We start from the raw sequence: 144179 nt of genomic DNA, 5'->3' as shown, positions 1-144179 counted from the left end.
AACCCCAATCCCTATTTCATCTGCCCATCCTATTCCAAGCCAACCCAAGTCCTGTGGAGTCTAAGTCCTGAAATGTCTCTTGCCTCTGTCTCCTCTTATGCAAATTCATTGCCCCCACTTCCAGGCCCTTACAATTTCTCACCCTTTCTGCTTCCATTGTGTCCCATTAGATCTTCTATCTACAGTTTATCTTCCATAACACTACTAGAGAGCACTTTCAAAGACATAAACCTTAACATGCCACTTAAAAATATTCTATGGCTCCCCATAATTCAGATTAAAGACTGAATTCCTTAATATGTCATTCAATTATTTCATGATTTAGGCCCTGTTTATCTTTCAGCTCATGCTTCTGTACTTCTTTACATATCTTCTTCTCTTTTTAAAAAAAAAGTACATATATTTTAAAAATTTCTTTATTTTTGGCTACACCAGGTCTTAGTTGCAGCATGTGGGATCTTCTTTTTTTTTTTTTTTTTTAGTTGCATCATGCAGACTTAGTTGTGGCATGCATGCGGGATCTAGTTCTCTGACCAGGGATCAAAACCGGGCCCCCTGCATTGGAAGCATGGAGTCTTACCCACTGGACCACCAGGGAAATCCCTATATATCTTCTAATATAGAAAACTTTCTTTGGGAATTCCCTAGCAGTCCAGTGGTTAGGACTCTGCCTTCTCACTGCCAAGGGCCCGGGTTCAATCCCTGGTCAGGGAACTAGATCCCACAAGCTGCACCTCGGGCCAGAAATAAAAGAAAGAAAACTTTCTAAGATCTTCTCAAGATGACCTTTCTCCCATACGCACCATAACCCTGTGTGCTCACCTTAATTTGAGCATCCGTCTCAAACATGATCACCTCTAATTAGGTATCTTCCCTGCCAGACTTTGCTCTTTGCTTGTCACCTAAAATTTTCACATAAAGACATTAAGTGGCATTCTTCCATTGCCTCCTCACCCAGGCAGGCAGTGCATGAGTAAAGTGATAGGAAATAGAAAAGAAGAACAATAGGAATGAAGGAAGAAAGACAAGGTTAGTCCTGACATTGGACAGAGAAAAGTCCAGGGCCTTGTAGCCTCTGATGGTGGGTGAAGAAAGAAAAATACTTAACCCAGCATAAGCTTGACCATATGACCCCAGCAAGGATCACAGAATTTAACCCTTGATATGAATCATATTAAAAGAATACATACAGGGCTTCCCTGGTGGCACAGTGGTCAAGAATCTGCCTGCCAACGCAGGGGACACGGGTTCGAGCCCTGGTCCGGGAAGATCCCACATGCCGCAGAGCAACTACGCCTGTGTTCCACAACTACTGAGCCTGCGCTCTAGAGCCTGTGAGCCACAACTACTGAGCCCACGTGCCACAACTACTGAAGCCCGTGTGCCTAGAGCCCGTGCTCTGCAACAAGAGAAACCACGACGATGAGAAGCCCGTGCACTGCAACGAAGAATAGCCCCCGCTCGCCACAACTAGAGCAAGCCCACGCGCAGCAACGAAGACCAAACACAGCCAAAAATAAAAACAAATAAATTTAAAAAAAAAAAAGAATACATACAGCAAGTCTCCCTAACAGGACCTCTGGAAAAGGCAACTGACTACTAGACAAGCTTTTGCTTGATGGATATGGACTAATCCCAAACAACAAATGTTTCATTATGAATTATGTCTTGACCACTTGCCAACAGGTGATTGCATTTAAAGAGCTATTGAGGGTGGGTTTTTTAAAGAGTTCTTAAAATGTGCTCATCATTGAAATCTCCAAGGGCAGATAAAGACTTCAAAATCAACACACTGGCCCCAACAGAATAAAAACAGATCACAAAAACAATAACTTCTGGTAAATTTAACCAGTTAAATTTGGTTCTCTGTGTTCCTCTCTCCCCGCAAACATCCTGATCATTGGTCTCATCATCTAACCAAGCCCAAGCTGATACCATAAAAAATAAGACATTCTAAAATTCTACCTTCTTTAGGAAGAAGACTTATACAAATGAAATGAGGATTTTATCCACTTCGTAAACGTGTTCTCGAACAAATTTTCTGCCCTAAAACACCAATACTTATAGAGAACATAACACGGACATAACATAGAGAACATAACATAGTTGTAGTGCTATTGTTGTCTCTGCAGCCTGCAGTTTTAAATATGTCTCTTAGCTATTCTTGTGATTGATATGCCCCTCTTTACCAACATGCAATATAAAATAAGGATATCTCTTAAAAATATTCAAATTAAGTAACTATGCATCTTACTCCTCTATTGTGAAAAAGTATAGCCTCTCTCTTCAGGGTTGTCTCACCTCCAATGTCAAGGGAAAAAAACCCAAGGAGTCTTAGCCCAAGGGGTCAGTCCTGTTTTTACCATCCTCATGATGGAAGAAAACTGGAAACTATGACGAGTCCATCCACTGATGGATGTCAGGATTTGCAGCAGTTGCTGCTGAGGGAGTATCTATGAAAAGCGGTGGTTTGATAGTGCAATACAATTCTTCCTCATTGCTGTGAGAACCGTGGTGTCTCATGATATCTGTGCTGGCCACCAATCCCTTGAAGAAGGGGACCTGAATACCAATCCATGGCTATGCCACTGGTCTGGCAGGTGTTTCTCAAGGTAGAGTATGGAAAAATAGAAAGACACGTTAAGATCAGCAATACTCACTACACAACACGACTAGTTACCTGGCTTGTTCTAAATAGACATGGCTGTTTTTCAGAGGTACGTCCACAGTGCCAGGGAGGTTGCATCAGGGGGAACCTGCCGCCTTGGCCACGTGCTATGCTGCAAGCCAGCCCTTTTCTTGTCCTTGGTTCCCTCCCTCATACTGAATGTCCCTAACCACCAGCTGACCCTCAGTCTAAGCTGTCTGAATTCATCAGAGATGGTCTATTAACATTATCCGTAAAACAGAGGGTATTTGAGTCCTAGATCTTTGCAAATTGCTTACTACTGCAACCCACACACATCTTACCTGAGGGGGTGTTAGTCAGAGTCCTGACAGCAAAGGGGTGGCACACACATCATTTGAGGATAGTCAACAAAGTTGTGTGGGCAGGAAAATGCAATATCATGCTAATAACAAAGGCCTGGAGGACAAGGGAACAGAGTAGACACCAGAACCAAAAGAAGGTAGCCGTAATGAGACGGCTACCTGACTGGATCTGTGGCCTTTAGTAGAGGGACAGAAACACAACCAATCTCCAGTGACCCATTAAGAAAGGGCTACAGGATTAAACACATCAACCTGACTATTCTGCCCTTCCATCTCCTTCTGGTTTTCTCCATTGGTCAGATGCAACAGGAAGCCAGAAGGCAAGAGATACATGTCAGCCTCCTGAGGACAGAGCAGAGCAGAAAGGGTGAAAAATAAAACTGGAAGTGAGGCAGGGGAGAAATCCCGCCCAGAGAGCTGGGGGAGGTTTTGTGTATCAGTACTCTGCGTAGTACATTTCATGGACTGGTGCCAGTCTGTAAGATGTTTGTGGCTGAATTGCCATGAGATAAGTACAAAAATGGAGGGCATGCCTTTAGAAACCTTGATAGCACAATTTGAGGCTGCCACAACACTCAAATACCCAACCACACACCCCACTCATTAAATAGCAAATAGAGCCACTCAGGGGCTGTTGACTCAGGAGGTGAACTACACGTGGCTTGTGCTACATTCTAGTGATGCACAAATAGGCTCGTGTTAACACATGGAATATTTTAAGGTAAGTTTGTCAGCTGTAACCCAATATTTTTTTCTTCTTTTTTTTTGGCTGTGCCGTGTGGCTTGCAGGATCTTAGTTCCCCAACCAGGGATTGAACCCAGGGCCACAGCAGTGAAAGCACCAAGTCCTAACTACTGGACTGTCAGGGAACTCCCCCAAATAGTTACTAAAATTTTTTAAATTCATTTATTTTTACAACTTTCTATTCTACTGACTGTTTTGCAGTTATATGTATATTTATATCTATGACATATTTTTCCTTTTTTAGGTAAATTTGGGAATAATATTTGTATTACTGTTTCCATATCTGATATTGACAAAGTAGCTTGTATTTTCTGCAGATAATGCTGCAAAAAATAGTTTAAAACAGCCGTTTGAAGGCTCTGGAGATCAATCAAAAGCAGTAGAAACTGGACAGTCTTTGAAAGAGAACTAAGTTGGATAAAATTTGTGTTTATATAGCTTTTTTTTTTTAACATCTTTATTGGGGTATAATTGCTTTACAATGGTGTGTTAGTTTCTGCTTTATAACAAAGTGAATCAGTTATACATATACATATGTTCCCATATGTCTTCCCTCTTGCGTCTCCCTCCCTCCCACCCTCCCTATCCCACCCCTCCAGGCTGTCACAAAGCACCGAGCCAATATCCCTGTGCCATGCGGCTGCTTCCCACTAGCTATTATATAGCTTTTTTGCCTGAGGGTATTTCCTAGTCCACACAGACAGAAGTCAGCTAGAACTTAAGCAGAAAGTCCCAGTCTTATTGGTTTGAAGAATCACAGTATGGAGTTTGAAGAAAGGGTCAATGAATTTGAAAATAGGTCCATAGGAAGTATCCAATATAAAAAGAAAAAAAAAGGGAATTCCCTGGTGGCCCAGTGGTTAGGACTTGGTGCTTTCACTGTCGGGGCCCAGGTTCAATCCCTGGTCGGGGAACTAAGATCCCACAAGCCACACAGCATGGTCAAAATAAAAAGAGAGAGAGAGAGAGAGAGAGAGAAAGACTGAAAAAAGATGAACAAAACCTCAGAAATGTATAAGACAATGTCAACAAGACCAACATACTTGCAATTAGATCCCAGAAGAAGGGAATATAAAGAACAGGAAGAAAAATGACTTAGAAATAATGGCCAAAGGTTACCAAATTTTATGGAAAACAGCACACAGATCCCAAAAGCTCAGCAAACTCCTAGCAGGATGAATACAAAGAAAAATACACTTAGGCACATCATAATCAAACAGCTGAAAATCAAAGATAAAAAAAAATCTTAAAAGCATTAAGAAAAAAAGAGACATATTACTAAAAAGAGAAAAATGATATGAATGATGGTAGACTACTCATCAGAAACAATGGAGGTAATAATATCAATTTTACACAAGTTCTACCAAAAAACTATATACTCTAAATGGACTAACTTGAACCTGTGAACTTGAGAAACCATCTGGACCTATTCCTTCTCTAACTGTTATTTAGGCTAGGCTGCCGAAATAAAGAGAATGAACAATAATTGAGTAGTTTTAAGAAGACAAAAGTGTATTCCTCTCATCTGATAGTCTGAAAGGAGCAGTCCAGGTCAAAAGGCTGCTTTCCTCCATATGGTCATTCAGAAACCCAGGATCCTTCCTTCATGTTCCTCCACCATTCCTTAGTGCCTGGTCTTGAGCCTGGGAGGGAGACGAGATGGCAGAGTAGGAGGACCTTGAACTCACCTCCTCTCAGGAGCACACCAAAATCACAACTAACTGCTGAACAACCATGGGTTAAAAAAAGACTGGAATCTACCAAAAAAAGATATTCTACATCCAAAGACATAAAGAAGAAACCGTAGTGCCTGGTCTTTATCATATGATTAAAGTCAGGTCACTGTCACATTAAGATTGCATCTGGCTAACAGGCAGAAGAAACTGTAGTGGGACATACCCTAGACTAGGTCAAGAAGTGGCACACATCAATTCCATTCACATATTTTTAGAGAAAATTTAGTCACGTGACCATACTTAACTTGGAAATAGAACTAGTTGTGGGGTTGGGGGGGTTAGGGGAGTGGAGAATGGAATCTGCCTCAATATCAAGGCAGCAAAATCATGCTAAAATAACTAAAAAGAAAGATAAATGAGAACTAAAGATGTGTATCTATCTAACTTGGATTTTTTTAATTGTTGGTGTCTTTTTCTCACTGAATAAAAGTAGGTATAATATAAAAATATATACCAATAGCTAATTCACATAAAGATTCTCAGAATTCTCTAAAAACAGTATAAATTATATTCAAAATCTTTAGGGGAAAATGTGTAATAAAGTGTAAATCATCAACAACAACAACAAAAAAAAACCAAACTATATACTCATCCAGCCACTGCAATAAGCCAAGTAAGTAAAATAAAAGGCAAAAAGATTTGAAAAGAAGAAAAAAAACTAAAACTGTCTTCAATCACAGACATCATAAATGTTAAGTTGGAAATCCTTAAGAATCTAACAAAACTATAATAGAACTAATAAGTGATTTCATCAAAATCATAGGATTAAAACAAAATCAACTTTAAAAAAATCTATAATGTAGCATTTCTACACACTAGCAGCAAACAATTGAAAATGAAGTGTAAAAGCAATTCAATTTACAACTGCATCCAAAACCATAAAATATTTAGAAACACATTTAGCAAAAACATGCAAGACCTCTATACTCAAAACTACAAAATATGCTGAGATAAAAATTAAAGACCTAAATAAATGGAAGAATATGTCATGTTCATGAACTGGAAAAATTAATATTGTTAAAAATGTTAATTCTCCACAAATGGATCTATAGATTCACAATAATCTGAGTTATAATTCCTACAGGTATTTTTATGGACTCTGATAATTCTAAATGTATATGGAAAATGAAAAAGGAACTAGTATAACCAAAACAATCTTTTCTTTTTTCCTGTTTTGTTTTTGTTTGGCCACACCTTGTGGGATCTTAGTTCCCCAGCCAAGAATTGAACCCAGGCCCTCAGAAGTGAAAGGGCTGAATCTTACTCACTGGACCACCAGGGAATTCTCCCAAAACAATCTTTAAAAAGATGACAAAGTTGGAGGACCTACACTACCTCATATCAAGACTTACTGTAAAGCTACAATAATCAAGACAGTGGGATAATAGCATAAAGCTAGAGAAATATCAATGGAAAAAATAGAGTCCATAAATATACTTACAAATTAATATTCAGCATGGGCACCAAACAATAAAATGAGAACAAATGGAATGTCTTTTCAACATATGGTACTGAAACAACTATATGTATGAGGGAGAAATGACCCTTGACTCCTATCTCACCATTCACAAAAATTAATTTGTTACAGATCATAGACCTAGCAATAAACCTAAAACTGCAAAACTTCTAGAAGGATCTACAAGAATATCTTCATGACCTGTGTATGAAGTTCTAAGACAGGTAAATTCCAAGGTAAAACTGGAAATTCCCTGGCAGTCCAGTGGTTAGGACTCCATGCTTTCACTGCGGTGGGCAAGGGTTCAATCCTGAAAGCTGCATGGCTCAGGCAAATCAATCAATAGTTAATTAAATAAAACTAAATTAAGATGGTTTTAAAAAATCAGAAAGAAAAAATCAACCTTTGAGTATGCATGCTGCAGGAGGGACTTAAAGGGGCAAGAAGGAATTCACTGGAATAATAGAAATGCTCTTTATCTTGATAAGGGTATGATACACTGGTATATCCATTTGAAAAATCCCATCTCATTGTACACTTAAGATTCTATACTGCACTGTATGTAATTTTTACCTTGTAAAACTGTTAATATATATTAAACTCTAGTAAATTTGCTTTTCAGAGTGGTATGGCTGAGCAATTCTGAAGTTATTTTTTGTGTAGGCTAAGCATGGGCAAGTGAGTAATTACATATTGTAGATATGGTGAGGGAGAAGACTAGAATGTATCTGTGGGATTGGATTGAACTGGAAGTATCAGCATAAATTCATGGTTCTGTATACATACATACAGAGAGAGAGAGACATTTGTATATGTCCATGTTTGTGTGTGTGTGTGTGTGTGTGTGTGTGTGTGTGTGTGTTAGCACTACCACTGAGAAGGCCTCTAAGCAATGACACACATGTATTATACATTCAGCACACCTCGTTCTCAGATCTTGGTTTATAAATACCATTCTTTACTAAAAAGCCAGGGCTGCTTGGAAAAAAGGCTGATTCCAGGCTTGGAGCAGTAAGAGCACAAGATGCTCCTATAATACCTTGTGCTGAAAAAGAAATACATAAAGAATAAGAGATCATATCAAAAGAACATGGAGCCAGCTTGAAGGAGTTCCCATTGATCATATCTAGGACAATTGATAAAATCAACTGATGTTAAATATAGTGGGTAAAAATTACATGATGTCCAAGTAATTCTCACAAAATGTATCTCCACATTTCAAGGGAGAGAGCTGGTGGACACCACCTCATCCAACTAATCTATGTCAACATCATTAACATTGGGGCAAATTGACACCATGTGCCTCCAGATGTGATGCACTGAGAAGGACATATCACTTTATCCCTGCCAAAAATGCATGGCCTAAAATTAATCACACCCAGATTGAGAAGCATTCTACAAAACTACTGGCTTGTTCTCTTAAGAAATGTCAAGGTTAAGTAAGACAAAGTAAAACTGAAGAACTCTTTCAGTTTAAAGGATGCCAAAAAGACCTGACAACTACTGCTACAATGATAACTGGATTGGATCCTGGACCAGAAAAAAGTAGCTATGAGAGATATTATTGATCCAAGAGATGAAATTTGAACGTGAACTGTGGGTTAGATAATAGTGCTATAGTAATGTTAATTTTCCTAAATTCAATATCCTTATTTTCAGAAAATTCGCATGAAATGATTTAGTAGAAAAGGGACATGATGTCTTGAACTTACACTGAAATGGTTCAGAAAAAAAGATTTTATAAACATGTTGATATGAGAGAGAGTAAGAGAGAAGGGAAAATGCTAAAGTAAATGGAGCAAGGGACTTCCCTGGTGGTCCAGTGGGTAAGAGTCCACACTCCCAATGCAGGGGGCCTGGGTTCAAACCCCGGTCGGGGGAACTAGATCCCACATGCATGCCTCAACTAAGAAGTCCACATGCCACAACTAAAGATCCTGCATGCCACAAAGAAGACCTCGCGTGCCACAACTAAGACCCGTGCAGCCAAAATGAATAAATAAATAAAAAGTAATTGGAGCAAAATGAAAACTGGTGAAGGAATACTGGAGACCCTTGTAATAGGCTTGCAACTTTCCTATAAGTTTGAAATTGCATCAAAATAAAAACTTAAGACAAGAGCTTAAAATTACATAATATTTTGAAACATTGATTAAGTGACCAACAAAATTGTGTTATATTATTGGAGAATTTATACATTACTTCACTAAAAATTAATTTCAAAAATAAAATTCTTTCTCAAAATGTTAAAATAATGTATCTGAGTATATTAAGACAAAACTTTTCAAGTCCTTATAATAATCATCTAAACATTAAAAATAATAAAGGTGAAATAATTACCCTTGGTACATATTTATGTATTTAATCAATTTCTTAGCTTTATCTGTCTATAATACCATGTCACGGGTGTTTTTGTAAAGAATTTTAAAATAAGGATTTATTATTTTTACTTTTCTTATAAAATTGCCTGCAGCATTCTTCATTGTTGAATTTTATGGTTAATAAATTTGAAATTCATGACAGCTTCATTGATCTCTTTGTAGTATTTTTAAAAATATTTATTTATTTGGCTTCATCGGGTCTTAGTTGCGTCACGTGGGCTCTTCGTTGTGGCACGTGGGCTTCTCTCTAGTTGTGGCGCTCGGGCTCTAGAGTGCACTGGCTCAGTAGTTGTGACACGCAGGCTTAGTTGTCCCGTGGCATGTGGGATCTTAGTTCCTTGACCAGGGATCGAGCCTGCGTCCCCTACAATGGAAGGCAGGTTCTCAACCACTGGACCACCAGAGAAATCCCTGACTGTAGTATTTTTATTAAAGAAACTACACTCTCTACTGGTGCTGAGCACTCCACAGGCAGCTCTGAGCAAAGTCTGCCAAACAGAGCTTATTTTCAAATTTTAATTTTTAAATTGAAATCTGTAAATATTTCAACCCAAATATTTCACGGGTACTTTTTTTTTAATCCCAGAGTACTTTCTTCAGCAAATATATTTTACAAAATAAATTCCTTTTAAAGGGTGTTCTTGGGCTTTCCTGGTGGCGCAGTTGTTGGGGGTCCGCCTGCTAAGGCAGGGGACGTGGGTTCGTGCCCCGGTACAGGAGGATCCCGCATGCCGCGGAGTGGCTAGGCCTGTGAGCCATGGCCGCTGAGCCTGCGCGTCCAGAGCCTGCGCTCCGCGGCGGGAGAGGCCACAGCGGTGAGAGGCCCGCGTACCGCAAAAAAAAAAAAAAAAAAAAAGGTGTTCTTTTTATAATTCTTCTAAATACTTAATCTAATTTAGATTATGAAAATCACATGTCTTCTTAATTTCAATGCATTCCAGAATAGAATAAAAACTTATCAAACTGAAAATAAAATCTTTTCAAAAGATTTTTTTCCACATGTTGAGCTATTCCACTGTTTGAGCACCTATTAACTAATTTGTTCACTTCTTTCCTTGCTTTTGTAAGGATAAGTATTAATATCTCCCTGTTTACAAACTTTGTTTTCAATCATTGCAGTTTACTATAAACTTTAAAAGCTAAAAGTGTGGTTGTTCCCTTTATTGAATAATTTGATTAAATATTTCCAGATGATTTTGAACAAAACGCAATCAAAATTTGGAGGATTTCTTCCCCATGGTTGACATTTCAGTTGATTTTCCAAGCAATTCTCCAAAAAGCTCAAACATTTATAAGATTCAAATGATGATGCATGACAAAGAGAAAGTACATACTGTCATGTTGCAGTTTTTGTTTGCTTTTCAAGGTCAACTTCATCACACATACACACACAAAAAAATTGTAATTCAGTTACTCTGTGTTCAAATTTAACCACTATCAGCTTCTATTTCAATTACTAAAATATTGAAATTTGTTTAGATGCAATTAGGAGTTGTGTGTGCACCAAAATCAATTCCAAGTACATTTCTGCTCCATAGAGAACATGAGTAGAGCACAGTTTTTACCATGGTGCTATGCTCTGCTAAAATTTATATTCATAATATCACCACAGCAACAGATAATTTCATCTTCAATGTTGGATTTTTAACTGAATTTATTACAATACTCACAATGATATCAAGTGTTTCGCCTTCAACAGATGAACCTCTGGAAGTTTTACTTTGATTTCATGAATTGTCAGATGGAAAAAGAATTGAATCATTAACCAGAATTAGCTGATTTCCTGTTTGAAATATCTGATGATCCTGACGTAAAACTGGAATTATTTAACTGTTCACCAAATTCTTAGTGCTAATGGAGCCAACACTCTAACATTGCTTTGTAAGTGCACAAGAAATCTTGAAACTGAAAATGATTGAAATTAATTTAGAAGAACAGATATCTGATCTAAATGAAAAGTCACACTTCAAAGAGTGATGTGTAAACATACCTTTCCACAGCTGCACATGTTTAATTGTTTGCTTTGGGCATAATCCAGTTAAAATAACATCTAACATTGAAGTAGGTGCTTTGCTTCTTCAGCAGATGTGTGTCTTTGCTTTTTATATGTTTAGTGATATCACTAAAACCCCTGATGTCAATGAGCATTTTATGCAAATTTTATATTTGCCATCAACTACCTTGATAAATGAACATTCAGTACTTTATTTTTCATTAAATGTGCTCTTTCAGGTTTTTGGCTTGGTTTTGTGGTGGTGCTGTTTTTGTTTTTTAGCTTATTATGCTGAAAGTACAAATTGCAAAATTTTTAAATAGAGATGCCAAGTAACAACTGACAAAAACCATCACAGCTAAAGAGTTCATAGTATTTTCTGTATATCTACCTGTGTCTGGACTGTTCAGCCTTTAAATCCAGCACATAATTCGTATACACCTAACCTGCAATTTCCTGTGTTTCCCACTGATGGACAATCTCATGGCTTTGTGAGCCTCCCTGGCTATGGCACATACCTGGGCACAACTGGCTGGTAGACCAAATAGCCGTCAGAGGCACCCACTTGTCAAAGAAAAAAAGGAGTTAGCTCAAGTGTGGATGCACTTCTTTTCAACAACTAACGCTCTACATACAATTCTTTTTTTTTTTTAAAGGTAAACTATTTTTAAAAATTTATTTCATTGAAATATAGTTGATTTACAGTGTTGTATTAATTTCTACTGTACAGCAAAGTGATTCAGTTATGCATATATATACATTCTTTCTCATATTCTTTTCCACTATGGTTTATCATGAGATATTGAATATAGTTCTCTGGGCTATACAGTAGAATGTTTATCCATTCTATATATAACAGTTAGCATCTGTTAATCCCCAACTCCCAATCCATCCCTCCTTTACTTCCCCTCCCCTCTGGCAACCACAAGTCTGTTCTCTATGCTTGTGAGTCTGTTACTGTTTTGTAGATAAGTTCATCTGGGTCATTTTTTAAAATATTTATTTATTTATTTGACTGAGTTGGGTCTTAGTTCTGACACGCAGGATCTTCGTTGTAGTGCGTGGGCTTAGTTGCCTGAAGCATGTGGGATCTTAGTTCCCTGACCAGGGATCGAACTCATGTCCCCTGCATTGCAAGGGAGGCACCAGGGAAGTCCCTCATGGCATGTTTTAGATTCCACATGTAAGTGATATCATATGGTATTTGTCTTTCTCTGTCTGGCTTACTTCACTTAGTATGCTAATCTCTAGGTCCATCCATGTTGCTGCAAATGGCATTATTTCATTATTTTTTATGGCTGAGTAGTATGCCATTGTATCTACATGCTATTCTTGAAAAGGAGGGGTTAATTATATTGCATCCGGAAAGGGTTGGGAAAAGAGATATGACTTATCTATCATTAGTCCTCTTTCAGATTTAACTATATGTTAAAGTAAAAACTCTGTTCACTGCACATGCGTCTTTCACATGACTGTGGCAGAAGCTAAAAGCACAAGGTAGAGGGCTACTATTAGTTTTCTATGCTGCTAACAAATTTTCCTCATCCATAAAATGGGAATAATAATAAGACTACTTACGAAGTTGTTGTAAGGAGTAAAAGAGTTAATATGTATAAATATGCCTGGGTCAAAGGAACTGTTTTATCAGAATTAGGTATTATTGGGACTTGCCTGGTGGTCCAGTGGCTAAGACTCCATGCTGCCAATGCAGGTTTGATCCCTGGCCAAGGAACTAGATCCCGCATGCTGCAACTAAGAGCCCACATGCCGCAACTAAGAACCTGCATGCCGCAACTAAAGATCCTGCATGCTGCAAGGAAGATCCCACATGCTGCAACTAAGACCCGGCACAGCCAAATAAATAAATAAATAAATATATATATATATATATAAAGAATTTTAAAAGAATTAGGTATTATAATTATTATTACTGCTTTCTAGAAAAAAAAAAAACATTATGATTCTTCATTGTTGAGATTTTTAGAAACCAATATATTTTCCAGACCCTTCACTGTCATGAATGCTCTCTTAGTGTTCTATTTACTAATTCCTATATGGTTGTATTTCGGCAGATATTACTTCTGTTGCTGCAACCACAGCAATTAGCTTTCATTGGCAGCCATGTTACAATTTGTTGGCTCATATGAAACTCAAATTAAAAAAAAAAAAGTAAACCTAAGTGTATTCCACATAAACTGTTAGTAAGCCATAGTTTCTCCAATTCAGACTCAAATAGCTAGTTTTATGAAGGTACATTCAGAAATTTCCATCTCTCCCCATTTTATTTAGTCATGTTTAGTTTCAGTCCATAGCTCCCTTTCCTTTGAGATCTTTCTGATTATCCAAATTATTAGCTTTGAATTACCTGTCATTAAGAATAAGTTTGGATTCAAACAGTCCTAGGTTTAAATACAAGCTCTACAGTTTATTAACTGTGTGGACTTGGGCAATTTCAATCTATGTCTCACTTTTCTAACCTGTCAAATGGGATAACAAATATTTTGTAACACAGGATTCTTGGGATGATGAAATGACATAATAACTGGTATATCTCTCAATACCTTATTATAGAAATAAAACATTGTTATAAATATATTTATTAAAACAGCATACATTACATATTTTAATTATTTACCATGATAAAAATTATTACATAAAACTATTCACCAAGATAACATGGAATATTTATTATTTATTATAATGATTAATAAAATATTATTATGGAAAATGTTCCCCAGGATAAGAATGATCCTGTGATAGTCCAACAGAGACTTCCTTCCAGGTAGGTACATGACAGCTTAACAGCTACAAATTGACCTATTAACCAACTTTAAAACCCTACCGGTAAGAAATGTGATTACTAATTTGTTAAAACAGTCAGCACAAATTTGGGTTGACTTCTTATGCTCAGTTGTTTCTTTTCTGATGTACTATTTTTTCGTGCCTTACTCCCATTTTATTCTTCAGTTCTTTGTGTATGTCTAAATCAGTGTGTCCACCGGGGAAAGTAAGTTCCTGGGCAGAAAACATATACTCAATCCAGCACCAAAAATAAGCATAGAGCATAGCATCATGGACACCTGAGGGCTCAGGAAGCATTTGATATTTTGATCTTTCTGACAGCAGTTAACATTTAGAGAATATCTTCTAAACACAGATATTTAATTACAACAACAATGAAAGCCAACACTGCAGAGCTCTTACCAGGTGCCAGGCAGTCTTCTCAGTGCTTCGCATGTATAAACTGATCTAAGAACAATCCTACAGTTGATACTACTATTATCCCATTTTACAAATGAGGAAACTGAGTCCCAGTGGCAGAGCCAGGTTACAAAACCAGAGAGTGTGGCGTTAGAGTCCACATTTTGAACCTGTAGCTATGCTGCCTCTCTGCCACCTACCCCAGTGACCTAACCAGGCATCCACACTACCCTGGAGGGAGCGGACTGGGACGGAAATCTGCTGCCGTGGAGAGCATGCACAGGAAGAACACTCCAAGATGACACGCCCCAAGATGCTGCAAATTTGTTTCTCTTCCTTTTAAAAAGGCCGCCTATTTCAGCTCCACACACAGAGTGGGCCTTCCCCATGCCGGGGGGACGGGGAGGGGATAATATTCATTGCGCTGTTTTGTTTGCAGTATCCCCCTCCAGTCCTGGAGCCTCGCGAAGGTACCCGAGGATATAATCCCGCCTTTTTCCGCTCTGAGCCCACTTTCTCTCCCTTCTGCGTTGTTTTTCAATGCACACTATACCCCTACACCCTCCTCTCTCCTCTCTGTCTGCGTGGACTCGGGGAGGCAGGGAGGAGGGCTGGCAGGGCGGGTCCCGCTGGACCTGGAGCATCCTGTTTGAAGGCGAAACAAAGCGCAGCGCTTCTCGGGGCACTTCTCCCTCCTGCCCAGGCCGGACACTCAACCCAGCTGTCCGTTCACCAGTGTCCGGGCAACCCCTGCTTGGGTCATCTTCCCTCTGCCCTACTTTTCTTAAAGGCCTTTCATCACAGCTTTTCCCTTTGGAATAGAACAAGGAGGGGCAGAGGTGGAGCAGTGATGGCCGCTCCTTGTCCTGTCTCCGTGGTGCTAGGTGGCCGGCCCTTCCTGAGCAGCCACCCATCCCCACCCCTGCCCTGACCCAGCGAGCCTTCCCTGCTGGCACTTGGGCCAGTCAGACTGAGGTGTGGTCAGCTGCCCTGCCCTCCCCGCCCCCGGCTCCCCGTCCCCTTTGCTCCATTTCCGTTTCCTCTGAGTGCTTTCGCCACCACCACCGCTGCATCAGGCCCAGTTCCAGCAACTGCTGCTGCGCGATGCCCTCTGCCAGAGAGCCACAGCTGCCTGGTGAATGCCAGAACCTTCTTGAAAAAGCCTACTGGAGACGTCCACTCTTTCAGATCCCAGCTCACATCCTCCTTCTTCCTGAACTATGGTAATGCTCTGGCATGTGCCGAATGCCTCCATACTCAGTACTTCATCTATATTCCTTCAGGGAGAAGCACCTTCACACCTTTAGGGTGTGTAAACTGGAGGAAGGGAGAAAGGGCCGTACTCCAGCTCTGCATGCATTTATCTCCAAGTGTTCCTGGGGCTGTTTACTGATACGCACAGCTATCAGGCAGCCCATCCTAGACTCTGGAGCTGAACCTGCCCCTTCCAGCTCCAAACTCAGAGTTCTTTCCACCAAGCCAGAAAAAACACTTTCTCCAGATCTCTCAGGAGTTAAATCCCTCCCTTCCCAGCTCTCCCATAGAAGACTGCAGAAATCACTCCCACCTCCTACAGCCTCAGTTACTTCTAGGCTGCCCTTCCCCATCCGTGTCTGGGAGGATGAGGCCAACGTCTTGTTCATCCTTATGGACAGCACCTTCTCTCCCATCTTGGAAGTTCTCAGCAATATTTGCTTTATGGAGATATTTTAAGGCAGACAAGGGTCTCGTGGAGAGAGAGATTTCATTAATCCTCAGGAGCAGGGGGTTGAGGAGAGCTAGCCTTTCTTCCTAGGTGACCTGCTTCTAATCTGACCCACTCACCAGCACCATAAAAACTTAACAGGTATCTCCTTCTCCTGTCTTCCCATGGGATTTAGTAATAGCCTCTATTATGGCACTTATCAGAGTGTATCGATATAATTTTTTCCTTGTTCTGCTTATCCACTAGACTGGGAGTTCTCAAGGACAGGGGACCATGTAATTCACCTCTGTGATAAATGACTGGTAGGTGCTGTAAAAATGCTTCTTGAATGAATGAATGAATTGGAGATTTCATGAACTAGAGTCTCCCCTTGAAATAGGAAGTGGGGTAGGTTGATACTGGATATGAACTTGTCAGAGTTTTTGGTCTGTAGAATGCAAGCTTTGATGCGAAACCCAACTCCTCATTTTACCTAAGGAGAAGTCCAGGGAAATTGAGCAACTTGCCCAAACTCACAGTCAGCCATTTAGCTGGAATTAGACCTCAGGTCTTCCCAGTTCAGTGAGTCCCAACCCTTTGAGAATCTGAAACAAAAGGAGGGAAGACAGAAATCTCCCAAAGTGTCATCCTTTCTCCTTCAGCCCAGGCTCCCTTAGAAGCTGCTGTGCTTTCTCCAAGGACTTGTATCAGAGGCGGTCACAAGAGGTTATGAAGCATCTGGGTGAGGTGGATGAGGGAAACTCTCCCTCCACTCATGTTCTCCTTTCCCCCAATGATTCCTTCCCCTTCCAGGAGTTTACCTTCTTATGGAAGGTGGACAAAGTTATATATTCAGGCACTTTTCATTACGAATTATTTATAACAGCAAAAATTTTACCCAATATACATGTCCAAAATAGGGGAATAGTTAAATAAATTATGATACAGATATACAATGCCAGCATATGCACTCATTGAAAAATCATACGTTGATGATGCATAACTTGAAAAATATTCATATTACCAACAGTTAATGAGTGCTTACCACATGCCAGGCACTAGCTAAGAGTTTTTCATATATTATCTTATTTAGTCCTGGCAGCAATCTGGCGAAGGAAGTATTGTTATTGATCTCCATTTTACAGATGAAGATACTGAGGTTTATAGAGGTTAAGTGACTCACCCAAGCTAACACAACAAGTAAAAGCAGAGCTAGAAATTTCAGAAAAATGTTTTCCTTATAACGTTAGGCTTTAAAAAGCAGATGCACAACTTCATGGATTATTCCAACTACCTAACCTTTTTCTTAAAGGGAAATACCATCTAAGGTAGTTGTCCACAGCCAGTGGAAGTAGGCATAGCTTTTATTTCCTAAGGATGCTCGATATTTTTCAAACGTTCCACAATGAATAACAATTTCTCTTATTTGTTTGTTTAGTTTATTTATTTAAAGATGCAATAAAAGCTCTCTTAGGGCTTCCCTGGTGGCACAGTGGTTAAGAATCCACCTGCCAATGCAAGGGACACGGGTTCAAGCCCTGGTCCGGGAAGATCCCACAGGCCGTGGAGCAACTAAGCTCATGGGCCACAACTACTGAAGCCTGCGCCTAAAGCCTGTGCTCTGCAACAAGAGAAGCCACCGTGATGAAAAGCCCACGCACCACAACGAAGTGTAGCCCCGATCACCGCAACTAGAGAGAGCCCGCGTGCAGCAATGAAGACCCAATGCAGCCAAAAATAAAATAAATAAATTTATTTAAGAAAAAAAAAGCTCTTGTAAAAGTATTGCTCCCAAGGAAATGGCAGCTACATCACCAGAATTTCCAAAGGAGGAAAAGAGAGGATACCTCAGAAAAAGCTCATGGGCAAATGAGAGGCTGAGTCATCCGGCTGCCTGCACCCCATTCCCAATTCCTCCAAGCCTCCTCCCCAAGATCTAGTTCAGGTCCTGCTTTCACCCATAAGAACTGTCCCAACTCAGGACCTGGAGCAGGGAGACAGGAGCCGCTTGCCTCATAGTACCAACTACCCAAACTCCTACCTTGGCCATCGCCCAAAAACTTTCCCTCAGAAGGGAAGTCCCCTGCTCTGAGCTGTATTTTCCATTAGAAAGTAAAAACCCACCTCAGACTTCTTAACTCAGTGAAATCATCCAGTCCCTGTGCTCAGCATTTCACATGATAGCACAAGGGATATTATGGAGGAGGCCAGGAAGGTCAGAGGTGGACCCCAGAGTCCCTTGCCCATCTCCTTCTCTGGGTCAGCTCTGCCCAGTTTTCCAAGAATGATCTGGAGTTTGGGGAATGGCATAAAAAGGGCCGATTTGAAAGGTACCTCTCTCTGACTTCCCCCAGTTTGCAGCTTGGACAGCCACATGGTTCTTTCTGAAGCACTAGAATTATGCTGCTCGCTTTCTTTCAGAACATGCACTTCTGATGTCCACCCCTTGCAGGAACATGCTTGTGCACACACTCACAAACACATGGAGGTGCACTGGCAGAGCCACAGCCACAATCACCGGCGCATATCCCCAGGGCAGGGCACCCCAGAGATACTCATAAAATCCTGTACATGGAGGAAGGCAGGCAGATAGGCAAGCTTCTGAGAAGCATTGGTCCAAGTTGGCAGCTGGTGCTCCAGCCATCAAGTGCACATTCCAGCCTGGCATCAGAAGGAAGCAGGGCAAAGCTATAGGGCCACCTTCTCCTTCCTTTTAAAAATTTCAAAAAGTGTCCTACAGCCCTTCCATTGAGATTTCTTTAAACGAAACTTTATCACATAGCCAAACCAAGCCATAGGAAAGGGTAGAAACAGTCTATGTTCTAAGTGTCCAGTTCCCACCTAAAAATTATAGCTCCATGAATAAGAAGGGGAGAATAGATATTGGAAGGCAATCTGTAATCTGCCACCTAATGGTATTCAACTGAGGACTAAGAAAATTTTGGCCTCCTATTTTAAAAGCCCCAATCCAAAACTTACCTCTCCTCCCACTCCCCGACCCCTACTCCTACCTTCAAAGCACCTACTGTGCATTTATCCATCAACTTTGGCACAATTTAGGAGAAGATGAAATTACCTTAAATACATTAAAGCTTAACACCATCTGGCTTCTTGTCAAATTTTACTTTTTAACATATTTTGTTGCCACTGTGTAGCCTTTCTTATCCTTTCATAAGAGTGTTTGATATTATACTACATGTTACAGCCAAAACAAAAACAAAAACCCCATAATTATCAATCACCGCAACTAGAAAATAAGGCCTATGTAGCAGGACTGTGTTTGTGACAGGTAATGTTGTTTCCCACTCCCATCTATGACTTCAAATGCATAGCTGTGGACCACTGACTTGATAGCTCCTCTAAATCACTCTGCAGTCATCAGAAAACCTGAGTGTACTCCATTCCTTAGGGTATGCGGTGCTAGTGTACACGTGCTACTTGTGTATAAATGTGCCTAGGCCTACATGGTGCCCAGGTGGCCTCTGCTTCTGTGTATACTCAGGACTTGGCATGTGGTGTTCCCACTGGACCTGGTATTCTGGACCTGCCTAATTCTAAGTGTATTATTACATAGGCTTTGTGTCTGCACACTTAACATTCCTCCACATCATGTGCCCACTTACATAGTATTTCTACCTAAAGAATATTCAGTTCTTGTTTTCTACTTAGGTTAAGATGACCTCAGACAATCTGAATTGCAGCATTATTTACAATAGCCAGGGCATGGAAACAAGCTAAATGTCCATTGACAGATGAATGGATAAAGAAGATGTGGCATATATATATATATATATATATATATATATATATATATATATATAATGAAATATTACTCAGCCATAAAAAGAAATGAAATTGGGTCATTTGTAGAGATGTGGGTGGACACAGAATCTGTCCTACAGAGTGAAGTAAGTCGGAAAGAGAAAAACAAATATTGTATATTAACGCATATATGTGGAATGTAGAAAAATGGTACAGATGAACCTATTTGCAGGGCAGGAATAGAAAGGCAGATGTAGAGAAGAGACATGTGGACACAGCGGGGAAGGGAGGGTGGGATGAACTGGGAGATTAGGTTTGACATAAATACACTACCATGTGTAAAACAGATAGCTAGTGGGAACCTGCTGTATAGCACAGGGAGCTCAGCCCAGTGCTCTGTGATGGCCTAGTTGGGTGGGATGGGGGGAGGGGAGGGAGGTCCAAGAGGGAGGGGATGTGTGTATGCCTATGGCTGATTCATTTCAACGTGTGACAGAAACTAACACAACATGGTAAAGCAATTATACTCCAATAAAAAGAATAATAATAATCTGAAAAATAAAGAATGAATTATAAAAGAAGAAATGCAGCAGTTCTAAGATGATTCCAGAGTTATACCTAGGTGACATTTTTTATTTCCAATCTAACAAATTTTTCAGTCCATGACAATATTATATGCCACCATGAAGGGAAGAAGTTCTGTGCTATCATTGAATGTCTAGAGCTCTTTATTTTCTCTGAGATCATTTAATCACCTAGAAACCTCAGAGTTATCTTCAACTGCTCTTTCCCATGCACATTTTACAACCTTGTTCAGGCTTTGTGTTCTACTTGGATTATTGCAGAATAACATGTCTAAAATGTCCAAAATGTCTCTCTGCTCCAGTTTCATTCTCTTCCAATCCAACCCCCAGTAACACCACACAAGTCTGAATATGCCTTTGTCTTTATCAAATAACGTCCCATAGAATTTCTAGTTGACATAATAGAAGAAGCACAGGCCTAATTCTACCCCATCACATCAAAAGGAAATAATAGATAAATACTATTTAAAATATTTTTTAATGTGGTCATTCTACCACTGACAATGACAGATTAAGTAGTACCAGACCAATGCTCAGGCCTCAAATAACCAAGAAAAGAAAACAATATGTGTGAAACAATTATTTTTAGATGCTGGACAACCAGCATCAGAGAACTGTAACCCCTGAGAGAAGAGAAATAAATGAAATGATTCCTATTATGACCCCGTATTTCTCTCTGAAGATATTTGCCAGACTCCAGACCACAGAAGTGGAAAGTAAAGTGAGTACAGCACAGTCGTCTCACTGAGTGCAAGAGACATTAGTTGAAGTTCAAGTGAGCTGAGGTGACTGAAATTTGCAGGGCAGAGAGGAGGGAAGCTATGCAGAGATGTAGCTTTAGGAATCTGCATAGATATCTCCTTGAGTCTTTGACTGGATATTAGTCCGTGAAGGCATAGGGTAATACAAAACGAGTCCAATCAAAGGAAAAGAGAAACTCCACCAAATACTCTGGATATTTTTTTTCACTGAAGACACCCATAGCATTAAGGCCAAACTAACCCTAGAGTAAAATCTACTCCAGACTTACTTTAATAAAGCTTAAAAACAAGCCTCAAAATGATGAAGATAATTTGCCAGTAAATTAATTACATGACAGAACAAATCTATCCACTCTTCCATTAAAGGAAGATGAAAAGATACAGCCAGGATGAAATAGACCAACATTTTTTCAAGTTTAAAGGGTTAAAAAAAAAAATTCAACCTAGAATTCTATATTAAAAAAAAAAAAAACCTTCAAAAGTGAAGTTGAAATAAAGACATTTTCAGGCAAACAGAAGCTGAGAAAATTCATTGCCATTGTTGAAGAAGTGCTTCAGGCTAAAAGGCAATAGTTTCCGATGGGAATTAAACCTCTGGAGATAAATATAAAAGATATTTATTTCTCATTTTTAAAGTCTTTTAAGTAATAATTGACTTTAAAAACAAACCAAAAAAAAAACATGCTGTGAGATTTATAACATATGAAGAAGTAAAGTCTATCACAATAATAGAACAAAGAAAGGGAGGGGGGAAAAGAAGTATATTGCTATAAAGTTTAAAATTCTGTGGGAAGTAGCATAAGACCAACTTTTTACCTAACTCTCTTACACTTACAATTTCTTATTCCATCAAATCCTAAAGAACCCAATCTTTGTCCTCATGACTTTCAGTTCCTACTCTTCAATGCTACTAGAATCATTCCCTTGCCTTCCAACTCAGCAGGACCCTGCGGCCACAACATAGAATCATAGATGCTACAGTGCTAAAGGTCAGCCATTATCCATTGCACCCTCACTTTTAGATAAAGAAAGAGAATTCAGACCTCCAGCTCCTTTCCCTTTAATGATGCTCTTACCATGATCCTTTGCTTCTTTGACCAGTGCTCTGCTTGTCTTGCTAATTCCCGTGCTGTGCAAACGCCTCCCTTTAATTTCTCCAACTTCATCTTTTTTTTTTTTTTTTTTTTTTTTTTTGCGGTACACGGGCCTCTCACTGCTGTCCACCTTCATCTTTTTACACTCACTGCTGCAGTTAATTGCTTAAGAAATCATTAATTGTATCCAGAGCTTCTATTGCCATTTTCTGCATCTAATTTCAGCCAGGGTTTCAGTACTGGTCCACATTCTTTTTGTCCATCTCTATTTAGTTCCCTAGTAGAATTTATAATTTCAATTTTAGAAACTTATCTTCCTTTTTTTTTTTTTTTTTTTTGGCCACGTCACACAGCTTGTGGGATCTTAGTTCACTGACCAGAATCGAACCCGGGCCCTGAGCAGTGAGAGTGCAGAGTCCTAACCACTGGACCGCCAGGGAATTCCCCTCAGATGCTTACCATTTAGTTTTCCTATGTCTGCATTTGTCTTCTTTCTTCCTGCGGTGGACATTGTAAGGTTTTGGGTTTCCCAACATTTGAATCACCCATATACCTTCCTATATTTGGGGAATTTCCCATTGTGGGAGGCAGATTTCTAAAATAGCCTCCAAGATTGCTAGCCCCGGTGTACCTGCACCTTCTCCCTGTTATTCAGACACTACTACTGTGAACTCCCAGTTATTCAAACATGATTTTCAGATGTAATCAAGTTCCCAGATCAACTGGCCTTAAAATACAGAGATTAGCCAAATGAGTCTGACCTAATCACAGTAGCCCTTTAAATCTGGGTCTGGTGGTCAGGGACAGAGAGAGTCAGAGAGATGTGAAGCATAAGAGAGGGATTCAATGAGGAAGAAACTCTCTGTTGCTGGCTTTGAAGATGGAGGGGCCACTTGACAAGAAATGTAGGCAGTCTCTAGCCTCTGAGAGTGACCCCTGGACAGCCAGCAAGGAAACCACATTATATAGCCAGCATTATAACCACAAGGAACTGCACATTCTACAACCACATGAGTTTGGAAGAGGACCCCAAGCTCTAACTGAGAATGCAGTCTGACCAACACCTTGATTTGAGTCTTGTAAGACCCTGAGCAGAGATCCCAAGATTTCTGACCTACAGAACAATGAGCAAATGAGCTAAGAGTGTTGTTTTAAGCCACTAAGTATGTGGTAATTTGTTCCAAAGCAGAAAGAGACTACTACACCCTCCTTTTACCTTTGGGTAAAAGCAGAAATCAATCCCTTGCAGGATGAAGACATATGGTTTAGGATTACCTCTATTAAAAATAAGACAACAGGCCCAAAATGGAGTCACTTATGCTAAGCCCCATGTAACCAGACTAAGACTTAATTTTAATTATAGTCTCGGCTATCCCAGAAATGGAATCTTAAACCAGTCAATCAAGAATCATGATCTGCATTAGTTAGACAACCTGCCTCATAGACACCTGCCATCTCCTAAAGAAAACTTTGCAATAACCAACCTGCTTTTTTTGCTTCATACAACTTCCTTCTTCCTGCTCCCTTCTGCCTATAAAGTCTTTCATTTTGTACAACTCCTTGGAGCTCCTTTCTACCTGCTAGATTGCATGCTGCCTGATTCAAATCAATTTTTGTTCAAATAATCTCTTAAAATTTTTAATATGCCTCAGTTTATCTTTTAACCACTCTGGTATCAGAAGACGGAATCAAAGGAGATCGCCCCCATGAGGAGACCCCCAGGAGCAAAGAGCAACCAGACATAGGTACCCATGGAACCCCTTGACCTTGCTGCTTTCTTGCAGCCCCTGGAGGTGGTAGGCAAGTCCCTCTCGGGTCCTACCTCCCCAGCTTTTGAATTATGAGTTTTCAGACTTTATTTAAGCTTTCTTTTTTTTACTGACTGAGCCCAAAAAGTGACAGGAGTTCAACACAGAAACCTGTCTGGGTTGGACTAAGACTGACTTAGTAATGGGACTGCGTTTAGGTTCAAATTGGGGTCCAACTTAGAAACTGGACTGGGTCCAGTGTGAGGTCTCAGGTGAGTAAAATTTTGTTTTAAAGTTGAACAAGCAGGTTAAACTTACCAAAGATAATCTTGAATTACAGTGGCCAAAGTGGAGAACTTTTAATCTAGATAAGCTTAGCCATTCATGAGGTGTCCCTAGAGAGAAAGGGGTCTCAGCCAAGCACTGACCACAAAGGGTAGAAGGAAAATGATTTTTCCTCCTCTATAGTTTCTGGTGACCAGGATGAGACCCACTGGGACAGCCCACCTGCTCCAGAACCTGCAGAGGGGGTAAACTAGCAGAAGTCTTCAAAGGGGGAGAATTCTTACCCAAGTCATCTCTCCCCTCTCCCAGATCTCTATCTGTGGTGCCACGTCGAGAGAGAAGGTAAAATTTCACGTTTTAGGCCATCCTAAAAGGCTGCCCCCTTCCTTTTAGATTGGCAGGCCAAAAAAAAAAAAAACAGAAAAGTAAGAATTAGATCTTTAAATTGTGACTGGTGAATTTGCTTTCAGGTACCCATTGGTTGTTGATGCTTTCCCAGAGACATTTATTGACTTCCTATTTGTATCATTTTGTGTCCTGAGAACTTGACTTGAAAACCTCAGGTTAGGGGTCTCAAAAATACGGCTGGACAGAAATGTGGGTTGCAATTCATTTGGGGTTTTATGAACTGTTGCCAACTCTCAGGGGAATTATCTGAGTCTCTTTTTTGATTATCTGGGAGTGGCTCTGTAAACAAGCAGGACCTCATGGGGTCTTCCTGGGACAGGCCTTCCCCCATATCCTATGCCTTAGCTCCTCTGAAGTACTTAGATAATAGTATATGATGCACATTTCCTGAGTTGTTTTGCAGATGTGACACTCCCCCCTCCCCAACAAATGGAAAATGCTAACTACTTGATGACGATGAGCACATGGCCCCAGGTCTCCTGGAGCCTAAGGACTAATAGTGTTAAACCCTGTGACACCACCCTGCTACCTCACCATCAGCCAATCAGAGAATTGTGCACAAGCTGATCACATACCCTGCAACACCCTGTCCCTCACCTGGCTTTTAAAAGTGCTTTGCCAAAACCCTCTAGGAAGTTTGGGGCTTTTAGCATGAGCCACCCATCTCCGTGCATGGCCTTGCAATAAACCTTTCTCTATTCCAAACTCCAACGTTTCAGTTTGTTTGGCCTCACTGTGTGTCAGGCACATTGTGTTAACAATTTTGGCGAGCCAGACAGGAGTCAAGCCCAGGCTGGGGCAGCCCCTTGCCTGAGCTCCCAGCAGCTGCCGGAGCCCATTTCGCTCTGGGGATCTCAGAGGGACTGTCCCCATCAGGCACCGGCCGTCCATGGCATGAGGCTGTTTGGAGCCAAGAAACACCTGGAGCTGTGGTCCACATTTGGTGTTATTGGGTGAGTTGCTCCAGCTTGCGCAGCCTGGGAATTCCCTCCACTCCATATGGACTGCTTCCCTTGTGGGAAGTGAGCCACTCTCTTTGCTTGAGGGTACGTCACTCCAGTGTGTACAACTGGGAATAATTACCCCCCTCAATTTGGGCTTTCCCTCTAAGGGAAATCTTGTTTGATTGGGGTACCCTGCTGGAGAGGGGAATTGTTGCTGGACTTCACCCGATTTGGGAACCGGTTCATTTTAAGAGCCAGGCCAATTTGTTTGGAGGCCTCCATTTGGGAGTAGAAGTGGAATTTTAAACTACACCTCCTCTGATTTTCTGTCTGTGTGACCATAGCTTAGTTGTTGTTTGTGTTTTTGTGTGTATCATTTTGGGGTGAGCCACTCGTGGTCCATTCTTTTTTGGGAGCCAGGACACTCTGGAGCCTCCATCTGCAAATGGAGGTGGAATTTCTGGGCTACGCCTCATCTGATTATTTGCTTTGGGAATTGTATGTGTGTTAGTATTTGCATTGGCCAATTGAGACATCTTTGGTGAATAATGGGACTCATGTGTGACAATAACAGGGTATCCTTCCCTATTGCACTGGTTTTGCCTGTGGCAGAGCATTGTTTGGGATTTTTTTCCTTTTTGGGACTAGGGAACCGTGACCCTGAGGGACCAATTTGAATTGCTGTTTGCTTGATATTTGATAATACCTGCTGTGAATAATTAAGTATGTATGATCAGAGTTCTGTTCCATCTTACTTGGTACTTTGCAAAACTAAGAGATCTTTAGCTATGCTTCCTAAATGAAAGGAAATGCCTCAATACTCCCTGAGATCTGGAGGGCAAAGGCCCTAATGGCTCGGCTGTTATATCAAAATGGGTCTTTTGCAATTGCTTTTATATTGGGAGTGTATGTGTATGTATGTGAATAAGTGTCTCAGTACCTAAGTCCAAATCCCTTTTTCTCTTCCTGGTTTTGCTGAAAAAGGGGCCTACGAATGTGAGCAGATGATATCTATTATTTATTGTATTTATTTATTACTGTCATTTGTTTGTTTAAACTGCAGTGGATATTTGGGAACTGGAAAAAAGGAAGTTCCCTGAAAACAGCCTAAGATGGCTGGGTTTTGTATAAGTAGTTAGAGGAGGAATTCACATTTCTCTTCCTGTGCCTTTGAGATGTAAATGATCTATCTGGCCTCTCTGGAGCTTATCTAATCAATCTGTGTTGCTTAGAACTGAAGAAAAAAAAGGATGCAGAAATAACATTTTTAAAAAAACCTCAAAACTTCTGGGAACGCTCCCTCAGCCAAACTTTAATTCATAAGCTTCATAAGGGATATCAAGAACAAATAGTAAAGACTTAGTTATCTGAGCAAACAATTTTAATATATTCCAACTGTTCTTTGTAAGCTAGTAAGTTTATATTTTAATACCTGATTCATAACTGAGTTTTTTTTTTTAAGTGCAACTATGAGATCTCTAGTACTGTTTGTTTATATGTCTGTGTACACATTATACCTATGAGATATCTCTACCTCTGGAAAGTATTATCAAAATTAAATTTATAGGGACTTCCCTGGTGGTCCAGGGGTTAAGAATCCACCTTCCAATGCAGGGGATGTGGGTTGTAAGATCTAACTAAGATGCCACATGCCACAGGGCAACTAAGCCTGTGCGCCACAACTAGAGACCCCACGTGCCAAAACTAGAGAGAAGCCCACTCACTGCAATGAAAGATCCCACATGCCACAACTAAGAACTGCTGAAGCCAAAGATAAATAAACAAATATTTTTAAAAATTGAATTTATAAAGACCTCTATTTAATTGACTTTAAGCACGAACTACTTAAATATAAAAGAAGCTAGACAAAATGAGTTTCAAGGGACTTCCCTGGTGGTCTGTTGGCTAAGACTCCACACTCCCAATACAGGGGGTTTGATCCCTGGTCAGGGAACTAGATCCCACATGCCGCAGCTAAAGACCCCACGTGTCACAACCAAGACCCAGAGCAGCCAAATAAATAAATAAATAATCTTTTAAAAATGAGTTTTAAGTTCATGTGAAAGGGGAAATACTCTATTAATACCTGGTATTAAGGTTAGTTTGCTTGTTGATCTAATTAACATAGATCTGTCTTTAGAGTCGTCAACGTTAAGTATAATAGTTTCACTGCACCTAGGTTTATAGAAGTTAAATGAAATCTTGTTATATCTGTTGAAAATTTGTCAGCAAGAAAAATAACTTGGTATGATGAAGTTTTTATGAGTGAATTAAATGCAAATGAGATAAGAGCTTTTAGGTAAACTCTATAGGAATAATTACATTCTGAAAAATATCTAAAATAGTCTCTCCAGATTTTGGTAACTATTACTTACCTCTTGATTTTCACTAGAAATTAAGGTTTTTAAGAGTTGGGGATTCTAATTTAAATATGTAATTAAAGCTACTAAAAATAATAAAACATTTTACTATACAGTAAGAAAGTGGGATATACATTTTGAGTAAAAAAGGAGTTTTATGCATGGTCAGGCTGAGATTAGATTAAACTTAATTGGGTAAATGAGTTTTGTTATTAAAAGTAGACAGGTGCAGGACTAGATTTGGTCCCTCTCTGCTAAGAGAACAAGTTTACTTAGAATGCTGCTTTTGAGGACAGATTGTGTGAACTTCCTTGCCTTTCATTGATCTGTATTTGTTTTTAAATATTCACAGTGACCTATGTATGATTCTATATGACCAAATGTTTAAAAAAATTTTTTTGATAGTTTTGATGAACTTCCTATCAAATTCTAATTAAAGTTCTTTTGACTTCAGCTAGCTTTGAGATGCTTCAGAAGGCTCCTGAGGCACCTCAGAATAATATATTAATATTAATTAATAATAATAATATATATATATTAAACTGACTAGAATTAGTTGGTATGCTAAATTACACAGAAGGCATTGTCAAATGAGTGATTATACTTTATGAATAAATGTTATTAATATAGACATTCTAGAAATTATGCAAAATTTCTGAAATTTGTATACATCCTTGTATAATGTTATAATTTTGGTTGTTATTGTAAAATGTTGTATGTCACAACAAATTGGATAAGCTTCTTTGCCAAGAATTGTAATCAGATCTTTAACCTTGTCTTTTTAAGACCTTTATCATTCATAGACAGTGAAGCTGATGCTTTGCAAAATTGCCACATCTTCAAGAAGAGTCATAGAAAGGATGTTTTGATGAAAACAGGTTTCTGATAACTTTTAAATCATACTGCTAAACTAGGTAAGATATTTTAAAAGTCTAATGGAAACTCTGATTCCATAAAACTGTTAGTAAAAAGGATTAAGTATATAGGACTGTGTAAACTGGTGAATATGGTTATAATTTTTTGGTTTTGCCTGAAATATTACTGGCTTTTAATCTGTGTTTCTCCAAATGTAAGGAAGTCTTTCCCCCTAAATATAGTTATGACACAGTCAGAAAGTTAAATTTAATAGATAAGTATGGGAACTGGAACCAAAAGCCTAAGTCCAATTACAAGTTAGATACCAACAGGGCTAAGGAGTTTCATCAGATTCGAATAATTATAGATAAAGAAAGGAAGAGAATTATTCTATTTACTAAAGATTCTAAAGAATATTCCATGCCTAAGGCTGATCAATTCCATTCCACAATCACCCTTCATCACCCCTGTACAGCAGGAAGTAGCCAAGAGTGGTTGTTGCCCCTTTCCCCACAAGACTGTGGAATGGGCATTGACCATTGGGAATTGTAGTAGGGAAGAACAAATCTGACTCCATATTACATCTGTTTCTTTTACTTTAACCTTTGTATTCTATTGCTTTTCTACAAGTTAATCACTAAAGGGGTGTTGCCTATAGCTTAAAGTATATGCAATGGCCCATCTCAGGAACCCTGCCCTGATGCTCGAATGTTAAACTAAAATACCTTTGTTCAGCTCACAGGGAACATCCTGACCCAGCCCACCTGTGAATGGTTGCAGGAAAGAAGAAATTAACACATCCCCTCCTGAGTCTGGCCAAAACTTGGAGATATTTGCAACAACTTATAACCTATATTGTCTTCTTTTGTTGTTGTTTCTTGCATTAACAAATGTGTGACTGAGCCTCTGATAAAATGATAATATGTAGCTCCATATGAGATCAATGATTGTAATAATGTAATTCTAGATATAGGAAGAAGCAACAAGAGGGAATCTTTTCCTGGACAGTAAGAGACTAATAAGATAGGTGGTCCGGAGATTTTTATGCTGTTAATAAGGCCTAGTCCAGTGATAGCACATTGAGTGGCCTATCAATGAGATCTTCATCAGACCTGGGAATGAGTATTCCCAGCACAAAATGGTCATGAAATGCCCCCCAAAACCATGGTCAAATGTATGACCATGAAGGGGCCCTGCTGGCTGAAAATTGGCATTTGCCATCTACCTCTCCCCTGCAGCTGCTGACCTTCAACACCCCCTGAAAGGAGTTCAGGATGGAGATCAGGAATGAGGCACTCTGTGCTCTGGGAAAAACTGGCAGAACAGGTCTTCATATAGTTAGATATTTTCAGAAGATTTTAAGAGCCCAAATTCTTGCATCTTCTCATATCTAGAAAAGCATTAAAATCACTAATGGTGACATCTGCTTTGGCCGTTGAGGAGAGAAATGCATTTGGAAGTAAAAATGGAGTAGCTGTGTCAGACTCAGACACCACCAGCCATTCTCAAATCAGTGTCTGCCAGAATGTGGGTACCTCTGTCAAGTTTATGATTAACCTCCTTTCTGAACCTTTATTCCTTTTCTTGTTCAAAATTTGTTCTCCTTGAGATTGAGGAGTATCAAAGAAAAGGGGGGAAGTGTAACCCAGCAGGACCCCATGGGGCCTTCCTAGGACAGGCTTCCCCCATATCCTCTGCTTTAGCTCCTCTGAAGTACCTAGATAATAGCATTTGATGCACATTTCCTGAGTTGTTTTGCAGATGTGAACCCCCACCCCCGACAAATGGAACTACTTGACGACCATGAGCACATGGCCCCAGGCCTCCTGGAGCCTAAGGGCTGATAATGTTAACTCCTGTGATACCGCCCTGCTACCTCACCATCAGCCAATCAGAGAACTGTGCACAAGCTGATCACACACCCTGTGACCCCCCGTCCTTCACCTGGTTTTAAAAGTGCTTTGCCGAAACCCTTTGGGGAGTTTGGGGCTTTTAGGGCATGAGCCACCTGTCTCCTTGCATGACCTTGCAATAAACCTTTCTCTGTTCCAAACTCTGATGTTTCAGTTTGTTTGGCCTCACTGTGTGTCGGGCACACGAACTTTCGTTAACAGCTCTAGATCTTGGAAATGTAGTATCTTTTGCACCCTCTTCAGTAACTCCTCTGTGTTCATGGAGTCATTTAATACAGCCAGGAATATTTGCTCTTTTTACCAGGTGAAACCTGACAAGATATTTGAAAGGATGTTTTTCTTTCTCTCTCGCTCTCTTTTTTTTTGTTTGTTTGTTTTTTTTAATGATCTCTATGTTCAGAAGCTAGCCATGTTGGAAGCTGATATTGAGCGTCTGGTAGGAACTTTTTTTGAGGCTTTCTCCCCTAAGGTAAAATCAAACTATGTACTCTGAGGGAAAGAAAAGCTTTCTGAAGCCTTTGTGGAAGGATTTACTAAAACATTCTAAAAACACTAAATCTAGACACAGCTCTAAATTTGGAACATAGGAGTCTTTTGTTTTTCATCTTAGTTGAAGATCTCCTCCTTGATACAAAGAAGCAAATTGAAGATGACTAGTTGAATGGGTGGGGCAGCCTCCATATCATTCAGGTTGCAACCCAGTTCTTTAAGGAATTAAAAACAACAGCACTTATCTTACAAATTGAGTCTTTATAAGAACAGAAGTGTGACTCTAGAAACAATTCAAAGCCCATCTATCGTTTTTATGAATCCCCAAACCTCCCCTATTCATCTTAAAAGACTTGCAGATATTGTAAAAAAATTGAACTTAGGAAACAAAAGTCCTTCCTCGTGGAACTTGCATTTTTTCTCTGTGTCTTTTGATATGTAAGTATTCTACTGGTCTTCTCCAGGAACCAGGGTAATTCTTATCAGAAGGAGAAGAAAAGAGGAAAGGCAAAGTAGGCCAATAAAAAACTAAAAATTTCTTTCACAGAAATTAGTAAAAAACAGGTAATCTTAACTTATTCCATCTGTCAGAAACACAGTTTAGATCTAATTGTTCTTTTTTAAACTAGTGAGTTTTGTATTATCATACCCATCTCATGCTTAAAATTTCAAAACAACACCTATAAGATCTCTGAGTCTGTATGTTTATGTATGTCTATGTATGTATTTATAGATGTGTGAAATTTTTCTACCAGAGGAAGGTATTGCCAAAATTAATTTGTAAAGAGCTCTATTTAATAGGCTTAAAGACAAGCAAGCATTTATATAAATCAAGTATACTCTCAGAAGTGTAGAAATTAATTCAAACGTTTTTCAAGTTCATGTGATCTAGGATAATCTTCAGTAAATAAAAGCAAGTTTAAGTTTGTTGGTTTAATTAAAATAGGCATGTCTTTAGAGTTATCAGTATTAAGTATAATACTTTTATTCTACCTAATCAAATGCAAGTTCTTGTGCCTGATGCACAGTGAGGCCAAACAAACCGAAATGTCAGAGTTTGGAGCAGAGAAAGGTTTATTGTAGGGCCAAACAAGGAGAATGGGTGGCTCGTTCTCAAAAACCCCAAGCTCCTCCATGGTTCTGGGGGAGAAGTTTTTACAGGTGAAATTTGGGGCAAAGGCTGCAGAGTGTGTGACATTCTTCTAATTATTTGGTGGTGTGGTAACAGGATGGTGCTCCAGGAATTTTGGGCTTAGCCTGAAGTTACCATCCTCAACCTGGGTGGGGTACCTTCGTTCTAGAAGAACTCAAAGGTATTGTTATGCATATCCCTTGAGGAGGAACCTGGACCTTGCCCATCACTATAATTCTATTAATTTTTTTTTCATTTGGCTCAGTATCTTGCGGGATTTTAGTTCCCCGACTTGGGATTGAACTCAGACCCTTGGTAGTGAAAGCACAGAGTCCTAACCACTGGACTGCCAGGGAATTTCCTGCAGTATTTTTTCTTGACTGCTCCTTCTTTGTTTCTGCATTCCCTTGCTTCCCTGATTAACAACTGTTGAATCTGCTCTTTGGTATTCAGGAAGGTCTAGGAGGCGAAGCCTTTTTCCTACAATTGAGAAATGGGGGACATGGAAAGGATTTGTGCCTGAGAGGGCCCCACAGGGTCCTGCTCCATTTCATAAGTCTACTTGAAAATAGTTTCCAGAATCTTTTGGTAACTTGAAACCTTAAAGTTACAGTGAGATAAATTAAATGATGGGTATTCATTGACTATCTAGATCATTTCCAAAAAAGATAAAATACTGAAACATTAACTGCTGAACACAGATTTACCCATGTCACCAAACTGAGACTTAATTATAGTCTCAGCTCTCCCAGAAGTGGAATCTTAAACCAGTCAACCAGGAATCACCTGATGTAGCACCAGTTGGGTAATCTGGCTCATAGACTCCTGTCATCCCCTAAAGGAAAGTAACTTTGCAATAACCAACCTGCTTTTTGCTTCATATAATTTTTTCCTACTGCCTTTTGCCTGTAAAAGTCTTTTGTTTTGTACAGCTAATTGAAGTTCCTTTCTATCTGCTAGATTGGATGCTACCTGATTTGAATCAATTTTTGCTCAAATAAATTCTAAAATTTTTAAATACGCTTCATTTTATTTTTAACACCTCTCAGATCCATTTGTTCCATACTCAAAAGCCAGTGGCCCAATAAAAAGGGATTGTGATGTTCTCACTCTCCCAGTTGTATTAGTGGCAGCTGCTAAAAAATGAAGTTCCCCGTGTAGAAGTGATGGCCACACAGGTGACTAGCTAGTAATAAAACAGTAAGAGCCAACATTCCCTCGTCCTTAGCCGGGATCATCCGTGGTACTGAAACATTCATTTTTCTCTTCATTTACTTGTTCAGCAAACTTCCATTGACCACCCAATATGTGACTTTTTCCCTAAGCATGAACAATATAATGGTTTAAAAAAAGGTCAGGTCCCTGTCCTCACAGAGTGTGATGGTCTAAAACATGTCCACAAATTCAACAGTCCTCCCATCAGGCCCTTAACATGAGCTGGTCTTAGAAATTCACTTCTAATGAATTGGTTGCAGTGGAAATGCCACTGTGTGACTCCGTCATTAGCAGAAATACTGTTCAGCTTCTCCTTAACTTTCTCTAGGATGTGTGCCCTTGGAACCCAGTCACCATGCTGTGAAGGACCCAGGCCACGTGGAGAGGTTACACTCACATGGAGGTGTTCTGGCCAATAGTCCCAGCTGAAGTCTCGGTGGATAGCCACCGTCAGCCATCAGACATGTGAGTGTTTGAGATGATTCCAACTCCAGCCCTTGTCTGGCTATAATTGAGTGAGAGATGCTGAGTGATAAGCACCTAGCTGAGCCCAGTCATCCTTCGGAACCATGAAGGACAATAATAATAAATAATTTTTTGTTTTATGCCACAAAGTTTGTGATGGTTTTTTATGCACCTACAAATGAGTTTATAGTCATATGCGTTAATGCCTAGAGCAGACATCAAACAATTATCCAAAAACATAAATTCAACTATAAGGGTACCACAAAGTTTTCTCCTTTCCTGGCTCACAAAACAGTACCCCATCCTAGCTGTTATCTCCCCTCTTCCCAGCTTCCCTGTCCTTGTTAATGGCATCATCATCCTGACAAAAACCGAGCATGAAAAATTTGAGTCATTCTTGACCCATTTTCCTCATACCCATGCTCAATCAGTTATGATATCCTGTTGATCCTACTTCCAAATGTGCCTCCCACCTGGTTCCATCTGACCAATCCCACCACCACCTTGGCCCAGTTCAGGCCCTCAAAATCTCATTGCTGGTTTATTGAAATGACTTGCCCAATTGGTCATTCACCTCCTGCCTATTCACCCCTGTCAGATATATGTTCTTAAACTACATCCCCTATCTTCCCCTCCCCAGCTAAAAAAAAAGCTGTACTATCTCTTCACTGCCTGGAAAGTACAGTCCAAATATCTCAGGCCCTTCATGGTCTGCTGCTAACCTCTGCTCTGGCTTTGCTTCCCACAAGATGCTGCTATTACATGCTACACTCCAGATAATCTGAACTTCTCAAAATGCTCTGATCATGCTCCCTCTTAGATGCCTCCGAGCTCTCTCTCCCTCCATTGAAAATGTGTTTCTTTTTCTTACCCCATGTGTCTTGTGATCTCCTGAGGCTCCCACAGCACGATTGTCATTGGTCCCATGGCTAGGTAACAGTGATAGTTGTGGCTGAGATTGTTCGTGGCCAACCATTTCACACAGCAGAAGCTATGAGTCTTGGCTGAGCAACGCTGCCAGCTGGATGCTACAATTCCCGCCTTTCTAATGTAGCTTGACACAGTCATGTGACTAAATTCTGGCACATGGGATGTAACCAGAAACAGAATGTGCCACTTCTAGGTTATTCCCTCAAAAGGAATAAGCATGTCCCCCCAACACCCACCTTGCTTTTTTCCTTTCTTGCTGGCGAGGATGTGATAAGGGCTGGAGCAACCATCTTGGCCTTAGAGATGAAACTACAGTTTGAAAATGGCAGAGATATTCTAGACCTCTTAGCTATGAACAGAGAAAATCAGTTTCTATTATGCTGTGCTACTGGATTTGGGGGTCTCCTTGTTACAATAGCTTAGTCCATATCCTATCTACTATGATCGCTGAGAGTTTATCATGCAGCAGACACTGTGCATCACATCATTTAATCCTCACAATGATATCATGAGGAAAATAGTATTAGAGATGAGGAAACTGAAGCTCTGAAAGGGTTTGCAACGTGCCTAAGGCCACACGGCTAGTAGGTAATGGAGTTAGAACTGAAACCTAGACCAGTTGCTTTCAGAAACTATACCTTTAATCACTACTTATCCCTTTGCTCTGATTCACAGCCTTAAAGGCATAGATAGACCTCACCAAGGTTTGCCAAGTGTCCCCATGAATATTTAGAAAAAAATGTTTCATATGTAGTAGACACTCGATAAATGTTTGTTGAATGAATGATCAATTGGTTTTAGGAAAACAGGCTTTTTTGGAAGTTCCTAACTACAATCGTATGATACAGTTAACTGTTTCTGGTGAGCCAGCAGCCCTGCATCCATACTTTGTATAGAACACTCTCCCAGTTGCTTAATACCAGACAATTTTCTCTCTGAAGAATACCATATAGTGGACATCCCTAGTGGAGCAGTGGTTAAGAATCCGCCTGCCAATGCAGGGGACATGGGTTCGAGCCCTGCTCCGGGAAGATCCCACATGCCACGGAGCAACTAAACCTGTGCGCCACAACTACTGAGCCTGAGCTCTAGACCCCGAGAGCCACAACTACTGAGGCTGAGTGCCACAACTACCGAAGCCTGCACGCCTAGAGCCCGTGCTCCGCAACAAGAGAAGCCACCGCAATGAGAAGCCCGCACACTGCAAGGAAGAGTAGCCCCCTCTCGCCGCAACTAGAGAAAGCCCGTGCACAGCAATGAAGACCCAGTGCAGCAAAAATTAATTAATTAATTAATTATTTTTTAAATACCATATAGTGCCACACTTTGGGTCCATGTCCTTATCTATCCTACACACAATCAACAGAGAGCCTCTGTGAGTGTAACACGCAATTGGGGAAAGCATGCAGCCAGTTGTAGTCATCTGTATTTATTTACACAGCTGTTCTTCCCCTTGTTCAAGCAGAAGACTCTGGCCCAGAAATCAGAGACAGAAATAAAATTAGGGGGCTTTTTGAAGACTGCTGTGCAGTATCCTGGATCCCGGGGTCTCAGCAGGGATGTGGGGTTCAGGGATGTTCAAAGTCTTCCTTTGTGCTGTGTTAAGGGTACTAGTACAAAGTGAATAGTGCTGAGAGCTTGGGGCTGTGGAAGAGGTTATTATAAAGTACTGACATCCTGCTGTAAGGGCTGAATATGTTCCCTTCTTCAAGGCTCTTATCTGGAGCCCTGCGATAGAAAAGGAATACAAGAGCACGCCTGAACTGTTCTAAGGTTGCTTTCAGCCCTCCCCTGGGAAAACTTTAAGCAATAAACACAAATCAAGAGGAAACTGAAGAATGATTTTCTGAAATGGGTCTTCAAACAGCCAGGCTTTATTTTTTCAAGTGGGGGGACTAAAAGAAGAAATTAAAGCCAACTTTCTTTCTAATTAAGTTCCATGGACCTCCCAAAATACAGCACAGATGCCATGATGAACATTAACAACATGCTCTTCAGTGAAGTGTGCTTGAACTCAGTAGCACTAAGACAGAGAATGATGTTTAGAACTAAAAAAATACAAACCAAAAACCCACCAGACGCAGAGAGAAACACCGTAAAGACGTTGTAATCGTGACTTGCATTAGCTCTTTAGCAGGTTATGCAATAAAGCTGAATTCTTTTTCATCAGTACATTCTTCTCTTTTGATTCCAATAATGATGTACATTTAAGATTATTCTTTCTCTTCCTATGGGGACCTACCATATTAACATATCTATTTAAAAGTACGCATTACTTTGTTTCAGAACATAGGTTTGGGTATCCTGTCCCTGCCCTGGAATTCCACAGAGTCACGTGTCTCAGGGGTGGGGTGCAGGCATTGGAGGGCTAAGATGGATCTACCACCCAGAGGAATATGTAGATTAGGAAGACCTAAGTGATCATTGAAAAGGCATGCTTGATCCACCATGTTTGATCAGTTTTAGTGCAGCCAGATCCCAGGGGATAGGAGTAGAATGGATGTAAGGTAGGTGATTCTAGCTTCAACTTCAGAAAATCAGAGATGATTTGAGGGTATTTCTCCTTCAGTTTTAGGGTCCACAGCAATAATCCCATAGATAGCATCAAGGATATGAAAAACACACCTTGTAGAGGGAACTGAGCATGGAAGTTGACATCACTTTGGGGTTAATTAATTTCAGATAAGAGTCAGACAGAAAGAAGCTATGTGGTAGATGCCAAGAAAGATAGATGATGCTGTCCTGAAACCGAAAAAAATTGAACTCAATGTCAGAGTTCCAAATGGAAGCAGTTCAAGGTTGGATTGAGGATTATTTGACTGTGAGACTGTATTAAGTATTATTTGTAAACTATGTCAATGAAGAAAAAAATAATGGAGAAATTTATCTTTATGACTTCTGTCATGTTTACATTGGGCTGAGAGAAGATACCAATGATTAACGTAAGGGATTGTTGAGGGGATCTGTCGAAGGCCACGAAAGCTTTGCATAAGGAGTTAACTGAAGTAGAAGATGGAGGTTTCTGTGTCTCTTCTCAACATTTCTGTGTACTATGTATCTCACCGAAAAAAGTGGAATAATAATTTACTCCACCCAACATCAAATTGTTAGAAGGGAAAGGCCCAGTTTTCTTTCCTGCAGAGGATTTTTAAGGCCTCTTTTACACTTCTCACTCGCTCCTCCTTCTCCTTCTCTAGCAAATTTGGGAAGAATAAAGTAGACTTTCTTGGCTTTATTCCTTCCTTTTTCTTGGAAGTGAGTGGGCCACAAGGATGATGGTTTCAAGAGCCTCACCTGGACAGCTCCCACCTCAAGAGGCCATCCCCAGACCAAGGTTGCCTGTGGCTCAGAAGCATATCTGCCTAGTCCTGAGATTCTGTTCGCAAGGCCATTTGGAAGCATACTTAGCTATCCAACTCAGCCGTGTCTCTAATAACGGTTATATTTGATTTCCCACATGCTTAATTCTTTACCTTTTTTCTCACTTTGTTCGTAACCTGGACAGAGGAAAAAAATGCTATATATTGGGCTCCCTGGGAAATCTGAACAAAATAATGAGAGATTGCAATGTATAAGCTGATCCTAAAGTACATGTGGAAAAATAAGCAAGCAAGAATAGCTAAGACGGGCTTCCCTGATAGCACAGTGGTTAAGAATCTGCCTGCCAATGCAGGAGACACAGGTTCAAGTCCAGATCCAGGAATCCCACATGCCACAGAGCAACTAAGCCCACGTGCCACAACTACTGAAGCCTGCGCACCTAGAGCCCGTGCTCCGCAACAAGAGAAGCCACCACAATGAGAAGCCCGCGCACCACAACGAAAAGTAACCCCCTCTCGCTGCAACCAGAGAAAAACCCGGGCACAGCAATGAAGACCCAATGCAGCCAAAAATAAATAAATAAAATAAATAAATTTATTTAAAAAAAAGAAGAATAGCTAAGACAGTTGTGAAAAGCAAAACTAATGAAAGAACATCTTTACAGTATAATGCTACAATAATTAAAACTGTGGTATTGGCACACTGAGTATGCAGACAGATCAATGGATCAGAGTAGAAAGGCAAGACATAGACATAAATATATGTGGAAATTTAGTAGTTATAGAGATGATATTTAATATCAATAGAGAAAAGAAAAAGTATTTAATAAATTGTGTTGGAGCTGTCATCTGGGAAAAAATTGAGTCCTTACTTTATGGCAAGATAATTCCAGATAGATTAAATATTTAAATTCAAAAAATGAAATAATATAAATTCAAGAAAAAAATCACTGGAGTCTTTTTATAATCCTAAGTACCATACAACTTCCCAGAAACCACAAAAGGAAAGATTGATCATTTCAATTACATAAAAATCAAAATTTATGTATAGCAAAACCCATCAAATATCAAAATAAATGACAAACTGGTCAAAATATTAGAAATTTAAATCACAGGAAAAAAGGCCAACATTTCCTAATATATACAATCTATACGGCAAGAAAAGGTTAACAACTCAATAGATAAACAGGCAAAGGATATGAAACAGAAATGGTTCTTAAAAATATGAAAAGACACCCAGTAACATTCTTCAGAAGAAACATGTAAATAACTCTACAATAACTTGTCTTTTTTTTGCCTATTAAATAGACAAAAAAGGGCTTCCCTGGTGGCACAGTGATTGAGAGTCCGCCTGCCGATGCGCGGGACACAGGTTCGTGCCCCGGTCCGGGAGGATCCCACATGCCGTGGAGCGGCTGGGTCCGTGAGCCATGGCCGCTGAGCCTGCGCGTCCGGAGCCTGTGCTCCGCAGTGGGAGAGGCCGCAACGGTGAGAGGCCCATGTACCGCAAAAAACAAAACAAAACAAAAAAACACCTGCATAGAACAATGTATGGAGGAACCAGCACTGTCAATACATTATCGTTGGGAGTATAAATTGATTCATCCTCTACCAAGAATAATTTGATCATATCGGTTACAAATGTACGCACCCTTTGACCCAGAAATTCCTCTTCTAGAATTGCATTCTATCAATATATTTGCATATGTGCAAAATGACATACATAAGGTATTTATTAAAGCACTGTTTATAATATCAAAAGATTGAAAATTAAATATCCGTTAAACTGGTTAAATAAACTATGATCAATCTCGTTAGAAAGTAAGCTCTATGAGGGAAAAGATTTGTGTTTGTTTTGTTCACTGATATGTCAGAGCTTAGAAAAGTACTTCAGGGCTTCCCTAGTGGCACAGTGGTTAAGAATCCACCTGCCGATGCAGGGGACACGGGTTCGATCCCTGGTCTGAGACGATACCACATGCCACGGAGCAACTGAGCCTGTGTGCCACAACTGCTGAGCCTGTGCTCTGGAGCCCGTGAGCCACAACTACTAAGCCTACGTGCCACAACTACTGAAGCCCACGTGCCTAGAGCCCGTGCTCTGCAACAAGAGAAGCCACCGCAATGAGAAAACCGTGCACTGCAACAAAGAGTAGATCCCACTCGCCGCTACTAGAGAAAGCTGGTGCGCAGCAATGAAGACCCAACACAGCCAAAAATAAAATAAATAAATTTATTTAAAAAAAAGAAAAGTACTTCACACATAGTATGTTTTCAATACATATTTGTTGAGCATATCAATACAATAAAATTCTAAGTTGAAGTAAAAGAGAATGAAGAATATTTTTAAATACAGATATGGAATAATGTCCAAAATATATTGATAAGGAAAGAATGCATATTATATATTATTGTGTGTGTGTACATGTATTTGCTTATACATGCATAAATATTTCTATTTTTGAAGAGTCGATCTTTTCCTCATTTATCATATTTTTAGTACTTTTACTGAGGTATAATTGATATAAAATAATAAATATACACATAAGTAAATATCTCTGTAAGGATACAAAAGAAACTAATGACACTGATTGCCCTCCAGAGAGGGCAATGAACAACTGGGCCTGGGATTGGATATGAGTAATAAAAAAACTTTTTACAACCTAACACCTTGTGTCTCTCAATAAAGCTGCTAAAAATATATGGTAAATGAAGAAAAGGTTGACTATTCAATAAATGGTGTTGGAATATTTGGCTACCATTTTAGGAGAACGAATTAAAAAGTTAGATTCTTACATCACAGAAGACATAAAAAGAAATTCCAATTAGATTAAAGTCCTAGATGAAAGACAAAATAAAAGCCCTATTAAAATGCTGGAAGAAAACATTGGAGAGTACAGTACTTTTATAACTTTAGAGTGGGTAATGTCTTTTCAAGAAATACTCAAAACCAGAAGCCGTGAAGAAAAATGTAACAATAGCAGACTTCACTGCCTAAAATTTCAAACTTCAGATGAGAAAAGACACCATAAGTAATGATAATGTCATTGACCAAAGCCTCAAGATGTCCAGTAGAATATCATTACAGTGTCTTTAGGAGTGGTATGGTGCCAAGAAGTGGGAAGTACATGGCAAGAATTCAAGACACAAGTTGAGAGACAGCAGGGGTTCTCCACCTTTCTGCACCATTGTCCCCTTTGGCAATCTAATTAAGTCCCTTCTCACAATAAGATAAAAAACATGTAAGTATAAAGCAAAAGATTACAAAGGGAAACAATTATCTTGAAATACAGTTATATATATATATGCTTCTTTACCAACACAATAAAAAAAATACAGTGTCAGGTCGAATATCTACTGCAATTTTGAAGTACTGTTGAGATATCTGAAACAACTGTAAGGCAATATAATAACATCTATCCTTTCTGTTGGTGACAAAGTCCAGATACTGCTAATACTAATATGGCTTGTTGCCTACACTCATAAGTGAAGGAATTGCTGAATTTCAATGAAAAGTTAATGAAAATAAAGTTGTAATATTTTTCACATCCAAGTTCACAGATGCCTGGGTTCTATCTGTAGAAGACCCTTTGGACAACTCCTCCAACCCCAGGTTCAGAATTCCACAGAAAGATCTTGACACAACCTCAAAAAATAAAGAAATGCAAAGTCCAGTCAAGGGATGTGGCTCCCCTGTGGTTGCTTAAAGACTCCAACCTCATCCCCTGGGAGTTGACTTATGTGACCACCCCACTCTCTACCCTTCAAATTCATGACAGTGAGACTTAAAGAGCATCTCACAGCATGGCAGTCAGGAGTTAAGAAGCCATGCCCTGCTGTCTGCTGCTTCACATATCACACCCAGCCAAAATCTCTGGTCAATATGCCACACTGATTAGCTGGGAATGTACAGCTAGAAACATAATTTCAAAAGATTCCTTTGGGAAAGCAACCCCCCCCCCCCCGATCCTTTGGATAACATAATTATTTTCTAAGCAGGCAAGTATGTATAATCCTGGGGAGATTTAGAATTAAATACAGAGGCCATGTAATTAACACCTAAGGTATTTTATGCTTGCATTAAGTTTCATAAGAGTCTCTGACTCTTTGATATTTTAAGTACCTGTAATGTTTAAAATAATGTGGCATATTAGACAACACTTCTGCTTTTTCCTTGCTTACCACGTGGTCTCCCTTCCAATTCCTCCACAGTTTTTCCATGTCTAGGAATTGGAGAGCCCCCGGCCCATTCCTTGATGATCAATTCTTGCCTATATATCTCTAGCTACACTAACACCCTGTGGAGATGAAATCCGTGTTGTTAATATTAAACTGTGCCCTAGCTTTAAACACTGTCTAGAGGCTGATAACACGGAATCTAATCTCCAACCAGACCTCTCCCCTGAATTCCTTCTCTTATGTCTAACAGCCTGTTCAACATCTCCACTTGATTATCTTTTAATTTCCTGCCCTGCCCACACCCCACACAAGTCTGTTCCCACTCTTCCCCAAATCAGTAAATTACAACCACAGTCTTCCAGTTTCTCAGGCCAAAAACCTTGGTGTCATCCTTTTTGAGCCAATACATGCTTATAAAAAATTTGGCTAACAAAATGAGGCAGAATAATAGAGATTCCATTAGATATAATTTCAGCCTCTGTAACAGTGTTTGAGCATGTAGGATATTAAGCAAAATAAACTGGACTATTTAATTTTTAGTTATTCCTTTCCATTTCAGTTATGAATCAGGTTCTGCTCTGTCTCTATGCACACTTGTGCACTCCCTTGGCATGCCCTTGCAGCTGGAGTTTTTGTGTGGCAAGTCCCAAATATTCCAGCTTTCCGTCTCTCTTGAATGCCCTTGCCACCTGGCCATCTCCATTTGGAGATGTGAGAGGATCCAAAAGCTCTTCAATCACCTACACCTAACCTGAACCTTAGGCTTTCAACCCCATTTCAGTTAAACTCTACTTACCTAGTTCCTCAAGCCTAAAACTTTAGTTCCATCCTTCACTACTCTTTCTTTCACACCCTTTGTCCAAATAGCATCAAATCCTGACAGTTCTTCTTTCAAAAGTCATCCTCTCATAGGACTACTGCTCATCACCTCTCTGGTTAGTCACCTTAATCCAAGCCACCATCATCTCTCCTTGGGGTTTTCCAGTAGCCTCCTATCTAGTCTCTCGCTCCTACTAACCATTCTCCATGTAGCAGCCAGAGTTCACTTTTTTATTTTTGTTTGTTTGTTTTTTGGCCACGCTGAGGCAAGAGATAGATGGGCCCTCAGGGCAAATGGTTTGAGTTCGCTCTCTGTGGACCGATAACTCCGAGATGGGAATAGCAGGACAATTGAGAGAGGAGGCTGGGTCCTGTCCAGATAGAAGAGACCACATATTCCTCATTCTCGAAGGCAGGAGACATCCCCAAATACACATGCACAGAAAGCCTCCTTGGAGGTCAAAAGGAGAGTGATGCTAACTAACGCTCACTACCCATAGGCCTCTTCGGTAGAATCCATCTTGGCTAAGAAGTGCACGCACACGCATGGGAAAATCCTGAGATACACCAAATACGGACTTTAAACCAGGTAAATCAAAATGATTGGCCCAAGGAAACCTGGAAGAAATGCCCCATAAAAGTGATTCAAACTGCCACGAGGGTATGACTCTCTCTATGAGCCCACCCATGTGTCTATCCACACGTACTGTACTTCTTTTTTTCCTAATAAATACTTGTTTCACTACTTTCTGTCTTTGTGGGAACTCTTTTTCTACAAAGCCGTAGGGCCAGGGTCTTGTCACTGACCACTGATCTAGTGGCTAGGATTCGGTGCTCTCACCCCCGAGACCCGACCTCAATCGCTGACCGGGAACTGAAACCCTGCTTCAAGCCTCTGCAGGCCAAGGCCACCGGAAATCAACGCCACACGGCATGCAGGACGCAACCAGGGATCGAACCCGTGCCCCCTACAGTGGAAGTGCAGAGTCTTAACCACTGGACCTCCAGGGAAGTCTTAGAGTTCACTCTTTACCCCTCTGCACTAAGCTAAGCCCTACAGTGGCTTCCTATCCCAGTCAGTGAGATCCAGAGCCCTTTCCTGAAGCCATGCGCATTTCTGTGTTTAGGGTCTGTCTCCCCCACTAGAATATAAGCTCCAGGAGAGTCTAGACCTCCTCTCCTTTCTTCACCACTCTACCCACAGTGCCTTAAACAGTGTCGCGCACTGAGTTGCGACTCAGAAATTTGTTGCATGAAGTGTAAATAGACTTGGAGTGGGAGTTTGGGGTTAGCAGATGCAAACTAATACATAAAGAATGGATAAACAACAAGGTCCTATGGTACAGCCCAGCGAACTGTATTCAATGTCCTGTGGCAAATCATAATGGAAAAGAATATAAAAAAGAATGTGTACATATGTATAACTGAATCACCTTGCTGTACAGCAGAAATTAACACAACATTGTAAATCAACTATTCTTCAACTTTTTTTAAAAAGGGTAAAAATACACTGCTGACTGTGGAGCAAAGGTTGTGGGTGTGAAGAAGTGTAGAAGGGAAACACATTTTACTTTATAATTTTTACTCTTTTGTAAAGAAAAATATTTTGAAGACCTAAAGCCTCAAAAATTTCAGGGGGGGATAATTTATGTAAACATGTTAACAAATATAAGCTTGCCATAGGCACTGAAGGGGCACTAGAATAAAATGGAGAAATCTTCAGGGCCCGTGCTGGTAGAGCTGAGGAAGCTGAACATGTCACATCAACCTTAAGAGAAAGGTCAGAGAGGAGCCCTCCTCTAGTCCACACTGACTTCCTAATGAGAATCAGAATCCCAGCTGCACCATAGCCTCTTCCTCCCCTTTTGAGGATTATTTGTGCCCTTGCCCACTCCCTTTGCTTGTTTGTTCTTTTCCTTTTGCTTAACCCTGATCACACCAGTTTTCATTCATACAGTCCAATGTGCATTTTTAAATCTCCAGGCAGCTCTCGGCAACTCAAGACTAGCCTGAAGGATGGACCTTCTTCCGTAAAGCCCCAGGGTCAAATAAAGATTGCAATCTCGTCCAGCAGACCCAAGAGAAGAGCTCTAAACAGCCAGCAAGGAAGCAACGAATTCTCTGTGATAAGAAGTTGAGAAGACCAGACATGCCAGGTGGGTGAAAGGAATGCCAGAGGCGTAGCTCCAGGATTGACATATATATACGTATACTGAATGTATTCCGGGGCAGGATTTGCTCGGTCCTGGCTCTGGTACTGAATTTGTAGAAGAAGACTAGTGCAAAGGGTAGTTAACCAGGGGTAAATTTACCCTTTGGCAGGCCTCCTTTCCCTAATTCCACCCCACACATTTTAACCTGGAGACAAACCCTGGGCTGAAATTAGATTAGGACTACGTTTTAATCACCAAACTCTTCCATAACAATAGGCATCACCTGGTGGCTCCAGTTTCCTGGAAGAATTTGGAAGCTGGACCGGTAGTTCTGAGTCACATTGGATTTTGTGAAAAAAAAAATGTAAGCAGAGGAAGGCTACCTTGCCAAGGATGTGAGGAGCAGTTCTGTCTTAAAAATTACATTTGAAAAACTTAACAGACATCTAAAGAGGGATCCCCATAGATTATCTAATAAAATTATTCCCTCTCTTCTACATACTGCTGAAAGCTGCCTTTTCTAGTCTTCTCTGTCTGCCTCATAAGTGTTAGCAATTATTATCCTTTTGTGGGTCTACTGCCTCCGAGACATACCTTCCCATAATGGAATTGAAGAAAACGAGGATTTTGACCCGAGTGTGGATTTGGGGTGGGGCTGAGGCAGGGGTGTGGATGAGAAGTCATTTCGTTTCTGCTGATAAAGATCCTGGAATATGAGAGAACGTGGGCCACCAGGGGATCACTCCTGTGGCGTCTTTGTTACATTTGGATACCCTGTTCCTTTTGGTTCATGAAGATTGGGTGGTTCTCCGAAAGTTTTAGGGGCTGATTTTGTGGTGGTAGCTGTGATTGCTGATTTGGCCAGATTCTAGAGAGAAGACTTGAGCATTTTACACACTGTATTAATACAAAGCTATCTTTGATTCTGAAAGTCGCACGCAAAGACTTTTCTTCAACCCAAGAGATGCTTGTCAAGAAAGCAAAGGTGGGGGAGGGATAAATTCAGAGTTTAGGATGAACAGATATACACTACCATATATAAAACATATAAACTACAAGGATTTACTGTATAGCACAGGGAACTATAGTCAATATCTTGTAATAAGCTACAATGGAAAAGAATCCAAAAAATGAATACACACACACACACGCACACACGCACACACACACACACACACACACACACACACGTATGTGTAGCCAAATCACTTTGCCGTGCACCTGAAACCAACACAATGTTGTAAATCAGCTATACCTCCATTAAAAAGAAAAGAAAGCAAGGTATCCAAGCTGTTTCTACCTTCTTACTCTCTACTTGTCTAAAACACGGTGTGCTCAACCTCGTCGGTCTTTTCTTAATAGCCGCTCTTGAGTCCGTGCTGTGTCTGTGCTCCTGGGTTCTTCCACCTGGAAGACTCTCCCTAGCTATTCCTAAGTGTGCGAAAAACTTCACCCGCAGAGCTCCTTCTGAAATGCTGCTTTTTCCGTGCAACCCTCCCTTTTCCCTGCAAACTGTCTAGAGAGTTTTATTTTTCAATTTCATCAGGTCTTATTTGGTCATCTATCTCACTGTGCATCTGTTTTCCCTACAGCGCTGGAAGATCCTTGAGGACCGCAACCGTTTTGCCCTTCTCTGGGTATCCCGCCTTCCCTCCAGCGCCTTCAAACCTAGTGGGAATTGGTGCAATTCGGAGGACAGTGTTTTCCTTGGGAGTGTTCGTTCGCAGAGCAGAACTGTGTGGCACTCAAGTGCCTGAGCTTTGAAAGCAAGCAGCCTGCGGTGGAATCTCAGTCCAGCCACTTAACCAGCTTGTGACCTTGGCTGGTTGCTAATCCTCTCAGAACCTCAATTCCTTCGCCGGTAAAGTGGGAATGATGAAATTTAGTAACAATAGGTTTGCTGTGACAAGTAAAGGAGGCAAATGTAAAGCACTTGGCACAGTGCCTGGCACATAGAAAAGATTTAATAAATGGTAGTTGTTTTATTATTATTACTATGACCATTAGCATTAAACCTCTAGCAGAGACCAAAATATTCTCACCACATGCTAATCTATTTAAATAAATTGGGAGAGAATGGACTGGAGAGGGGGTCTCGCCAGCTCTACCAAGTCCAAGAACGCCTCTATAAAGAGTAATCACTTTATAACGGTGCTGTCTTTCCAATAGAAAGACAATGAGAGTCACATATGTGATTTTAAGTTTTCTATTGGCCACGTTAAAAGAAGCAAAAAAGAAACAGGTGAAACTGTCTTTAACATAGTTTTAATATATTTTACTTAACCCAATATCTAAAATATTATCATTACAAGCGTGTAAACAATATGAATAATTATTAATGGGATACTTAACATTTTTTTGGATCAAGTTTTCAAAATCCAATATATACTTCACACTTACAGCGCATCTCAATTTGCAGTAGCCACATTCAAGCACTCCAATACATGCGGCCAACGGCTACCATATTGGACAACAATAGCTTTATAACACTGGAGCTGAAAATATCTGTCTCATAAGTGAATCACGTCTTACCAGGCTTTCACTGTATGTTTGTCTGAAAATGATCAGGGCTGGGAGTGTGAACACCAGGTTCTGGTGCTGACTTCGACATTCACTTAGTTGACTTTGGGCAAACCATTAATTTGGCTTTGTTACATTTCCTGCATTTATCCTGGAGCTTAACTAGGTCACAAGGACATAAAAACTATGACCCATTGCTCAGTCCAGTCCGTCTCATCACCACCCATCATCCCCTCCGCCCACCCCAGGCCTGGGCGTGAGACCTGAAAAACATACTCCCATACATCTTACCTGTGGTTGAATTTACTAAAACAAACCATGCCTCTATAAGATTTATTCATTGAAACATCACTAGCACCGTGGGGTCCTTAGAGTTTACTTTAAACCTTTTGTCTTTTCCTCTGAGATTATTCCAGATTATGAGAACGTTATTCTCAGAATCTGAGTACTTCGAGTTACCCGATCCAGTCATTTCCATATCTTGCCCTGGGAACCCATTCAGGGTCCAGATGCTGGTGGTGGGGAGAAGGGAGGGGACACCAGAGGAAGTATAAATCTAGTGGCTCTGGGCATCCCACCCGGACATTAGGCTTATCCCTGATGTGCTGTATTACCGTTTGTTTCATCATGAGATTTTATTTGAACAAAGGGTTTATCGAACGACAAAAATAATACAATTTTGAAATGAGTTTGATGTCCTTTATTCAGTGAAAACAACCCATGCACTGGGGAAGCACAGTCCCTCACAGGCAGTGGAGCAGCCGTCCCGAGGGATTTGGGGCCAGAGTGACTTTGTAGAGCGTTAGAAGAGGCCGCGCTGAAAGGGGGCATGATTGGCTAGAGGTCCTTATAAGGCTGACAGGTCCTATTTTCTAGGTAAGGTAAGCTAGCTAAAGCAGAGTGGGAGGACTGGAGTTAGTGTGTTAGGTTTCCTTGACAGGCTGTCTGAGGTTTCGATTCGTGACATCGGCCCATACACGAATTAACTTTATCAGGTTAAAAAAAGTTTGAAACTTAGTTCTTGCCTCACCTTTTGTTTGGAGTCGGGGGAGTCTCCCAATATTTACCCAAGGTTCCACCACCAGACCCCAGCCTCAGTGTATTTTTCTCCAAGGCTATATTATCTCCCCTCGTTTCATCTGTTGATATTAAGAGATTTTGGTACTGGACTCATGCAACTCTGACAGAAACACCCATGTACAACTGAGGTCTAGCGACAGGAGTGAACTTGTTACCCCAAGTGAATTTTATTTCTTCAGGTGTGATCCTGTGTGAGGAGGCAGCAGGGTGAGGGAGGACGCTTGGCTTTGCCACTTCTGTGACCCAGAGGTGAGCTGCCTCACGAGGCCGGAGCCATTCCTCTGCCCAGCCAAGGAAAATGGATCGGTAGCGTTCCGGAGGTTTCTTCCTTGGTCTTTCAATTTAGAATCAAGCTATAGATGTGGCATTAGCAGAAGATGGACTTTGATTCCAGGGGATGGCACAAATCTTGAATGTACATTTTAAAGCATAAAATAACTTTATTCTGACCTTACCCCAAATTACTCTCACAGCATCCGATGACCAAAAATTATTTCAGCCTCTAAGATTGATTTGTGTGCAAGACCCAGACAGTTTGCACCATTCACCCTGTTTTCTCAACTCAAAGCTGCATTTTCTCTTGCTTAAAAAATTTGCATATTTTCTCAGTGCCTGTTTCTGACTCACAATAAACAATGCCCAGAGCTCCTGCCAAAAAAATGTCCAAATGCGAAATAGTTGCTATAATAGTTGTTTTTGTGATGGCAACTTTGAGCTGTGCGCTTTTAAATTATAATTACTTTTTTTCCTTACAAAAGAGGTGTATCTGTCTTGATTGCTGTAATTATGATTCTATACCAGCAAACACTTATAAAAGATTCATGTCATCGCTGTGCTTCATAAAACCCGTGCCCTTCAGTAAGCTTCCTCTGGTGACTGTTTATATGTTTGTGTTTAATTTGTGGCAGAGGAATCTAATGAGAAGCCATTAATCACTGAGTGCATATAAAAATTTGTGACACTAACTAAATATATCGAAGTGGATGGGGCAAGCCTATTATTGGCATGACATGATTTAGAATCATAGACAGTTGAAAGAGAAAGCGACTTGAGCAAAATAAGGTAGCCTAACCTCATTTTACAGACGACATTCAAATTTGGGAGAGGAGGAACTTGTGGTTTAGTGATTGAAAACACGATGGGGGCAGGAATGGGGGGACCTAAGTTCTAAACCTGGACCTAGTACTAAGGAATCCTTGCACAAGCTGACATGGCTTCCTCATTCATCCTTGTTCTGGGACTTCCCTGGTGGTCCAGTCGTTGAGACTCCATGCTTCCACTGCAGTGGGGCGCAGGTTCAATCCCTGGTCGGGGAACTAAGATCCTACATGCCACGCAGCCAAAAAAACAAAACAAAACACATCTTTGTTCTCAAGGATGATGGGTGGAATCCATGGATTGATGAGGGGGACCCCTGAGGGAGAGAAGAGGGGGACACTGAGATAGCTTCTGACCGCCACCTCCCACCCGTTCCATTAGAGCAGCTCCACTTGGATCTCTTTTATATTGTAATGATTGAAAAAGGAATCCATTAGTTTTTCTCCCCTTTTTTAAGTTTGATGTTTACTGATGTCCTTTCTCCAAGTTTTAGGATTGGAGATGGACTGATACAATTTCTCATATTTGTGGCTGTGATGTGTCCATTTATTCATGCAGCAACTCTTACTTAACCAAGCAACCTTCTCTGCTGGTGACTGGGTATGCAGTAGTTATATAGTCTCTGCTCTCAAAGGGCCCACAGTCTAGAAAGAGAGAGTTACAGAACAGGGTGGTAATCACTCTGGAAATTTAAACCCAGGAAGTCTTGGGAGCACATAGGAAGGGCAATCAACCCTGTCAGGGATTGGAGGAGGAGAAGTTTAGGGTTGACTTTCCAGAAGAAATAACAGATGGTAGTCCTTCCCTTTAATATTCTTTACTCTTTTTTCTCTTTGTCTTAATAAAAGCTACTGGAGACCCTTTTGGAAAAAGATGAGAAACCAAATTTCCGTGAACTGTTAGGAACTCTTGTCACTCACTGACTGTGATGCTGGGCAAATTGCTCAATCCCTTGGAACTCCATGTCAACATCTGGATATACAGGGCTAGTGATAATAGCATGTTCCTCAAAGCACTGTCACAAAGATCAAATTAGATAGTGTGTGTAAAAGTATTTATGAAAATATAAATTCCTATAAAAATGTCGACCATCATTGTTGCTTACACTGTGCCAAAACCTTTCATTCCCACTAACCTACCCGATCTTTCCCAGCTACACTAAGATTCTGGTCCTGCGGAGGTTTGGCTCGTTTTGAAGAACTGGGAAAAGAGCCATTTCACAACATGAGTCATAATTAATAGCAATAACACTTGTGAAATATTCATTAAAAAGCAGACCCTCTTTAGTTTTAGTATGAAGAAAATGTGTTACATTGCTTTAAACCGCCATTATGTCCAACTCTTAGCTAACTTGGGATAAAACGGTTGGTATAATTTCTCACCACCTGCAGATCTATTGAGGGGGGTCCTGTTATTCTTCTTACCTATTATGTTGGAGTTCCCTAGGCCTCTACCCTTACTCAGACCACTTCTTAAACCCATTCAGAGGTCACAACATTAGAATGTGCTAGAGGAACACACTGGGAACTAAAACAAGTGAAGTGGGTGGGTCAGGTGACCTGGAGAGGAAGCACCTCTAGTGGAGGTGGTCTCAACTCAATGCCAGCCTATCCCTTGGGGCTCAATACCATGAGGTTGTCTGTACTCTTCAATAGAATCTTTTTTTTTTTTTTTTTTTAATGTAAGCGTGAACTACCCCCGTTTGTAAATGCTCCTCTGCCCCTTTGGCTTCCTAACTAAAGTCTTGTTCTCTCAAAGGGTTTGCATCAACCTAAAACTAAAATCACTCCAGTGCTTAAATCCTGTGGCTCCCTCTTGCCTAGGAGTAGAGTTCAAGGTTTTTTCATTTGCTGTTTTGGGTCCTCTGTACGTACAAGGCTGAACCAGGAACAGGTCCTCCAAGGATCTCTGAGTCCTCATAGGGAGACCCGGTAAATAGGCTCCAGCACAGAGTTCCCATAACTTTCTGTGGGGCCCCCCTACTGCCCACTGTGCAATAACTACAGATGTGTCTGTGGACCCCTAGAGAAAAGGGGCTGGTATTTGGAGCTCAGGACTTGCTCAAGGTTTGTTGAACGAGTGAGTAGGATAAAGGTTAATTATAGTTCACCTCTATAGTTGGGTTTTTCAGGCTTCACATAGGTTTAGGATAAACCCAAATCATTAAAAACCTAACCAGAATTCACCATCAATTTTTTGTTGTTTTGCTTTTTACATTCAAACCTAAGAAGGAAAAAATTTAAGACAAAATGAAAGACCAACTACCACAAGTACTACGTCTACTCCTGCTACCTCTAGTGCTTCCCCTGGGGTTAAATCAAGTCCCCTTCATTGTCTTAACATTCTATAATTTCCAAATTGTAGAAGGAAAATTGACATTCCTTATGGTGATTCTAAAATGTAAACTATTTGAAGAAGGAAGGAAAAAATCTCCCATGAAATTACAAATAAAAGTGGAAAATATTCAATAAAGGTTAAAAGGATTTCTAATCATATTCTTCCTCAAATTCCAGAATTCCCTTATCTTGACTGCTGAAATGTGATTGTTCTGTACTATGTTACGACACTTACTTGTTAATCATGATCCCTCATACTTGAAACTAATGGAGTTCAAGGATAGGTTGGATTTGGTTGTTTCCTGTTATGGTGGCATTCCCCAACCCCCCAAATGAATTTACCTACAGCATACTTTATAATAGCATGTTCAAAGAAAATTCTTGGAAAATTTTTTAAAAGGAGCAGCTTTTGCCACATCTTTTTTTTTTTTTTTTTAACTCTGAAATACCAAAATTAATGTGATTTCCTAGCTCTGTGTCTCCTACCCAGAGTAGCTTTAAATGAAATACATATAGAGACATATAGAGACATGTTCATAATTTCTTGCTGTTTCACTTATTTAGTATTTCTAAGAAGGAAAAAATGTTTGAATGCTCAAGGGTCTTATTTATAAAATAGAGGAAAAGGAAGAAATATGTGTTGAGTAAACCCAAGTTGTCCTGAGGGCATTATTGCTATAGCTTTCCAAAAGAGAAAGTGGTACTTAAAAGACGCAAGAGGGAGGAGATATGGGAACATATGTATATGTATAACTGATTCACTTTGTTATAAAGCAGAAACTAACACACCATTGTAAAGTAATTATACCCCAATAAAGATGTTAAAAAAAAAAAAAAAAAGGCTAAACATAAAAGAAGTAGTTCCCAATATGTCCCCCAGACTAAAACCTTGTAATTCAGATGAACTCTGAACTGAAACTCTTTGCATCTCTTTTTCTCATTGGGTTTTTATTACAGTCAACAAAACTTTCAGTGGTGAATTATTTCCCTTCTCCGGGGTTCACCAGACTCCCATAATGTCTGTGCAAACTAAAATAATGAAGTGGTTTTTAACCAAGCTTTGGGGATTAGAAAAAAGGAAAAAAGAAGGGGCACTAGGGCCTTCTCATCTCTATGCTAACCAAAGTGTGGTTTTTCTAGTGCTTTTTCTTGCCTATAAAAAAAACAGAATTAAAAACGAAAATGCCACCTGACTTGAAACTCCATTGAAAATCATATAAAGATTTCTCTTTTAAGTTCTCTTGAAATACAGGTCACTTCCACAAGAAATGTGAACAAATTAGTCTTAAACCCATGGCTCAGAGAGGACTTAGTGTAGTAAATAAATGCTTTAAAATGTAGTCATGGCATTGAGAAATGACATGTGCCCCATGTACCTAGGCCAGAAGCGCGAACATAAAAATAAGTGATTTTGTTTTAACACAGAAGGTTGCAAAGTGTTTTGTTTAATACTCTTATGTTATGTCATTCATTCATAGGAGTTGAATTTAATGTTAACTATGTATCAGGTATAAGACCCATTCTTGCCCTCAAAGAACTTACAATTTAGTTGAGAAGCCAAAATTTAACAGGATTTTTTAAAAGAAAGGAACAGTAGGAGACAGTGGAGCTATGTGTTAAACTATGTGATATGGATGCTAAGTGACCTAGGAGATAAGAGGAAGAGAAAGATTGCTGAGGGGTGGGACTGGCAGAGGTAGATATTCTCAATAATCTCTTAAAATGATGCAAGTTTAAAACTTGTTATAATTGCTGCTAATTTATAATTTTAGCATTTACATGATTCACCGTTGCTTTCCAACCAGGAGCTGTTCAAAAGAGTATATACATGCAACAGTTGAAGCTTGGCAGGAGACATACCTTTAGAATCTCCCTGGATTTGCTAATAAGGGAAAAAGACATACTTTCTTGCTGGAAAACAGACACAAGAATTAAGCAGATTTTGCATGGGGAATATGAGATTTAATAAACAGGAATACAGAACTCTGTAATTTTTGGTATGAGTTTTGTTTCTGTTGAGCATTTTTCTTCATACTAAACAAGTTCTAAGTTTTGGAGTTGAGTCAGGCTCAAAAAAAATTTTTTTTAATTTTTAAAAATCGACTTCACAATCTATTTCCTTCTTAAGAAAGGTGGACTACAAGTGCAGGTTATATTCTCAAGGCAATGAGAATTTTCTAGTTCCTAAAAATGATGGGGCAGGAGGGGGTGTGGGGGACATTTAGCCTCCTGTAAAATTGAGGCATCTGTCTGCACAGCAACTTATCTTTTGAAATTACCAAACTTCAAGTGTGAATTTATACCCTTGGTCTTAAAATGCTTTTCACTTGAGTAGTTTAGCAAAGATCCTGGCATCTTTGTGCTTCTTACCTTTTTGAATCTTTGCAACACAGACGGTGAGCTAAATTAGATTTGCTATAATAGAGTTTAAACTGCTAAAATAGAGGCATGTTTCAGCTTGTGTTTTGAGTAAGTTTAGGCAAGGTTAGAGAATTATAGTAAGTATTTTTTTTCTCTATACTTGATTGCGTTCCGGGTCTTCCCAAGAAATGTCAGTTATTTCCCCAATTCTAAAATGAGGGGCTCTTTCATAACAGTTGTACAACCAGGCAAAAGAGCACACTCTCGTGTTTCCTTAAGGGGAGGAAACCTGCCATTATGTGAGATAATTAACTTTAGCCTCAGAAAAGTCTTCTTTGAAACGTTCTAATCAAGACTTCAAGCTTTCTGAGTGTTGTGTGCGCTTTATTCTTCAATTCTTCCTGGTCCCGGTTTTGCATTTCTAATGAAAGTGAACTGACAAAGCTGGAAAAGTGGTCTAAGGAGCAAAACAAAGCCAGCAAGCATGCCTCTGGTGCGCCAAGATTAATCAATATTCCAGAAACCTCGGCTTTCCCCCCTCCTTCCCTGTGGTGTTTTCATTTTTCCCCACTCCCCCTTTCCCGGGCACAGACTCCGCCCCTTTTCTTAAGTTGCCCCGATAGTAATTTGCAGTTTCAGAGCACATGCACGCCTTGCTCGCTGCGTTTTGTTGCTCCGCTGTACCTGCTGGGAATTCACCTTGTCATTGCCTGGGGTATCTTCCACCCGTTACAAAATCAGAAAAGGTAAGTCTGACGTCCTGTGTTCCTGCTGGGCTACATTTCTCGTTCCATTTCTCTGCCAGTGTATTTTGTTTCCCGAGCAGAGGAGTAGCGAGAGTAAAAGCTAGCCATTTTGGTAGATAAAGTCCATGTTAGTAATTTAATGCATTGAGCGTGTGGTGTCTATTTACGCCATGTCCTCTCTTAATCTGGAGTTGAGTCATTCAGGGTGGATGGGGGGCAGATTGTGGTTCGAGCTCTAGAAAAGAATCAAGGCTGAGCTGGTCTGTTTTAAAGTGACTGGTAAAGGGAATCAGAGATTAGTAGGAGAGAAAAAAATCTGGTCTCTCGCGTCTCCTCTTCTTCACTTCTCCCTAAACTTTTAATCTGCTGTGAAGTCTTGAGCGAGCTGTACGTCTTATTATCACTGACCCCAGCCTGCAATTTTATTTAAAAGTCAAAACTGTTAAGACTAGTCTTTTTTTCTGCACCTGGATTTGCCAAAAGCTTCCGAGGAGTCTCTTGCTTTCTAGCTACCTCCTACCCGGACGCACACACTGGCTTTTCGCGTTGCCAGATACACACGTCCACAGGCACGACTTGATTTTTTACTTGGATTTATCATGGGAAAGGTTACGGATTAGAAATCTTGTAAAACAGCAGGAGGAATCCCTTGATCTTTCAAAACAGCTGATTTCCACCAAGGAGAGATTTACTTAGATATATTTGCATAACCTAGGAGCACTTTAAAGAAACTAGAAACCACACGCTGTAACGTTTGGAATGAAAATTGAATTAATCTCCTCATCTATTCTAGAAATCCTAAATTTTAAAATACTGAGAAGTGGGTGATAGTTTCCTCAGAAGACGCCAGCATGTTTGCCACAAAGACAAATGCTACTTTGTACTTCTACTTGGGACCAAAATGAAGATGAATTATGATTTCAGATAATTTATAAACGTGCCCAGTGCACTTAGCTTATTTTATGAAAACAAAAAAAAGTTACCACGTGAAAGGGTCAAATGTATTTCCCAGGGCCTGTGGGTACTTGTGTTCTTTTCATAAGCATATTTACTAGTTGATATTATCGTGGTTTTTTTCTTAATGCATAAAGTAGTTACTTTATTATATATAACAGCAACCTCTGACTGTGAAATCTCAGTATCTTAATTCATTTCATTGACCTGGTTATGCCTTTGCCATGTATACAACATGAGCCATTAAGTATAATTACTGAGCGTTTCCTGTGCGTTTAATTCAATTGGACATTTATTGAGGGCGAACATTGTGCAAAGTACTTGGCTAGGTTCTGGGGGATCGGGTGGGGGTAACGGTGCTCGGTCACACCCAGCTCCGATGAGCCCTTTTATAGCTTCACTGGAGAGGGAAGGACAAATGTTTAAAAATGTAACACAAGTTCCCGCTCCTATATTCTGCATTTATGCACATGTCTCACACGTGGTTCAGTAAAATATGCACATTCTAGCCTTGAGATCTGGCATTGCCACTCTCCAGCCCTTGATTCCTACTGAGATTATGCAGTTTGCCAACAGCTTCCCCTGGTGTCGGGCAGCCCTGATTTCTCACCCCTGGAGGCTGTAATTCTTGTCTCTTTCTCTCTCGTCTAGTTGTGTTCTTGAACACCAAAGAGGACTGGCTTTCTGGGGCTGATTCCGTGACATTGAAGTTCAAAGAAGAGACACTCTGCGGAAGTAAAACATGACTAAAAGCAATGGAGAAGAGGCCAGGATGGGAGGCAGGATGGAGAGATTCCAGCAAGGGGTCCGTAAACGCACACTCTTGGCCAAGAAGAAAGTGCAGAACATCACAAAGGAAGATGTTAAAAGTTACCTGTTTCGGAATGCTTTTGTGCTGCTTACTGTCACTGCAGTCATTGTGGGTAAGTCATTTGATAACTGGCAAAAAAAAAAAAAACACAACTAGATCTTGTTTCTCGGGGGCATCTGACTGCCTGGGAATATTATCAGATGAACTGATTGTAGGTATTCAAAAGGATAGCCCAGGCTTTCCTCTGAATTTGAAGATTCTTTTTTTCCTTTAAATGACAGTCTGTTGGCACATTTGGAGCAACATGTGGTAAAACACGTGGGAATCTGAAAGAATCTCATTAGGCATTATGCAAATCAATTGATTGTGTGAAGAAGGGAAATAAATCAAATGTTTCTCCATCTCATGTAAGGATAAAAGAGGATAATTTAATCTTAAGACCTGAGCAGTTAAGTAACAATAGAAACAAGCAAGTGCTCTAGATTTGGCCAAGATGTGATCATTATGCAATGTCACTTTCACTTAAAACTAATGTACACCATTGGTATACCCAGAATGAGACACAGGTCCCTAATAGTAATTATATTCTAACTGGCGCTGACTTGCAGCTGAATATCAACACAGACATAGAGGCCGAATCTTTTCTGTTTGTACACGGTCTCGTCCAGTGACTGGGAAAGGTAAATTAGGGGAAATGTAAACACAGATCCCTCATGCATTGCCTCTAAGTGTCTGCCATAAATAGATAAACCTTTTTTGAAACATTTCAGTCTCTTACTAATTTAGCATTGTTGACAGCAATCTGTACAAATAAAACATTATTGTTTTGTTTGATTTATTGGTATCTGAAATTATCGTTCATTATAATTAGCAATTATATCTGCTACTTGTAGGTAGCATTAATCTTCCTTTAAAATATAGCTGAAAAACCTACTTACTCAGAATTTTTGAACCAATATAGAAATCCTTAGGCTGGTAAACAGATAAGCCAATGTCATGCTGTAAAAAATGCTATAACTTAAATTTCTACTAATCTGCCACCAAAAGAAGGCTTTAATCTCTACCTTGGAGTTTGCCAAGATCACCGTCAAATATAAGAGGTAATGACAATAAAAACTAAGAAAATTCTGTAGCATGTAAATATAATTATAACTTTATCTCCAAAAATAGGATTCTTAGATTGCAGACAAATAGGAATATAGCAGAAGAGTAGTTTGTCACAAGACTTTAGATATATTCCGTTTCAACATCTTTGGCTCCTTTTAGTAATTGTTGGTGATTAATGACTCTTCAATTAGTTCCAGAGATGTTCAAAAAGAAAGTTTCCTGATTGACTCAGAGAAGTAATGGCTTCCTTTAGGTCTCCAGGTTTGAATATCTTCCCGGAAGAAGTATTTCAGTGCTGTATCATTGTCTTGGAAGTTGATGTAAAATACAGTATTCTCATCTCGGTTTTTTTCTTTGAATTACAGTCGTTGTCAAGCCAAGTAATAGCTGTGTAATAATAATTGTGAGCGATTAGACAGCACTATTCCAGCTACTTCCTAGGTGTTTTGCTTATATTAGCTCACTTAATCCTTAAACAACCTTATGAAGGCAGTGGGTAGGTATGATTACTCTGATCCTCATTTCATAGTTAAGGAGACTGAGCACGGAAAGATCAAGCAACTTGCCCAAAGTCACGCAGCTAGTAAATGCTAGAGGTGAAAGTCAGACTCAGGCTGTCTAGTGCCAGAGGCCATTCTCTTAACCATTCTGCCATCCCAGCTCAGTGCTCTCCTGACTAGCTGACATCTTGTGAGAGTTGCCAGGAAGAAAAATGCTGCCATGTCTTGGTAGAGGCCAATTACCAAGCAATGCTACATGCATTCACATAGCTTTGTCATTTTGCTACATGATTTACTCAGTTAAACTCAGCAGAAAACGTATAATTCTCCTACAAATGATTAAGCTGCATTCCTCTTTCATTTAACAAATACCCATTTATTTTGCAACCCTATACGTATAATAATAGGGCTCAGTGATACTGGAGTATGTTTGGAAAAGATGCAGAAACATTGATTCAAAATGGTGTTCTAAACACAAGAGTTCCATTTCTGGGACAGAAATATTTCAGGTGAAGAACACAGAAATGGAAAGTGATAAAACCTGAACATGGAAATCAGATCAATGGGGAAGGAAGTTCTTAAGTGATTACAAAGAAATAACATCTCTGATAGAAGGAAGATAGTGGCAGGATTTAAGAGTCCATTTTCTCTATGAGTTCTGGGATCATTTCCTAGCCCAAAGAGGACTTTCCCTAAGATTTGTGAGAATTGTGATGAGTTGGCTGAGCTGGGGTAGATAACTTGGCAGGATGCCCTCAGGGTTGGCTTTACTAATGGAAACTGAGGAGGTAGAAGTAACAAGAAGGCACTAACAAAGAAACAAATAAAGAGGTCTCATTGACAGTCAGACCACTGAGTCTACACCAAAGACTTGGAATCGCAACTTAGTAGCAAACAGATTTAGGAGAGAAGGAAGAAGCCTTCAGCTATCTCTTGGTGCCTCTTCCACTGAGGGCCCAGTGAAGACAAAGCCTCATTTAACTTGCCACTGGGTACCATGTCTACATCAACCCTAAAAGAAATGATAGGAAAAGGACATGTCTGGGACATCAACTCTCAAATTTATTTGCTGCAGCACAAGGAAAAACTGGAAAGATGCTAGGAAGGAAGAAGAAAAGAGTTATTTTCTCCAAAGATGAAATGACAAGAAAGAACTATAGCCATTACTTGGTTTTCTTTTTTAATTTTAATTTATTTATTTTAAAATTTATTTATTTATTTAGGCTGCATTGGGTCTTAGTTGTGGCATGCATGATCTTCGTTGTGGTGCATGGACTTCTTTTTAGTTGTGGTGTGTGGGCTCTAGAGCACGCAGGCTTAGTTGCCCTGCAGCCTGTGGGATCTTAGTTCCCCGACCAGGGATCAAACCCATGTCCCCTGCATTGAAAGGTGAAATCTTAACCACTGGACTGCCAAGGAAGTCCCAATTACTTCGTTTTCAAATTCTTAGGTTTTGATCACTTTTACTAAAAAAGACTGGGAAAATCTACGTAGTGGGGTGAATTTTTTGTTCAGTCTGTTTTCTTTCATCTTTTTGAAATAAAATAAATGTGCATTTAGTGTGTGGAAATAGAAGCTAGAAATACAGAGGAGGAGTAGAGACATGTTGAATCCATATATTCAAAAAAAGTAGGGAATTGTAGATATTTCACTACCAATCCCTCTACAAACACAGGCATAGAACCACATGTGCAATGTGATGTCATTTCTATGCAATGACATTTCTAATGTCATTTCTAAGCCATGTCAAAGTCTGAAAGTGCCAGGCTGCAAAGCCCATGTAACGGGAGCAGGCTAGCAACTTGAAAGAAGGCAGTGGCAAGTGCTAAGTCCCTTTAAGATAGTTCATCATTAAAGCATTTGATGAAGTGTCTTCCAGGGCTACAGCAGACAAGCTGTCTGACAAAAAACACACTGAGAAGAGTGGTCACTGTCTTTCTTCCTCCGGGAAGCACTTTCTACTTCATACTGTGGCCAGTTGTGTCAGAGGGACCTCAGACATCTCCCTGAAAGAAAGAAAAATCCTTTGTCATGTTCAAGTCACAGAATGTCACTCATCTATTATCTGCTAAATAAATACATTTTTTTTAAAGATTCAATGCTATTCAGCAATTTAACAAATATTGGATGTTGTGTATCTGGCTCTATGCTATACAATGTGGCATCTCTGCCCTCAGGTGGTTTAGTAGGAGAGATGGATGAAAAATGAGATGACAAAGGAATATATGGGGTTCAGAGGTAGTAATAGAGAAATTCGTAACATTTTTTGAAATGAGATTATATTGTATATACAGTTCTATATCGTATATGGTGTCTTTCTGTGTTGGTACTTTAGACGTTCTACTTTGTTATTAACAACCACATGTGGAACCATAGATGTGCCACGTGGTAACATTTTTAAAGTGTGGCTTTTGAGGAAAGGTAGATCTGGATTCATATGCCAGCCGTACTCAATCACCGTGTGATCCTAAAGAAGGTGTTTACCTGTTCTGAAGTCTCAGTTTCCTCATCTATCGTTACATGTATGATATATATTGTGGACACTTACGTGGTGCCAAGCAGTGTTGTAAGTGTGGTTAGTATGTTAGCTTTATTTAATCCTCACAACAAGCCAGGGAGGGAGGTATTTTTATTCTCATTTTATAGATGAGGAAACCGAAGCTCAGATACTTATCCCACAGTTGATGCGTTTTGACCGGGATTCAAATCCACCATTTTGGCTCCAAGTTCATACTCTTACCCACCACAGCATTCTGGATGCTTGGTTCCTCCTCTCAGGAAATGTCCATTCTTGTTATATTACACCAATTAGCTAAGGATGTGCACTGACACATCAACAGGAGGGGTGGAAAGGAGAGATTGAATTGAGAATTCAGAACAAGGGTCACTCCTGAGTCCTGGTGGCTGATTGCATGTGAGTTGGCAGAGAAAGTGGATTGCAGGTCAATGGTCTGATTTCTGGCTTCGGTGACCGAGTGGCTTTGGTACCATCAGTCATGGTGGAACACAGGAAGAAGACGGGGGAAGTAATAATGTCAGTTTCGGACATGTTGAGTTTGAGATGTGGGCTGCCACGGCAGTGGAGATACAGTGCAACAGGCTCACCATAAATAAAGATTTGGAAGGTAGCCTTACCATCTCCAGACTGAACGAAGACAGGTTCTGTCTTTGAGGGTAAACGAATAACGATCAATGCATCAGGTTATCCTACTGCATAAGCTACTCTGTAAGTGAGTCTATTCTGAGAGCAGTATTAACTCTAGGGCCCTTCTTTATAACTAGAAGCAATAATCTCCCAGCAATGCTGTAGTGGTATCCTGAGCCTTGGACATGTAATACAATATCCAGCCGAGTCAGTTAGTTCAGCCAAACAGGTTCATTAATGCGGTGAACTATCAGCTGCTGCCTGGACCCAACTAGCCAACTGCTTGAGTTAGTGGCCCCCATGCTTACACCTTTCAGCTTACTAAGAGAAGGGCATCTCCACCCAGGTTGAACAACAAGAATCCAAAGAATGGTGAACAGATTTCTGGGTTCAGATTTCCAGTTTCTTCAACACTTCCTGGAAAAGAGAAGGAGCTTCCAGAAGCTCGGGGCAGCCTCTCCCCTGGTGTTACCAGAGCCCAGCTAGTCACTGTCACTCACAGAGACTCCCTGGGCAGAGGGCTGGGCTGGAGGGTGAGCTAGGAAGCAGTGGATTCATAATGCTCTGCTCTGGAGAAGTGACATAGGGATAGAAAAATTGTTGGGGACAGCAGTAGCAACTAGCCGACTTGCATTAGATCCCAGCCCTTCCTCCCACCGTCTCCAAAAGCACTCCAGAGAGCTGCCTCCTGTCCTGGGGATAGAGTCCAGGACTGAATAGGGGAGTAGATCAGAGCCACGGATTCTGGAGTCAGAAGCTTAGGTTTATGTCCCATTTCTGGAACTGATCCTCTGTTTCTTCATGTGTAAAATGGAATCATGACAACACCTCTGTGCCAAGATTCTATCCCAGTTCTGCCACTTACGACCACGTAACCTTAAATAATGTCCTTAAATGCTTGGCGGGCAAAGTGTCCGAAGAAACCGTCAGCCCTTCGTCTTTGGCTTCCATCTGTGCTAGGGCGTCAAGTGAAAATACACGCGGGTTTGAGGATGCTGCTCGGCCAGAGGACTGAGAGCCAAGGGTGAGGGAGGACCGGGTGTGGGAAGGGAAGAAGACGGTCACCTGCTTTAGGTCTGGAAGTGTCTTCTATTTCCTTGGCTAGAGGAGGGAGCCAAGAGAGTCGTAGGAAGAGACTTAATAGTTGTAAACGGCTTTGAGAGGCAGAGATGAAAGCCTCAGTGTAAGTGACACCGTCATTATCTGTCCCTTACCTACCTGGCCTCTTGAGCCAAGCAGAAAGTAATCCCCAGGCAGCTGCTATCACAACACAGACTGCTCAATGGAGGGAGTGACGTCTCAGGAAAATGGGAAGTTGCTGAGAAAATGGTTTCAATAAATGTTGTAACATACTCAATAGTGCATTTTTGTTCGTACCACTCAGGACCCATCAGAGTTCACCACCTCCCTGGTTTCTCCTTTTCTCCAGCATTTTGGTGTCTACTGTTCATTAATTGTTGCCCCCATCAGAACAGAGCCAAGCAAGATGAGGGGTTCTGGAAACTTGGAGAAAATGTTGCTGGTTTCTAACAGAGTTGGCAAAGGTTATTTTGAAGTAGGGGGTAGAAGGCTTAATGTTGTTCTAAGATTGTCTCTGGATTTTATTTTGCTCTATTTTCTTCCTGTTAATTCAGATAATCAGAAAACTGAGCAGGCAATTTCAAATTTGTTTCTTTTTCAAGTAGGTAATCAAATAAGTATGTGTGTTCAGGACAATTACCTGCAATAATAATATCTTCCATTGTGGCTGTGTTACAGTTTACAGAGTGCTTTCCCATTGCCCTCTATAGCAATGTAAGTCCATGGCCAGTTCATCCCCCCTTCTGATTAGTATCTGTGAATATCTGGAACACAGCTGAGAAAGCGCTGAGAGTCTAAAGGTCCTGCTTACAGACACAGCTCTGCCATCAGCTCCCTTTATGATTTAAGACAAATCTCTGGACCTCATATTTCCTCACCAGCAAAATACATTTGGACTAATGTCTGCCTCCAACTCCAAAATTCTATCATTTAAAGTCTAATTTGTCTTCCTCTAAAGCTGAAAATACGGAATAAGATACATGAGGGTTTTCTTTTCAGCCCATGATGCTGTACCATTGCAAGGACCTTTTTCCTGAACTCATGATCTCCCAACTCATTCTAGCCAGTCTCTCAAATCTATGAAGCAGCTGCCTTCTCTTGCTTTGAATTCTTGACTGTCAAGTTCTTGCCTCTGGGTGTGGTGGCCAATGTTTCCTAAGCAATGTTTGAGGACACAACTGAGGCACACCTCTGCAGAGCCACTCCTGCCCTTCCATCTTCTGTATAAATCAGAGGGTGAAAATTGCAGGCCTTTGTTTTTGCTATAGAGTAAACAAGGTTGTCAAGAGCCTAGGCTATTTGGAAGAGGCAACTGGAATTTAAGCACCGTCTTTTCCAAGCTTTACATTCCAGGTGTTGAGTTCCTGATATTTATGGAACGCTGGGGTACCATCATTCACCAAATATTTGGTCTGACAGCTAGGTGAGCTGTATCATTGCTGTGAGATGTGGAAACACACAGAGCACTTCAGGGCACACACTTTAGCTATTGTGCTCACCGAGGATAAAAATTATGAGTTTTATGTCAAGCTTCAGTGCTATCAAAATGGCCCAGAGCTTATTCCCTAAACCAAGAATATTCCCATCACTAGACCCAATCAAAAATGCACTCAAGGGCTTCCCTGATGGCTCAGTGGTTAAGAATCCACCTGCCAATTCAGGGGACACGGGTTCGAGCCCTGGTCCGGGAAGATCCCACATGCCACGGAGCAACTAAGCCCATGAGCCACAACTACTGAGCCTGCGCTCTAGAGCCGGTGAGCCACAACTACTGAGCTCATGTGCCACAACTACTGAAGCCCACGTGCCTAGAGCCCGTGCTCTGCAACAAGAGAAGCCACCAGAATGAGAAGCCCGCGCAGCGCAACAAAGAGTAGCCCCCGCTCGCCGCAACTAGAGAAAAGCCGATGCACAGCAACGAAGACCCAACGCAGCCAAAAAAAAAAAAAAAAAAAAATGCACTCAAGTGGTTTTGAAACCAAAAAGAGAAGAATAAAACCCCCAAGGCTAGATAAAGGAAGATATACCCTGGCTGAATTAAGTCAATATCGGGGAAAGGCACTCCTTTTTTCCCTCTGCGTATCTTATCAAAGAGTTGAAGGTAAATTTAGGAGCAGAGAGTTGAAAGGTACACTTAAGTTTTGAATTTCAAGACTGAGTCCCTGTCTCCTGAGAGGACAACTTCATTCTTCTTGTCCCCAAAGAGATTTCTCCAGTTCTCCAGCAATGATTCCAGGTCACAAACTGCTGTTGCTTCTCAGAGAGAAAACAGTGGGCTATTAGTGAGAGCCTTTCTATTCAAAATCTTGTAAGATGAAGCTCATTTGTCCCTAATGAGAGTAGAGATGGACAATTACTGCCCTTCTCACCCTGAAAAGATGGCCTCTTCTTTTAGACACATTGCATCACTGGAAATTCCATTTTTAAAGCAAGAAAGGCAAAACCCCAGAGATCATGTGCTTGCTGCTCTCTTCAGTGTGTTGATGAATGTGAAGGTAAAGGCATCAAGAAGGAAATTACGAGTCTTTGAAGAGACTGCCTATGACCCAAGTTGTTTTCTTTTCTTTTTTCTTATTTATTTACTTTTGTCTTAGATTTGCTTTTTTAAGGCAAATGAAGTAGACTTGTGCATAGAGCTGCGACTCAATAAACTTGCCAGGGCTTTGTAAGTTCTGGCATCAGGATGCTTTCCACAGCATGACAGATGAGGAAAGGGCATACCTTTGCTGAGTGGTTTACAATGTGAGTTTTCAGCTCTGGTATACTTGTAACTCTGGCTAATTGGGTGAAGCAGCACATGAGCCTATAACGACTGAGTTCAAAGTTTTTTCAGATTCACTTCCTTGTCTCCAGAAAAAAAGCCTTTTGGCCAGAAAGTGATCCACTCAACTATAAATCTGAGCACGCTAGTGTCCCCCCTCTCCATGACCCAAATTAAGGAAACTCATTGTTAAAGCAAATTAAAGCAGATTGAGGACCAAGCCACCCAGACCCAGAGTGAGTTTTTAGAAAGATTCAGGCATTTAGCAGAAAAGATGTAAAATAAAATTCAGTCAGATTTTGTGTTTAATTGTGGGCCATTTTTGTGTGTGTATTTATTTTGTTCTTTTACTTATGAAATAAATAAATCTACGTTGCCCCAAATCAAAAAGAACAAAAATGAAATGAAAGTGTCACACCCACCCAGATCCCCCAGGGGTCCAATTTGTTTTGTTATCTGTTTCTTCTGTGACTTTAGAGTTGTTTTATCAGCATAAAAATAAATTCATATTTATTTATTTTTGCCTTTTACAAATTGTACCATAGTATATATAGCTCGCTTCATACTTTGCTTTTTTCACTTTACAGTAGCCCTTGGATGTCATTCCTTACTAGCACGTAAAGAACCACCTCATCCTCTCGAGGCTGCATTGTATAGGTGAACCATACTCTATTTAAGCAATTCCCCATTGATGGGACACTTAGGTTGTTTCCAACACTTTGATATCATTTTTCAAATGGTATAATGAATAATCTGGGATAAAAGTTATTTCGCCCCGGTAAAGGATATCTGTGGGATACATCCCTAAAAGTGCAATTGCTGAGACTAAGGGTATACCCATTTGTGATTTTGTATAGCTAATTTATACCCCATAGGGGTTGGAGTCACTTACTCTTCCAAATTGTGGGATTTAAAAGAGTTTGCCCCAATGGGGCTGCTGCCACAGGTAGAGATGAGTGGACTTGGAAGTCTGTGTGGGCTGGCAAGCATATGACAGACAAGCAAAGGCACAGGGAGAACTTGGAAAATTTTAAATATATTTCATTTCCAGTTTCTACTCACAACTGTATATATTACCCAGAAAGGAAGGCAAGAGATTCTGGTGATTTCAGTTACTGTTTCTAAAATAGATTTTGTTTAATGACAATGGATTGGACATTTAAAGACCCGTAGGATTATTTATAAATTATATTACCATTTCACATAGTCTATGTTAGTGCAGTTTTAAGAAGAAAGCACCAGGCTTTTCCGATTCCAAGGTTCTTCCGGTTCAGTTGTCTCTCAGTGTTGCACGCCATGCAGATTTGAGTCTGCATCTGTACCGTGCCTGGTCATCAGTCACCCACGGCTGGTTATCTGGGCACCACTGGTGGAACAAGGCTGGAACAGGTATTTCCCACCTCCAGCAACAGGAAATACCAAAGGACAAAAGAATGAGCCAAGCCAGGGCCTCTGAAGGATGTGGGAACAGAGGAGTGGGGGAGGGTTGAAAGGTTGACTCAAACACAGAGTAGCTTCTCACCAGGAAATGCCTGGAAGTTTGAGCTGAAACAAAAAGCCAGGGACCAGCAGACCTCTTGGGCAGGTAAATTCTCCATTTTGCCCTTGGCTTCTTTATCAAAATGAGTTAATGGAACTTTACATCCAGCAGCTTCATCAGGCTGGCATGAGACAGGCTTTTAACTTCTCCAAATTGGGCCACGATCTAGCCAAGTTCTGAAATAGAAACTTTTATTTGATCTCAAATAATTATTGAGTACCTGCCATAATAACCGTAATGGCCAAATTGATAAAGCATTTTATGACTTACTACAAGCTTTCGTAGGCATTATCAAGGACTTTAGAATTCATTAGAAGAAACAAGATGAATGCATATAAAACAGCTAAGATAATGCTCAGAATATGGAGCAGAGAATATTAAAGTTCAAGAAGATCATAGATACTACTTTTCTGATCTATTTCTCCCATTATTCAGATTAAGAAGCGGGCAGGGAGGGCAAAGAGATTATGTGACTTGAAGATATTAGCTGTGGAAATAGGCAGATCTAAGTTTGAAACCCCATTTTGCCACCATCAGTTACTGGCCGTGTAATCCTGGACAGCTGGCTTATTTTTTCTAGGGCTCAGTCTCTCCATCTATAAGATGGTGATATTAAGTCCCGTAGGTTTGCTATGAAGATTCAGTCATTTAAGTGAAGTATCTACTAGCGTAATTTACTGGCAGCATCAGGCCCAGAACCCTCATCTCTGACTCCCAGACTATGATCTTTATACAGCATCACACCTGCTGTCTTTCATACCCCCAAAAACCTGTCTAGTGAGAGAATTAGGAATCGAGATGTATCTCTCCTAGTTTGTGAATCTAGAAACCTGAGCATATGAGAAATCATAGTTCAGGCAAAAACCAGTTTCCCACATCATGAGAGAAATCAGAGTTTGGAGTGCAGTAGGGAATCGGATTCACGGTGCAACTAAGCAGTTCCTCTGCTCGGGAAACTGTTCGACAGCAGCTGGGGGCCAGGCCTAGAGACTGTGCAGGTCAGACAAAGCCCTTATCGTCCTGTGCAGCTCACTTGGTGTGGTGGAAACGGTGACCTTGCTTTTAACCAATAGAATATGGCGAAGGCAATGGATGCCACTCCTGTGATTTTATTCCATCATACATTAGGTTGTTGTGAACTTGAGGCAAAGTAGTGCTAGTTTTTTGTTTGTGTGTTTGGTTTTTTACTACAAATGAAAAGACCCTAGCTGGGAAAGAATAGTATTTTGTCACATAAAACCAGTGGTGTGCTATCAACAAAAATATTTGATACTATTATATCTTTGAGCCATCTTGCATTCAAGCAGACAGCATGGTCTCCTTTCTGGCTGAAGATCTGCAGGCCAAGCTTTTTCCCAGTAGGAGTTTGAATGGGCTTTGACTGGTTTGCAATGTAAATGATAGAAGAGCTAGTTAGCTCACCTTGGGTGGTGGGCCTTTGGTAGTTTTCTTACAGCTGGCCTCAGAATATGAGATCTTCCTCTCAAGATCAATGCCAATATCACTTTTAGATTCTCTTTTGACATCTGAGCTCTTTGGGGGCCATCGTCTCTTTTCCTGGAGAATTTTGCATTGTGAATAATAATTCTAGAAGGCTTTGGTCTGCCAATCTGTTCATGACAGAGTTTGGAGATAGGACGGGAACGTTAGTAAAACTTTACTATTTCAAACGCCAACATCCACCAAAAGTTAAGTGGGTGATTTGGTCTAAAGATTACTTCAGATTGTGCTTCATTCTTTTACTCTTAAATATTTTCTGGCTTCTTAATATTTTCAATAATTTTTTTCAGATTAGATATGAACCAAATTCTTAAAACAGGTCTTTAGCTTTAACTTGTGAATGTCTGGCCTTCAAAAGTGAACCAGCGGGGCTTCCCTGGTGGCGCAGTGGTTGAGAGTCCACCTGCCGATGCAGGGGACGCGGGTTCGTGCCCCGGTCCGGGAAGATCCCACGTGCCGCGGAGCGGCTGGGCCCCTGAGCCATGGCCGCTGAGCCTGTGCGTTCAGAGCCTGTGCTCTGCAACGGGAGAGGCCACAACAGTGAGAGGCCCGCGTACCACACACAAAAAAAAAAAAAAAAACAGTGAACCAGGTATGTGTTCTTTCTGAGGCTCCAGGGTGCACATTGTGTCTTAGTTTAGAAAGTGAAGTGATATTTAATCTTCCAAAGAAGTATTTGTTTATAGACTCCCCAGGGAGAAACAGTGAACCCCTGAAGGACTCTTTTCTTGAGCTTTCCGCATTAGGGGAGAAAAAGTATTTTTTCTCTCTTTTTTTTTTTTTTTTTTTTGCGGTACATGGGCCTCTCACTGCTGTGGCCTCTCCCGTTGCGGAGCACAGGCTCCGGACGCGCAGGCTCAGCGGCCATGGCTCACGGGTCCAGCCGCTCCGCGGCACGTGGGATCCTCCCGGACCGGGGCACGAACCGGCGTCCCCTGCATCAGCAGGCGGATTCTCAACCACTGCACCACCAGGGAAGCCCCAGAAAAAGTATTTTTAAAAAATGCATCTTTGTTTGTAGCATTCAACAAGGACGGTTAATTTTGATCACCGTAAACTTTTTTGTTAAGATATTTCCTAGATTCTAGAAATCTTGTTAAAATACCAAAATAAGAATACTATTAGATTGTTGGCTGAGAACGAGCAATTTTGATATTGCTCGTGACATCTATGTATTACATAATGTCACCAAGATGCCAACTTTGCAAAGTTTGCTTCGGATCTAACAAATCCTGTTAGGAAGTTCTTCTGGTTTTTATGGTTATTTTTGCAGAATAATCAATAATAAAGGATCTGTTCTTTTGCACTAAAAATCTGGTAGCCATAAAAGTTTTTATTAGTTCTGGGAATATCAATCAATGTGCTTAAATAAGTGCCCACTAATGGAACTCAGCTCTGCAGAGGCAGTGAGTTGCTTTACTGAAGGGAAGCAGGCTTCCCTCCACCCTTCTCCCTCTAACTGGTCGAAAGGGCAGAGTGGAGAGGGCTCTGAGAAGTCTATGTATCAGGCTGTGAGAACTTGTTTTCAGGGAAGACTCTTTTCGTTGCTGGGCTCTGTAATCAGAAACCTGAATTGCTTACCCAGAAAAGCCATCTTTGCATATGCAGAGCATTTCCTCTTAACTTGATGCTGAGAGCTGGCTGACCTCAGCACACTGGCTTCACCTCTAACACTGCCTGTCCCAGCAGAAAGCTGAAGAAAAAAATGGCTTTTGTTTAGTCATTTAACAAATGAACTGAAAAAAAGCTAGATGTGGACTTCATTAAGTAAAATCAACAAAATCTTTCCTCAACTTAAGCTCTATATTTAGTTAACCTAATTCAAAAGAGAATGAAAATGTAGATAAAATGTTGTGTCCTAACTTAGGCTCTTTAAATTCGCACCATGTCTACTGAAAGGCCATGAGTACAGCATAGTGGGTGAGGGCCTGGGCCCTGGAGCTGGGTATGAAGCCCACCTCAGCCACTCAGCTGACCTTGAGAAGAGCTTGACCTCTCTCTACGCTGACTATGGCTCCGACTTATACAGGTTTGTGGTTTTGGCAGTTTACCTACTTTGTCAGTGACTGGTTCTCCATCTGTGAGATATGGGTAGTACCAGTCCTGGCTTCCATGGCATCTGTGCTTGTGAGAACTTGGCATCTTGCATGTGCTGAAGACTGTTCGCTGTTGTAATTAAGCATGAGAACCTGAAGCATGTTTTCATTTACTGTCTTTCCCACCTGTGTTACTGATGGTTTCCAAGGATTAAAATATGTGCACTGGAGGGAAAAGGCAGGCTACTTTAATTAATAAATTCTATATACATTTAGTTAAATCATTCCATGAAAAGGGACTTGGTGTAACCATTTTAAACAGTGACTGATACTAATAACCATATCGTGGGATCCTCAAAAAGTAAGTGGACCTGTGGAAGGTTCCGAAGGTGCCTCTGGGACATCTCTAGCAGATCCAAGGTTAGTACTCAAGTGCTTCTATAATTTGGGGGGTTAGAGATGCTGAAGACCCAGAGGCCAGGTGCATTTGAGAACTGTCTTCAAGCAAGCTAGTGGAAAGAGCACTGGCTTTTGTTTGGAAGCCCCCGGGTCAACCACTTACTAGCTCTGTAACCTTGATCAAGTTAACTAACTCTTGAGTATCAGCATATTCATCTTTAAAATAGATATGATAATACCTACCTCATAAAGTTGCGATGAGGATCACACCACCATTAACACATAGTAAGAGCTCAATAAAAATTGCCCTTCCCCACATAATCTTTCCTAAGCGTAGAAATGGCTCGCTTGATAAACCCAGAGACAGTAAATAAACCAAAGCACAGTCAGGGACAAAACGGATTCAAAGTGTATTTGCAATGTGCTATCACTCTAAACAACTCGTCTCTTCAAAGCACTTGACTTAAAACTATCCCTTATAAATAAATGATGTCATCTTTCTGCAGTTCCTACTATAAAAAAGAGCTTTTAGAAAATGTGGTTTCTGTATTGGAGACGGTAAAGAAACAGAGACATTCTAGGGTAGATGCCAGGACTACACTTCCAAGCAAGACCATCTTGACTGGAAGGAGACAGATGAAAAATTTCACCACCTCTTGAGACTTTGCCTTCTTGACTGTCTTTCTGTTGCTCTGTATCATTAGTAGAGCAGCTATCTTACCAATTTTTTCTGAATTATAATTTAAATGGGTATTTCTGGACTAGGCAGGATCCTACCCACCCTTGAAAATATTGTTGTACATGAATAAATACATTTCTAAAACTGTATTTAGAAAGGGTCTTGTAAAACCAAGCTTGTTCTTAAATTGTTATTTGAAGGATATCTAAAATTCCTACTAGCTTGGTATGGTCAAATTCCAGAAGACCAAAATGAGTTTCTTGGGCTTACTGTGCATATTTTTTGTTACAATTGAATGACAGACGTTTTAATGCATGTAAATAAAAGTCACAAAACATGACCAATGCCAGTGAAAATACATTTGATTGGAAGTAAACTTTATAATATTTATTTTATTCCTTGCATACTTAAGATAAAGCACAGATTTTAGTAACTTGACCTTTATATGAACAAGTAGGAAAGAACCAGATATAACCAGAGCTTTTTATAATTCCTATGTGCTGTTAATACTGTTGTATTGAATAATGTACACTCAAAATTGAAATTAAATACCTTACCCCAAACAGAGTTCCAGGGAGATTAAAGATTTAAGATTTTAAAACCAAGCAAACTATCGAAAAAGGAAAAGTGTATTGAAGATTTCTCAAACTTGGGAGGGTGAGGGAAATTAAAGTTTATAACTCTTGAAGAAATCACTTAATAAAAAAGATGTGTAGACATTATTTGTAGAACACCTGTATATTTTAAGTAATAATATATGGCAAGCAAATTAGAAAAAAACTATAGCAAATATTATTTTAAACATAGGCAAAGGGTAATTATCTCTATTATATAAAGAATCTATACCAAATATACACACACATACATAAACTCTTAAACTATCAGGATTTAGTAAATGACTGGTGAAAATACAATTAGGAGGAATGGTCATCAGATATTAAGTAAATTCAAAAGAAAACTAATATACAGACTATTTACTCATTCAAAAATTCTGCTTCTTTTAACAAGTTTTTATGATAATATTCCATTCCTAGAGGCATGGGAAATAAAGTCTTCTCATTCACTAATGGGGTATTAAACTGCTGGGCCAATCCATTGGGAAAGCAATTTGATAACATGAATTGAGGTAGTCATATGCTTTATTTTTTTTTCTTCCAGTTTTATTGAGGTGTAATTGACATACAGCACTGTATAAGTTTAAGATGTACAGCGTGGGAATTCCCTGGCAGCCCGGTGGTTAGGACTCTGAGCTTTCACTGCTGAGGGCCCGGGTTCAATCCCTGGTCTGGGAACAAAGACCCCGCAAGTCTTGCAGCTCGGCTAAAACAACAACAACAACAACAACAACAACACACACACACACACACACACACACACACACAAAGATGTACTGCATAATGATTTGACTTGCATACATCATGAAATGATTATCACAAAAAGTTTAGTGAAAGTCCATCGACCAATGATTGAACCCATGCCCCCTGCAGTGGAAACACGGAGTCCTAACCACTGGACCACCAGGGAATTCCCAACAGCTTTCATATGCAACGTACAGCAGTGTTAATTCGTCATGTTGTCCATTACATCCCTAGTACTTATTTGTCTTATAACTGGAAGTTTATACCTTTTGACTGCCTTATCCAATTCCTCTCCCCACACACACCCCCTCTTGTAACCACAATTCTGATCTCTATGAGTTTGTTTGTTTTTGAAGTATAATTGACCTACAATACTATGTTAGTTCCTGGTGTACAACACAGTGATTCCATGTCTCTATACATTTCCAAATGATCTTCATGATAAGTCTAGTTACCATTTGTCATTCTACAAAGATATTACATAATTATTGACTATATTCCCCACACTGTACGTTTCATACCCATGACTCATTTATTCTGTAACTGCAAGTTTATACCTCTTAATCTCCCTCACCTATTTCTCTCCTCCCCACAGCTGGTAACCAGATTCTTTAATGCACTGGTTCCCTTTCCCTGAACTACACTAAACAAAATACCTCTAGGTAAAAACCAGCCTTCATATATTCATAATGGTGTTTTTCATAAAAGTAAAAACTGCAAAACAACCAAGTGTTCAACAACAAAAATGGTAGTAAGTAAATTTTGGTACAATCACTGGATCTGCTATCATGAGGCTTAAAAGTGATGTTTATGGTGACTATATATGGAAAAGTATAGTCTGCGTGATCTCTGTGTATTTAACTCTGTAAGAGAACATTCCGGAAAGAAGCTCAGGGAAGCACTAACAGTAGTTGTCTTTGCTCTACTGAAGAGACAGGAAGTATGAAAAGCAGTCAAGAATGTGAGATCTGGGTCCAAACTGCCTGGGTTTCAATCCCAGCTCTGCCACTTGAATGGACGGCTATTTGACTTTGATATGGAAGAGCTGTTGAAATTGGGCATGTTTTAATTTCACTGTTATTAGATTTCTCCATCAGTAAATTGGTGGTAAATTAGTACCTATGTCCTGGGAGTTTTGTGAGGATTAAATATATTGATACTAATACAGGTAAAGCACTAACAACAATGCCTGGCAGATAGAGAGAGCTCAGTCAGTATTAGCTATTTGCTATTTAAATGGTAGAACCAATAAAGGCAGGCTTTTGCTTCCTCTTTTCTACATTTTCCAAATCAACTTTTCTCTCCCGAACATATTACTGTTACATTGGGAAAAAGCAATAAATATTTTTCTGAAGGTCTTGAAAACAGGGTCAGCTGGATTTTCTAGTCATGTAGATTCAACTCGTAATTGGGATATCACGGTATGTAATCAAAGAATGGATACTTCATGTTGCGGGAATCCAAGAATTGAAATTGGAGTTGCAATAACAATTGAAATGAACTTTGTGTCTCATTTCATAAGAAGTTAGGATGGTTCAGTTTCCTTAAAGGACTGCTTGCTTCCTTTGGAAAAACTTGTGTCTACACAGTATTCTCTCTCCTCCCCCAACCTCTAGCCTCTAGACTACTCAGTACTTCTCTATAACTCACATGGTTTAGTAAAATTTTTGAAAATATTTACAATAATGGAATAAGAAAATTTGGGGGGGGCAAAGAAAGTTTATTAGGGAAAGGGGAGAAGGAGTAAATTATTCAGTACATCTGTTAATTTCTGAACATTTCCAAAGGTACCAAGCATAATTTGATTTACCTATAATCATTTAAATATTTTTTGAAGTTCCAGGAGCAGAATCAAATTAAGGGGAAAATTGCTTTCTCTTTCCCTTATTATCCCCTAAGTTTTCAGGGAAAACTTTTGGAAAAAGTCTCTGCTAATTTTGTAGTCTTCTTTTGCCAGCAACTAGCAAGTCTGTACAATATAGTTGCCAAGGCAATATCGGGACCATGTAGACAGAAGGTGTGGTGTGTAGACAGGGAGATGATGAAAATGGATTAACAGTGTGAACAAGAGGAGGTTTTTTTTAATTGTAAAAAATAAAATTACACTACCCTTTATAAGTGGTTATGCCAGCCGTTCTAACATCTGTTGTTACAAAAGAACTTCATTATAATAAGCCTTTTTTTTTTTTCCTATATTGCCTTGTGCGTGGATACGTGATTTGTTTCCTAGATATGCCCCCTTTATGACTGTGTCCTGGGCCATGTCAAAACTGGTTCCCCTGCATGCAAGTTAGACAAAGAAATTTTTCATTTGCTAAGACCAGGAACATTTTTTCTCTAAGTTCTACTCGAAGCCCTGAATTCAGCCAGACCCTTCCAGACTATGATTGAAAAGACAGGCACACCCCTTGCTCCAAAGTGGCACAAATATTTGCTGCTTAAATAAATCGAGTCTCCTTAGACAGGAGTGATAGTCGGCCAAATGCTTGCTTATTTTTCTACGATTGTTACAGTTTCGAAAAAGACTCAACTTTTCTTCTTTGTTTTGTTTTTGTTTTTTCTCCTGCAGGTACAATCCTTGGATTTACCCTCCGACCATACAAAATGAGCTACCGGGAAGTCAAATACTTCTCCTTTCCCGGGGAACTTCTGATGAGGATGTTACAGATGCTGGTGTTACCACTAATCATCTCCAGTCTCGTCACAGGTACCCTATGCAGTTTTGTTCTGTTTTTTTCATGTGTGCTTATTGCAAAAGATCGCTTAGAAAAACAAACGCTTTAGGTTTCTGCTGGATGCATGCTCTGTTCTAGAAAATAAAAGTCCCTTCAAAATGATGGAAAGGAGGCTTTAGTAATGCATGAATGATTATAACTCTCGTATTTTACCAATCACAAGAGGAAACGGATTTGAACCGCCATGTAATCTGGTCTGCCTCACTACAAAAGAGGCGCACTGCTAAACACTACACAACCAGCCTTCTCTGCCCACAGCGATGTAGTTGACAACAGCGTACAACAGGTCTGTTTTCTCACCCTCTTATCCCACCCAGATAACATCTGGTTGGACAGCCTATTAGCTATTGATGCAAGAATGCTTGTTCTCAGAGCCACCACGACTTGAGCGGGAGCCTTCTTGGAAGCCTCATCAAGAGGTAATGCCCACAACACACTCACCAACTCTGCTGCCACCAACACTGTATCTTTTCCTGGTGAACCCGCATGATTTCGTTCCCTTCTCCATTGTCCCCCACCCCCGTTGCCTTTTACGCTGGTGGGAGAATGGGGAGGGGGTGGGAGATTTTCCCCATCCAGATATTTTGTCAGTTGACACTTGGATTTTCAAGGCACGGAAGCTTTGCAGGATAGGATTCTTATTTTCTGTGAACGCGAAATAACGATTTACGCCTGCATGGGAAATGGTTGAAGAGTCACTGGTACCTGTGATTGGAGAATACAAACAGAACCAAGCAGTTTTAGAAAACTCTTCTCTTTCCCCACAGCACATCTCTGACTTGGAGAAGGAATGTCCATAGACACTGCCCCAGCAGGATGGTTTCTGAGTTTGTAGCTAAAACCCAGAACTCAGGTATTACTGGCCCTGTTTTCTCTTCCGTCTTTGGCTTACTGCCGACCCTTAGGCAGATCGTTCTGTGGCTCCGAGCATCTCTCCCCCCGCCCAGGGAGTTCTCAAGGATATTTATAATCGCCTTTCAAGATCTCTGTGTAATAAGAACAACATAGGACAACTCAAAAGTCTTGGGGCAAGATTCTGACTGCTCTATGCCTTGGAGGGCTGGCCATTACTTGGACAGAAACTATGTCAGTTTGTTTTTTTTTCAGCGCCTTGCAGATCTCTGCTGGCTTCTACTTGTTCAGGTCTTCAAACAAGTGATTGCATGTACATAAAGCTTCCATTGGAGGATGAGGTGTCCATAAAACAATCAAGTAGTCAGAATGATTTGGGGCACTTGTTTTTGAAACTGGCCTGGCCCATTGCTGACCAGAGGTAATCACAGCGGCCACGATTCTTATCACAGAAGCTAAATTCATGCTGACGTGAGGGCACATCCTCATTATCTATGTGCTGCCATTTTCCTGGGAAACAAGTTCTTGCAGAAGCACTTAGAGGACAGAACTCACATCCACTATTTTGTTTAATGGTACAGGGAGTCCCTTCCCACCATCCCTACTGGCTGGAGTCTGAATTGAGTACCTGCAGTTTTTCTGGATGCAAACTGTGGGGTTTTGGGTTCCTTTATACTGTCTCTTCAAGGGTGAGAACAGTGTTTAGAGGTTTCTGCTTTCTGGCAATTGTGCTGAAAGTCCCACTGTGCTACAGTGGGTTTTATAAGAGGAAAGCCCTCGTTTGGTACAACTAGAGGAAATATTAGCTCCCTTTAGTAGCAATCCGAGTTAACAGTTATTTGAAGTGGAATTTCCTGGTATTTTCTAATACTTAATACATCAACTTTGTTGAAGGAATAAGAGCTTTCGTTGAGTAATTTTTCTGGGAAAAAAGATAACCCACTATGATGCAATCCCTCTGCATGGTTAAAAAGAAATTGTGCGTAAACCTTGGAGAAATTATCAACATTTATAATATTGGCGTTAAAGAGAAAGGAATTATAAGCTGCAAACAACCAGTATAAAATGAACTTTTAAAATGTAACCTAATTGCAAGTTGGGAATGCTGCCACTAGGGACCATTAAAAGAGTGTCAGCTCTTTTCCAGGACTGTTAAGAGAAGCGGCTTAATTTAGCTTGCCAAAGATCTTTTTAAGGTGTTGGTCTCAAAGGAATAATTTCCAAGGTACATGGTAATTTAGATATTCATGATCAACTGGAATGAGTGATAGATTCCATAAGAATTTCTTTCATGGTTTTAAGTACAGGGATTCTAAACCAAAGCAGGGTGTGACTCAGTGTGAATGAGGGGGGGGGGGACTTTTGCAAAGTACACACACCCCAGGGGATCCCTGTATGTGTTGGGAAGCATTATTGGAGAATGTGCTGGGAGACAACAAAGTCAGGGTCCACTATTTTAGAATGGAAAAGCAAACTCAGATGCCTCCAGTGGCCAAGCGGGCGACGTATATACATGAAGCTGCCCTTTCAGGCTACTTTTTGTTTTCCTACCTAATAGAGTCATGGATACAGAGAAATATTTCTCTTTGACAGGAGAGGTAACAGAGATGAGTGTGATGATAAATGGAAAGTGACCCGCTGCAGAATAGCGTAGACAAAGGGAGGCAAGATTGTGACCTGAAAACTATCAGCTCCAGCCAATTGTTGCCATGTGTCAGCAAGGGCCAGATCTTCCAATTTTTCAAAAGAATCCAGAAATCCAAAAATTGATAAGAACCTAGATTTTCAAACATTGACATAATTAACATCTGCAGGCTCAATCCATCCCTTGGGCTACCAATACTGGAACTCAGGTTTCAATGTCAGTGTTATTAATTATAAGAAATGCACTGATAGATTTGGGCACCCATCAGGCTATCTCTGGGTTTCATATGTTGCCTCATTCCACTGTTGGCAGTTCCATATCGAAGCTTAACTCAACATGGAATCAGCTACTGAACACCACATTTATTGTCTACTAAACAAATAACTGTTGGAAAACTTCTCCTCCACCTTCTGGGTATTACCATGTTGTGTCCTAGCCACGTTGGCCTTTTCTGCGCTCGACAGGAACACGAGAACTCAGCACTCTTAAGTTCAAAAGTCCCAGGGTCTGTGCAGACAGAAGCTGAAATGCATGAAACCCTTATTGCATGATTTCCATTTGGCATTTTGTTTTAGAAGGTTCTGTACATTTAATCACATTTAAACTCTGAGACATTGAAGTTACGTTTTCATAGTTGGAACATCCCTGTTGGTGAATTGTGGCACTAGACCCCCTGTAAGCCATGTTCTCCTTTTTCTGAATTTGAAATTTTCAATCCTTCCAAACATCCTTGGTGTGTATTAGCATTCCAGAAGCTGCCAGAGAGAAGCTGGAGAAAGCCTAATGGCTAGATTTGCACTCAAGTACCTATTTTTTTGAACAAGAAGAATACTTGTATGCCAACATACCGCACAATAAAATAGGGGATTGGCACCAATTTCTATTGATTTGGTCAAGATAAGAAGCCAGACTAGATATTTCATGCCAGAATTATGAGTTGGCTCGGCTGACTTAACCCTGATGAAATTCACTAGATAATAATTAAACTCCATTTCAGGTTGCTCTGTGTAGACGTAACCATCACCTCCTCCTTACTTTAGAATTTTTTCAGAAAACTAGTGCTTTCTTCTTTTCTCATTCTAAGTGTGCCTTCCTTCTCAATCACTTACCTTGAAAGGAATCCTCCGTGTCTCCAGTTTTCTGGAAGGGGGATGCATCCCTTTTGACAAACATCTTCCAAATCTATAGACCAATGAACTCAATGGATTGTGGGACTTAACTGTAGTTGAAGCCAACAAGCTACACTCAGCAAAAGGCTCTCTTACCTGAGAAAATAAAAGTACAGACAATAAATGGTGTACCTCAAAGTATGGCCCTTAGTGTCAGAGAAATGACAGTTACAATAAAAATAATCTAAAATTTTGTCATTTCCCTTAACACAAGAGGGCAAAAAATGAGCTAGGCAATTCTTAGTATTTGGACATGTGAAAGGTTTGTGAAGGCCTTGCAAAAATGAAAGCCAAAATCACACAAGAAAAATTTAATATTTTAAACTATTCATTGTCATGACTCAGGGATATAGCTGAGGCCTTTGTGAAATACCCCAGGCATCTATGTACAAGAAAAGGGACTGTAGATTTCCTTCCTTTCTTCCCCCACACATACATTTCATTGAAGGAGGGAAAAAAAAAATCCATCTCGGGTAGGGAGGAGTTTCTTTGGGCCTCCTTTTCATTCTCTGTAAAACGAAGGTGTTAATGGTACCTATGTCATGGGTCTGTTGTTCTGAGGATTTATGCCTGGTACACAGTATGTGCTCAATTAATGGTAGTTATTGGCATTCAGAGTAGCAGCAGTGAGAGCTGTCCTGGTCCACATTGTGTAAGTGAAAATTCTAGAAGAAGAAGAGAGCTTCAGTTCAGGGGCATGTAACTAAGCCTCCAGATTCCTCACGTCTCGTATGTCTGTGATCCTTACAGCTATCAGTTTCCTATTAAAGGTAAATTAAAGAAACCATGAGTAATGGAGTAACAGCACAGGAAAATTCCTTCCTCTCTACTGGAAGGGATTGGTTTTTGCCCTGCAGTGAGGGATGGGATGACCTTATCACAGCTGCATAATTCTAAATATTATCATTGGTTATACAACTGCCCGGTCTTTCCTGAGAAACTTAGCCCCAGTGTGTGGCACCCTGGAATCCACAGGGCAGCAAATTCCACGTGCTGCTTACATGCCGAAAGCGGCTAATCAAAACGTTGACAAACTGAGTCTGTCTCAACACTCGAACACACTTCATGGCAGCCTGGAAACAAGGTACCGAGAAAGCAGCTTCAGCCCAGCTCATTTGAAGCCAACCATTGGCCCCGCTTTATTTTCTATCTCCATCTGTTTACAAATGTGGGAAGGGAGGCTAAATAACATCCCTCTAGAGGGAGAGGTTGTAAGATCTAATGGGAAGACCCATCTGAGGGCTAAAGAGATCACCTGGCTTTTTTGCATCCTATAGAAAGGAAATCTGGGAAATTAAATGCTTTTTATTTATTTTTAGTGGATTTGGGTTTTGGTAAAGCATAGACAAATTTATTTAAGTCTAGCTGTCCCAGAAAATGTCTACCATTCTGTCGCAGACAATTTCATTCACTAAGCACTTGTTGAGCTTTTTTACGAACCAGCCACTTTTCTAGGACCTGAGGGTCCCAAATGAGGAAGACAAGACCCCTGACCTCAAGGAGTTCAGAGTCTGGTTGGGAGATAGACTCATGATTGCAGCGTCACGGGAACAGTGACCCAGGGAAGAAGAGCCCAGTGGAGGACAAAGTAGGGACTGAGTATCAGGCCATCCCTCTTCCTGAGTCTCCAGTTTTCAGGCTCCCCAGTCAGCAGCTTGTTGTTGCTTTCCTCACACCTGGCTCACCGTTAAACACGGTAAGAGCCAGAGGGGGGTGCCCCGTGACGTTCCCAGCAAAAGTAACCCCGGGGAACATAGCCTCACAGATGGGAAGTCAGAGGGAAGAGGCACCTAACAGGGTTTCAGCCACAGAAACTTTCCCTTTCAGAGCAGAGCCACTCAGCTTTCAGGAGGAGAGACAGGAGACTGAGGCTGTCCAAACTGGAAGGCAGAGAGAGGTGACGATATGCATCCCGATGCCCAGGACAGGAGTCCCCTCTCCAGCACCCCGGAAGGTGGCCATCAGCTACCTCCTGAAGGTTTCATGCTTAGGTGGTCCGAACTTGAGTTGCACTTGTCTCCTGCGAGGTCCACCTAGTGGTACTAATTGTGCCCCATGGAGCACAGTTCTTCAGCCAGTTTCAAGAGGGCATCTGAGCACAGCCTAGAATTTCTCTCCCAGTTCTTCTCATGTGCCCAGTCCTTCTAGGCCCCTTACCAACGGGGTTGCCCTCTCGTGAATCCCATTGTTTTCCCAGAATTGAACCCAGAGCTCCAGGTGTCACGTGACTGGGTAGGGAGAGTCACCAGGAACCAATCCTCTGCTAATACCAGCTGGGGTTGGGTCAGCTGCAACAAACCACTGGCTCAGAGGGGTTCAGCCTGTGGTAACCTAACCCCTCAGAATTGAACGTTTATGGAAAAACTTTTGTGGTAAAAATGGAACAGTTCTTGAATTGAAAGATCAGAAGCCCCAGGCTCAAGGCTTTGTGTGAGATTTGACTTTCCAGAAGGCTTGGGGTTCTATGAGCTGGGATTTTTTTTTTTTTTTTTTTTTTTTTTGGCCACACGGCTTGTGGGATCTTAGTTACCCAACCAGGGATTGAACCCAGGCCCTCAGCAGTGAAAGCACGGAGTCTTAACCACTGGACTGCCAGGGAATTCCTGGGAATTTTTATCTGTGAATTTCAGCAGCTTCAATGTAGCCTGTGGTTTTGATCGGTTCTGGTTTGTAAGACATTTTTGAAAGTTTCTTTAATAAAATTAACAAGAAAGAAAAAGCTAAAACTTCTTTTAAAATTAAATTATTCTCTAAGAAAAATAAGATTTTTTCCCCCTATGTTACCAATTTGGTGATTTCTTTCAAACTACTGTGGAACTACAGGTCTGTGGGCCGTGTTGGAAAGAGATGCTTTTCTTCTGCTGATATGATAATGGCTTTCAGTAGAGCAATGATGGATCCTGATGAATTCTGACTGGAGATTTGTGCTTAAGGACCCTCACAGACACCCAGTCTATTGACTTTGATTTGAATGGACTTCTGCTAGGAGAACTGCTCACCTTGGGAATGACTAGGAACCTGCATTCCATTACAAAAGACTTCTGTGTGTCCCATAAAGCCAAGTAAAAAGATGCTGGAGTTTCTACCAGCAGAAAGAGACAGACATAGAGATAGAGAGAAAGAGAGAAGGTTCTGTAGCCAGACAAGGCTTTCTGTGGCAATGCCATGGGTTGTATGTCTGCAGGGGACAGTACGCCATCTTCCCTCTGTTCCGTGTTTAGTGAGTATTTCATGATAAGCAGAAAGAAGGCTTTGGGGTGACGGTATTCTCTGCTGAAGGATTGATCTGCTGGAATGATCCAGCCGATTCTGAGTCTGGGTAGAATCTAGGTTCTCAAGCCTTATGTTTGTGCAGATTTATTTCTCTAGGCAAGATAATCTTCTTTTTAGCTTCTTCATGGAGATCTTTGTAATAACCCCAGCTCCCCAGGCTGGAGGCCAGCGCACTACCCGTAATTGCACTTGTTTTGCTAACCCAGCAACATCTACATTATCAGTTAGTACTGCTTTCAACTGTCCATTTCCTGCACTCCCTCGTATGGGGAAATAGGTTTTGCTGTCTTTCTATTTAATTTTTTAAACAATTACTTGAGTTTCCATCTGAGTTTTCCTCAGAGGGAAGAAACTTCCCCTAAATTACCAAGGGGGTTTCCTCTCACAGGGCACTGGATGAAGGGAGGCCAGTGTCTGAGCTCTGTGGTGCTGGGGACAAGTAAACAAGTCAGAAGAAGCTCCTGGCTAATCATTTAGAAAGAATTCTGTAAGAGCATGATGGCAAGATGATTGTAGGCCTCCTAGATCCAACCTGTTGAGATGATATTTATATTACCAGGACCTGTCAGTGCTGTTGCGGGGGTGGGGGGTGATAAACACACACACACAATCTTGTGTCATCTATAATACCCCCGGACCCTCTCCCCCACCTATACTCCTTCCCACCACTGGATTATTTTGAAGCAAGTACGAGATACTTCATTATGTTTCTAAAAGCAAAGAACACGTAAGACAGGAATAATATTTTAAGATGATTTTAACTTGTTTCATGTTTCTTTAATGTTCTACACACACACACCCCCCACACACACACCAAGAGTTGTCAGTCACCTAAAGAAAGCGTTGCCAACCAAGCTCTTTACTTTCTTTCCGTTTGTGGTATAAACTTCTCTACCAGTGCTTTACGTTAATTACCAATGCTTCCAGAGAGCACGATGCGTCTCTATCTAGTAGGAGATAATGCAATAAAATGTCGATGCTATGACATTTGGGAACACGGTTTTTCATTATAGCACAATATGAATATGGGTATGTGCACACATAGCTTTGCATGTTTGTTTTTTCCAAAGCTCTTCTGACTCTGAAAAGTACTACAGTCTGACTGTTGCCTCTACTCTTTTTAATTTGCAACTTTTCCAGAATTTCTTTCTGTACTTTAAGGTTTCTCAACTACATCACGTCTCCTTAACCTGTAATTTGAATGCACTGTTCTCAAAGGAGTTTGTGCTAAGAGCTGAAGTTTCATTATTTTAAAACGAACTTTCCTAAAGAATATTGCAAAATTTTCCTAAATTGATACATACCATAAAATCCTTAATATCAGCATACCCTACCTACACAGTAAGTATTTATTTTTTTAAAAAAAGATGGAAACATTAGTAGCTTCGATACTGGAATCTTGCTGTAGTTTTAAATTTTAGAATATAATTTGGCAGTCTTACCTTGGGACCTGTGCTTAATGACATATCTGAAAGCATTCCTTTGGCATGCTTAGGCTTAGAGCCAGACATTAATGTAGTAGTTCTTAAACATATTTAAGAATAATAAACTGGAAATTCATAACAATAACACTCACGGGTACATTCAAAACGTTTACATATTAAATGATGTAGGAACACATTTACTGTGAGAGAATATGACTCTTAGTCAGTATGAGAACAAAACTATAAGCATATTTCCATGAATAGTATAAGCTATTAAATCTAAGCATGATGGACAATTTCAAAATTTCTAATATCACTTAGGCATTATATTTCATAATTTTTAGCCCCTTTTTTGCCAGTATTCACATGAGTAGACGCAAGAAACACTTATGAAAAATTTATAGGGAAAAATCTTAGAATTGAAAGAATTCAATCTATTGACTTTATTCATTTTTTTTCCCTCTGAACTGGACACATGGCATCATTATTTGATTTTAGCAGAAAACAGATATTCTATGGAAAGATGGCTAATGTCAGTATATAATTTCCCATTAAATAAATACCTGAACACTAACTTAACACCTACCAAGTAAGGTCAAGAGCCTGAAAAGTGCTGTATAAATCACATAAGCATATTTGGATATATAGAAGTGTGTATCAGACTTTCAACTGCTATAGACATCCTTGTTGTCAGACTTTGCCCTCTCCCACTAACTTCCCCTGTTCCTTGTTCCTTGGAATGATAGACATCTATTTTACAATAGAAAGAGAGGGGCTTTTATTTATATGGAGTCCCTAAAATTATTTCTTGGTATTGGTAGACTTAGATTTATCTTATTTTCAAGATGGTTTTTATTTTTTTAACAGTTTTTTTGAAATATAATTCACGTGCATACAGTTTACCCATATTAAGTGTATAATTCAATGGCTTTTAGTGTATTCACGGAGTTGTGCATCTGTCATCACAATACATTTTAGAACATTATTACTAACCCCCCAAAACCCCACACTTCCTAGCCATCACCCCCAAATTACCCCATTCCTCTAACCCTAGGCAAACATCAGTCTTCTTCATTTCTTTATAGATCTGTCTATCCTGGACATTTCATATAAATGGAATCATATAATACATGGTCCCTTGTTACTGGTCTCTTCCAAGGTTCATGTTTTCAAGGTTCATCCCTGTTGTGGCACGTGTTACTATTTCATTCTCTTTTATGGCCAAATAATATTTCATTGTTTGGCCATCCCATATTTTATTTATCCATTCATCTGTTGGTGGACTTGGGCGATTTTTTACATTGCAGGCAGGGTGCTCTTATGAATAATGCTGCTGTGGACTTTCATTGGCCTATGTTTTCATTTCTCTTGGGTATATACCTTGGAGTGGAATTTCTGGGTCATACGGTAACTCTGCTTAACCTTTTGAAGAACTGCCAGACTGTTTTGTAATTGCACTTGTAATTGTAATTTACATCCCCACCGGCAGCATATAAGGGTTCTAATTTTTCCACATTCTCGCCAACACTTATCATGTCTTTTTTTTTTTTTTTCTTTGCTTTTACCTGTAAAAGATGTATGTTTTAGCTAAAATTTTCGAAGTCATAAGATATGTAGTCTGGGTATTATAACTGGGCATTTTATGTTTCAAAAAAGATAAAATTCAAATGTTACATCTTTGGTTATACTAAAATAATTGTTGAAATCCTTTGAAATGTATGTAGACTCATCAATTATAACTTTTTGTTATGTTAGAATATAATGTGTTACTTTCTTTAGCGATAGTGAATAAAAATCAGCTTAATTAAAAAAATAAGACAGGTGACACAACAATGTGAATATACTTAACACCACTGAACTGTACCTTTAAAAATGGTTAAGTTTGTAAATTTTATGTTATATGATCTTTAACACAATTAGACATTTTCAAATATAAGGTAGATGTAATATTTTAATGCCAGTTCTTTTGAAAGGGGCATTCTAAATGCTTGTTTGCTTATTAATCTAACCTACCACAGCTAGAGTTTTTACACATAGCTTTCAAAGGACATCATACACTGCTTAAATCAGATCGCTTTCTCCCTGTGCCGGGAATTCACTTTTGGAAATGTATAGTATAGATGCTTGAGGTATCCAGAATGTTAAGTCTTGAGGGCAGTAATCAGATAATCTCTCCAAATCGAGACATTCCTCAGAGGCCCCTGTGGTTTCCCTGAAGAGGTAGTTGGGGGTCAGGGTAGGGGTGTGGGAAGAGACAGACAGAAGCAAGAGGACCTCTGGATTACATACTCGAGTTTCCTCCAAGGAATGTGGATGCTAAGACTGGAGTGCTGGTACAAATCTCACCGGTATGAAGTGGCCTTTATGAGCTACCTCAGTGGCCTGATACATCTTAATTTACAGAATGTCCCCCGTTGCTGAAAGTTCTGTTCAGATCTTTTATAATACTACTGAATTATACATTCATTATAATTCTCTGCATTATGAGCTATAATTCCAGGTCAGTTATTTTCAACTCAGAAGGAAAGGGTTTGCTTCCTTAGGTGTCTGCACTTGGGTAATTCCAGAAGAGCCCCTAAAGTCCCATTCTTTTAGGACCCTCCACTTTTTAAAGCACTCGTAAGACCTCCAATCCAAATCTTGGACTGTGTCTTTGTAGAATGGCTTCTACTGCCTTTTGACCATCAGTAAGCCAAAGTGAAGCTTGCCAACTGCCCATTCTCAGTAATTTAGGGGTTGTTTCATTCAGCTTCCATCCCATTTCTTGAATTGCCAGCTGTGAGTTGTACCTCCGCTTGGTGAGTTAGTTTATGGTGGTACTGATTATTGCTCGTTTGTGTGCCTGAAGAGGACTATAGCCCAAGCAACCTCTTGCATTGACGGTGAGATCCTCTTACAAATGTATAAGTAATGTACAGGCTAATTATAAATCATTCATTTGTGTTTATTAAAGAAAATCCCAAAGACCCTTTGGTGTAAGCAAAATGTAAGCCACTAACCACTCTTTAAAGAAACCAAGCTATATCGCTAAGGGAAAACTAAAGGTGGGTGGGTCTTTTGAAGTTGACGTCACGGAGGGCAGCATTGGTGCTGCTGCCAGAGACAGGATGGATTATTGGTCTGACCAAGGGAAGTCTGGAATTTTAAAGAACACTGATAGAGTATTACAAGCACTATCCTTGATAACAAGGGCTGGCTTTTTTTTCACTGACAGTTGGTTTCCTCTGTTTATGCTGCTGTTTCAGATTATCCTTTCTGTGTTGAAATCCACACAAGGGGCATGAGCTTAAAACCCTCAAAAAATAAACAAAATATCCCAAGCTTTTTGTAAGTCTAAATATTAGACATTGTTCAGTCATGTCTGCCCCCTCCATCGTTGGACAAACCACAGTGGTATGTGGGTCGGCTTTATCCTCCAGCCCTGTGATCTGCTGTCAGTGGCTCTGGGCCAGTGTCCTCTCCAAGTGCAAGCTGCATGAAGGCAGACAGCATGTCTCCGTTCTGATTAAGCTTTGCAGCCAAGCTCCCCCAAAGGCGCCACGTTGGCACGGTGCTGTGCAACTGTGTGTACACGTTGACAATGACAATTTAACCTCCCGGCTGGGAAATGGGATTTGGATATTAGTAGGAAAACAATTTGTGGTCTCATATTTGTGGTCTCTTAAAGGAGAAAATTCTAAGTGGTTCCTAAGTCTTGGAAAACTTTCTATTTCAGTATTTCAAGAGTCCTCCCAAATAACGCTCAAAGGGGTATTTTTGAAAAAAAAAAAGATTTCTTGAAGCTTTGCAAGTACAAAAGTTCCTGCCTCGGTGGAGTACAAATAGTGCTATATGAGGGAAGCAGAGGCGTGGGCAGGAATTTAAAAGTACATTACATCCACCCGTGTTTATTGTGCTACAGTATTGAGATGTAAGGGTCAGAGGTAGAATTGGTCCCTTGGGATGTTTCTTGTTGAAATCCATGGCCCTGGTGTTGCTAGCCAAAATGCATCTATTCTAATAAAATATAGGTTCCATATGACACCATAGCATTATAAAATACATATTTGTGAGAGTTGCAATGGAATTAGACTCTGCTCACCTCATACACACAGGTGGTGCAGAGAAAGTTGCATGATTCTGCATAACAAAGTTTTAGGTTTTCATTCATTACCCTATTGGAAATACGTAGTTCTTCTTTTGTAGTTTCAAGTAAGAATCTAATTTGACCATTTTCCGCTTAAAATACTTTATGAGTCCTGTGGTACTCAACTAACACTCACTGTTAACCAATTTCCATACTCAGCCACATGCCGCTCATAATGCAACTTATTACAAGGACTTGAATGAAATAATTTAATTATTTTCAATATACAAAAGGCAAAATTAGCTGCCATGTATTTCTCTGGAGCAAAGCATACTCATCCTTCCAAATAAGTGTTCATTTTTGACATTCAATCAAGATACACTCAAATTCAAATATATCTTTCATTAAGTAGAGTATTTCCTTTGGCATTCAAAATGATTCCAAACTTTGCTCAGAGAAGAGAAAGAGAAAGAGGGAGAGAGAGCAGATGTATTAAGGAAATTTAATTAATTTTACTTGACACATTCCTGCCAATCTACTCATTGATTTACTTACACCAAAGAGTACATATAAAAATTAAGACAGAATCCGTGATTCTTTCATGGAAAGAGATTTTTGTCAACACTAGAAAAAGTCAGATTTTGGTGAAATTCTGACTGCAAGGCTGTTTCCTTAAATATCCAGACTCTGATCATCTATTTTATTTTATTTTTACAACTGAAATCATTTTTTGAGACAAGGTAGCCATTCCAACAATTATTATTCTTTTTTTTTTTGGGTTACGCGGGCCTCTCACTGTTGTGGCCTCTCCCATTGCGGAGCACAGGCTCCAGACGCGCAGGCTCAGCGGCCATGGCTCACGGGCCCAGCCACTCCGCGGCATGTGGGATCCTCCCGGACCGGGGCACGAACCCATGTCCCCTGCATCGGCAGGTGGACTCTCAACCACTGCGCCACCAGGAAGGGCCCCAACAACAATTATTATTCTTTAAAAGAGATCAGTTTCTTTTATCGAAATTTATCAGAGTAACTTCATGGCTTTTTTATGCCTTGTTTTTAATTTATCCCAACCCTTATGTGGAGAAGGCTAAAATGGGCTCTGGGTGCTGTGAGTTTGTAGTGAGCATTCTCTGCATTTCTATGTGATCACTTAGAATTTTCTTTTAATTAAAACAGTAATCAGCATTAAACTTACCATTTGGCACATTTTTTTTCCTTTTTTTTTTTTGAGGACCAACCACATAAGTGTGCAAGAAATTGTATTTTATTCTGCCAAATACCTTTCCATTATTAATTTTTTTTAAATGATTGCACTGTCTGAACGTCAAAAGGAAATTTTTAAGGTTTGTATGTTCGATTATTTTATCTACAGCCAGGACTGTGCCACTCTGAGCAACAAACTTAGGTTTCAAAATTTTAACTTGGGAACTTCTCAAGGAAATTTGAGATTTGTGTCCATAAACCTTTTCTTACTGATGACTGATATAAGTTGGAACACAGTTCTTAAGTTAAATCTACCGTTTTTGCCCCCATAGTTCATCAGCTCTTTGGACAACCTCCAAATGCAGTCTGTACCACACTTCATGCTGTCTCCTCTGAGTAGTTTGAGACTTTGGCTCTTACAACCTTCAATTGCCCTTGGAAGGTATTTATGGCTTTGATGGGCTTTGTTCACAGTCACAATGTTCTTGTAGATAAAACCCCTTGGCTTTCTTGTGACACTGAGCTACTGATCCCAACTTCCCACATGTACAGTCAAAATCCACTTTCAAAAAGTGCAGCCTCACCAGGAGAGAGGCTTGGAAAAGACTTCTTAAGCATGAGCAGACCCCCTGTGTGACTGGTCTTTAGAGATAGTGAATCACTGTTTTTCTTTCTAGCCACAGACATTGTGAAAAGACTCAGTGGAGAAAAGAGCAGGATTTGATCTCTCTTGACTCTAACTGCATTCATGACCTATAGTTCAAGAGTTGCTAAGATTTCAATAAAAGAAAATAATATGAGAACAAAAACTGTTTTAAGAAAACACCACAGATACACTTTTTTGTGCTACATATCAGTATAATGAGCAGTTCTAATAGTACAGTACAGTTATTATATTCCTTATGTATGTTGAATTATGAAAGGCACAGTCCATCCTAGCTGAATAAATTTATCTGATTGCCTCAGGGGTAAAAGGTTCTCTGAGGATTTCGTTTTCTCTATAATGAAGAATGGACAGTTGGTTTAAATTCTTATTTTTAGGCTTCCCAAAATAAAAACACAGTCCTAACTTCTGTTGGTTGACAGGACCACGAGAGAAAAGTGGCATAAAGAACAAGGCTCTGGCCTTTCTGCAGCTTATTTGTCTGTTAAAAAGAAAGGTAGGGCTTCCCTGGTGGCGCAGTGGTTGAGAGTCTGCCTGCCGATGCAGGGGACATGGGTTCGTGCCCCGGTCTGGGAAGATCCCACATGCCGCGGAGCGGCTGGGCCCGTGAGCCGTGGCCGCTGAGCCTGCGCGTCCAGAGCCTGTGCTCCGCAATGGGAGAGGCCACAACAGTGAGAGGTCCGTGTACCACAAAAAAAAAAAAAAGAAAGAAAAAAAAAAGGTATTCCTATCTCTTTCAGGAACTTCATTCCAACAGATTTGTTCTAGAACAATTCCTGACTGTGTTGAAAGATCAAGGTAGACTTCACTTTGAGAAAATACCCAAAAGGGAAGTCCAGATCAACGGTTCTCAAAATTTTTCCAGCCCCAACTTACTTGAGAGAGAAAAATCACTCTTCCTAGTGATTAATAGTAACTAATTTAATCTCTCGTTTTTGTTTTTATTGGTATGAGGAGAAGCAGGAGGAGCCTTGTAAGTGTTGTTTAAAAGGGCTCTAGGGCTTCCCTGGTGGCGCAGTGGTTGAGAGTCCGCCTGCCGATGTAGGGGACGCGAGTTCGTGCCCCGGTCCGGGAAGATCCCACATGCCGCGGAGCGGCTGGGCCCGTGAGCCATGGCCGCTGAGCCTGCGCGTCCAGAGCCTGTGCTCCGCAACGGGAGAGGCCACAACAGTGAGAGGCCCACGTACCGCAAAAAAAAAAAGGCTCTAAACTCATTTTTCCCCACTCCCCAACCCTTGAGGGAGATGTGCCTTCTCTATTGCGAATAAGTGTGTGTTTTCCAAAAATAATAAATTATAAAATGACTCACCATGGATTATTTTAGTATATTTAAAATCTGACTCAAGCTTTTAGGAACATTGATTTCACTTTCAGTTCACTTTCAGGATTAAATTGCTAGGCAGATGTGAAAGTAGAGTTTGGGAGTGTCAGTCTACCTTACCGCTTTTATCTGGAATATCCAACTCTTAGTGTAGAAGCAGGTGGGGAAAGTAAATTCACTGTTGGGGAAACTTGTCCACTGTTTCTACCCTGACCTCTAGCTCTGGGATGAAAGTGAAAATCATCTTTCCTGGATACAGGCTAGGGACTTTCTATAGTCTGAGGGAAAGTGTGGTTTCCATAGGAGTCATTTATGTCTAAAAAGAGAAAAATTATTTTCCCTAAACATAACCGTAATGTCCATTATCATTTGTTTAAAAATTAACAGTGACCTCTTAATATCATCCAATCGGTTTCAAAACTCCCCATTTCTTTTCTCCCTCTCTTTTTACAGTGTGTCAGTTTGAATCAAGCCACATTCATAAATTGAATTTGTTTTGCATATCCCTTAAATCTTGTAATCTATAGATTCTTTCTCTGTCTCTCTGTCTCTGTCTCTATTTCTCTGTCTCTGTCTCTCTCTTTCCCATCCTTTTCTTTTGCAGTTTATTGAAGAGACCAGATTGTTTGTCACGTAAAATTAGTTTTCCACGTTCTGGATTTTGCTGATTACATCTCCCTAGTGTTGCGTAACATCTTCCTCTGTCCCTCAGACCATGGTTTTTTGGTCAAGAGAGTCACAGGTAGATACAAGCAGTAGAAGTCTGTATTGGAAAGAGGCCTTGAAGAGCCTTAGGATCCACAGCTTTCAGGAGCTGGTAAAACAGCTGGCCAAAGGCTCCCGAGTTACGCCAGCTTTGACAATGTGATTGCTACTCCTTTAGATTCAAAAATTCTTCTTTTGTTTCAAGATGGGAGAGAGCTATTGGATGTGTTCCCAGATGTATGCAAACTAGAATTACCTGCAAAATAAACTTAAAGACACAGTAAAGACTTCATCATTCTGAGCCTGCTTCCCCGCCTGAAAAGGACCCACTGGTCCCTTTCAAGTCACTAAGATTTTACAGAGCTGGTTCATTATTATGAAGATGGTGAGTGCACGTAGAATAAATGTATTCCTGGTGAAAGGACATAAACGTGGAGGAGAATTCAGCTATTTTATATTTAGAAACAGTAGGAAACGATTGAAACTTTGTTGTTGTTTTTCAATCAAAGGAAATGTAGAAAGGAGGGGCTAAATCAGAAACTTCGACCCTCCTCCCACTCCTCCCCACCCCCAGGCTTGTTGATTCTACCTCCTTAACTCTGACTCCTGACTGTGGCCACCCCTCCACCAAGTCCAGACCACACCGTCTCAAACCCAATCTGCAGCCGCAACACCATCGCTAGTCTCCCCGCCTTCCCCCCACTCCCCATGGGGACCTGCCGTTTTCTGACCTGCTTTTTTACATGAAGACTGCATGATCTTGCTAAAATTCCCCACTTTGCTTTCGAAATAAAGGTCAGAACTCTGAGCATGGCTCCTGCTTGTCTCCTTCCATCTCATTTCTCACTGTCTTCCCCCCATGTCTGCCTTGACTCTTTACCTGAAACCCCTCCTTTCCCTTCAGTTCTTACTTTAATGTCACTTCCTCCAGGAACCCTTTCCTACCTGTGCTGTGTCACCAGGTGGCCCCATTGTCATTTTCCACCTCCTCCAGCCAACTGTAAGTTCTAGGAAAGCGAGGGACCATTTTGTTTGGCACTCCATCCGTGGGGGCTGGCAACAATCATTTTTTGAGATCCCAGAGAGTCTTCAGTTATTTTAGAAAAAGTCATGAAAGTCTTCTTTCGGATGTAAAAAAGTGTTATACCCTGCATACCGTTTTTCAGAGAGGTTAATACGGGAGGGAAGAAGCATCAAAGTTCCAAGGTGACCCAGCTCCTCCTGAAACTATTCCACTGTGTCCTTGACTAGCATCAGACCAGAACAGCCAACATTTGGACTCCTGACTTAGAGAAATATTGCACCCTACTGCCAATTTATGCAGTTGGCGTGTTTTGTTTTGTTTTTTAACAGGCAAAGAGAGCTTTAACATGCTTTTTCTGGAAAGATTCACTGATTCAATCCTTCAGTTAATATTTGGCGGAGTGTCTTCTAAAGCCGTGGCATGCAATTCTGCCCTAGGACATGAGAGTGTGTGCCGTTTAAAACAGTGAGCATTACATGGGAGTTTCTGATTGCCAGCTAGTTTGCTCCCCTGATAGGCATTTCCGGATGTGAGGAAAGATTTATTTTGGCATCCCCAGCTCCAACTGGTATGCGCGCACATCTACAGACAAACACGCGCACACACACACACACATACACACACACTCCATACTTTCTCCCTCAGTGCTTAAGATCATCTGTCTTCAACGTTTGGAAATTGAATTTACACTACAGCAGAATAGCTGGCTCTCAGTAATTTTCAAGGGGAGAAAGGGCATCTTTCCTTCCCCGGGATCTGAGTACAACAGCTTAAAAATAGAACAATGTGTTTTGGGTGTTTTTCTTTTCATCCTTTGCATCAATAGCAGGTGTACAGTTACAGACACAAAGAGCTAGATTCACGTCTTCTGCGTGCCTGTGGAGGATTCCCAGAGTTATCCAGGGAGCAAGACCTGGCCTAAAATGTTTAGTAAAATGAAAGTAACCCAATACAGCTGTGTGTTACTAACGCTGCCGTATCACATGACTTTATTATTCTCCTCCCATAGTGACTCTAGGAGGTAAATGCCCAGTGGAAGAAAATTTCACCAAGAACAATTTTTAGGTACCAGTAAACCATATAAAGTTAAAAACTTGAAAAGTCCGATTAGAACAACTGACTCGGCTACTGTAGAATTGCAGGCTTTGAAATGGTTAGGGAGAGGGTGCTGAAAATTGAAATGCTTCCACTGGAGAGCGTAGCTACAGCTTCACAAACCAAATGTGAGATTAATTTGCTAGTTTGCTTTTTAATGCATTTTCTAAGACGTACTTCCTAAGTTGTTTTATGATGTCTTCGGGGCATTGACCTCACATGTGCTCTGTGACTGAACTCCTCGTCCATTTTGCAGCAGGTCCGTGGTCAGTAATGGCATTCCTTAATGAATAAGTTCACACATAACTTTACGGCGTGGAAGTGGCATCCCCCGCTAGCACACTTCTCGGCAGCTACATGCAATTCTTTCACTTCCTCCCTGAGGAAATGGTTTATAATAGATTTGAACAGATGCTAGGTGTTTGGCAGCATGGGGAGGGGTACTAGTTTTCAAATTTTGGGTTATTTCATGTCTCCCAGTTAGAATTTCAACAGCCTGTATGCCTTCGATGTGCTCCAGCGTTCACAGAAATACCTAACCTGACTCCGCACTTAGCCCTCGTGAGCTCTCTTAACCTATTTTATTAGTTCTGACGACATCACTGCTAAATCCTTGGCTGTCAGAGTCCAATGTGGTAAACATGCACAGGCAGATCTGATTTGGCACTAAAATTGCTCCTTCTTTCTAAATGTGCTTTTCCAGTTGTCCTGACAGCAAAGGCAAGCATTGCCAGGACCCCATCTTACAGGTTATCACAGTTCCCCAGCTCCCCTTCCACAGTGCTCCTCTTTTCTTCTGCCAGAACGTGTTTCCCCCAGCACTGCTCTGCCTGCCAGCCTGTGAGCATTAAGACCAGCCCTGGGTTGGAGCTCTGTCTGTAGCTCTGGGCCTGGCATACAATAAGTGCTCAATAAATTTCTTTCAAATGAGCCAAGGATGGTTCGCCAAGGAAAAAGCAGAATGTTCCTGTTTCCTTCTTAATCAGCTTCAACGTCAGAATCTTCCTCGGAAGCGGTTCCTATGCCCCTCCAGGAGCGTAAAGAAAACTTTGTGCAGACAGAAAACCCTCAGTGCATTGGATAAGCCAGTGGAAATGTTCTCATGCTTCCAAACACTCGGTGGAGGATTAAGGAGCACGTTTGTGTATCCTGTGTGCTGATTCCCAGTGAATGGTTATTCTGTTCCCCTTCTTTACGCGTTTATCTCCCTACTTGAAATATTTTACATCTCTACTCATCTGGAAGTTATCCCACAAGCCCTCATGAGGCATTTTCACGTGCTGCGGCCTCAGCGAGGCTGTCGATACACTTCTCAGGGAGCACGGGCTCTACTACTTCCTTTATTTTCCCTGTCAAACCTCGTCTGACTCTGTGCTTTCACTGGATACTCGGCAAATAGGTCCTGACAGCATCTACCATATGTTTTTACGCTTCATTCCCTTCCGTGTCCTCACTGCTTTTGTGCTCTGAGTCATGCACCTTGGCTACTGTCTAGGTGAGGTTGTTAGTTCATTCAGTATTGAGCTCCTCCCGTCAGCTGTGTTAGGTGCTGAAGAAGGAAGTCACAGAGCTGTTAAACAGGGACTCCGGGCTCTGGATGTCCTTGCTCTGTGGAGAGATGAGATGTTTAATTCTGAAAACTTGAAGAGGGGCCAACTGAGCGGTGCAGAGTATAGGATCAAAGGAGGGGAGGCTCCCTCCGGCTGCATGTATCCGTGGTAATCCCTGTTTGCTTCTTAAGAACACAAACTTTGGAACTCTCAGACTAGTTTTCATACCAGACTAGTTTTTCAGCACTGTTTAGCTATGGGGGAAGTCTTTGCTTTGGCATTCAAGGCTTACCAATGGAGTGGAAATAACGGTAGTGATAGTAATAGAAATATTTGTTGTCCATGCCATGTGGGGGGACCCTGAGGTGAGCTCAGCTGAGATTGTGGCTGTGAGGGTACTCTGTGTGAATTGCAGGCATGGGACTGATGTTAGTGATTACAGCCACTTTTGGATTCTGCTTTGATACTGTAAACATCAAGTTCAAATGCCCTTTGGCTTCCTTGCGGAGAGTATTCGGTGAAAGGCCCTTCTTTGCTTGTGCATCTCGCGTCTGACCAGAGAGGATCATTTCCCCAGCCTTGGCGCGGGCCTCATCAGTGACCCATGCCTGGGCTGTCACTAATTGGAAGCCAGTTTCAGAAATCATGTTGTGTGTTACTCCACCTCCTTTCAGCTGATTTGCTACTTCCTAAGACATGCTCGCTGCAGCTTGTCAATATTTCTGAGCAAGGAAACTGCTCGTAGATGACCCTGAGTAAACCATTAAAGTCCCTTTACTTTCTACTTTAGAATAAAAAACCCATTCGCCAAAAAAGCTCATGACCTTCCAGGACTGGGAAAACTTTATTTGTTGTAAACTTAACCGGTTTGGTGTGCTAACACAAAGCTTTAAACTACTTTGCAAAGTTCGTGGTGGAGCTTTTGTTCTGTCCTAGCCTCACCGCTAACTAGTGGTGTCACTTTGTACATTACTGAGCCTCTTGGTTTCTTGGACTCACTTTCCTTAGCCATGACCTAGCCCCAGTTTTAAGCATTTAATTTTGGCTTTTTGATAACAGATTTGGTTTCCAAGGGTGTTTGCAGATTCTCCCATGGGACTGTGTTCTCTACAATCAAGTTTCCATAGCATTGAGATGTGTGCAAATTAGAGACAGTGCTACATGGTTTACTTAGTCTGGGACAGAGCCTGGCACATGGTAATTCCTCAAAAATTGGCTAAATAATGTGTGATTTACATCTGAAGATGAAAACATATGAGAACACTGGTATTGCCATTCAGATCATGTTTACCCTCTTCTACCTTAAAATGGTGAAGTGATGATCTTGACTGAAGATTTATTCTTTGATTGGTCAGTGACTTTTAAAATTTCACCTGCATATTAATTGCTAGCAGTTACTGAGTATAAAAGACATGCTGGGCATTGAACACACATACTTGTTATTCCTTCTGCAAGATCATTATTATTATCCCCATTTTCAGATGAGGAAACTTCCCAAGGTGTCCCTGGCAGCAAGTGGCCAAACCTGTGTTCAAACTCAGATCTATTTGTCACAAAAGCCCCCTCTCTGTAGTGTCATGCGGTGTGGCTGCTAGATTTGTACTGGATCGATTTATAATGCTCAAGGGCATTTGTTGCCTTAATTTTACTGCCTATGATAAAGTCTTTTCTCCACGTGAGCTAAATATTCTCCACAATTTTCCCATACTTGTACACTTAAGTTTTTATGTCACGTGTGGTTGATCATTTGATTATTTGGTGAGAATATGACTTGTCTACCCAACGAAAGAACTCCTTGAGAATAGGAACTACTGTTTGGACATTTGCATCTCAGCCCTAGTTACAGTGACGAGTTATAGTAGATATTACATAAATAACTCATTGATTTGTGAATTGAGTACAGTGGCTTAGTTATTCCTACCTGCTGAATTTGCAGGCTTTGTCACTCATCGTTCGTTCAACAAAATATCTATTGGATCCCTACTGTGATAGACACTGGGCATAGAGCAATAAATACAGACCATTAGGTATGTTCAGAACTGAGGTCTACAACCTGGAAAACCACATGCTGATATGTTACTGGTGGAAGGAGTAAAAGTAAAGATGAATTAAAGGCATACACTTAAATAATGGACTTTTTAGTGATCAGTGTAACACATTCAGAATTGTTTGCCAATGAGTTATCCAGTGAACTTTCCTGAAGCCTAAAATAATTATTATGTTATTTCTTTCTCATATGAATAACTTACGTTTTTTGTTTTGTTTGTAAATTTTATTTATTTTTGGCTGCGTTGGGTCTTCGTTGCTACACTCGGGCTTTCTCTCTAGTTGCGGTAAGTGGGCGCTACTCTTCGTTGCAGTGCACGGGTTTCTCATTGTGGTGGCTTCTTTTGTTGCAGAGCACGGGCTCTAGGTGCATGGGCTTCAGTAGTTGCAGCACTCGGGATCAGCAGTTTCGGCATGTGGGCTCAGTAGTTGTGGCACGTGGGCTCAGTTGCTCTGCAGCATGTGGGATCCTCCTGGACCAGGGCTCGAACCCATGTCCTCTGCACTGGCATGCAGACTCTTAACCACTACACCACCAGGGAAGTCCTGAAAAACTTATGTTTGTATTAATCCTTGACATATTTACGTATCTACCCAATGACATTACATTCCCATTTAATAGAGAAAAATATTTATCAGTGTATAATTTTCTAGATTGATACTACTGGTTCTTTTAGGAAAAGAGAGTTATTTCCTAAAGTTACAAAGTCAGGCTTACTGTATTCTCACAAAACATCTTGTGACAGTTCCCTATACTACAAGGAATCTCCTTATGTTTTAAAAATACTCCCTTCCTATAATAACATTTGGCTGTGGAATTCCTGATACAATTTATTTTGGTTATTCTGAAATTTTAAAGTCTTCTATAATACCTCTGACAATAAAATAGAACCTAATGAAACGGTGGTCTGGACTTGAAACTGACTGAACATTTATATCTAAAGAGTGTTTGAGGCTCCACGGCAACCTGGAAAGATACCTGGTAAAGTACCCTAGTGTACTTATAAAAAAAACACTGTCCTGTTCCTTTTTTTTTTTTATCAACAACTTAAAGACCCAGAAGGCACCTACACTGTGTTTTGAGATGATATAAGCCCCCAAAGAATGGCTTCAACCGCATATGCCTCTGAGCACGAGTCAAAATGACTTCAATGGGCTGCAGTGCTGCATGGAAACCAACAAAATGAAGTTGAGCAGAGGATAAATGCACATTTCTGCTTTGAGATTCAAAAGATTCAATCACAGGATGGGGAGCGACTGAGCTTGGCAGCCGTTAATGTGCCTAAAAGCTTAATGTGAACCAACAGTAGGATGTGGTGGCTAAAAATGAATGAACATAGTCGTGTGCTTCCTCGGTAGAATTAGGAAAATAGTTCACTGTACTCTGCAGTGGTCACAACGCCTTGGGAGTATCTGTTTAGTGCCAAGCACATTCGGGAGCACCTTTGACAAAGCAGGGTATCTACTAAGAGGGTGTTGAATCCAATCCAAGACACATTTATTGGACATCTATTTGGGGCAGGTGATGTGCTAACCGGTGTGCAGAATAAAGATGTGAAGAGACATTACCAATCTCTAGCCTCAAGGAGTTGAAAATATTAATGGAGAGCCCAACAGGTACAGACATGACTGTAAAACAAAGCCGGCTCTGAAGCCGAGAAGCACAAAAAGAGTGCTCTGGGAATTCAGGAGCTGGACCGGCGGGAGGATTTCCACAGGAAATGAGGACAAGAGCAGAAGAAGCCTTAAAAGCAAAGATGCAGAGACAGGAAAACTCAAGTCGTGTCTAGGGAATACTGAGTAGTCTAGGTTGCCCAGAAGAATACGGTAGAATCGACCCTCGTAGGAAATGAAGCTGAGAAAAGAAGGTTTGGATCAGAGCATGAGGGCCCCGATCGGTAGTCAGTGGGAAGGATTACAGGTTGATGAACCTCTGAAAACAGTGATACATGAGGATCAGTTGGAGAAATGATGTGTATTTAGTCTGGAGAAAAGAAGACCGAGGTCTCTCTGATAAATGTGGACCGGACTTGCTCTGTGTTCCTCCAGAAGCAAAAATGTATCTCAGGGGCAATATAAAGAACCAGATTTCAGTTCTTTTTAAGCACCGGTTTTTAAAAATCAAAGCTGCCCCACAATGAAGAGTTAGCCTAGGAGGTGGTGAGTGCCATCGTGGATGGGGTCAGAGAAGGTTTGATAACTGCCACTCCAAAGGGTATGGGGTGGAGGGGATACTGCAGCTTCACCAAGAGACCTGGGAGTTCCAGGAATTACCCAAAGCCCTTTGCAATGTGCAGTTACCCATGGTTGAGGTTTCTTTTTTCTCTTTGATTTAGGATATCTGTTAGTATATCAACTTCTGAATAAAGCTGGCATGTTATGACTCTCCAGTTCAACAAGGTATCGGACTAATTCTAGTGCAGGCTGCCCACTGCTTTGACAGTAGCCAGTCATCATCACTGCTTTACTTTTCAGCACGTGCACCAAGACTTTTTTACTATGATGTAAGGCATCCTTTCAAATACGAATTTAACAGATTTTTGTCAGAATTCCCCATTAGACGAATCAAATGCAAGTCAACAATTGATACAAGTCCAGTGTAGAGAAGACTTTATTTTACAAAGAATCTCCAGGGCAGTTCTGGGGGTAGAAAGATTTGAGTTGAAATGCCAACAATAGCCGCTTACTAGCTGTGTGATCAGAGCACGTGGTGTCACCTCCCCGTTTCCCAATCTGTAAATGGTTATTGACCATTGTTAAGTCCCGACCACACAAGTCATGTGAGAGGATTAAATCAGATAAAGCACTTAGCATGTGCCTAGAAATATAAGGTCTAATTTTACCTACTGAGATCTCACATTTTACAGTAGTGTTCCAAGGAGTCTTTCAGACCTAAAATATTTTTTAAAAACAAACAAAAAAAATGACCATCATCATGGCTAAGATATGTGCCAGATGTTGTTCTAAGGCATCACATGCTGAATTTATTTAATTCTCAGAACAATCTTATGAAGTAAATCCTATTATTATCCCTCATTTACTGAGACACAGAGAGGTTGCATATCTTGACCAGTCACAAGCTAATAAGTAAGGGAGCCAGGATTCAAATCAAGCAAACCTTTCAGTTTATTACAATCATTTCCTTCCAGGATATGCCAAAAATTTCCCTATTTTCCTCCCAATTCCATCTCAAATCATTCTGCTGGATAATTTTATGCATTTCATTTGTTCAGGGCTGTCTCACAATAATATATTTTTAAGTCTTACTTCTTACTAAATACATGAGGGCCTTAATGATCATGTCTTTGGCCAGAGCATTGAGAAGGTCCTTAATGAAATGTGAGTGAACACGTAAGTGAGAAATTTTTAACTATGAAAGCAATTAGTATAGCCACTTTCAAAAGAAGTAAGTTACCCTTAATATAACTTCACTTCCTTACTGCCACTTTCCATTATTTGTGATGGGGCAGTCATAGTCATTTGAATTAGTCATTTGAAATCAATGTTTTGTACCTGCTTTTCTTTACCTTATTTATAAATCTTTTATCCCATATTCCTTGTTAAAGACAATGTCCCCAGTTCATATTCTCTCTCTCTCTCCCTCCCCCTCTCTCTTTACCATTCTGTGTTACCAAATTTTACTCCAATGTGCCCATCCACTAGTTGTGTTTTTTTCCAAACACTGGTGACTGTATCGTTACCCACCCTCTCCCTAAATCCCAAGTTAAAGAATAATATTACCAATCCAACGCATGCACCGTCAGTCTCAAAATCAACCAAATGTCATTTCCACATCTTTTCTTTGACATCCTCCAGCTCCTTGAAGTCTACTCAAGATAAGCGAAATTCGATATAAGGGGCTGCCTGTAGTTTTCTTCGGAGAATTTTTTGGAATTCCTAAATACCCCATGGAAAAAAACATCAAAATATGAAACTGATGCTGCAAAACTAACTTCTTTGTGTAGAAGGAAAAAAGCTGTAAAGTGTTGCACCACTTCTAGCGGAATATATCAGGAATAATTCAATTCCATTGTCGCCCTTGGCCCTGGGGGCAAAAATGCAGCTTTTCCTGTTCCAAGGAGGGAATGTTCTCTGACTTATGTAAGGCAGAGATGAGAGAAGCCAACCAATTCTAGAGTTCACGGTCTTTTTCACTCTGCGAAGTGATACTGCTTTATTGTTAGGGTCAGGTAGTTGGGGGCATAATCTCCCACTCCCTGGGTGCAACTATTCCTTTATAGATTAGATAAGAACAATTGATGAACTTTTAAGTGCTAAGCAAACTAATCAGAACTGAAAGGAGGTTTGTTGGCCGTACCAAGAAATATGCTGACTGAGATAAAATCACCTTCTGAACTGTTTCCCCATCCCATACGCCTCTGCTTTAAGTCTCCCTTTCCTTCTGCTCTTTTCTCTCTCCCCTTTCTTATCTGTCATTCCTCAACTCTCTTATCTCCACTAGCATCCTCTTCTCCTCAAGCCCAACTCTATCCCCAAAGACTTAATTCTGTACACTCTCTTAACTGGTCGAAACATGGACTTGAATTTTTTTTTTTTTTCACTCACACACACTGTATTTTATTTTTACAAGAGATAAATAAACTGACACCAAGCATTGTAAATGGATGACCACAACAGAAGCAACGATGATTGCAATTACCAACCACGAAACACACTCATACTATGTGGACTTGAATTTTTTTTAATTTATTCTTTTATGTAGTATATAAGATTCTATATTCTGGATTTAATTCAGAAAATAGCTGAGGTGAACATGTTTTACTCTCAACTATTTCTTTCTTTCTTTTTTTTTTTTTAAGAAATATACCTTTTAAAAATATCTTAATTTCAGTTTCAGGCAACAGAACTTAACCTCAGTTCATTGCAGAGTTTTCAGGTTGGGTTATGGTTCCAGAATCTTTTGATGGCAAGGAATTGGAGGGGTGGGGTGGACCTTGGGGCGCATAGTTTGTACGACACTTTTGGCCCCAGGAATCTCTGCTGCTTCCCAGCCTCCTCAAGGCCTGGAGTCACACTCCTGCTTCAACTGTTCTGGGAATCTGGGCCAGATGGATTTGGGTTTTAATGTCCATATGTCGCTTTCAGTTTCTATGAGGCTTTCAATTCCTTTTTTTCCTGCAAGGGACAGGCCTTCCATGGGAAGAATAGAGCACCCCTTGAGTCTGACATGTTCTGCAGTCAACTCATGATGCCCTTTGATTAACTTGGGACAAGTCTGGCCCAGTGGTAGAACTCAGTCCCATTCAGCATCCTGCCAGCTAGAAATGTGCTTTTTTTTTTTTTAACATCTTTATTGGAGTATAATTGCATTACGATGGTGTGTTAGTTTTTGCTGTATAACAAAGTAAATCAGATATGCATACATGTATCCCCATATCCCCTCCCTCTTGCGTCTCCCTCCCACCCTCCCTATCGCACCCCCCTAGGGTTGATCTCCCTGTGCTATGCGGCTGCTTCCCACTAGCTATTTTAGAAAATGTGCTGTTTTGATCACCACCTTCTTAAGAAAGTTGCACGAGGCCCAGAACATAAAGGTCCTTTCCGTGGCAAGTTAGACAACCCCAAGTAAAGAGGGCTGTTACGGAAATCGCAAACAACTCATCCGGTGGTTGGTTGTAAATCGTGATTCTTTTGCAAAGGCAGAGGGGGCTGGAGCTCTGGCCCTCAAAGAACTTCCTCTCATTAAACCAGAGCAATTTGCTGCTCTCTGCGTGCTCTTTCTGTTGTGAGTGAAGTCACCTACTTTCCCCATTCACATCAGTGCTCCTGGCGGGGGCTGGTTGAAGGTCCACTGCCTGTGGGTATGACTTTCCACATCACAGGGGTCTCTTTTCAAAGCCAGGCTTCACAGGTATAACCAAGAGTCGTCTGATCGGCCCTTGCCCTAACCACCCAACCCACGCTTTTTCTTTTAGCTGCTATTTTCTGTGGTCCTGGGTTTCTAAGTCTTGGCGAGAAGACAGTCATTCCTTTGTGCTCAGCTGCTACACAATGAGGTAACCAAAGAAAGGGTCGCGGTCTGAGGCTGTCAGCTGTTACTAATCACTACTCCCCAGCTCATCGTGGGTCCCACTCGCCTCTCCCTCTTGCTCTGCTTAGCGCACATAAAGAAGATGAACGACTCCCTGCTTCCTCTTCAAAAAAAGCATATTGTGTGGCACATTCCAATACCGTGAGCGAAGGATGGGCTAGTGTGTGGGGTGAACGGTCACCTCTCCGTGGGGCTCGCGCCAGCAGCGATGGGCTGTGAGACGTGAAACTCAGAGCTGGCCCTTCTGAGAGTTTCCTGAGACCTTGCTGAGAGAGAGAGGGGGTCGATGCGGTAGGTTCCCGCGTTACTGGAACCATTCGTGGCAGGGCTGTGTCAGGCTGTGATGAGGCTATTGGATGGTTAAGGCCAGTGTAGAGAAGAGCAAAGCTTGACCACTCAGAGGGCTTCACCAGCTGGTACCCCGGAGAAGCAGTCCCCCTCCCTGCCCACCCCCCGCCAAAGGTTAAGGGGAAGGACCCAGAAGCTCTTGGACATGAGAGGTAGCAGCCGTTGAAGCTGGGCCTCTGCTTCCCCTCACTGCTTCCTTCTGTGAAAGTTCATTTTCAAGGATGTCTATGGCCAGGGAAAAGGGATCGTTTGCTCAGTCCTACCAGACTGAGAATAAAAGGTGATTTATGATAGGACTTTTTCTGCCAATGATACTAGTGTCTGCTCTGCTAGCTTTTCTATTTAACACTCTTTTGAAAGAGGAAGTTTCCCTTTTACCTTTCCACACTGCATTCTACTAATGTACACTAGAGCTCAAAAAAAGACTCATTGACAAGTTGTAAGGGTCAAGTTAAAAAATCAACTTGCCTGACAAATGCCATCACAAGTGGTAAATTTGTAAGGAAGCTTCCTTGTCGTTCTCATGCAGTATAACTTCATAAAACTAAGTGGTGTTATAGGTGAATGAAATGCCAAGTTCTGTGAGACTGTGAACAGCCATAACGGGAAGTAAAAGTTGGCCAGGGTGAAAACCCATGTGAGAATACTTGTGATTTAATTGACTGTGAATTCCACAAAATCATTCTCAGCTCTTTGTGGAGATGGTTTAACTCTCTTCACTAAGAATCACTGATTAAAAGAATCACGAATTAAAGTAAAAGAATTTTCTTTGCTCAATATTCCACGAAACAAACCTTTTCTAAAACTTTTTCCCTTGTTACAATGTCTGTAGAATTTCTGTTCAAATGAGTTGACCAGATTCCAGAAATCAGCACCGTCCTGTCCTAGGTCCCCGCTAGCGAGATGGGATGAGGTCTTGGGTATGGTGGGTGGGCAGCCCGAGGGCATCAGAAGCAAGGTGAGAGGAAAGGAAGCCCATAGCTTGTGGCTCCTTGTTAAAGCCTCTACTATTAACTGAAAGGGGGTAGATACCAGTGTTTGCAAACCTTTTTTTCTTTTTTTTTTTTTACCAGAACCCACAAATGTATTTTACACTGTGACCTGGCTACACACGGACATACACACACAGAGCTGAAAAAAGTTTCACAAAACAATACCTTTACCCCATGTAAAGGGTAAATTGTTTTCTATCCTCTTTCATTAATGGATAAAAATACTAGCCGTGACCCACTTAAGCACGTGTTAGATCCCACCCCCTCTTCCATTCCCTTCTCTGCATGGAGCTGTGCCAGCCTCCCACCCCTCCTGCCCTGCTCTGATGACCTCCCAGCTCTGGAGATAAAGCTCCAGGTGATACCGGGTCGCTCCCCACAAGGTCTGTCTCTCCTTCTTCAAGATAGAAGGAACCTCACTATTTTGGATTAATTGGCGAGAAGAGCAATGAAAATTGGTGAGTCCGCATTGCAAAGCGCTTTAAACAAGAGCAACTTTAGTGCTCGCCATTTGAACAGGAGCCTAATCTAAATGCTTTTTTAAAAAGTGTGTGGCCTCCTTCGGGCATAACAGCCGCAGTGGTGGTAAGAATGACTATTCAACAAACATTTACTGGGCGCCTTCCTGTGCAGACACTGTTTGGGGCAAGGAGGCTACATCAATGAATAAGACATATGGTTCTGCTCTCTTGGCACTAAAATTCTAGTAGAGGGAGTCATATAATAATCATAACTAACATTTATCAAGGACCTATTTTGTACAGATTCTTTACGTAAGTTTTCCCTACACTTGCAATGTGGGTATTATTATCTTCTTGTCTAGGTGAAATGGAGGCTCAGACAGGTCAAATAACACTTAGAGAGTAGCTTATTATTTATCTGATTAATTAATAATAATAACAGCTAACGTTTCTTGAATGCTTACTATGTGCCAAGCGCTATGCTAAGTGCTTTCTGTACAGAAGTCCCTTTAATGTCATGAAAACCCTGTGAGAGAGCTTTCCTTATTCCCATTCTACAGATGAGGAAACTGAGGCTTACAGAGGTCACGTGCTACCAGAGCTAGAAGTGGAATCCAGGTATTCTAACTTCAGGGCCGGAACTCTTAATCACTGCACCACCATTTTTTTTTTTTTTTTTTTTGCGGTACACAGGCCTCTCACTGTTGTGGCCTCTCCCATTGCAGAGCACAGGCTCCGGACGCGCAGGCTCAGCGGGCATGGCTCACGGGCCCAGTCGCTCAGCGGCATGTGGGATCTTCCCAGACCGGGGCACGAACCTGCGTCCCCTGCATCGGCAGGCGGACTCTCAACCACTGCGCCACCAGGGAAGCCCTGCACCACCATTTTTTAAGAAGAATGTGCTTCTATGGGGCTTCCCTGGTGGCACAGTGGTTGAGAATCTGCCTGCTAATTCAGGGCACACGGGTTCGAGCCCTGGTCTGGGAAGATCCCACATGCCGTGGAGCAACTAGGCCCGTGAGCCACAACTACTGAGCCTGCGCGTCTGGAGCCTGTGCTCCGCAACAAGAGAGGCCGCGATAGTGAGAGGCCCGCACACCGCGATGAAGAGTGGCCCTCGCTTGCCACAACTAGAGAAAGCCCTCACACAGAAACGAAGACTCAACACAGCCAAAAATAAATAAATTAATTAATTAATTAAAGAGCCAGATTTAAAAAAAAAAGAAGAAGAATGTGCTTCTAAAAATGCCTGAGGTTGGCCTCAAGTAGTTTGAAATATTGTCTCTTCGATGAAATTCTGAGGTTATAACCAGCGTATTCATTGTGATGCAAAATTATGATAGTTTTTTTTTTAAGAATTCTTTCTTTTTTGTGTTTTTTTTAAATTTATTTATTTAATTTGTTTTATTTTTTGGGCGCATTGGGTTTTTGTTGCTGCACACGGGCTTTCTCTAGTTGCGGCGAGCAGGGGCTACCCTTCGTTGCGGTGAGCAGGCTTCTCATGGCGGTGGCTTCTCTTGTTGCGGAGCACGGGCTCTAGGCACATGAGCTTCAATAGTTGCAGCACACGGGCTCGGTAGTTGTGGCTCATGGGCTCTACAGCACAGGCTCAGTAGTTGTGGTACACAGGCTTAGTTGCTCCGCGGCATGTGGGATCTTCCTGGACCAGGGCTCAAACTCGTGTCCCCTGCATTGGTAGGAGGATTCTTAACCACTGCACCACCAGGGAAGCCCCTTATGATACTGTTTCTAACCTAACTTTTAAAGATTTGCCTTCTGTTCCAGAACCCCTAGAATCATAGAACTTTTTTTTTTCCAATCTAGTCTATAAAGAAGCCAGAGACAATATTTCAGTGAAAAAAACCTTCGCATAGTTTTAGACAGAGATTTAAAGTCATTTGTTTCACACTCACTCCCTCCCCCTCACCGCCTTTCCTCGGAGCTTTGTGGCTCTCCTGTTCACTGTCCATTGCTGAGGGTTCCAGTGTGCCCTTGCTCCAGAAATGGGCAGCTGCTCACAAGAGCTCATTCTTCAGTCTGTAAATATGAAGTATATTGTATTTCTAGAGCTTAACTTTCTTATTTAAAAAAATCATTACCTTTTATTCAAATGAATACGGTACATACTAGAGCTCATCCTTGATTTCCTTGTAAGTTTGCCCATCTTGAAATTCTAGGAGGGTTGAGAACAGGCGGCTTTCATTAGATGAGTGTTTGAGAAGCCCATGGTGGAGAAGGAGTATATGTAAAATAAAATAACAACTGAGACAGAACAATATTCTTGAATCAGCTGTTGCCATCCCCCCTTTTCCGTCCTCTCTGGGCTGATCCAGTGGCCCTGGAAGAACAATGAAACACCACGAGGACAAGTAGAAAGACAATTCATAACAGACCGCTTCTTCTTTAGATTTCACATTTCAAACCAGAAATAGGAGTTATTGGGGGAATAGACTGAGACACATTAATGTATAAGACAGATTTTTAGCTGATGGGAGAATAAAATCCATGCAAATAATAGAGCCTTAGGAACTTGACATTATTGATGTTACCCTTTCATACTTGACTGAATACATATTTCATTTATCTGAGAAGTCATACCAATATTATACCAGAAGAACTCTAATTTACAGTAGACTTAGAGAGTTCTATACACATATTTAGGAAACACTCCCTCCCCACCCCACCCCAACAACGTGAACTTGGTGCACATCTGTTGTGCTGAACTGATTGCCTAAATAATCAGGTAAATGCATATTGACCCATTTGTATCAAGAAACTCTCTTCTCTTCCTTTCCTCTCTCTTCAGAGTGACTGCTGCCTAAAATACCCAGGTATTTTGAAGAAAAGTCTAAATCTTTTACATTGTAGAAAATGTCTTGTTCAATCTTTCTTAGATGCCATACTCATTGGTAAACATATAATAGGTTTTCAGGAATGAATGATGGATTAGTTTCTTGATGACCAGTTATTGACAGGTTGATTTTTAGAAAAGAAAGTAAGACCATGTGCCCACAGTCAGGAAATATCCATGACCCTCCACCCTCCATTAGAACATGCTCTGGGCTGTTTTTCTAGGAATAGAGAGGAATTTGAACTGATTGATCAGCTCTCTGGCTAGTCCTTCCAGTGACCAGTGTTACTTCCCCTCAGGGTGGGGAAGGTCAGAGTTTTTCCACAGTTACCTCCCTTTGTCAAATTTTCTTCCAGTCAGGTGGCTTATTTCAATATTGAACTCAAAAGCAAGAAAGTTAGCATGGATAACAAGCAAGTGAAATGTGGGTGACTCCTAGCTTGTCCATCAGAATTGAGGTATAGTGGAAAGGGTACTCCCTTGAGATTGTGGGTACGAATCCTACCACTGCTGTTTACTAGCTGTGCAACACTGGGCAAGTTACTTAACATCTCTGGCCTCGTCTCTTTACCTTTCAAATGGTGTCAACAATATCTACAACATACAGTTATCATGAAATTAGATGAATATGTGCCATTGATCAGAGGGCGAATTTGGTGAGTTAGTGAACCAGCACAAAAGTTAACTGAATATTTACAAAACATATAAACTTACAAACATGTCATTGTAATTGGAAGAACTCTCACAGAATTTGTAGCAATAGACAATACAGTATTTCTCTGAGTTTCAAGAGGATCTCAATTCTGATGACAGATTGTTTTCATAATAAAGATGTCAGGATGTCTTGAATGGAGCTGGTTTAGCTAAGCCCAGATCAAATGAAGCAAAAGGGACCAGTCAAGATCATTATCTTTACTACTTGCTCTGGAATGTGTTTCTCAAATACGTATTTAGATGAACACATAGTTGTCATAACATACTCCCGCAAGTACCTACATACCCAAGGGACCTCTTTCCCCCTCACCACAGTGCCCTTTTCTTATATATATATATATATATATATATATATTTTTTTTTTTTTTTTTTTTTTTTTTCCTTCCGGTACACGGGCCTCTCACTGTTGCGGCCTCTCCCGTTGCGGAGCACAGCCTCCAGACTCACAGGCTCAGCGGCCATGGCTCACGGGCCCAGCCGTTCCGCGGCATGTGGGATCTTCCCAGACCGGGGCACAAACCCATGTCCCCTGCATCGGCAGGCGGACTCTCAACCACTGCGCCACCAGGGAAGCCCCTCTTCCATGTATTTTAAAGTGACAAGGCTCAATGCAAACTTTTCCCTTCTCAAACATTTAGGGCACTTCCTACCAGAGTTCCCTTTTCTACAAAGTGATTTAGTACTTTACCCTTGTGCCCAGACGCGTGTCATCTCTAGCGTAGAGCTTTGTCTGGAATTTCAGGAGGCGGGAGAAAGAAGATGGTCACAGAGTCTGGGTAAGAGACAGGAAGAATGACAGCTTGCTTATGTGGAGTTTCGCCTTCCAGAGCTCTTCCTCCATTTTCTTGACTCCACCAGCATCAAGGCTATTCTCTTTCAGGCCCGGTGTTGTGACAGATTGTCCACATCCATCCTGCTGTTGCCCTGATGACAGTGTGTGGCTTTGCTTCTAGTGGTCCCTTTAGTTTTACAAGCCTGCCTCAGAGAAAAGGGGAGTGGTTAGAATTGGAAGGAGGAGAGGGGATGCTGGGGTACCCTGAGCAGAAGTGGGCAGGCAGCCCCGCTGTGGGACACCAGACCCCTTTTAGGGGAAGGACCTACGTGGAGAATCGGTTAATGAAGATACTCCCACGCATTCCCTTTTCCGCTGAAACGATTGGAGCTGCTGCTTTATCCTCTTTCAGAGGAACAAGGTCAATATGCAGAGGTTGGTGAGGCCTCTCATTTGACTGTTGATTCTCCTGGGCTCATTGCTAAAAAATGCCTCAATGTTTGTCTTCATCTATTTCAGAATTAGAGCATATGGAGGAAATACTTTCTTATCGGTTTTCATTTTTTTTAAACTTTATTTCTTTAAAAAAAAAACACCTATAAACTTTGTTTCCTGGAGCCGATGGCCCTGTAGCTGTGGATTCTGGTATAATTTTCGCCATCCCTCCCCCATGGTGGGAGGGAGGGAGATTTAAGCCTCCTCCTTTGTCTGCCACGTTGGTTTCCAGTGCTCTGCCTTGACCACTTAGCGCTCTCTCTGAATAGCTATAGGTCGGGAATAGTGGGCAGGAGCAGCAGAGAAGAGTTGGCGAGAGAACGGAACAGCACCACAGAATAGAAGGCGAGAGGGAAAGAAAGCATCTCGGAGGAAGAAAATACTGCCGCCTGGTACCCCTAGCAGAGATATCCGGCCTTTTGTGCCCACACCACTCGCCCACCGAAGAATTGCAGGCTTCAGTGGTGACAAGCTCAGGCAATGGTGGGAAAGAGAGTGGGCCCCTTCTGGGAGAAATGATTTCAAGCACAGGAAAGCCAAGATGTTTTGAGATATGATGGAGACCTGAGAATGAACCTGGGGGGATGGGACCACTTGGACTGAGAACAGATTAGCCCATTTTTAATGATGGTGAAGTGTTGCAGTGGAGCCTCCCCCATAAGTGGGTATTAATCCTGGGTTTCAAGAAACCCAGGGCAAGGATAAAAGAAGCTAAGTTCATGCGTTAAAGTCAAAATTGGCCTCCTTGTTTGTGGGAACTGTAGTTGGTTTTCTCAGGGGGAGAAAGCACGTTAAATTCAGTTACACAAGATCTGGGTTCAAGTTCCCCCTTCACTTTACTTGGTGTTAACTAAGACCTTAGAAAGTTACTTATTTGTTTTTTAATCTGCCTTATAAATTGTTACAAATAAGAACGTAGCAGGTACTAAGTGCTTATTATGAAAATTATGAATGATATGATTCAAATACACATGAAATTATAAGTTGAAGGTCATGGCTTCAGTTCCCATAGAGCTCATTACCACTGTATCAAGATTTGGGGGCAAACCCAGCAAGGTATCTGGCAATCATGGACACTATTTTTTTCAATACTTTACCTTACTCTAAATATCAATACATTGGTATGAACAGGGTCACTACCTACATGTTGAACCACTATTAAAATCTGATACTGATCACTGAAATACAATATAAACTTTTAATACGTTTATAGAATCATGATTTTAAATAGTAAGGAAAATAATTTGATTAACTATAATTGGATGATGCTATAATTGGATTTTAGTGTTTTAGCGGATTTGGGGAGGAGGAAGAAGGAAGAGAAGTGAGGAAACGGTTAATGAAACAGAAGAGCCCATATTATTATTAAGATGACTTAATCTCTTGAGAGTTTTGGGTCATTTCCAATTTTTTTCCATCCCAAGAGGTATGGAGATGTGTTCCATTGGCCAGAGCAGTTAGGGAAACCTTCAAAGTCATACCTCCTCTCTCACAGGGGATAATGCCTTGCCTGAGGTAGATTTTGAAGATGTCCTAAAAATGAGGGAAAGAATGTTTCACATGAGATAAGATACTCCAGGCCTATGGGACAAGGTGGAGGAAGACAGAGTGCAAAAATGAGAAGAACCCCACCAACATGATTCTTTTTAAAAAATTGTGATGAGATGAGATAAAATGAAACAACAGAGAAGCTATTCGAGAACTTTGGCCTACTTTAAATGTAAATTGAAGATAAATCAGTAGGTGATTAGAATAATAGCTGAAATTTTACGTAAATATATCCCAAAAGAAAGACTCCCAAGTACATACATAAAATAATAATTCTTATAAAAGAACTTAATGGCAGTTAATCTGTGTGAGTCTGCACAGTGCTCAGAACTTGAGATATGCTTAGATTATTCTGCCAGAAATCTTTTAAGGTATCTCTTCACACACACACACACACACACACACACACACACACACACACACACACACACACACACTACTCGCTAATTAACACTCACAGCTTCCCCAACTAGTAGCAACCCAGGAAAGAATTTGATTGCCCCTTCAAACCATCAGAGAGCCACATGATATCAATTCCTGGGGCAGAAAATAGGTGATCACGTGTTTGCTGACACAGCTGATGCCTAGCCATTCCATGGCTTTTTCCCTTCACCTTTTGTTGACGGCCTGATTAAATTTGGTGCCAAGTTCTCATAACATGTATAAAATCCCATTGCTGGGTGGGAGAGGGTAGGGGAGTGGTGAAGGAAATGCTCTTCCCGTGATCTTCCACTGGAAAATTCCCTGAACTGATTTGCTGAAAATCTCCTTCTGTTTGCCTTCCCCAGGAATGGCGGCCCTAGATAGTAAGGCGTCAGGGAAGATGGGGATGCGAGCTGTAGTCTATTACATGACTACGACCATCATTGCCGTGGTGATTGGCATAATCATTGTCATCATCATCCATCCTGGGAAGGGCACAAAGGAAAACATGCACAGAGAAGGCAAAATTGTACAAGTGACAGCTGCAGACGCCTTCCTGGACTTGATCAGGTACGTCCTTGCAAGCCCATCCTTTTGGGTATATTTTGACCACCCAACCCCTCTTACTGGGGGAGCTGATCAAACACTAGAAGAGGTATCTGACTGAACCAGTCCCGCTGGGCTTGAAATGAAGGTCACATCTTTACCTCTTTCTAACAGAAATTGAAGTAAGTGTCTGTTTTCTGATCTCATGTGAAAGAGGTGAGAAGAGCAAGGAGAAGATAAGGATTTAAGAGCCCTGCTTTTAGGATTCAGAATCTGAGCACTCAGTCATCCTCTCAACTGTGCAGCTCACCTTGCAACATTACTAGTTCTTTTGTGTGTGTGACTTTTTTACTGAAGTATATTGCTGTACAGTTACATATGTTATGGGTGTACAATATAGTGATTCACAGCTTTTACAGGTTATCTTCCATTTATAGTTATTATAAAATATTGGCTTTCTCCCCTGCATTGTACAATATATCCTTGTGGCTTATTTTATACCTAATAGTTTGTACCTCTTACTCCCCTACCCCTATATTGGCCCCTCCTTCCCTCTCCCCACTGGTAACCACTAGTTTGTTCTCTATATCTGTGAGTCTGCTTCTTTTTTTGTTATAATCACTAATTGGTTGTATTTTTTAGATTCCACGTATAAGTGATAATCATACAGTATTTGTCTCTCTCTGTCTGATTTATCTCACTTAACATGATGCCTTTTAATAATTCTTGACCTACTTTTCTCAAGTCTTCCTCTTTAAGGCTACTTTCTTTTCAAGTATAGCCTGTTCATTGGACTCTTCTAATGTGGAACTTGTGACCTGTATCATCATCCATTGTACACGACAATTTATTTCCAAAAGGGACTTTAGAGATCATCTGATCATACCTGTCCCAAGGTTTTCCTTTTGTACTATTTATGAAGAAAGGATTTGGCAGATCAATAATAAAAGACTAAAGGATGGCTTCTTTAGCATTGTTTTATACACAAACAGTACACTGATTACGAATTAGCTTATCTAATACTTGAAACAGACTTGAGGATAGAATATGTTGGACCCAGAACTGAGAAGTAAGCCCAAGTTTGAGCCTGGCACCTCCCTGCCTGCTCTCTCTCCACACTTGCCTTTGCATCGGTCAGTTGCTCGTAGGAAGCGTATTGCAAGCCCAGAAGGATCACTGAACAGGGTTTGCAAAGGTGTGGGCAGGGTAAAGGGAACCTACAAGTGATGGTGAGACACTAGAGGACTAACAGCAATAAGAAGCTGTTTTGTTACCACCTGTGGCTCTGAGGAAAGGAAGGAGCCATTACTGCAAGTCAGGACGGGCTGTGTCCTGAGGGAAAGGGCCCTCAGGATAGGGGCTACAGCTCTAATTTGGAGGGAGGAAGCTGTTGCCCAACCTGCCAGAGAGAGAGCCGGAAGAATATATACATCCACTTCTCTCCTCCCACTGCCCTGTGATCTGTCAGCGCCTCACACTGGACAAACCCAACAGGAAGCCAGAAGGTGAGGAGCCAGCCTCCCAGACACAGAGCAGGATGGAGAGTGGATGGAGAAAGGCAAATGGAAGATATCCCAACACGGACCTCTCAGTGCCCCACCTACTTAGCATTCCTCCAGCAAGTAGCCCACCCAGGCTGTCCTCCCCAAACCTAGCCCTTTCCTCCCTTCTCTACAACGTACTTGCAGACTGGCTTACTAATCCTAGATACCTACTCTAAAGGATTCCCCACCGACTATCTGAGAGAACCTCCTCCTAGGGACTTGAGTTCACGTGCCCTCAAGGAATGGGTCTGTGGCTGGTAGATTCAAGACTGATTTGGGCAACAAAGGGTCTCTTCAGCAGCACCTATCAATTCTGACCATGAGTGACTTTGTATCATCTGTATGTAAGCACAAGGCAGCCCCATGGTACCTCCCTGAAAGCCCTTTTCAGGGAGTTAATCGCAATTATCCGAAGGTAACAAGTCAGTCTGTATTATTTCATACCAAGCTGGCACCCAATGATAATGACTTTATTTAATTCGTACAATTAATTAAGGCTTTTCACCATTTTTTTTCAGGAACTTTACCCTCAGGGAGTTTGGATTAGGGGTATTTTATTATATTTTCTTTCTGTATAATTTCTACTCCTTATTTAAAGAATTGGGATCTTGTCATTCTCTGTCTAGTGTGTTTCTGCCCCTCCTTGCCCCAGTGACAAGTGTAAGACTAACCTGTCCCCACCCAGACACCTGGTTCGAGCATTTAGCTTGGAATCTCCTAAACTCACTTTTCTCTCAGGGTTTGTAGAAACAGACCCATAGAGCATAGATGGGAAGGACAAAGAAACAGGATGGTCTAGGCCAGAGATCCCCAACTTTTTGGCACCAGGGACCAGTTTCGTGGAAGACAATTTTTCCACGGACGGGGGCTGGGGAGTGGGGATGGTCAGGCGGTAATGCAAGCGATGCCGAGCGGCAGGTGAAGCTTTGCTGGCTGGCCCACTGCTCACCACCTGCTCCACAGCCCGGCGGCTGGGGACCCCTGGTCTAGGCAGTAGGAGGAAACCAGAGTTTATAACCCTAAAATCTGATTGATGACACACACCTGCTGGAATCTCAGACTCTCCAGCTGCCTGGGTCATGTCTCCTTCTCCCGCAGCCTTTAGTCTTGGAGCCCTAGTGATAGTTTAATCCAATCTCCTCTTTAACAGATGAGTCAGCTGAGACCTACATGGGTGCCATGACTTAGCCAAGGTCATACAGCTGGCTAGAGATTCCCCAGCGAGAGCGTTGCCCCTTACTTCTTCCCCACCATGAACACAAACACTGCACTGAGGCAGTAACAAACCCTGCCACATGGGCCTCAAGTTCAAATTTTGTGGGGCCTCTCCCTGTTGGTCACCAAAGAGCCTCAGAAGCTCTAGCAATTCAGAGTCAACATCTCATCCCCCAGAGGGCCTTTGGGAGGACTCTGTGGAGAACAGTCTAACCGTGACGTTTGATTCGGAGCACTCGGTCCTTAAACACATGGCGTGATACCAAAATGGCCATTATTGAATAATACCTCAGTTAACCAGAATGCTTATGATAAAGGCATTTCCATTCTCGCTTGGGTTTTTCCTAGGAGCAGGGTTTGATGTTGGAATGAAAAATCCCGTTGTCTGACAAGAGGACAGATGAGTTGAATTCGGGACTTCCTTGAACTGCATGGGCCACACTGAGGGATGACCTATGTCCCATTGCATAAGATCCACCAAAATCTTTCTCTTTTTCCATTTGCTGCTTATTTCAGTGCCATCTTTACCTTAGACACAATGAAAAAGTATTTAAGGAACTCATTTATGATCTGGGAATTTTTCAAGTGACCATTATTTTCTTTGCAGGAATATGTTCCCTCCAAATCTGGTGGAAGCTTGCTTTAAACAGGTAAACACAGCTACTAATTCACCTTTAAAATTCCTCTTTGGTGTACCAAACAGAGTAGGGTTCTCTTTTTAATTTAATTTTTTCCCATTTCTCTGTAGTAAGAAACACTTCTCTTGCCAAGCGGATGGAAAGCACTAGAGTTTTCTGGGGAATTGGGAGAGGAGGGGGGTGGTCTTCCCTGTACTGAAGGCTTAATTAGTTGCCAGACACTGTATGTCTTGCATACAAATGACTCATTAAGTCTCTGTTAATTATTAAGAAGGCTAATCAGGAGACTCTCTCTCCTCTCCCCCATAGCCCATAAACAAAAGCTCACCAAGCAAGCAAACTCCAGTATAAGATATATTTACAGCTTGCTTTAAAGATTAGGGAGATTATTCAAGTTTCTGGGTTTGATTTTAAAAATCAATGGGTTGTTTTTTTAAAAGTCTACTAAGGGCCTTAGAGATTCTAAAGGAGGAACCACATCAGAAAGCACTGCCACCACCATGTATTGAATGTCCCCTCTTTTCCAAGCACTAATGTTATATTTACTCTTCACATAAATATGACGGGTATCATTGTCTTCATTTCGTTGATGAGACAACTTATCTGTGATAATTCAGAGAGGTTATGTAGTAGGTATGAGATTTCACAGGTAGTAAATGGCAGACCTGAATTCAAATTCATTGTGTTGATTTCAAATTCCATCCTCTTTCTGCTTCTGCATTCTGTTCTGCTTCCTGGGAAGGGGTATCCAGGCTGATGAGACACCTAGCAGGAGGCCATAGCGAAATCCAGTTCCCTTTAGCCCCAAATCCAAGCAACTCTCGGCTCTCTGTGTTGAAGACACAAATACATTTTACTATTAGAGGATAAAATTAGTAAAGTTCATTCTAACGTCACCTGAACAAAAAAGCTTTGTTGCCCAAGATATTAAAAGGGAAACAACTAGACATTCTAGTTGTTAAATAATAGCTCCCGAACATTTCTCCAGATGGTGTCACTTCACCCTTGTTGTAATTCCCTAACCCTTGTGCTTGGGATCTGTAAAACAAACAAAATCAAACTCCGAACTCATGGAGGACCAGGTTTTACACTCTTTGCTTTTTTCCCTTTTTAAAATTTGTATTGACCATTTTTAATAGGTAATGCATATGCGCACTGCAAAATTCAAACAGAATTCCTTCTTTATTTAAAAAAAAACAAAAAAAGCCTGCGAGGGCAAAATCTAACTCTCTTTATTCAAAACAACTCTAATCATAAATAATAAACCCCTTTCAACCCAGCCAGCCAACCCCAGCACCACGGAGCTGACTATTCCAGTTAGTCAGCTGGCACTAGGTGACATCAAAAATGCTGATTTCTAGCAACGCTGGGAAAAGTGCTGACTCAGGAAGATTTATTGTATTTGGTTTGGGATTGCATTTACAGGATTTTGAAAGGGAAGCAAATGTATCATCCCAGATCTATTTGTCTTAGATCAGAATGCAAATGAGGTTGCAATTTCTGTGTAGGCTGCAAACTGTGTCTAAGGGGAAAGAGTTGGAGGTGTAGGAAAGGCTAATTGGGATTGAAAATTCACCCTAGACAATCCATAAAATGCATAAGCACCCCAGCAGAATAGAGATTTGAGAGCTGACTGACAAAAAGGTGTCAGTTTCTTTGTTAAAATTACGGGCAGTGCCACTGATTGTTTAGGGAATATGTCTACAGTATTGACAGCTGGCCATGTCCTTGTTTGGGAATAGTGCTTTCCCACTGGACAAAAAAGTCTCCCATTTACTCTTTGTAGGGAAATGGCCCAGCCCTTCGTGTACAGCTGTGCTTTCTTCACCTAGACTGTAGATCCAGTCAACATCCGTAGATTATTACTCTCTCTGGTGCTTTATCTCTATCAATGTGAAGGCCAGAAATTCTGCTCTCGTTAAAAATCATAGAGAGATGGGCTTAATTGTTTCAAATAGCCACAGTAATACACTCAGCCCTTTCTGTCTGGGGCCTCTATGCAGAAGCTATAGGGAAAAGACCATCTCTTGAATAAGAGGAGACTCTTCTATAGACTTGAGAACTGGGTTGTCATCCTCAACTATTATTCACCCAACTATTCTTAAGAACTAATACTATCAGGAATACTTTGAAGAATGTTGTTTTGGGGATGTTAAATTGTTTAATATTCACCAAAGTCTCCAACTAAGTCTAGTCCCTGAAGGGCTTTGTTATTGAGCGCCACTAGCCAACATTAGCATAGTGCTTTAAAGTTTACCAGATGTTCTCATATATTCTGTTTAATTTGATCATTACAACAACACTGTGAGGTAGAACCAGCACAGTTATCCCTGTTTCACAGCTGTGGAATATGAGCAAGGGGATGTTAGGTGATTTGTCCATGATCCCCTAACATGAACCCATAGAGGGTAAAGGGATTATTGTGAATATTTGAATTTATAGTCATTTTATTAGGGTTTCAGAAAAAAGCAGAAGCACTTGTATCTGTTTACTCCATCTTCAACCTCTTTCCTATTATGGTTTGTTGTGTATTTGAGTGTGTGTGTGTTTGTCTGTGCTGAGGAAGTAGTAGAGGTTTGTCACAGATTAGATAGATGATAAGTAAATAGATAGAAGATAAATAGATAGATTAGATGACAGACAGACAGGGTAGATAGATACTTTGTGTAACGCTTTTCTCTGAATTTGGGGTAATGTATATCATTATAGAAAATCCGAGCAAAAAGTACAAAAGAAGAAAGCAAAAATTACCTTTAATCCCTGTTGTGCCTTTTCTTTTTAAGTTTAAAACCAACTATGAGAAGAGAAGCTTTAAAGTGCCCATCCAGTCCAATGAAACACTTGTGGGTGCCGTGATAAATAATGTGTCAGAGGCCATGGAGACTCTGACGAGGATCACAGAGGAGTTAGTCCCAGTGCCAGGGTCTGTGAATGGGGTCAATGCCCTGGGACTAGTTGTCTTCTCCATGTGCTTCGGATTTGTGATTGGAAACATGAAGGAGCAGGGCCAGGCCCTGAGAGAGTTCTTTGATTCTCTTAACGAAGCCATCATGAGATTGGTAGCGGTGATAATGTGGTATGTATTTCCATTTGCTATGTATGCTATCTAGAAGATGCTTATTGCCATCAACTTGTGTTCTGTACTGAGGAAGATGCCACCAGGCAGGATGGCCAATTGCAATGATCTCATTCGGGTAAGCACAAGAAAATCAGTAACTTTCTGGGCTGGTAGTGGCCTTGAACATATCTGCAAGCCTGTCTGCATAAGTTTGCTTCCTTGTTTTTGAAAGGTGTCAACTCCCTTACTCCAGCACTGATGGGATACCATTCCTCATCCCTCCATTTGATAACTAATTAGTTATTCATTCTCCTATTGATTGTCTCCTATTTATTGATTGTCTCCTGTATACCAAGCATTTAATGCCAGGTACCGTGGATATAGCAATGAAGAAGACAGACAAGGATGTCCTGGATCTTACATTCTCTTTTTTAAAAATCTTTTCCATTACAGTATATGACAAGATATTGAATATAGTTCCCTGTGCTATACAGTAGGACCTTGTGTGGATCTTACATTCTTAAACAAACAAACAAATCATCCATGTGCTTTAGTCACAAGTGCTATGGAAAAAAATAATAATAAAACATGAGGTTTTCTTTCACGTAATATGATGTGAGGTGATAAAAAGTGACTGGAGCAGAGGCTTAAAATTTGCCTTGGATGGGACAGAAAGGCCTCTGAGGAGGTGGGTGATCAGCTAGCCATACAAAGTGCTGAGAGAAGAGCATTCCCAGGAGAGGGAAAAACCCCTAGACCTTCAGAAAAACCGAGCTCTGCTCTCCTCCATTTCAGTCCTAAGAAAGAAGTGTAAATGGCCACTCTGCGTCAAGCCTGAAGGACTCATGGGAAGTATTATGGAAGGCCAAGCCACAGTTTATGACACAACTTCCTTCAAAGAAAGTTGAGAGCAGGAGACAAAGGAAAAGACTAAATCCACAGAGGAACATTGACCTTGGAAAGTAAACTCTCCCCAGCAGGGAGAGAACCCTGTGATAGGTTTAAGCCTCCTGTGAGGGTTGCTTTCCCTTTTTCCTTTGTTTTAAATCCAGACTCCCTCTTGGCACCTGAGGCAGGAAAACATCCATTTCTAAGAAAAGCCCTCACCATCATGATTAAAAATATCCTTTGTCTTTATTGCCCCCAAAGCCCAGAGAAATCCATTTTTCAGGAGTTTGTTCAAGAATGATATGAAGTTGGGGGCACAAAGATGATCAGAATGTCGTCTCCCCAGGAGTCCCCATTGAAATGCTGGGGGCCCTCCTTGGAAATCTTGGCAGAGCTGAAAGTGGACATTTATCTTCATATTATTAAAATGCCTCCACCTTTCACCTCTTTTATGAAAGAAGCCTATTCAAGGCTGCTGAATGAACCTCACATGTAGCTTTTCTAGCTGTACGTTTGCCTGCACACTCAGCATTGAGTTATTACATTTCTGAAAACAGGTACTCTTATAATTTCCTGGCCTGTGTTTTTAAAGGACTTTTAAAAGAACCATTGTATTTTTCAATATGAAATAAGTCCTCCACAGTTCCCAGCAGACCCTTCTCCTGAAGGGTGATCAGCTTCTCTGTTTTGGGTAATGTGAGTTGGGTTGTGGTTTACAGCACACATCGGACAAAGAGAGCGGGGCCTTGATTCAATGTGTACAAGACATTTCATGTCTCCGTTGTTCATTCTTTCGAGTCTACAGGCGAAAGATCACAAATGGCAGTAGCAGCCTGTGGGTAATAATGACTTAACTAGAACACCCATAACCTGATTGTGGTAGTACAAACATGCATGTTATTAACTTTGATAGCTCTGAATTTATTTTATGATTGCCTTCTACTTATGGCAAATGGTGCTAGTTTTTCATTTGCATTGTAACATACAATTTCCTCTTAGAGTACATTTATTTAAATAAAAAAAGATTGATACTAAGTAATACTGTACGTAGTGTGTAATATGGGAAAAACTAATAAAAGTTGTCCTTGATTAAGAGAGCTGTCCGCAAATCTAAAACACTGAAATGCCATCGTGTGCATCTTGCTTTAGCTTGGGAGTCAGGCTCCGACGTGGGAAATGCTCCCAGAAGTCCGGATATTGGTTTGGTGGATTCTGACTGTTCAGAGTACTTAGCAGGGGAGCAGGAGACAGCAGGATGGGGGGATGGTGGCATCTGAGGACCCCCAAAGTGACCCAGGTGTGGTGAAATGACAGTTATTTAGGAAAAAAAAGAGGTGAGTAGCAAAACCTCTGAACCTGCCTTTTTTTTCTGGTTTAGGAGAAAAAAAGAATTGTGACCTAGAGAAATTCTGAGTGAGAGGAAAGCCTAATTATGCACTAGTTATATTTAAATTTATATTTTAAAAAAGAAAAGAAAGAAGTTCACAGTTTCTGCAAGTCCTCATAGTATTCTGCGCAGAGAAGTTTGGAAGTCAACCCTCTGACTTTTTCTTATCACTTGGTAATTTCTGTGGAATAGCTTGTTGGAAATCAGACTTCCAACTGTGCGTGTGTTGCTTCTGCATAGGTACGCCCCTCTGGGCATCCTCTTCCTGATTGCAGGGAAAATTGTTGAGATGGAAGACATGGGAGTCATTGGCGGGCAGCTTGCCATGTACACAGTGACAGTCATCGTGGGCTTACTCATCCATGCGGTCATTGTCCTGCCCCTCCTCTACTTCTTGGTAACACGGAAAAACCCCTGGGTTTTCATCGGCGGGTTGCTGCAAGCGCTCATCACGGCTCTGGGAACCTCCTCCAGGTACGCATACATCCGTGGCTTATTTCTATCAGAAAATGTATCTCAAACTTTACTTTGAACCAGAACCTTCAGACTGAGGGGCGGGGGTGTGTTTTTCCAGGTTTTAAATGTCCAGACATAGGAATTGGCTTTTTGACTCCAATGCTAGTCAGACCTAGTTGGGATTCAAAGACTAGCTGGCTATATACCCTTTCAGGGGACAAAATGGAAATCAGCTATCCTTTCCTGCCCGTTCTCATCTTCCTCGTCCAGTTGCCATTTGCCTAAGGGAGAGATGGCCGAGCGTTGGCACAGGCTCTTGTTGGGGGATGGGGAGTAATCACAAGTGATGCCTCACAGAGGACTCCAGAAGCAGGGGAGCTGCCAAATGACCCCGTGAGGGGACCCACTGTCCCTAGCCCTGTTCCCCTATTTATACTAGTGCTGACTTAGTTCCCTTTCACTTAGGATATGGGAAAGGAAGGAACTCTCTGTCCAAAATACCAAAACGGACAGGCACAGTCTGAACTGTCAGGATGGTCAGCTGACATGTCCTGTTTTACTGTGCTCAGCTCTGCCACCCTACCCATCACCTTCAAGTGCCTGGAAGAGAACAATGGCGTGGACAAACGTGTCACCAGATTCGTGCTCCCAGTAGGGGCCACCATTAACATGGATGGGACAGCCCTCTATGAGGCTTTGGCTGCCATTTTCATTGCGCAAGTTAACAACTTCGACCTGAACTTTGGACAGATTATTACAATCAGGTACAAGGAACATTCTATACGACCTTTTCTTAAGAACGACTTTAAATGATGAGCCGGTGATCAGGGCTTGAGTGAAGAAACTGGGAGAGGGGACTCTTCATAGGAACAGTGTTATTTTGGATATTTAGAGATTTTTACTTTTTTAAACTACAGATGTGCATATTTATTAATAATGAATTTCTAATAATACAGAAATGTATAAAGTAAAAAGTGAAACTTGTCTGCCACCATGACTCCTCATCTTTCTGTAGGTGGCCAGGGTTACTGTTTGGTGTACAAAGACCTTTTCCAATGCACAGACATACACACATTTTTTTTTTTTTTTAGTTAATGGAATCATACCATACATACTGCTTGCCACTTGATTGATTTACTCATCCGTATACCATCTATAAACATATCCAGCTCTTCCTTTTTAAAATCTGTAGAATACATAGTATGGATATTTCTCTTTTTAAAAAATGTTAAACTTCAATAAAAGGCATTGAAATTTTAGCTTTTATTATTCATTAGCTTTTATTGAAAAAATTAGAAAATAAAAATACATTTCAAAAACTGGATTAACATTTTCTCTTGGGTTAACTTTTAGGCAGTATATATGACAGAGCACACTGACAAATAGGTTGAGAATTTTCCTTTTGTGGACTATTTTTTTAACTTTTTTTTTTTTTTTTTTTTCGGTACGTGGGCCTCTCACTGTTGTGGCCTCTCCCGTTGCGGAGCACAGGCTCCGGACGCGCAGGCTCAGCGGCCATGGCTCACGGGCCCAGCCGCTCCGCGGCATGTGGGATCTTCCCAGACCGGGGCACGAATCCGTGTCCCCTGCATCGGCAGGCGGACTCTCAACCACTGCGCCACCAGGGAAGCCCTATTTTTTAACTATTATTTGAGCTGTCTAGTGAAAGGTAATTTTCCCTCTCCTACCTTCCACTAATCTCTTAGTTTCCTTCTCCAGGGGCAACCACTGTTGCTTGCTGGTTTCTTTTGTATCCTTCTGGAGACAGTCCAGGCATATCCATGTGCGCATGTGAATATCGTCCCTTCTTTTTGCTTAATGAAAGTCATCGTGCACAACAGACCAATGAGTATAATGGAGACAAAATCTCACAATCCAGATCAGACCCTGCTCTTTAGTGTGTGTGTGTGTGTGTGTGTGTGTGTGTGTGTGTTTTAATTATTATTAACAATTCAATTTGGAAATCAAAATAAATTAGTTTTTTCACAACAGTTTTATTATAAATTGTCTTATACATAGGAAAGTTTAAAGAATATTACAACACACATCTTCTACCTAGAACCAACAACTGTTAACGTTTTGCCATTTTTGCTTCTTTCATTGTACATAGTTCAGCATGCATCACCTAAGAATAAAGATAGTTTCCTACATAACCACAATAGTAAGATTCTTAAAAACACTTCTGGAATATCCAGCCTATATTCAAATTTCCCCAGTTGTTTCAAAATATCTTGTATAGCTTTTTCCACAGACTAAGATGAAATCCAGGTTTACGGCTTGTATTTGGTTTTTATGTCACTTTAGTCTTTTTAAATCTCTATCAGTTCCCTCACATTTGTGTGCGTATGTCTATATATGTTTATTTAGAAATAATTTATGTCAGACTCTATATACATATTTTGTACTATTGGGAAATGATAATAGTCGTAGGATGCATTGGGATAAAAATGATGGGGCTGATCATGGCCAGAGGTGACGGACCTGGAGGTTCTGGGAGCCCCAGGCCCAGTCTAGCTAAACTGGGGCTGGGAGCTCAATATCTCAGTTCACTATAACCTATTCTCGGGCATACCTTGACATACTGGTTGAAAAGCCCTGCATTATGAAAAAGTTTCATTTGCGTGTGTCAGAGTTAAAAATAATAATAACAATTATAGTGACTTCAACAAGATAGAACTGTACTTCTCTCTCATGTGGAGCAGCTCCACTCCACAAAGCCCTCCAGGCTGGTAGGTGTTCTACAGTGTAAGGGACCCAAACTTGTGGTTCTATCATCCCCGGGGTATCACCCTCATCCAGGTGGTCCAGGATGGCTCAACATCACCTCCAAATTTTAGCCAGTGGGAGGAGGAGGAATGACACAACCTGCAATTTGCTTGATCACTTTCACCTATGTCTTATTGGCCAGAACTTAGTTTAAGCTCCAAGGGAGGCTGGGAAATATAGTTTCATTGTGGGCGGCCATACACCAGCTAAACATTCTAGTACATTCTATACAAGGGGAACAATCTAAACATTCTAAACATTCTAAACAATCTAAATTCTAAACAATCTAAACATCTAAACATCTAAACATTCTATACAAGGGGAACAATGCGGGGGAACCATGAAGTCTCTTCCACAGACTTACTACTTTATGAATACCACTTTATATCTAGGTAATACTTTATTATTCAAAAAATATTTTCACATTCTCACGTAAGCCTATCAAATAGATATTTAACAAACTGAGTCCCAGACAGGTTATGTGCCTTACAAATGAGGTTCACACTGCCTCCATAAAAAATATTGCTAGTAAAAAAAATATATATATATATATATATATATATATATTGCTAGTGCTACAGAACCTTGTTCATAAATCATTTTGCTTTTGAATTAATAAATTTGATTTTTTTCTGACCAAAGTAACCATACTGTAAAGTTCAGTATCTTTACAACCCTCTGCTTGGATAGGGGAATTATTAGAAACAAATTGTTTTTGTAACTGTACAGTATTTTAGACCTTGCAAAATACTTCCAGGTACGTGAAAAAGTATATAGGCACAAGTTTCCTCATTTAGAAACAGCTGTAAGAACAGGACCAACTTCCTAAGGGTTGTTGTGAGAAACAAATGAGGTAATCCATGCTTAACAAATCAGGAGGCACGTAATAGGCATTTGATAAATATTAGTTAATATGATTATTAGCTCAATGGGTTTTACACCATCTCACTTACAGTTTTCTAAAGCACGTCCTCCTATGTTAACTTGGCAAGTCAGACATCGCCCCTGTGCATGTTTTACAGGGTCTGCTCTCTATCTCGGGAGATTTAAACAAATGTTTTCTGTTTGGGGACTTCCTCTAACAGTATCACAGCTACGGCTGCCAGTATCGGGGCAGCTGGGATTCCTCAGGCGGGCCTGGTCACCATGGTCATCGTGCTGACATCTGTGGGCCTGCCCACCGACGACATCACGCTCATCATCGCAGTGGACTGGTTCCTGTGAGTACGCTCGGACTGCATTCGGCTTGCTGTCGTGGGGCTCTCCTCTGTCAACCTAGGGCACCAGGCAGCCTGGCGCCCCTGCCAAAGGGCTCCATGAAGAGGGGAGGCTTGGCCTGTAATTAAATTGTCCTCCCTGCCTGATCCCTGCCATCATGTGGCCACCAAGCCCCGGGCGCCATGCACACTCTCCCTTATCAGCCTTCGGGGCACATCTGGCTGCTACACTTCTCGCTCTATAAAACCATTTGGGGATTGGGAAACCCGTTGTCTACAAAGCCAACATAAATCAGCAAAGCCATTTCTGAATTGCACAACACATCCCCATGGCGGCGGGGACCGAACAGCGGGCCTCCCAGGCTGCCTCAGGCTTTCTTCTTGTCTTCCCATTCCAATGGCATAATATAGTGCAGATGTTCCCATCTGACCCCAACAGCGAGTGGGGCAGCTGTGCAGACAGTGGGAAGAGAGCTGGCGTCATTAAGTGGAATTGATTTTTGGTTCTGAGGAAAGTTTCAAGAAAAGCACCCTCAGACCCTAACCTCTAGGGCCCACCCCTCTGCCCTTTTCCCCTCACCCTTCCAGCTAACATTCTCTGCCTCTTTTCTTTTCCTTCCATTTACAATTGCTCCGCAGGATGCCCAAGGTGACAGCCTAGAAGGACACAGTAGGTGTTGGAGTCTACATAGACTCCATGAGGTAGATCTAATGACCACAAAAAGTTCAGTGTTGTCAAGGCACAATAAGTGGGGGGAAGATAATTAATTGAGAGCATGAGTTCCATGGTCACTTGGATCTGGGTTTGTGTCCTGCCCCTGTGTGGCACCAGCCAGATTACCCAGCCACCCTACTTTCCTTCTGTGCAGAATGAAGTCAATAATGTCGTCTACCTCCCGGTGGTGCTGTGAGAATTAAATGCATTGACACATGGAAAGCATTCAGCTCACTGTCTGGCCCACAGCCACTACTTGACTCATGTGAAGACTCATATAAAGCTGTGGTTCTCAAAGTTTTTAGTCTCACAACCCCTTTACACTTAAAAATTGACGACCCCCAAAGCTTTTATCTGTGTGGGTCATATCTATCAATATTTATCATGTTAGAAAAACTTAGGCATTTTTTAAATGTTAAATTCATTTAAAGGTTACAATAATCCATTCATTACATGTTAACATATATAACATTTTTATGGAAAAATATCATTTTCCAAACCAAAAATTTAGGGAAAAGAATGATACCATTTTACATTTTTGCAAATCTCCTTAATGTCTAGCTTAATACAAGACTAACTGCGTCTGCATTCAATCTATTGTGTTATCTTTGGTGTTGTGTTGTGTTGTTTGTTCGAAAAATTCCACTAGACAGACATTCATGAGAAAATGAGAGGGAAAAGGGCAAATAACATCTTAGCATTATTATGAAAATTGTTTTTGCCTCAGGGACCCCCAGCGGTCTCTAGATCACACTTCTGAGACCTTCTGGTAAAAGGAAAGTGAGTGGTAGGAAAGAGAACCAAAGAAAAATTTTAAATAAAAGGAGAAAGGGGAGGGTCATTCCTACTGTTGGTACTCTAATTAGTAACTGAAAATTAATACTAATATATATCCTTAGTTATAAGTTATATAAGTTATTAATTATACGGATATATATTAGTAACTACAATTTTGAATGTTATGTGTCTATTATGGAATGATGCAGTGGGTGGCTACACCAAGCAGAATTTTAAGAGATGCCCCCAGTGACTTAGCCAGCTGGTTCAAAACGTGAGCTGAAATCCCGTGATGTTCACAGGAGCCTCACTTTTCCTTCCACCCCTCCCTTCCCCAGGGACCGTCTTCGTACCACCACCAACGTGCTGGGAGACTCCCTGGGAGCCGGCATTGTTGAACACTTGTCACGACATGAACTGAAGAACCGGGACGTCGAAATGGGTAACTCAGTGATTGAAGAGAATGAAATGAAGAAACCATATCAGCTGATTGCCCAGGAAAGCGAAATTGAGAAATCCATTGATAGTGAGACCAAGATGTAGACTAACACAAAGAAATGCTTCCTTGAGCACCAGGTGTTTGAAAACCATTATACAATGTTTCCATCTCATTTCAACTCATTCTCTCCAGTCAGCCCTTTACCTCCCTTTTCCTCCCTGCCCTGATAGGATTGGGAAATATTCATCCAAAAACAAGGGGGGATTTTGCAGTGGCCAAAATGTATAGTTTTCATCCCATGTTTGAAATTTTTAAGTCATTTCATGTTAGTCTTATCTAATAAGGTACTGAGATCAAAAATAGTCTTGATCAGATCTTACAAGTTCATGTGGCACGCAATCCTGTAAATGTGATAGTTCTTACAAATTAAAGAGTCAAAACAAATACTAGGCTAAAAACATGGTTTTAAATCAACTTTCAGAATTTAAGAATCCTTCAGAATACAATTCAGTTTTAGTATCAAAACAAAACAACTTGATCAGCAATGGGTTATCGGTTGGTCATTACAAGGGTTTTTTTTTTCCTTTCTCTTATGATTTGTGTCCTTATTTTATTAGTAGCAGGACAATACAAATACACACCCAGCACAGCTGTGAGGAGGCACAGAAAGTGAAATTTCCATGTGGCCATGGGCAAGTTACGTCTCATCTCTAGGCCTCAGTGTTCCCATCTGTAAAATGAGCGAGTTCCTTAGATGCCTTTATGGTCGATCCTCACCCAAAAATCCTGTGGCACCATAAAAGAGCCTGCCCTCCATTTCCCCAAAGAACATCCTGTAGCAAGTCTCATTCCATGGAGCGTGAGACTTTCAGAATAGACATTTATTGGGAACGAACATTTCTAAGTGGGGGCAGGATGGCTGTGTGGTTTACCAGGTCCTGTGTCCAAAATGTCAGTTACACAAGTCACCTGGCTGGAGGCCCTTCCAGGAGTGGAATTGTTCACGAAACTCTGCTTAGTTCTTCCCAACAGGGGAAGTATTCCCTTCTTTCCTACTCTTCACAAACTAAAGGGACTACTTTGGGAAGGATATCTCCCACCACTCCTCAACTGACCATAGACTTTTAGAAAATAAAACGTAAGACTAGCAACTTAGCAAGGGTGCTCACGGTCTTACTATGGAACACTAAAGATCGCCAGGAAAGAACGGAGCATGGCTGACATTATAAAGAGAGGATTTTAAAACACCAAGATTATAAGTCATCTTTAAGGAAGGTTTTTTTTAAAAGGAGAGGTTCTTTTTTTTTTTTTTTTTAACCTGAAACACTTTTTCTTTTCAGTTCAAAAATCATTCCTTAAGGAAGTCTGCAGATCAAAATATAAGGTCACTTCTTATACGTTTTAAAGAAGTCAAATGAATGAGCTCTCTCTCCACTAGAGGTCCATGAACCGGGTGGGTGGTCTCTTATTTGAAAAGGTTTTTGACTATCATCAAAAGTTCTTAGCATGACAGAAACAAGATATTTCTTTGTGTTGGAACTCCATTCACCAAATCATCTAAAACCTTCAGCTGAAGTGGGGTTTGGTTTGGTTTGGTTTGCGTCCCTGAGAGAAACCGTAGAAGATGAATCAGTATGAAGTCATGTCAGTGTGGTTCCAAGACAAAAAAAAACACTAGGGGTATTAGTTTCAGGCAAGGCAGCTACCAGGTTTAGAGGAGATTATTTTTTTACCCTCTAAGGAGTATCCAGTCAAAGATGTGAAGTGCGAGCTGTCAGACAATACCAGCTGTGTTTGAGTTTCTGACTGAAAATGGTGAGGAATGGACTTAATTATGCTAACAGATTGAAAATCTAGACATACATCCTCTGATATACAATTAGAGATGTTTTTATATAGATCGTGAGCATTACATACATGTGTACAAAAGTTAACATTAGGCTGTGGTGGAGTAACCATTTAATGTCAAGGCTCTATTTGGGAAATACACTACAAAAGTTAATGTACATGGCTGTCATGACACCAGTAGAGTAAAAATTAATCGTGTCAAATTAACTGTTACACAATGTGATCTTTTTTATACTAACCATCTCTTATGGAAAGCAGGTCCTCTGGGATGACCCTCTTGCCAGCCCATCACAGGCTCTGCATATTACATGCACCCAGTGTGGACTGAGAAGCATTACCTTGTAGATGTATTTTCAATAAAGAAAAAAATTAGTTTTACATTATACTTTTGCATGTTGTTATTGTTCTTCTCCCTGAAGGAAAATAAAATTTTCATTCATGGAAGTATTGCAATGAGTTCAGGACAATGCTGGGAAGGATGCCATGCAGATTTTTTTTTTTTTTTTTTAAGATTTTACTAGGTAAAATCTTGGAAGGCCCAGCTGGGGAAGCCAACCACAGGAAAATAAATAAGGACACACTCTCCCTGCCCAACTCCTAGAACTGGAAACAGGAGGAGGTGAGGGAAGCACTTTGCTGTAACAGCATGCATTTACTTGTTCACCTCAGATTCAGATTTCTCCAATAAATTGAATCATTTCCATGTTGGGATTAATTAGAAAAGTGTAATGCCACCATTGGTTCTTCCAAAAAAAGTAATTTCCTGTCTGACCTTCAAATTAGGTAGGTAGATTTATCTATGTGATTACTGCTGCCATTTGTGAAAAGAGCTGAATAAGGTCTCAAGGGATATTTCAGAAACAGCCAATGTGCAAGTGAACCGTTCTAGTCATAAAGCACGAGTTACGACAACTGCTTTTTTTTTTTTTTCTGTCATGCTTTTTAACAGAGGACTGAGAGGCAATATCATGAAATGCCCAGACCGAAGTTGTGTCTAGAGACATTTTAATCTGACCCTCTACTAGCAGGTGACAGCCATTTAGAGGAGGTGCTCTTAAGTATGATCCACAAACCCCTAGATCATCCACGTGAAGACTTAAGTGAGTTCTAATAGCCCTTGAAAGTGTGGGGAGAGTTTTGTGCATTTGCCTTTTTCTGGGGGAGAAATCCTTAATTTCCATCAATTTCTCTAAAGGATCTTTTGACCAAAACATTTACCAATCACTGTTTGATTAACTTTTTACAAGGCATCTATGGTATTGGACTGGCTGATTGGGGAAACGCTCACAGCCTGAGGGCATCAAACCAGCTCTCACCACCCTGAGGGAATCCCGATCCATGGGACTTTCTGGATAAAGAAGCAATCGGGGAGGTGCCACCAGAAACTGAGTCCAGCCCTAGGAAGTGCTTCTTCCTGCAATCACCAGTTTCCTTCCAGTCGCAGCCGAAGCTGCATTTTGCCTCCACCCCCGCTATGACCACAGTCACGCCTGCGAAGCTGTTCATCAGCCTGTGGAAGATCTGGTGATGCCATTAGGGCTGAGGGACGTGGCAGCCCTGTCAGGGTATGACTAAGGTGATGGGGAAGCCCGCAGAGATCCCTCTGTGTGGTAGGTCACAGATCTGTTCACAAATGGAACTTTGGAAAATTTTCAGATTAACGGTTTTTTTTAACGTTTCTGATGAGTAAATACGCTAACAATTTTTTTTAAATCCTACACTGTGAGAAGTTGGGGGTCTGTGTGCTTCCCATATTTATGCCTTCAGCAGCACTGTCTCACCCAAGCAGGATTCCCTTTCCCGGTAAAATCCTTTTTTTTTTTTTTTTTCCTTTTGGTAAGCCTTTATTCATATACAGAGTGTTGGAAATAGAGGTTTTGGTGCCGTTAATTGCGTGCGTCTGAAGGAAGGGCTCATTTCCCGCTGGAAGGGGCAGGGGGAGGGGGAGGGGAGCACACGCCCTCCTTCCGGGTGGCCCGCCGGGCACTTGACCTGAGGCTGCTGTCAATCATCCGGTCTCCGCGGCGGCGCGCTGCCCCTTCTCCCGCTCGGGTGGTCCCAGAACTGGGGCAACAATGACCAGCTCTGTGTGGCCTGTTCCGGGGGCCAGAGCAGTTGGGAGGTGTCATGCCATGCCGAAAGCAGTCTCCGAATGAATAAGCCATCAGAAAAAGCAGGGAAGGAAGAGCGGAGGAAGCCGATGGGCCGAGTTCTAAGAGGGAAAGTGAGAGATGAGAAATGTCTGGGGTAAATGAGGCAGGGTCTGGGGGAGCGATACCCACAATAGCCACCGGGGGGAGCCCGGAACTCTCCGCAGGAAGGAACTGAACTTCCTCTTAGAGAACTCGCTTGGATGAGCTCAGTATGAAATTCCAAGGTCTGCCGTGCAGAGGGAAGATCAGTATGTGAAAGCCATCAAGGGGTTTAAAATTCTTCCCCGCACCATTTCTCCTTTCCCTCTGGTCATCCTGCTTCTCCAGTCCTCTCTCCCAGGAGCCCCTTCCTTTCTTGGTATTCTCTGTTTCCTCTCCCCTGTGCCCTGCCTCTCTCCCCTCCCACCTCCTTTTTTGATGCCATCCTGTTCTAGATAATTATCTTCCCATCCCATCACTTACGTTTCCTAAGCACAGAGCAGGTTCTCAGTAAGTGGCTCGGTAACATTTTTTTAGCTGGTCTTCCCTCATCATGCCCACAAAACTGGTGTCTCAGTCTTCAATGTGGAAACAGTCTCATTTTACCGAACATACACGAACAAGTAGGATTGTTAGATAAAATACAAGACACCAGTTAAATATGAATAGTAACAATGTTTTAGTGTATGTTCCAAAATACTGTATTTTTTTGGTTAATTTGGCAACCCTACGTACAAGCAAAATGAAGAACTCAAGACAATTTATGTTTGCTTCGATGAAGAGGATATTATAGGTGAGTTTGTGTGATTATTAAAAATAATCATCCTAATTTTTAATTCCTCTTTGCAGACAAAAACATGCTTTAAAAGACAGTCCAAATCTGGGACTCTTCTTACTATTTATTTGTTTTGGGGGCATTATCACTCACTATGTGCTTGTAAATCTTGTTGCTGCATTTAAAAAGCCTGATCGATCACCTTTAAGACTTCACAGAACGATCTTAAATAGATTAAACAATGTTTCAGTTATCCATGCTTGAAATATTTTAAGACTCACATCTGTTTTTCTTTTCTTTTTTTTTCCCCCTTTCCTTTTCTCACTCCTTCCTCCTGTTCTCCCCTGCCCACCCCCCCAACTCCAAACATAAAATATTTTCTGTAATCCGTTACAGGACTGAACAATTTGGCATTCACATATTGTTTTCCAATGTGAACATATTTTTTTCATTTGGGGTGCTCTTTCTAGAAATGCACCCATATTCTTTTCATATTGTGCTACTCAAAGACCATCATTTTCCAGTCATTGTGAAGTTCGGAAGGAGGCATTTTTCAAAGTCTTTTGAGGGAACTCTAGCCTCCGTGAATGGGCATCATTCCCACAAAAGCCGCTTCTTTCAGCTGAGGCTGTAGGATATAAAAAAGCGGGGCCCAATCGGTATTGCAGAAGGAGCACAAAATATGCCCCTTTAAATCATAAATTCTTTCCCAGTAATCACATATGTGCAGCCAGGTTAAAGACAACAGTGTGTCTCACAGAAGACGGGTGTCAGATGACAACTTTTGGATTTCCTTTCCAAGTCTGTAGGTCCAGGGGATCATTAAAGAGAAAAAAAAAAAAAAAAACGTTGAAGGCAGCCAGCCGGGAACTTGAAGACATAGCAGGAGAAAATAAAGACCATCCAAGGGTCATCTCAGCCCCAAAAGGAAATGATGATCGGTCTGCCCTGGGGAGAACTTAGCATTCAAAAGTTCTGTCAGCAACACAAGTCTGAAAACTGTCACCAAATTCCATGGCCTTGGCACTACAGGGCCTCAGTGAGGTATTGTTTCACGTAAGCTGATGATGAGCCGTTAACCAAAGAAGCAGAATGTCTACATGTGTGTTAGAAAACTAACACAGCTAGACTAAAAGCACCTTCATGCTTCCTAAAACTTAAAGGCCCTCAGCTTCAGAGTGGTGGTTGAATCCCAACCTATTAACCCTAAATTCTTGAGCAGTTTCATCAAGGTCCCTGGACTGTCTTGGTTAACTCTGGAACATAATCTATTGGATTCGTGGTGATGGTAGTTACCTGGATGAGGAAATGTGAGTTCAAGTTCCTGACTTGCTTTTAACCGACTGTGGTACCTTGACCTAATCCTTCAGTCTCCCTGTATGTCCTCATCTGTACATGTGAAGGTTGGCTGAAACCTGAAGTCTCCAAACCAGTTTTCATATCAGGTTTCCATATATTGGAGGAGGTTGAATGGGGCTCCGTGGTCAACTAAGCTTGGCACGTGTTGGATCAGACTTCAACTCCCTCAACATCAATAGGTATAATAAGACCATGAGGTGTAATGAGAATTAAATAAATGATAATATAAAATTCTCAGCCCAGCTTCTGGCACTTAGGAAGATTCTTAAGACGTTTAGGACAAAACCGTCTCAATGAGAAAAGAAGAGGCCTAGGGATGATGCTGGAGGAGGGGAGAGTGGTTCCCAGCTCCGTCTGGGCCCACCAGAGCAGGAAGGAACTCACCGAGGAGGCCACAGACCAACCTTTCCTCCGAGGGAGGCTTTGCAGGGTCAATCACCCCTAGAAACGGGCATCCTGAGAAACTGCCAGGCCGGAGGGGCCCAGGCCTCTGCGCGCGCCCGGGTACAGGCAACCGCTGCCAGCCTCCTCCCGGCCTTTGTCAGGCCCGGCTCTCCAGCGTTGCGTGGCGATTCTGTCAAGGGCACAATTCGACACTCTGAGGGGACCACCCAGCTTTCTCCCGGTCTCCCAGAGAACAAAACCACCACTCTGTGTGCCAACGACCTCCCCTTCTGCCAGGCCCCCTCCTGCCATCTCCTCCCTGCCAAGGGGAAATGGAGAGGCAGTCAGGCCCACACTCTGTGGGAACCCAGGGGCCAGTGTGCTAATGAGCTGTCCCCAGCTCCAAGCCAAACTCTCTGTACCTGGGATGCTGCTGCCACCCTGTGGCAAAGGTCTTTCTCTAGGCTCCGGATGGCCACTCGAGACAATGCGGAAACACCAGGCATTTACTGCAAACTCATTTCTGATGCACTCAAGCAGAGGCTATAGAGACGGAAAATAGCTCAGAAGTCTGAAAGAAAAAGGAACTTGAAGGATTGTACATCTACAGAAGTGATTCTCCAAGTGTGGTCCCCGGACCAGCGCTATCAGTATCCCCTGGGAACTTATTAGAAATGCAAATTCTCAGATCCAACCCTTGACCTATAGAATCAGAAACTCAGAGGGTAGAGCCCAGCAGTCTGTTTTAACAAGTCCTCCAGGTGGTTGTGAAGTACACCAGAGTTTGAGAACCACTGGTCTAGAGTCTAAAAAGAAAGAGACTTTTGGAGTTGACAGACTAGGGTCCTAATCTTGGCCTTGCCAAGCTGTGTGACTTTGGGCCATTTACTTAACCTTGCCATGCCTCTATTGACCCATCCCTATCACAGTAATAATCATTCTTATTTTCTAGGGTTTTTTTGAGAATTAGATCAGAAACTAAGGTAAAGTCACTGGCATATGTATATGTTTGATTAATGGTGCTTATTTGAGATGTTATCATAATGAAGTCATAAACTTGTTTACACTACCACTAGGATAAGCAGAGTAGATCATCTATTTATTGCACAGACATTTATAGAGTGCCTACTATGTGCCAGGCACAGTAATGGGCAATTTAGGTATAGCAATGTACAGACTATTCTAGTAAATACTTCCTAATAAATGTGTAGTTATAAGGGCACCATGGACTGAATAGTGTCCCCTCCAAAATTCATATGTTGAAGCCCTAACCTCCAATGTAATTATATTTGGAGATAGGGCTTTTAGGAGGTAATTAAGGCTAAATAAGGTCATAAGGATAGGGACCTAATTTGACAGGATTGGTGGCCTTCTCTCTGCATGCGTGTGCGCGCGCGCACACACACACACACACACACAAGGAAAGGCCATGTGAGCACACAGCAAGAAGGCTGCCTTCTTCAAACCAGGAGAAGAGCCCTCACCAGAACCCTACCATGCTGACACCCTGATCTTGGACTTCCAGCCTCCAGGCTATGAAAAATAAAATCTCTGCTGTTTAAGCCACCCAGTCTGTGGTATTTTGTTATGTGGTGTTTTGTTAAAATGTAGGCTCAAATTGTAAGCATTGTTATGAGGAATAATAAAGCCAGGTAACAGCCTGGAGAGGGGTTGGAGCACTATTTAAATAGGCTGGTCAGGGAAGTCTTCCTGACGAGGCTCTGTGTGAGGAGATACCTAAGTGGAATGAAGGATCAAACCTGTGGCTTCAAAGGGAAGAAAGAACCAGTGCAACCCCCCCAGCCCATCCCCCACACCACACCACCCCTCACCAGGTGCAGTTATGAGCTGTGTGGGAGCAAGAGCCAGGAAGCCAAGGTGGTTGGAAAAAAGACAAAGGAGTCAGAGAGGTGTCAAAGGAGTGCCGGCCTGGGGGGGTCTTGCCGACCAGGTGGAGGATTGTGGATTTTAGTCTAGGTGTGAGGGGATTCCACTGGGGGTTGAGAGGCAGGGGATCCTCTATTTTATTTCTAACTTCTCTGTTCATCCTTTGGGTTGGCAATCCCACTCTTTGCCCATCTAAATAGTCTCCTTTGGGTAACTCAGCATCTTAGTGAGATTCCCTAGACTTTCTGCGCCCTCCCCTCTTCTCCACGTTCTTTTTTTCTTTTTTTCTATTTAATTATTTATTTATTTTGGCTGTGCTCGGTCTTCGTTGCAGCACACGGGCTTTTTGTTGCGGCATGCGGGATCTTTAGTGGCGGCATGTGGACTTCTCAGTTGCAACATGCACACTCTTAGTTGCAGCATGCGGACTCAGTTGCAACATGTGGCCTTCTCAGTTGCAGCATGCGGGATCTTTTAGTTGTGGCATGTGAACTCTTAGTTGCGGCATGCATGCAGGATCTAGTTCCCCAACCAGGGATTGAACCCGGGCCCCCTGCATTGGGAGCACAGAGTCTTACCCACTGGACCACCAGGAAAGTCCCCTTCTCCACATTCTTCATCCAGCCCTGGAACTCACTCGCACCGAGGCAGGGTCCCTGTTTAGACCTGCTGGCTCTCAGCCTGATATCCACACTGTACAGGAAATGAGAGCGGTCTCAGATGAGCAAACCGCACCCTCTGCTGGCACAGGGCAGCCCAGCACAGTAAAGGGGGGGAGTCGGAGGTCTCTGCCCACGGGGTTCTCCTCGGCCTAGGTAACGCCTGCCTCTTGAAGAAAATAGTTCTCTCCTGGCCTCCCTTCTTTTTCCAGCCACCCCCATGACTGGAAGGGATGGGGTTCTGCCACCCACCGCTCTTCCTGCATGTCTCGCAACAAAAACCCTATGGGTTGGTTCACCAGGACTGGGTTTTGATAAGCTAAGGAAGGACGTGAGGAAATCAAGAAAATCTCCTCTCTTCACAATACCTGCTCTCAAGTCTATTGCCTTGAAATAAGATCTTGTTTTGAGAATCAGAACCTGAATACTATTGATTTCTTTCTGCTGTAATTATCCTAATTTCTTGAGGCAGATGAGTGCCCTTGGCTAGGCTCGGCAGAAAATATATTCAGAAAAGCAAAAAAAAAATCATGCCAACTTTTCCCGCCAAAATATTATGTAATTATGATAATACTAGTCATTATTATAGAAAGATGAGGCCTAGTGGCAGGGAAATTTCACTGAGGTTCTTTCATTCAAGGGATTTTTCCAGTGCAGGGTCACGCCTAAACCAAGCCTGGCCGTTTTTCTCAGGTAAGAGCCCTCTTGAAGTGGAAGGGAGGCTTCAAGTAAAAATAACAGACATGCTTTCCCAATCCACTCCCCGAAAGGCCAAGGAAAGCCTTGACATAGGAAAGAGGTCAGCATTTTCTATTCATTTCCTGCCCTAATGGGAATCAGATACCAGAATGTCTATAACACTCTCGGGGGCCCTTGTTGGACAAAATCAAGAAGTCTCTCTAAGCAGAATGGAAAAAACTCCCTCACCCACATGTCTCAAACTCCAAGCAGATGCTTCCCTGTTCCCGCCTTGTCCCAGCTATGAGCTTCTGAGACAGGTATCACCCCAGAGTTGTTAAGCCTAGCATGGGCCTTGCAGTCAGGAGCCCCTAGTTCAAATCAGACACCTCCACTTACTCACTTGTATCCTGGGACACTAATGTCACTTCTCTAAACCTAACGTTTCCTCCTCTGGTGAAGTATCACTGGGCTCATGGGGTTTTCTGGGGATTTAATTAAGCAATGCTTAGCTCATGCCCAGCACATACACATGCCAGGGCTGAAATACAGCTGAAAATCAGTGGCCAGCCCAGCCACACCAGATATTTGCTGCTGTGTCCTTTCTGATCGGTCAGCATCCATGCTTCAGCAATTGTAATGTATGTTCACTATCACCTCCGGCTATTGTTATCATTAATGTTATTATTCTTCTTGTTTTCACACTGTGTGTCCCTGGTGGCTTTATCTGGAGAGAGAGAGAGATCTTACCACAGGATGGCAGCAGATAATCTTCAAAGTCCTTCCCAGCTCGAAAGTTTCATGAGTCTATGAAAATGATCTATAGCTGGAATTGACTAAGGCCAAAGAGGACTGAACTGTAACACAAGCCAGTTGCCGGAGCACAAAGAGCCTCCTTCTCTGCTCCTTCCCATCCAGGCGGGAATCTTCAGGCATTGTTTAGAGAGTCTGGGGCTGTGGTTCAGACGACTTGTCCACCTCCCTGCTTCCCCTCTCTTTACCCCTCTATTCTCATTCTCTCTCTCCCTGGCCCTCAGACCAAGGACTCAGCTTGCTAGTTTTTCATTTCTATTCCCCCTAAGGCATTATCTTTTGCATCACCACTCCCCTGGCTCTGTGCTCTGAAGCATGCCCCACTAACCGGGTCCAGGATCCTGGAACACTCAGTTCCAACCTGGACACCGCAATACAGGCGAGGAACACAGACCTCAGAGTCCTGGGTCTGTACAGGGAATCAGACCTCGGAGTCCTGGGTCTATCAACCCATCAACCATCAACACATATTTTACTTATTTATTTGTTTTTATTGAAGCATAGTTGATGTACAATATTATATGTTACAGGTGTATAATATAGTGATTCACAATTTTTACAGGTTATACCACATTTGTATTTCTTATAAAATCATGGCTATATTCCCCACGTTGTACAATATATCCTTGCAGCTTATCTTATGCATAATAGTTTGTACCTCTTAATCACCTACCCCTATCTTTCCCCTTCCCCCTTACCTCTCCCCACTGGTAACCAGAAGTTTGTTCTCTGCATCTGTGAGTCTGCTTCTTTTTTTTACATTCACTAGTTTGTTGTATCCTTTCGATTCCACATATAAGTGACGTCATGCAGTATTTGTCCTTCTCTGTCTGACTTATTTCACTTAGCATAATGGCAAAATTTCATTCTTTTTATGGACGAGTAGTATTCCATGTGTGTGTGTGTGTGTGTGTGTGTGTGTGTGTGTGTATATATATATATACACACACTACATCTTCTTTATCCATTCATCTGCTGATGGACACTTAAGTTGCTTCCATATCTTGGCTACTGTAAATAATGCTGCTATGAACATTGGGGTGCATGTGCCTTTTTGAACTAGTTTTTTTTTTTTCAGATATATACCCAGGAGTGGAATTGTTGGGTCATATGGTAGTTCGATTTTAAGTTTTTTGAGAAACCTCCATACTGTTTTCCACAGCGCTGCACCAATTTACATTCCCACCAGCAGTGTATGAGGTCAACAGGTATTTATTATGAACCCCAACTCTGGCATTAGAGGGGTGAGTTGGAATCCTCACTCTGCTGTTGGCTAACTGTGTGACCTTGGGGAAGCTTTATACCCTCTCTGAGCCTCAGTCCCCTCCCCTGTAAAATGGAGATATAACAACATCTACCTTGCTGTGGTAGCTGTGAGGGTAGGTGGTCATGCACACGAAGAGCAGGTAATCCCAAACAAGAGGTTTATTGTCATCAAACAGGTTCAAAGAATTTATAATCCAATGGAGAGGAGAGAGATAAATACATCCGGAGAAAACACTGCCAACGGTGCTTTGTATTCTCACACTAGGGGTTCAGAAGGGTTGAAGTGCTAGGAAATCAGTCTCTTCCTCAGGTGACATAACTTGGAGGCTTTCGCAGACTGAAAAAATCTATACAGGCAGTTTCATTAGGAAACAAATCATAGTGCACTTGTGATCAGTATTTATTACCTGGAAAATGAAAAAGTCTTCCTAGCTCCCCCTCAGCATGTCACAGGGCTCCTTGGCTAGAATTCTCCAGATAGAAAGTCTGACCCACAGTCCCATGCTCAGTCATAAATCTGCATTAATATCAGCAATATTTTGAGCACCTACTGTCTACCAGTCAAGCACAGATCCTAACAGGGAAAAATCATTAAATGAGTAATAATATTTGTGTGATAAGTTCTAAGAGAGGGTCAGACAGGTGAATTCCAGGGAAGCATCATTGTAAACAGGGCATGTCATCCTCTCCCCAAAACTTTAAGAGGCATTATTCCAGCTTTCTAACTGAGCACGATTATGCCTGAACTATAGGCACAGGATTATTCTATTCTTTTTTTTTTTTTTGATTTTTTTTTTTTTTTTGGCTTCCCCACGTTGCTTGCAGGATCTCAGTTCCCGGACCAGGGATTGAACCCAGGCCACAGCAGTGAAAGCACGGAGTCCTAACCATTAGGCCACCAGGGAACTCCCGGATTATTCTATTCTTAAGGATTTCCAGGAACTTGTTTTAGGATCTAACCTCCCTTCCACTTTAGAATGCCCTGGTTTATTTAAATTATAATTTCTCTAAGCACATATAATATAAGACCCTTCAAGTACAGAAGGGCAAGGCATATGTTGAAAACCTGTTATATATCAGGCACCTCACAACAGTCTTGTGAGGAGACATTATTATATCCATTTTACATACAAGAAAGTAGAGGTTCAGGGAGTAAGTAACTTACTCAAGGCAAGGTTGCAATTTGAGTCCAGATCCATACCCAAAGCATGGGTTTCCCCGCTAGACTCCTCTAACCCCGGAATTTAATTCTGACGAAGCACTGCAAACCCAGGACCTCATCTAAAACATACTAGGGCATAAGCTCCTAGGTCAGTGTTTTTCAAACCGTGGGTCATCGGTTTGGTGGGTCCCAACCAGCATTTTTTAAGGAAAGAATAGAAGAGAAAATATCAGAGTGCCCCACATGTAGTAAAATATTGTTTGGGGAAATTTTTAGTTTAATTATAAAAGTATGTGTATAGGTTTGCATCACGAGTAAATTACATTTCATGGTTTAAAAGGTTAAAGCTACAGTTCCAAGCTTTTGCTGATCAGTAACCAGTCCCCAGTCATAACCTTTTCACCTCGTGAGTTTAAGGGTTTGAGTGCCTTTTGGTTTCCACAACTGCCTACCCTCGAGGAAAGTTCATCTTCCAAGTACAAATAGTTTGGGAACTCCCCGGTGATCCAGTGGTTAGGACTCCGTGCTTCCACTGCAGGGGAAGCCCGCATGCCAAGCACAGCGCCGCCAAAAAGAAGAAAAAAGTGCAAAGAGTTCCTTAGGATGTGATGATTTGGACTTTTATCTTAAAGACCCAAGTGTTCTACCACCATATACTTTCCAAATTCAGTTCTGGGCTCTGCTAAAATATATGACACAGTCCTCCAAAATCATTCCACTCTCCGGACTTGAAGAGGTGCTGCTTCCCAGATGAAGACGTAAGTACACTCTGACACTTAGCTCTGGAAACAGAACCAAGGGGAGGAATGAATGCCTTGTTAGCACTGACATCTGGTGGTTGTCAAGAGGCCGGCAACCCAGTATCTCGGCCATTTGGAATTCATCAGGTATATATATATATATATATATATATATATATATATATATATATAAAAATTTACATATATAGGTATATATAGTGTTTACTCGGTGCCAGGGACCAGAGCAGGAACCAGGTACCAAGCCTGACTGCAGCCGAATTGATTCCTTGTGTCCCCACACCCGTCTTGACTTGCCTCCCTTCTCCCTGCAGCTACATGCAGCAAGGTGGAGGGAAAGGACAGGGACTTCCAACATACCAGGGTCATGGGATCCTGGGTAAACTACTTAAACTTTGGAAGACTCAGGTGCAAAATCAGGATAAGAAAACTACAACCTACACGGGGCACGGGAGTATCATTTTATTTAAGCCTCGAAATATCTCCTTTGATGTTAAGTTCCAGACAGATACTCTGTCATTTTAGGTAAGGCACTCACTAGCTGTCTTTCAAAGTCTAGAGTCCTACTTCTTTCCCATCATGGCTTGCTTGCCTTAATTAAAATAATAACATAGATTTCTGGAGAGCTTACTATGTGCCCGGAGCTTTCTAAGAGAAATCTAAGAGATTTACGTGGTTAAAATCAAGTCACTTTAGCCCTCTGAAATAGAAACTATTATCACCCCCCATTTAATACCTTGTCTCATCTAATCTCTATTAAAACCCTATAAGATAGTTTTTTTCATTATCCCCATTCTACAGATGAGAAAGCTGAGGTTAAATAACTTGCCTGAGGTCACAAAGCTAACAAATGCTACAGTTGGCATTCCAACTAAGTTTGATTCTACAGACTTAGGTCTTTCTTAACCGCTCTTCTCCTTTAGACTTTCAAGTGGTTTCAGTCTCCCAAACGAGCCTGTGATCTCGAAGACAAAGCAGTTTGCCCGCAGAAGATGCTCCCTCACCAGGTGGTATATTTAACACGAGAACAATTTAGCAACTTTTTAAAAATTGAGGACTTCATGACACTTTTGATATAAGAGGTCTTCCTGGGATGTTGTGCCAAAAAAAAAAAAAAGGCAGGAATCACTGGGGCCAACACATGGGGACTGCAATCAGCCAACCCAATCTTTGGGTGACTGTTTTCTTTTTGCTAATAAGCTGTATTAGTTTCCTATTGCTGCTACAACAAATTATTACAAACTTACTATCTTAAAACAACACAAATTTATTCTCTTCTAGTTTTTTTTGTGTGTGTGTGGTAGGCAGGCCTCTCACTGTTGTGGCCTCTCCCGTTGCAGAGCACAGGCTCCGGACGCGCAGGCTCAGCAGCCATGGCTCACAGGCCCAGCCTCTCCATGGCATGTGGGATCCTCCCAGACCGGGGCACGAACCCGTGTCCCCTGCATCGGCAGGCGGACTCTCAACCACTGCGCCACCAGGGAAGACCCTCTCTTGTAGTTTTTAATCTCCTACAGTTCTGGAGGTCAGAAGTCTCAAATCAAGATGTTGGCCTGGCTGCATTCCTTCTGCGAGTTTTAGAGAGAATCTATTTCCTTGCCTTTTACAGTTTCTAGATGCTGTCCACATTCCTTGGCTGATGGCCCCTTCCTTGCATCACTCCAACCTCTTGCTTCTGCTGTCACATCTCCTACTACTAACTTTAATCCTCCCTCTCATAAGGACCCTTGTGATTATCGGGTCCACCAGATAATGCAGCATAACTTCCCC

At 41.3% G+C, this 144179-nt stretch overlaps 1 protein-coding gene across 1 annotated transcript; it reads left to right on the top strand.

Moving 5' to 3' along the window:
* The first annotated feature begins 55586 nt into the window (after positions 1-55586).
* SLC1A3 (solute carrier family 1 member 3) lies at positions 55587-130919 on the top strand. Its single transcript, XM_004265996.3, has 10 exons — positions 55587-55744; positions 57350-57621; positions 76184-76321; positions 113408-113612; positions 116955-116997; positions 119769-120061; positions 122559-122792; positions 123344-123538; positions 126626-126760; positions 128588-130919. Exons 2-10 carry the CDS (start codon positions 57441-57443, stop codon positions 128790-128792), a joined length of 1629 nt encoding a protein of 542 aa, XP_004266044.1. The 5' UTR covers positions 55587-55744; positions 57350-57440; the 3' UTR covers positions 128793-130919.
* Positions 130920-144179: the final 13260 nt, after the last annotated feature.

The sequence above is a fragment of the Orcinus orca genome, chromosome 3 (assembly GCF_937001465.1).
Source record: "Orcinus orca chromosome 3, mOrcOrc1.1, whole genome shotgun sequence".
Lineage (NCBI taxonomy): Eukaryota > Metazoa > Chordata > Mammalia > Artiodactyla > Delphinidae > Orcinus > Orcinus orca.
This window is presented reverse-complemented; position numbering and strand designations above follow the sequence as displayed.

What these genes read in the sequence shown, in the direction of transcription:
- SLC1A3 (XM_004265996.3), top strand. Translation starts at nt 57,441, where the DNA reads ATGACTAAAAGCAATGGAGAAGAGGCCAGGATGGGAGGCAGGATGGAG. An exon ending in TGGAAGCTTGCTTTAAACAG is followed by an intron (nt 116,998 to 119,768) that starts GTAAACACAGCT and finishes TTTCTTTTTAAG; the next exon opens with TTTAAAACCAACTATGAGAA. An exon ending in GGACAGATTATTACAATCAG is followed by an intron (nt 123,539 to 126,625) that starts GTACAAGGAACA and finishes TTCCTCTAACAG; the next exon opens with TATCACAGCTACGGCTGCCA.